The sequence below is a fragment of the Calliphora vicina genome, chromosome 5 (genome assembly GCF_958450345.1).
Source record: "Calliphora vicina chromosome 5, idCalVici1.1, whole genome shotgun sequence".
NCBI lineage: Eukaryota > Metazoa > Arthropoda > Insecta > Diptera > Calliphoridae > Calliphora > Calliphora vicina.
This window is the reverse complement of record NC_088784.1, coordinates 30,615,691-30,759,869: the sequence shown is the minus strand read 5'-3', so window position 1 is coordinate 30,759,869 and position 144,179 is coordinate 30,615,691. Positions and strand designations below refer to the sequence as shown.

Here is a 144,179-nt window from a genome sequence, read left to right as displayed (position 1 = left end):
CACTTACACATAAACACATATGTATGCATATTTAGAAATGCATACACAGTTATACAATCATATGGATGTATATCTATGGCTATATGTTAAAAGAGATTAACTGGAAAAGAAAAAAGAAGTTGAAACTGTTATTCCTCATGATCATGACAGTTAAAACAATTTGTTTTTATTTTTAATCAGTTTGTCTAGTTATTTGGGAAGCAAAACATTCGCTGAAAAATTTTAAAAGACTTTTAGGCGCTTTAATGTTTGAGTTATGTAAATATAAATTTGTTTTACTTTTGATTCACTAATTCATTTTCGTATCATTTAATAGATTACACCGTACTACAAAAAAAGAAAAAAATCGTTAGACACGAACGATGATATACGTATGAAACTTAAAATGAGAACAACTGCGTTTTCAGTTTTTCATTTCGTGATCCTGTTTCCTTTTTAAAGGACTTCAAAGTTTCAAAGAAGTCAATTTTTCAAAAAATATTTAAAAATACTCCTGCTGAACCAACGATGACATATTTTATGTCAAAAGAACAAGAAGAGTTGTAAAATATTTCGTATTATCTTTATTTTATACTGTAAGGATCAAAAGATGGCAAAAATGTCATTTAAATTGTTTATCCTTTAATATCCTCTAAGATTGCCAATAAAATCCTTTTAAAAAAATATATATTCTATACTCAAAATTTCATCCTTTATATATATTGTTACGAAATTGTACTTGAATTCAAATATAACGATTTTAAGGGCTGATTTAAAAGTAGCATAATGCTTTCAAATAACAGTGCTGTAATAGCAAACTGTAACATATCTGAGGGCATTATTAAATAAAAGCTTTCAGTTGACCATTGATCGTAAGTTGGCAACGCTGTTTGCTGGGACCGTATATTCGAATTCGAATAGTCAGTTAAAGAACATTGTAGAAATAGAGCTTTCTAGATGGTAATGCAGTGTTATAAATAGTTGCAGAGGTTGCAGTCGTTAGTGAGTTTATCAGAGACGCTTTTCGAATAAACATCAACTGAGTGCCTTAAAGTGTGTTGTGTTTTTCAAGTAAATTCGTGTACATTATAAATTGTGTCTGTATTTCTGCGAATTTACAAACGTGTATAAAAAAACATTGAGTGACTATTTAATTCTGTTGTTGTTGTACATTTGAATAAATAAAGAGTTGTTACCATTTTCAAACTACTAAACGGCTTTTATTTGCAATCAAAAGTATCCGGTTTATTTAAAGGAAATAAACCAAACGCTTTGAAAAGGTTAAAACGTAACAATATAAAGGTCAAATTAAAATATAAAAAAACAAGTAAAAAAGTATGGTCGGTCAAGCCCGACCAAGTAAATAACTAAAAATATTTTTCTTTTAAAATATCAATAATTTATATTCGTGAGTGATTTTCGGAAGTAGGCCTTATATGGGAGCTATGACCAATTATGGACCGATCATCATGAAATTTGGTCATGTGATTTATGTCTATATGAAAGTTATTTATGTTGAATTTTGTGTATATACCAACATTTTTAAGTGATTTAAGCACGTTAAAGTGATTTTCGGAAGCGGGTCTTTATGGCAGCTATGACTAATTAAGGACCGATCGTAACGAAATTTGGTGACATGAATTTTGTATATATAAAACTTATTTGGAGCGAAATTTGTGTAGATACATATATAAATTAAACATTAACAAGTAAGGAAGTATGGTCGGTCAAGCCCGACCATATAAAACCCTACACTAAGTAAAAGAGCAAAAACATTTTGCTCTTTTACTTAGTACTGTACTCTGCGCACAAGGTTTACATGGACAGCCAGCCAACCGACCAGACGGACGGACGGACATCGTTTAATAGACTCAGAAAGTGATTCTAAGTCGATCGGTATACTTTAAGGTGGGTGTTAGACTAATATTTTTGGGCGTTACAAACATCTACACAAACGCATTATACCCTCCCCACTATGGTGGTGTAGGGTATAAAAATCAAATAATGCAAACTTAAAATATTATTTAACACTTAAGTAGTGAAGATAGAATGATACAATTTTGGCATGAGGTATTCAATATTTTTTATCATTAACTCACTATTTTTTGGAAAAAAAATTATGAGAAATATAAAAAGATATTCAAGAATAAAAATTTTAACGGACAGTTTTTGACATCTTTTGACCCTGACAGAATAAAGTAAGAATAATACGAAATATTTTACAACTCTTCTTGAACATTTGACATCAAATTTGGCATTGTAGGATGATCAGAAGTATTTGAAAGCATTTTTTTAAAAATGTACTCCTCTGAAAATTTTAAGTCCTTTTAAAAAGAAACAGGATCTCGAAATGAAAAACTGAAAACGCAGTTTTTCTCCATTTAATTTATAGTTTCAGACGTATATCATCCGATTTGTGTCTAATATTGAGCGTAGGACCTTTTTCTTACCACCTTAGCGCCATTGTATCCCATTTTCATCGCAAGTAATGATTCGGTGTAAAAATTATTTTCTTTTATATCATCATTTCGGACATGCAAAATAGTATTTCAAGGTGTCTCGGCTTCAATTCGTATGGTTCCCAATTTTACTACTTTTTGATGAATTTGGATGAATGCTTGAATCACAGCCAATTACAACAATCTTTGTCATCCGTATCAAAATCACCACTTCTGAACTGAACAAACCACGTTTAAAATGATGCAACACATTCACCATAAACTTTGGTGAGCAATCGTTGTTGTCTACACTATAATGTTCAATAACTAAGTGAGAATAAATGACAGATATGTATGTATCCTTCAAAATGATATATAAGATATTAAAAACAAAAACCGCGATCAAAAGATAAGCCATCTATGTTATGTTAACTTAAATAAAGTACCAAAACTATTTTTAATTAGGGATTTTTTTCAATATTGGTACTGTTCTAAACTTTATCCGATTCTGATCAAACTTTCAGCATTTGGGATTTACAATTTACATCCCTCTGAGTAATTTTTTTATGAATTTTATTTCTTATTCAATAAAACTGTTTATGTTTTGAAAATAAAAATTTTATAAAATCCAAAAGTACGTATAGTCGACTTAAGTTATTTTTCGATATTTCCTCAGTTATTGCCTCCATATTGTTGCCAGTTAAACACATGTCAATGTTAAGACAAAACGTGAAAAATCCAAAAACAAAAACGACAAAGGATATATACATACAAATATTTTTAACCTTTAAATTATATCACGTAGTCTTGAAATATGAAATTAAAACTGTGGGGTGCTTGATAATTTTTTGAAATTTGAATATTTTATGTTTAAGATACTAAAATTTATTTGAATACAGCATAGGACCTGATAAAGAAAATCACATTTTTGAAGGTTTTCATATTGCTTTACAGTATTTAATTTAAAATTGATTTACAGTCGTGTTCCTGAATCAGACTCTTATCTCACCTCAATGAGGTTTAAACGCATGGACCTGCGATAGGAATTTTTGAAAAGTTGAAGCACTACATTTTAGTTGTTGTTTTTTTGTTTACAGATTTGTGTTTCAATTTATTTGCAAAGTTTTATGACACGTTTGTGGCTGCAGGCATAAAGTAAAGAACATTTGCTGCTCTATATTGTTGCCAGTTAAACTGTAAATGAAAAGCTGGAAAATACTATTGAACAACAAAAGCAAAAGCAACAACAAAAATTGTTAAGATCATGATATATGGTTTAGTTAGGCTTTATGTATGCGCTGTAACAAAATTATTTATGTTATAAAATTTAATGTTTATTAGATTAGTTTTACTTCTTGTTATACCACATCACGTTATAAATATATTTGGAAGAAACCAACAAAGTGCTAAAATTCAGCTGGGGCTGAATTGTATAACACAACCTCTCTATTTACAATACGCAACCTTTTAAGTTCGTAAAACATTTGCTATTTATTTGGCAATATCCATAAAATTCATTCAATTTAATATTACTAGAACTGGTTTAGCTTTTAACAGTTTATGGTTAAAATCTATTTTATTAAAAACAAACAATAAAATGTTGTAAAAAAAAATAAAATGCAACTTTTTTCAATCTGTTTTTATTTGAGGTGGTCAATAATTTAGTCTGTATCAAGTTTTATCAAATCGCATTACAAAATTTACATCATCGATTATCGCAATATTTGCTTGGTTTTATATTTTTTATTACTAGAAAATATCAGTGGTAAATTTCACATTGTAAGCTTCATGAATTTAAATGCTATTAGGATCTAAATATGTGTAGTGTTCCAAACAAAGTATTTCATATATTTTGATCCAAAAAGTATCTATTAGCAAAATTATTACATATTTGAAACATCAGATGGAATTCTGAAATTTTTTTGTTTGAACCGACTTTGACCTTTTTCAACACCAAACATTTCTGATCAACACATAATTTATTCGGAAAAATTGCATCCTTCTCGGAAGTGGATCTTATGTGGTAGATATGGCCAATAATGTACTGATCAGTGATGCCGCTAGTTACACTTGTTAAATTTTTCGTACCAATTTTTAGTACTTTAAATGGACATCATGCCACGGATGTTTCTATTAAACAATTGTGGGCCTTAGTGTAATTTATTACCAAAGAGAAAGACTCTGGAAATGCGAAAAATCTAAGTAATGTGCTCTTGATCTGTATACCATAACATTGTGTGCATTTATTGGATCACATAACTCTGCGTTTAATCACTTAAACAAGTTTGTTAAAAGTATTGGGCAAATAGCAGGATAAATTTTACAAGCAAAAAGCTCCTTATTTTACAATTTTTTAGAACAAAAACGTCGACTATAATTTCTTTAAAGAAAATATTGCTTTTGAGTTTTTTACCCACATCGAAACATTGGTTAACTATCAAACGAACTGTCATACTGCGCTCACTTTTTGACATTTACGATCGGTATACTCTGGCAAATCATCATGAAGGCTACCAAATTATCCAAATTTACTTTGAAAATCACTCATCGATTAGCGCAACTCGCTAAATACATCGAGGTGGCATAATCGGAAATAATTTCTTTAAAAATGAGCTCGTGCTACGGTCAATGGAGATCGTTGTAAATAAAGCCCTTTACGCTTTATTAGCAAAATTACATGCCATCTTGGGGCTCACATTTTTTAAAAATATCTACAAAAATCTCCTTAAGGAGATCTACAAAAAACATGCATACATATTAGGGTATTCATTGGAGTAATGATCATTCGATTAATCGAATAATTATTCGAACAATTTAAAAATTACCATTTTCAAATAACGAATAATTCGATTAATTTTGTATAGAATAATCGAATAAAACGAATAAATGTACATATAAATTCCAAATTTTACTGAATGAATATTACTGGATGAATTTTTAACACCGCGATCTTTGATAATTTTTACATTTAAATATATACTTGACCTTTAACCTTTTGGAAGTAAACAATTTTATTCACAGCATTTTAAGGACAATAAATTTGTCTTTAAAATGGAATCAAAAAATATGTTGGACTTTGAGTTGTTTCAATGTTATGGTCAATTCTGTGTATATAATTTTAGACAATTTTAAAACATTTTTCAATATTCAAATCGCGATATTTTTATATGAGTTTCCATTGAAAAAGTCACTGATATGAGAAACATATTGGATATATTATGTATGTGGTAAATTTCATTAAAATCGGAGATGGTAAATTTGCAAATAAATTAGAACAGGCAGGTGTATGTGGGTTTGAGAAACTTGAAGACCTAAAATTAGTGAATAGCTACCGGGCGAAGACTGGGCGGTCAACTAGTAAATATATAAATATTACTGCATGAAGTTACAATTATAAAAACAAGTCTTTCAAAATGTTTAATTTAGGACTTTAATTTAGGATTTGTTATTTAGTAAAAAGAGGCTAAATAATTTTAGAATTGATTTCGAAACAAATATTTTTTAAAAGTATAGCTCCAAAACGGAAACTAAAGAGTTTACTAGTCAATTGTTTTGTAGATTGTTCGGAAGGAAATCTGATCAGAATATTTCTGATGAAAATTTAATGATAGACTTAGTTTTCGAATGTTTTTTAATATTATCAATCCTTGAAATGTTAACTTTAACGTTATTTTTTGTTTTTCTTTAACAATAAAATATTAAAAAACTTACTTCAAAACTTCATTCTTTACTTTTTAAAAAAAAAATCTAAATTATTCGAATAATTCGATAAATTTTAAACGTGTGATCGAATTATTCGAATAAGTTAAAATCTCTTATTCGAATTATTTGTTTTATTCGAACAAGAGAAAAATCGAATAATTAGAATACCCTAATATATACATATGTAATTTTTCTCTTTTTGTTCAAGAGATATTTAGGTTTATTTATTTATTTTTTTTTTAACTGCTCGATCTTTTTTGGTTTTTTAGATATGGCGGGTTTTTTAGATTTGCGATGAAATTTTGAATACAATAAACTCAACTTGCTAACAGTTATCTCCTTCCTTATTAACTCTTTGCGGTTTGGTGGTTAGTTTACTAACCACATTTTCTATAGTCTTTAAAACATAGTTTATTGGCATCTATTGCCATTTTGCTAAAAAACTATATTTTCTGAAGTCATTGTTTATGATTTTTTGCAAAACTTTACCGCCGGTGCTGCGGTTAGATAAATATATTAATTTTAAAATATTGTAAAAATCAGTTTTTTAAGAGACTTTCAAGCATTCAATAAAAAAAAGCACAGAGTGTTTATTGTTCATCAAATTCAGTGTCACTTTGCTATTTCGCTGTTTGGTCAGAAAATTTTTTCAAAAATATTCGATTTCAATAAAATTTATACGAAACAAAAATGTTTCTCATAATTATTTTTAATGCCAACTGCCACGGTGATTAGTAAACTAACCACTTCACTCAAAAAAAAACCTTTTCTTACTTTTTATAATAAACTAACCTTGATTAAAGTAAAATGCAATTGTTTTGATTTTAAACTTATACACAAAAAAGCGTGGCTGAAAGAGTAAAAGTTACGCGCATCCAAGGTTGGAACATGTAAAATTGGTGGTATTTTTTACATTTTTTCCAAAACACATGTATAAAAGAATCATAAAATTTGTCAAAAGGGAGCAAGGTTTGTGGAGCTCCTGATGAATAAATATAAGTTTTATGTACAAGTAGTTGATATTGGTGAAAACCTTAGGAATTGAGGATTAATGGTTTAGTGAAATAAAATAATTGTATGAATTTTTCGGACGTCATTTACCTTAGAAACTATTATAATATATGGATTGTCCATGATAAAAAATATAAAATTTGAATTAATGTAAAATTTTAACAGTTAAGTTGTTATAAGAAAATTTTAAAATAATGTAGATTTGAATGTTCTTAAATCAACCCTCCATAGGCTCCCTATATCTAAACAACCAAAAAAGATCGAGCAGAATTAAAAAAAAGACAAATAAATAAACCTAATTTACCTCTTGAACTAAAAGAGATAACTTAAAATGTATAAGTATTTTTGTAGATCTTCTTAAGGGCTATTTATATTTTAAATCATAAATACATTTTTTGCGATTTTTTTTTTTAAATGTGAGACACGAGTGGCGTATAATATTACTATTTAATCGTAATGAGCTTTATTTACAACATTGCACAGTGGATCCGCCCATAGGCCAAAAATAAATAAAACGATGACAAAATATTTAGACAAAATGCATAAAAATTGTCTCTTAGATATCCAATCTTTTAAATGGCAAACCGGTTTTTGCTGAAAATCTAACGGGACTTTTTAAAAATAAAATTAAAAGCATGAGCAAATATTCATTTGCAAAGCGCAGCTAAACGCTGGATTTGCAAACGTGCACTTCAAAACGGTCTTGCAATTGCTGTAGTCTACAAAATTAAATTATTTTCAATGAATTTTGAAGTTAAAGGTATTTATTTTATCTTTAGAAAATAATAAAACTAACTTGTGTTGTAATTCTTGTGAAATTAATGTTTTAGTTAACCTATATATTTGTTACTTTTTTGTATAACTTCATTATGTTTACTTAAAGTTTTAGATGTGTTCCCCCAATATTCCCCCGTAGGGTTTTTTTTCATTGTATTTATCAGATTCTTAAGATAATAAAAGTGCTGAAGTTATTTGCGGAAATTTGCGGATGGGCGTGTAATCTTTAATATACTAACTCGCCCCACAGAGGGATGGCTTCATACATTTTTTTGCAAAAATTATAAGCTGTGGTCGTAGAGCGCTGAAATTTGGCACAGAGAATTATATGGACTAAGTTAAGAAAAAAATTAAATTTTATCAAAATCGTCCACGCCCACTGCCCATACAATCCTAATTGATTTTTTCGCATAAAATTGTTTATATTCAAGCAAAAGTCTAGAAATTTGGTACATACATTTATTGATACCAAAAAGGAACTCATGCTGACTTTCAATAAAATCGGTAACGCCGATGGATATTTCGTTTATTATTCGACAAAAAATTTTTAGTTTTCATCCTGTCCCGAAAACTTCAGAAAACAATTATTTTTTTTAATCGAAACAAGACACTCCCACCTTTCATTTTATTAAAATAAGAGCTTGGGGGAAAGTGGGGCTACATTTTTTTCTCCATGGAAAATCAAAAATACAATAATTATTAGAGACTTATAGATTTGGGCATATCTTCTTAACTGTTATGGTATCCCCATAATTTTTTTTTTTATTGATGTGGAAATGTTATATTTTTCAAATATGTTAAAGGTAAATGGTATATAAACCACTGAATTGCGTGAAAATATAAGTAAATTTATGCTTAACACCCTTGCAAGGACTTTACTACCATGGAATTTTTTAAAAATAAAATAAATTTTTTCTTAAAACTATAAGTGTACATTTCATCTTTAAACATTTCTCTACAAAAATGCATCATTTGATTGTTGAAATTAAGTGTTTGAAAAATTGACTTTTTGACACCAAAATCCCTCTGTGTCTTATTTTTGCATCGGTACATAAAAATCTGATCCATGGAGCTGAGGTAAGCAAGCATGTAGTAGTGTCAATAGGTGAATTATCGGAGGAAGATGCTGAAGCGAAAAATAAGCATATAAAACAGTTTAGATTGCAACATACCCGAAAAATATCGAGCATATAAGTTTGTATAACTTTTTAATTTAGTTTTTTTTTCAGTGTATAATTCAAATGAATTAAAATGGAATAAAAATTAACTAAAATTGTTTAAAACAAATTTTCCGGCAAATAGAATATTTTGAACCTAAAATGTCCTTTTTTATTTTCTCGAAAAAAGGGTAAAATTAAACCCTAAAGAGAGGAGCTAGAGGGTTAAGATATTCCATAAACATAATCCACATAAAATTCCACAATATAACCCTGGCAATCTATCCCTTCTCCTTCTTCCTTCTATCAAAAAATTAAAACTTTGACCCACTGCAGAAAAAATTCAGACCATCTGGATTATAAGTTTATTCTACAAAAATTATCTACTCAACATGCCCTTTCAGAATTATAGGGTATTCAGTATTTGGATCTTTAACTCACTATTTTTTTGAAAAAAGACATTTTTGACATCTTTTGATCCTGACAGGATAAAATAAAAATAATACGAAATATTTTATAACTCTTTTTGATTATTTCACACCAAATTTGGCATAGTAGAATGATCAGAAGTATTTTAAAACATTTTTTTAAAAATGTACTTCTCTGAAAATTGGAAGTCCTTTTAAAAGGAAACAGGATCACGAAATGAAAATCTTTTCTCCATTTAACTTATTGTTTCAGACGTATATCATCCGGTTCGTGTCTAATATTGAGTGTCGTACGGTGGAATTAGGAATGTTCAAGTAATTTTCTGAGGGGGACCTGGTATGGGGAATATGGGCAAATGTTTCCCGATTTTCGTCATGCTATACAGTATTAAGAACTAATTTGTGCAAGATTTTAGCAGGATTGCGGCATAATCAACATTTTAATGGCTTCCGGGGGACATATGTGTGGAGGCCAAGTGAAATCATGGACCGATATTGCCGATATTTTCAATACCAAATAAACCTTATCAACAGAGAGAGAGAGGGCATAGTTAAATCTGCTTAGAATATTATAAGGACCCAGAGTATGTAGACTTTTTGGTTTTACGACACATATTTCCATATATCACAAACGAAATGACATACTTAAATTTTGGTGGTGGGTATAAAAACATTTTTTTTAAAGGATTTTTTCAACATTTAATTTTTTCAAACAAAATGTTTATCACCTAAACGTTATTCGATTTGGCTTAAATGTTCAGCATTGTGTTTTTAGATGTTTAGATACTAGGAAGTATCGAAAATCAGTCAAGTACAAAATATGGGCACGTTTTCAAGTTTATGACAGCTAATCAACTAAAACATTCTTACGTATTTAAAATGTAATTTCCATAAATCTATCCATTATATAATTTATAAAGAAAACAACTTTCTCCAACACACCCAAGCATTTATTTCAAAAATTCTCCCCATTAAATGATGCATAACTTTCACTGTTTAAGGCAAAACTCAATCGATAAATATTTCATTGAAAATAATTACGAGTTACATTAAATTATTGATGAGAACAAGTGTAAAGCACAAGTTTAATTACTTTATGTTGCCATTAAATAAAAATATTTTAGTGTTCAACATGTCAAAAGGTAAATTTAACATTTTGTTGCAACTATTATAATGGCATATGCTACTGACTCTACTGCTTCTAGCTACATTACAGCACACTATTGTTTTACACTTAATATCTTGGCAAATTTTTACAGTTTTTTATTTTCTTTTGCTGCTTGTTTCTACTAAAACTTATTTTTTATAGAAATCGACTAAACTAAAGTTTTTTATAGACCAAAATAAAAAAAAACAAACATTTTGCAGAATTTAAAAAAAAAGAAAATAGAAATGAGCACTCAGTATGAAAGTTATCAAAACGATAGCCAGGTTTGAGCAGAGTGTATAACAGTATTTAAAAAGTATGTTGGAGCTTAAAAAAAATGGAAAGAATAAAGTCCACCAACTGATTGCAATTGTAATGCTGCATGCCATGATGCCACATCCACTTATCTCAAGAAATTCTACTCTTCATCTTTTACGAAACGATAAACTTTATGCAAAATGCATTAAAACAGAAAAAAACTAAGAAACTTTTTATACATATTTAAATGTCCTTCTATTTCAACTTGAATTTTTTTTGTTGTTGTTCTACCTTCTTTAGGGATATTTTTTTGATGTCTTTGTCTTAAATGTTTGCCTCCATATTTTCTACTACAATATTCCTTAATATTTTCAGTTTGCTTCCCATGTAAAAATAGCTGAGATCAGTGTAAGTTGGCTTAAGTAGAGAGTATGTTAAGTTTAAGGAATAAATGTAAAACTAAGCCTCAATGTACACAAAGTAGTCATAATTTCATTCGATCACAATATGATTACTTTGGATCATATCATGATTGCTTTGGTTAATATTATAATCAACGTTCCTTTATATTCCGACCACTAAACTAAACCATTGTGAGCGTAAGTAGATGTGAGAGCAAAAGTATGGTTTGACTATCATTTATTACGGATCTACAAAAACACTCATTCTTAATTAAGATCCTTGAAAAGAATTAATATAATCTTTTGATCCTTTCTAATCAGTAATAGTAATAGTGTTTAAATATAGCATACCTCCATTTCGTCTTTAACTTTAACCAATATTTTTTTATTAGTTTCCATTGTCCTTTTTTTCCTTAAACAATTTTTTTTTTCATTTATTTTCTTACCTATAAAACTTTTTACCCAAGTTAAGCGAACAACAAAAAAATGTTTGAATAAATATAGAAAAATGACAGTGGTGGAGGATGAAACGAAGACGAACAATGAAAGCAATCCACTGCCGGCAAAACTTTTTGAAAACTAAAATTAAGACGAATCAAAGAACATTGTAAGTAACGTTTAAATAAATTTACATACTCCTACATATTTTTTGGACAGCGTTTTTTTATCGTCTATTTTCTGTTCTTCTTTTGGCTAAATTTTCTAAAGTAAAATTTATAAAATTGTCTATGTAAATTTGTGTGACGTTATTATTTTTAGTCAGTAAATGTTTTTTTAGAAAATATTTCATTTTATTTTTATTGAAAGTGTTTAAATTTATGTTATGAAAATTTAATTTATGTGAAAATAATATTGAATTAGTTAGGCTGGAAACAAAGGTGAAATTGGAAAATTGTTGGGCTTTGAATACAATAGAAAACAAGTAAAAAAAGTATGGTCGGTCAAGCCCGACCATATAACACCCTACACTAAGTAAATGAGTAAAAATATTTTTCTTTTAAAATATCAATAATTTATATTTTTGAGTGATTTTCGGAAGTGGGCCTTATATGGGAGCTATGACCAATTATGGACCGATCACCATGAAATTAGGTCGTGTGATTTATGTCTATATTAAAGTTAACTATGTTGAATTTTGTGTGTATACCAACATTTTTAAGCGATTTATGCACGTTAAAGTGATTTTCGGAAGCGGGTCTATATGGGAGCTATGACTAATTATGGACCAATCGTAACAACATTAGGAGACATGAATTTTGTATATATAGAACTTATTTGGAGCGCAATTTCTGGAGATACATCTATAAATTAAACATTTATGACCGATAAAGTCCAATTTCGGAAGGACATTTGTATGGGGGCTAGGTGAAATAATGGACCGATTTCAGCCAGTTGCAATAGGCTTGGTCCTTGGGCCAAACATATAATATGTACCAAATTTTATCGAAATATCTTCAAAATTGCGACCTGTACTCTGGTGGGCAGCCGGACGGACGTACATCGCACAGTGGTATGAGAAAATAAAAAGATGGAAATAAATCTGTAACTTTTAAACCCTTAGTCCGATTTTAATGAAATTTCACATGCGCAAAGGGGAAGTGTTGTTGAGCAAATTATCTGCGAGTAGTTAAGTTTTCCCTAATTAATTTGCCACGTAAAAAACATAAGGTAGACATGTTATATATCAATGGATAGAGGATTTTGTCTACTTTTTAATAATGAATATAGCTTTTGACAATTAAAAAAATCATGGAATACTTTTTTGAAAAATATGACAAAAAATGCTTTTTATTGAGTTATTGCATACATACAAATTTTTTAAATTGAAATAAAATTGTTATTTATGACTAGTTTTTAATGATATAAAAACTAATTTTGAAATTTGTAATCAGGAATCCCGCAATTCCCAAAAAAAAGTATTGAAAAATTCCAAAAATGGGGTATTTTCGTTTTTTGGCTATAATATCCATACCAGGGGCGGGGTTATCGGAATCCTTTACAAAATAATTAAGAACATATTGAGCCATCTAAAATAGGTTACTATATTTTGATATCCACTATGCGATTTGAGAATTTTTGCCCTAAAGTTAAATTCTACATAAAAAAATAGGCGTTTTTTGAATGGACCTGGTCCCCTCGGTATCAAAAATTATAACTTTTTTTTTCATTTCAAATATTTGACGTAAAGTTAGCTTTTCATAAAGTACAAATGCATTATACATCCTTTTAGAATTTTTTTAGAAAACTTAAAAAGAATAGCGAAAAATCGGCTTATTTAATTATTTTAAATTCAAATGCATGTAACATTGGACTTAGTCATGATTTTTAAACAATTCTTCCTTTATTTGATATATACATCTGTTGCTAATCCTATAAAAAAAATGCAGAAAATCGGGACATATTTGGAACCGCGGTCATCAAAAAACTGGAGTAGGGTGGGTAAAAATGTTGAAAATTTAATTTTAAAATGCGAATATCTCCTAAGCTATAAGAGATGATTGATAGCTACCACGAGAAGATTCTATATATGTAATTTTGAAATCGAAACACAAATGAAGAAATAGGATCATTTTTAAAATTGACCATACCCGAGGTGTCTTACTTTGGGGACCCCTGGCTTAGCTCCTGGTAGGCTCATGATCCAAAACTTAAACTCAGCAACACTTCCCCTTTGCGCTTGTGAAATTTCATTAAAATCGGGATTTGAAGGGTTTTGAAGTTACAGATTTATTTCCCTCTTTTTTTTCTCATACCACTGTGCATCGTTTAATCGACTCAGAATGTGATTCTAATATTTTTGGACGTTACAAACATCTGCACAAACGCATTATACACTCTCCACTATGGTGGTGTAGGGTATAAAAATGTCACACTGTTATCTGCAACTATATAGTTCATTATGTCCCCTTGATTATTTTTAAAAACAACCATGTACGAGTTACGATCCAGGCTTATATATGTATCCGCTGGCTTACATCGTTGGTATATATATCCGATATACTGATGAGATCATTGTTTCATCCACAACTATCCAGAATAACTGACAAGAGATTATAGTGTTGAACAGTCCTGAAGTTAGTACCTAGTAGGGTATTCGATTTTTCTCTTGTACGAATAAAACGAATAATTCGAATAAGAGATTTTAACTTGTTCGAATAATTCGATCACACGTTTAAAATTAATCGAATTATTCGAATAATTTAAATTTTTTTAAAACAAGTAAAGAATGAAGTTTTAATGTCGGTTTTTTAATATTTTATTGTTAAAGAAAAACAAATAATAACGTTAAAGTTAACAATTCAAGTATTGATAATGTTAAAAAACATTCGAAAACAAAGTCCATTATTAAATTTTCAACAAAAATATTCTGATCAGATTAACTCCCGAACAATCTACAAAACAATTAACTAGCAAACCCTTTAGTTTCCGTTTTGGAGCTATGCTTTAAAAAATTTGAGCTAGTTGGACATGATCCTGAACTCAAATCTATATATTGTATGAATGTATATTTATTGGTTTGAAGTCTATAGACGTCTAAACAGCTAACCAGATTTGCTTAAAATTTTGACTGTATGTTTCTCTATATCTGTAAGGAACAATAGGATACTTTTTGTTTTGAATTTTCAAGTGGGCGTGGTACCTCCCATACAAAGTTAACTTTAAATATCATATATTTTGGAAGCAATAAAAGCTATAGTCCTCAAATTTTGCATGAGCAATACTACCGTTTGTATAAATATTTGAGGCCAAAATGGGAATAGAAGCCACAGAGGGCGTGGCACCTCCCATATGATGATAATTAAAAAATCAATTATATGGGATACAATAAGAGATAGAGTCCATACATTTTGCACGGTTATTCTATCATCAATATTAATAGCTAGGACAAGAATGGGCGGAATAAATACTAAAAATCATATCTATGTGTATAATTTTGATATGTAAAGCAATGAAACTTTGTATGAATTACATATTTAGGCCAAAAATAGGCAAACTAGCAAAAGTGGGCGTGCACCTTCCATAGATATAATGACAAATTATATATAGGGCTATAGCAGCTATCAATATTAATTTTTAGTACAGAAGTGCGCGGACTACCAACAATATTAAGTAAATGTTAAAATTTGTATACATTTGAAACCCTTATATATATATATACTTACAAACAAACACACATTGACTTTTATATATATATATAAAAGTCAATGTGTGTTTGTTTGTAAGTATGATTGTATGCGTATTTGTAGTGGCACTCGACTTACAGTAAGGCAATTAATGAACAATTTAATCGGAGCATCCGAATTATAACTTCGGAAATCAGTTTCCTATTTGCAATGACAATTGATAAAGGTCAAGGTCAGTCTTTGCAAATTTGCGGACTAAATCTAGAAAATCCATGTTTTTCACATGAACAGAAACTAATTTCTGTTCAATATAAACGTATTAAGAACTTTTTTATGTCGTTCATTAATTCGGTTTTTAAATTGAGTAACTAATTCTTTAGTAAATTAATTATTCCCTATTTCTAAATTATTTATAACAAATTGTATTATACATCAAGCTCTATCAACGTTGAATCTTTGCTTAATAAAGTGGTCTTGGGGAATTACACAATAAAGGGAATCTTTCCAAAGTTTGATATCATTGTCAGTGAACGTGGCTAATTTGAAGTCAGGCAGTGCATGATTGACGAATTTACAAATACGCAAAAAGTTTATTACCATGTTAGAGAAAGATGTTCAACGATGTTCAAAATCATGAATAAGACGAACTCCATGCTTCTCTTGCAACAAAACGTTAGGTTGCAATATTTGTGTTTATCATTCGATTTATTAAATATTTTGCAACACTTACGTACGCGGTTAATAACATCACTTATATACATATATTTTAAGATCATGGCCTTCATCTATTTCAATATAATCCTTATAAATGTCATCCTCAATATCACTTTCGACGACCGTTTCAATATTACATTCTCCATCACATTCAACTCCACTTTAATCTTAGTTAAAATTTTGATTATTAATTGCGATTCTTCTAATATTTCGCCAGTTAAATAACAAATATTTTATTCTGTACCTTTTCAAGTCCTAAGTTAAAAATTTTGAAAGATTTTTTTTTAGAATTGTAACTTCTTGCAGTAATATTTATATATTTATAGAAGTAGCTATCGGAACACTCATATACAGTGATCAAAAGTCCCTTTGTCTTTAGTTATTTGTCGAATTTCAGAAACAATACAATTTTTGTGAGTCATTATTACTTATTTAAATTTGAAATTATGAAAAATTTTAAGCAATTTAATAAATTTAAATATATATGAACATTTATTCGTTTTATTCGATTATCTATATATATAAAAGAGTAACGTTACTGACTTACTGAATGACTGACTGATTCATCATCACACAGCCCAAACGACTGAAGCTAGAATCATGAAATTTTAACTGTGGGTTCCTCCAAAACGATCCACTAAGAAGGGATTTTTGGAGATTTTGGAGAAAAAATAAGCTGACAGGTGTTTCGTACTTTTTTGAAATTCGAACCTTTTAGGGGAGAAAACTAGTAAAAACTGTATTTTGGTACTTTTTTGGCACCCTATGTATCTTTTAAACCAATAAACATAGAAACAAAATTTAAATCGTATTCTTTACTTATCAAAAAATAAAAATATAAGTTTGGTACTTTTTGGAAATTCAAACCTTAAGGGATAAAAATTTTGTTTATTTTTGGTACTTTTTCATAAAATATGTTTTTGTATAATTTGACATAGACATTCGAATATTTTACTATGAGCTCCCACCACGAGACAGAAAATTATTTTAGTAATATTTTACCACCGCAATGGGGATAAAAAAGGTACCAAAAAGGGAATAAAATCGGGAAAATACATTTTATTGCAAATTATTTAGCCGATTTTGATAATTTTTTTAACATTGCTTCCTGGATTCATACAAAAATTAATTAACAGGTTGTTATTTGGAACTCGAGTACCATGGTGTATTTTAGGCCAAATCCGGGTAAACAGTTTGGTACTTTTTTTAAAACATATTTATTATTGGGCACATTAACACAGATTTTAATCGATTGAGACATGTCTGTAGCATAAACAACTTTTGCAAAATGGAATATTTTTAAATTTCAAACTGTGCTTTTTCACTCTTCTAATGGTAATTTTTGAATTTTCTATTACAATGGACTTAGAAACATGAAATTAAGCATATATGGTACTAAGTGAATGAGAATTCTAAGGGGAGACTTTTTGGTACTTTTTCTTTATTCGAATGGTAGTTTTTGTAATTTCTTCACCAATGAACCTAGAAACATAAAATAAAGCTTACATGGGCCCGAGTGGGTGGGAATCCACAAGTGGCTGCTTTTTGGTACTTTTTATATATTCTAATGATACTTTTTGAATTTTCTATAATAATGGATATGAAATTAAGCGTATATGGTCCTAAGTGAGTGAAAATTCAAACGGATACTTCATGGTACTTTTTTTATTATAACGGTACTTTTTTTAATTTTCTATAATAATGGACTTAGAAACATGAAATTAAGCATACATGGTCCCAAGTGAGTGAGAATTCTAGGGGTAGACTTTTTCGTACTATTTCTTTATTCGAATGGTGTTCGAATAATTATTCGTAAGAAATTATTCGATTAATCGAACGACCATTAGTCGAATGAATATCCTAGTACTTAGCCAACATCAAACATTTCTCCACAGGGTATTGTCTTATTTTTATATACTCCACCACCACAAATGTTGAATGAGGGCAGGCACGGATCCAGTTCAATCATTTGGGGGAGGGAAATAAAGTCAAATTTATTTTACATTATTCCTTTTTTTATTGAAGTTTACGGTTTTGAGGGGGGAGGAAATTCCTTTATTCACACCCTGAATTAATCGATCTCTGCAATCTATTGTGATTGTAGACATTATTATGATTCCTAGAAAACTATTATCAGAAAGAGGTGTTGACCGAAGTGATATTTTTTTTTATATAAAAATTTTTATTTTCACTTATTTAATTTTTGCCATTTTCTTCTTTATATTTTTATTATATATGTAGCTTTTTTAATGTTTTATGTATGTTTATTATTTAAAAAATCAACAAACTATTTAAATGAATATTTAAACAGAGAATATTTTTTTTTATTTGGGGTATTCACACGGTCTCCTATTAGTCATATTCTCATAATGTCCTAATATATTATAATAATTGTTGTTGTGTTTTAAACAAAAAAAAGTATTATTTAATGACAAAACAATAAACATAGTTAAAATAGTCTAATTAGTTTAGAACTTTTTTGTTTAAAACACAACAAAAATTTGATAAAACTATAATAATACATTAGGACATTATGACAATACGACCAAATAGTAGACCGTGTGAATACCGCAATTATTTATGATTTTTTTTATTATATATGTATGTATATTCGTGTTTATGATTACATCTACATACATACGTATGTCGCTATATTAGGGGTCCTTATTTCCTAGACTTTTATCACTAAGGGGTATTACATCTAACTTAATTATTTCTTTAATAACACTAGTTTACAAGGTATTTTTTATGATGTGAATCATACATATATAAATTTGTTATTTTGGGACATCTAACTAGGAGATAAAAATTCAGGACGTCAAACTTTAGAGATATTTATTGGATGTATGACTTAAAAATAAGGAATTTTTTTTAGATTTTATTTTGAAACTTTTGAACAACATACATTTATTAAAAGTATTGATCATTGTTAGACCAAAAACGAATCAAGCCAATATCCGATACTCTGTTCCAAAGTGAAGCGTATCCCAGAAATAGTGTTCTGCATCGATGGAAACAAATTGTAGTCGGACGGGACAAGGTCTGGACTATAAGGGTGAGCTAAATTATCCTAACCACTTCATTCGAAATAGTTTTTAACAGGTATCACATAATGTGGCTGAGTGTTGTCATGATGAAATATTACGGTTTCAATCTTCGCTTCAAACGAATCAGTTGCATTCGGTACTGGTTGCCTGTGCTGGTCTGGCCAGATTTCAGCAGCTCATATTAGATGGGACCCTTTTGCTCCCATCAAATACAGAGCACTAATTTGTGGAAAATTTTTATCAAAATTGCCGCATAATCAACACATGATATTTGTAGAGGCGCTAGGTGAAATCATGAACCGATATTGCCCATTTTTAATACCAAACAAACCTTATCAACAGAGAGTATTTGTGGACAACGGAAGGACATAGTTAGATCTTCTTAGAATCATATGAGGACATAGAATATACATATATACAAATGCATTTCTGATTAATATTATTTGTTTCTGAATCATTTTCTCATCTATGAACAAAAAACAATGGCCCATAATCATAGTCAAGCACTAAACCGTCAAACATTGAACCGACTTTAACTGGGTGTCACCTCAAATGTAAAAAATGTTTTCATACAATATACAAAAAAATATAGACAAGTGGCACCGCTGAACAGCTGACTTAAAACAAAAAAAAAGTAACCGGGATAACTAAAGAAAAAAATCTGTTTGTGGTGGAGAAATGGAAAAGGAAAGATTAATATCATATATATGCTATTTCGGCACTAATTTTATTGATAACTGTTTTGCAAAATGTCTGCCAATATCTTGTAACTTAAACATTTTCTACTTTTTGTCAAACAGCTGATGCTGTTGTTAAATGAGTTAAAAACAGTTAGATTTATATTTATAGTCGACTTTAACGTCAAAAATATACTTTAACTTATCTAAAGACGACTTTATTTCTCTTAAAATATATTTTATTTTTGACTATGATTATGGGCCAATATTGTTACGAAATTACATTATCAATTTAAATTTAACTGCTGCTTGCAACATTCATCATGTTTATAAACATTTCCATTAGGTAGAATCTTTTATTTTATCATTGTTTTTTAGTATGACAACATTAACTGTAAAGCAGCTTTAAAAGCTCTAGATGATCGTTGCGGAAATAGAACATGAGAATTATGTAATTATGAATATGCAATATATCGTAGGCCCTCAACTGTATTACCAGTGTCTTATAAATTATAAAGTGTGTATATTAAATGAGAGTGACTATTTAAATTTTTGTGTAAATAAAGAGTTGTTACAATTTTACTAGTGATCGCTTTTATTTGCAATTAATAGAATAAGCTTTATTTAAAAGGTAATAACATAACAATATTTTCTTGTAAACTTGTGTAATTTAAAATGTTAATTTGTACTAAGCTGAGTCAAAATTAAAGTTAAAGCTATAAAGCTATTTGAATTAAATCTTTCCCTATTATTATGTGATATAGAACTGTAATCTTAACAAGAAAGAGTGTTATATTCGATTATATAATAGGGATAAGGATTGTTGTGCATTTTGTATACAAACATTTATCTGGTTAGTTTTATATTTTCTAATACTAGAAGATATCAGTGGTAAATTTCACCTTGCTAAGTACATTCATGCATCGGTATCAAAATATGTGTAGTGGTAAGTCCGAACAAAGTCATTCATATATTTTGATACAAAATTTTTATAAGGACCCAGAATTTATACAATTTTGTGGATCTATAACCAATAATTCGAAGGATTACAATAGGCATGACAAAATCAATGTAAGCCTTATATTTAATCGTCTCAATAACGATATTTACAAGAGTTTTATGGTTGTTATAGTCATGGCCAATTATGGACTTATCGTCACAAAATCTAGTAATATGATTTTTGCATACATACTATTCATATCTGTGTAAAATGTTGGTTCGATATCGATATTTATGTGGATTTGGTTTGGAAGTGGTCCTTGTATGGGAGCTATGACCAATTATGGCCCGGTCTTCACAAAATTAGGTACGGCGTTTTTGAGGTACGATGTACAACAGGAATATTGATATTTAATTTAAAACCGATTACGATGTTTATAAGATATTTATGCGTATTTTAGTGATTTTGGGAACTGGACCTAATCGCTATGATTAAATATGGATATCCAAATCAAAATCCAGTAATTACCTGTGTAAAATTTCGATATTTACAAGATATTTATGTAGATTAATGAGTTTTTCGAAAGTGGTCCCATATGAGCACCACTAAAACCCATATTATGTTATGAGACGATCTTCATACAATTTTGTACAATTTATATGTTTATTTCGGAAGTGGTCATTATATGGGAGCCTTGGTCAATTATATGTCTATTATATGTGTCCGCGACAAATATGTTGATGTCTTTTTCCCGAAACGTATTTCCGGCAATTTCCGTTAACCCTACTTTATATATTAGTATTCATATGTAGATGTATTTTTTAGTGTGTTTGTATATGAGATTATAAACAATCGTTGATAATTGTTTTGTATAGAAGTATATATTATGTAGTATATTCATAAATTTGTATGTAGTATGTATGCCTTTATTCATAAATATTTATGTATGTATGCATTTATTAATGCATTTAACTACAATAGACCGGCTTGCAAAAAAAAAATACTCCGGTCACCGACTGAAAATAATGTTTGCTCCAATACCATATGATAAACTTTATTGATAAATTTACCGGTATCAAGCCTTGAAAAGAAATAAAGTTTACAACCATATCAAACAAAATTGTTTGTTGAAATAACCTCATAAACATATTTAGTCAATTCACAAGGTCTCCTATCATCCTATCATATGATCATAATGTCCTAATATTTCACAATAGTTTAAAAATGTTATTATTGTATTTCCAGCTAAAAATGTCCTAAAATAATACTACTTCAAAAAAGTGTCATATGCGTTAAGTTTTGCTTTACATCTTTAAGACAAAGATCGCACGGAAGACAAAGATCGTCCAGGCCAGCCCAAAAACGACCACAAGGGTTATATAAGCTGCTGAAATCTGGCATTGGTCGAAAAACTCCCAGAATATTCGGTCAGGCATATATTTCATAATATTCCATCTTTACAACGCTCGACCATATGTTTCAATACCTGTTAAAAACTATTTAAAGCAAAGTGGTAGGGAAGTTTTAACTCACCCGCCTTATAGACCAGACCTTGAGATACAGTTCACTTCAGAACAGAGTATAAGAAATTGACTTGATTCGTTCTTTGCCTCAATCAGCCGTTATTTTGGCACGGAATCCATATATTGCCAGAATGATGGGAGAAGGTCATAGCTACAATTTTAGATTTTTTAAATTGAAATTATATTTTTATTTACGAATAGTTGTTAATGAAATTTTACAGTTACACTATTTTAAATTTTTACAGGATAGACAAAAAACATAATAAAATTTAAAGTGTTGTGGTTACAAATATGATTTTCATTCTTCAATTAGGTCGATACTTTTAAAAATAGAAAGCTATACATTTATGAAGATGTGTGCCTTGATGCCCTGTACCAATATCCATGTTTTGAAAAATTCCAAAAATGGGATTTTTTAGTTTTTTGGATATAATATGCACACAAGGGATAATTAAGAACAAAATAATTAAGAACAAATTGGACCGTATAAAGTGGGTAAGTAACAAGGAAAATAATACTCTAGGGATCAAAATTAGAAACTTTGCTAAAATGAATTCTAATGTTCCTTATTTTGACCCAAAGGTCAAATTTTGAAAAATCCTACTTTGACCCATTTAAAGAGTCTAAATGTATGACCGACTCCCACTAACATTTGGGGGCGACACACCCATGCTAGTGGTATCACCATCTTTGGCACTCTACATTATGTATGTATTGTGTATAAATTTGGTTTATAAAGCGTATGATAAATATAAATGTGATGTAGGTAATAAATAATATTAATCATACGTCTAAGGGAATCAGCATAGCGAAATGATTAACACGAATAGTTTTAGCATGCTTAAGTAGCGGAGTATTCAACAAGCACAAAATGGCGTTCGTGTCATAATAAAAAAATTTGGAAAAATATCCTAAGTCAAATTCTCCAAATTTTTTGAAATTTGACCTTTGGGTCAAAATAATGAACATCAAAATTCATTTTAGAGGTATGGTTCCTCGGGCAAAGTTTCTTATTTTGATCCCTAGAATACGATTTTCCTTGCTACTTGGGCGATCTTTTTGTGTCCCTACAAATCGACCCGCTCCACAGAGGGATTTTGGTGTCTAAAACCCTATTTTTCGACCACTCAATTTCAAAAATCAAATGATGCAGTTTTGTAGACTAGGAAGAGAGTATGGTTGGTCAAGCCTGACCATATAATACCCTGCACTGAGTAAATGAGCAAAAATATTTTTCTTTTAAAATTTCAATAAATTATTTTCGCAAATCGGCCTTACAGCAATTTTGGACTGATCGCCATGATATTTGGCCGTGTGATTTATGTCTATATGAAACTTGTTTATGTTCAATTTTTAAGATATTTATTTTCTCTAAAGCAGGGAAAGGCAAAACATGGGCGCCGCGTTTTTCATTTACTCTTCTCTTACGTACGTGTGCACACGCATTGTAGAGAAATAAACAACTTTTAATCAGTCTAGCTTGAGAACTCAAACAAGCAGGTTGTGTATCGTTTTTTATCGCACAATTTAAGAATCAGCGTTGCCAGTGAAAAAAAATATGTCCCAACATTTAAAGATGTATGAGACACTAAGACTCACCTCTCTATTCTAAACAAGGTACAAAGATTAGCATGTCTTGCAATTACTGGCTCTATGAATTCCACACCTCAGGCCAGTCTAGAGACGATGCTAAATATAACTCCCCTTGATATATATATCAAATGCATTTCTGCTAAGTCTGCTCTACGACTCAAACAGTCGAGCGGACTGAAGCACGATCGTATTGGTCATGGCACCATCCTACAAAAGATAGGCAGGCCAATCATAGGGAGGGAAACGGATTATATAATACCCACACCGAATTTTGATAGAACATTTAGGATCAGAATACCGACAAGGGATGATTGGGCCGCGAACTCTGTCCTAAGAGATGACGTGATCTCAATCTATACTGATGGTTCAAAGACAGAAAGAGGCACGGGCTCGGGAATCTTCTCAGATGAGCTGGACCTTTTGATGTCTCTTCGATTACCCGATACCTGCACGGTTTTCCAGGCAGAGATTTATGCTATTGATACAGCCGCGAGAAGAATCCGGGAACTGAATCTCGAAAATTCGACCATACATATCTACTTGGACAGCCTGGCATCAATCAAGGCTCTTAACTCCAACGTGATTAGGTCGAAATGTCTTCTCAATTGTATCAAATCACTGGCACAACTGACACAACATCACGTGGAGTTGATATGGGTTCCAGGACATGCGGGCATCCGGGGAAATGAAGTATCTGATGAGTGCGCAACCAACGGGTCGTCCCTGGACGTATCTCTTGCGCAAAGGGATATTCACACTCCCTTGGTGACAGTATCAAAATTGATAGATGAATGGGCTTTGAGCGAGACGGAACTCAGGTGGTCAAATATCATCACTTGTAGAATATCCAGAATGCTCTGGCCCAATCTGACAGAGGATAGAACTAAGACTCTTTTGTCTCTTAGTAGGAATTCGATTAGACTTCTCACGGGTATAATTACTGGGCACTGCATGATTGGACATATGTCGGAACGTATGGGTTACCCACGTTATGGCTATTGTAGAAGTTGTTTAGATGAAGAGGAGGAGGAATCGGTACAGCACCTTCTATGTGAATGCCCAGCCTTACAAGAGCATAGACTACTACATCTTGGTAGAGCTCTTTTCCATGATCTGGACTGTCTCAGGGATGTGTCACTAGTGAATATGATTGGGTTTATTAGAAGTACCGGCTGGTTCCCATAGGGACCACAGAAATCACATAATAGACGAAACTAGGGAGGGAAACTATTCTCACTTTATGTGTGACATTTTCAGCATAAGGGAATAGTACTTCTAAGGGTACCACAATGGGCCGCAAGGCCTCCGAGTGAACTCGCTAACTTGCGAGCAACCCACGTAACCTAACCTAACCTAAAGATGTATGATGAACAATATGAGATTTTACATTTTTAATTGGGGAAAAGCGACGAAAGTTTACTGGCAACACCGATTCGTGGTGAGAGCGGAGAGAGTGTATAACTAATACAATCGTAAAATGCAATAGTATAGGTTGTCTTTCCCTGCTCTAAAGTGATTATCGTAAGTGAGCCTAATGGGAGCTCACTTACGATAATCACTTTAGAGAAAATAAATATCTCAAAAATTGAACATAAACAAGTTTCATATAGACATAAATCACATGGCCAAATCTCATGGCGATCAGTCCAAAATTGCTGTAAGGCCGATTAGCGAAAATAATTTATTGAAATTTTAAAAGAAAAATATTTTTGCTCATTTACTCAGTGCAGGGTATTATATGGTCAGGCTTGACCAACCATACTCTCTTCCTAGTTTAAATTGATAAAGATGTATTTTAAATTTAGTTTGTATATATATAAGTTTAGAAGATATATGGTTACCAAACTTCCTACGACTTCCAAATTATAAAAATTCCTTCTTAGTGGACCTGTATAGAGAGAGGTGAACGTGTAGTCCAAATTTCATGTGTATACCTTTTGGTGTATGCTGAATCAGTCTGTCACTCAGTAACGTTACTCTTTTATATATCTATAAGATACCAAGATGGATTGAATGAACCAAAGTTCGTTACTAGACAAAAAAAAGTGAAAATTTCTTTCAACCTTTGATATCTTAATATTTTTTACAAAAAACAACTAACATAATTATCATTGTTATTTAAAAAAATAAAATACCAAAACTATTTTTAATTGGCATTTTTTTCAATCTTAATTTGTTTGGAAAATATTGCTATTTTGACCAGCATTTTGGTTATTAAATGATAAGGACTTCCTTAATGTTTCAATTGGTATATAAGTAATTTTGTTTTACATTTCTCTTGACAATAAACACCAAATAAATTTTTTATGATATTTTGTAAGTGTAATAAAAAATTCTAACACAAAAACATCATTTAAATATTAAATAACTAAAAAATTTTAAGTAATAAAGTACAAAAAATATAATAATAAACAATTTCCAAGTCTCTATTTAATAACATGTAAGTTTTATTTTATTTATTTATAAATATTTTAGTTTAAAAGTATAATTTTCATATTATTTTTATAAACAAATCATTTATTTAGCAATACCTTAGAGCTAACGAAATGCATAAATATATAATTTAAAAGTTTTTCTAATTGTGCAGAGTAAATGCAATTATATTCAGTTCATATTTGAAACTTTTTTTATAAATTAAAAAAATATGGAAGTAAATTAATATACATACATTCTAATAGTTAGAAAGTAATTAATTCAAACAGATTTCCTTATACCTTTTGGAATATCAAGAATATAAATATCTTTCATTCCGCAGTTTACTAATATTTTCTGAATTTCAGAAATATCTAATATTTCAGAGTTTTCTAATTGTATTTTAGAAGTTTTCATTTCTATTACAGAAATTTCAAATTACGTTTCTGAAATACAATTGGAAATAGTGTAGTTTTGAAGCAAAGTGTCAAACGACCCAAGCAATATAATTGTTCTTTGTCAACTAAAAACCAAATCAAAAATCTGACAAAATCGAATAACGTTTTTTAATAACTTACTTTAACTTATTTATTCCGACTTAGTTATTGAACATTAAAGTGTAAACACAAAGGTTTTTTTTCGTTATATGCGGGAAGTTTTGTTTTACTTCATTAATTTAAAAAAAGTGCGGCTGAACTACACCGATTGCTCACCAAAGCTTATGGTGAATGTGTTCCATCGTTTTCAACGTGTGAGAGATGGTTTGTGCGACTCAAAAATGCTGATTTTGACACGGAAGACAAAGGTTAGCCAACAAAAAATTGAAGGCCAAGAATTGGAGGCCTCACTACATGAAGATTGTTGTCAAACTCAACTAAAGCTTGCAAAATCATTGGAAGCTACTCAATCAGCAATTTCAAAATATTTGAAAGAAGCAGGATTCATCCAAAAGCAGGGAAATTGAAAGACCTAATTATTACTTGCGATGAAAAATGGATCCATTACAATAACCCGTAGCGTAAATGATCATATGTGAAAAGCCAAATATCCATGTCGCTAAGGTAATTCTCTGCATTTGGTGGGAGCAAAAGGGTCCTATCTATCATGAGCTACTGAAGTCTGACCATACCGGTGCCGTTAAATAAGGCCATAGGTAATAAGGCCATATGGCCTTATTGCACATTGCGTTGAGAAATAAGACCATATGGCTTTATTACCACCGAGATAGTGAAATAAAGCCATTATGGCATTATTGCATCTTAGAAAATTTTTTGTTTGCTTAAATGATTTATTTAATTTGACAAAAAAAAAAAGTTCAATCAAAAATTAAGGAACATCCACTCCAAAAAAAAAGTATTTTTTAATAATTTATTTACAAGAAAGGCTTTATTTAGCGAAGCCGCCTGCCGCGTTCCATGGAGGAGAAAGTCCCTAAGAGCGGCCGCAGGCCGCCATGCAGGAGAACTTTATTTGCGAAGACAAGTGTTTTTGCACTCAGTAGTATGGCTTGCAACTATTCGGTTTCGCAGGAAAAGGTTTTTTTTATTGGCGGCCTGCGGCCGCTCTTAGGGGCTTTCTCCTACATGGAACGCGGCAGGCGGCTTCGCTAAATGAAGCCTTTCCTGCAAATGATTATAAAATATTTTTTTTGTCGCCTGTCACGAGAAAATAACTATACATATGTTTGTAATTATAACAAACTATTTTACACTGATATGGCTTTATTTCCACTTTGACCATTAATTCAATATGACTTTATTTCACTCCCTCGGTGGTAATAAAGCCATATGGTCTTATTTCTCAACGCAATGTGCAATAAGGCCATATGGCCTTATTACCTATGGCCTTATTTCACTGCACCGACCATACCAACACAGGGAACATGTACCGAACGCAGGGAACATGTACGATCATGACAACGTTTGGACAGTATTCTGCAATACCTGTTAATCTGTATTTAGAAATAAGTGGAAGTTTTGCCTCATCCGCCTTACTATTTATTTCGATCGAGCTGGGATACGCTTCAATTTGGAACATTGTATCTGATATTGGCTTGATGAGAATTCAATTTTCGACATTTTTACACACCCTACACCAGTGTTTTGATAACATCGGGTCCAAATATTTCTCAATTTTTTCCAACAATAAATGTATACCATATGTCAAATACAGTTATGTATATACTAGGGTGATCGAATCTTCGACATTTTTTAGAAACCGGTTTTCGGTTTCTTCGAAAAATTGCAATTTAATATAAACCGTTTTCGGTTTCGGTTTTTTTATAATAACCGGTTAACCGGTTTTTTGGAAAAATATTAAAACGCCTAGATATAAGAAGAAAAAAAAAGTTGTATTTATTAAAATAATTTTGATTAATTCTTTTATCCTTCACAAGGTCTTCGGTTCAAATTTTACCCATTTTGAAGTTAATATTTAATTTTTTCTAAAAGTGAGTGGTTGATATTTATGAATTTTATTTCATTTCAAATGTCAACAACTATTTTAGGTTGCAGGTGGCTCCAGCAAAGATGTAGCGTACCGAATCGCACGAGCCAACCAAGCATTCCGTACCCTTCGGTCAGTATGGAAATCTTCTACCATATCCAAGAACACCAAGATCGTTATATTATACTACTCTTGTGTCAAGTCTGTGCTCCTCTATGCATGCGAAACGTGGAATACGACAGAAAACGACGTAAACTCCCTACAAGTGTTTGTTAATAGATGTCTCCGAAGAATATTAAAAGTTTTCTGGCCTAACACCATATGTAACACGGAATTCTGGAGACAAACACATCAGCGGCCAGTCGATATTGATATCTTGAACCGCAAATGGCGCTGGATTGGTCACACGCTGCGCAGGCCTTCAGATGACAAAGCTAAAATTGCCATTGACGGGAACCCACAGGGTAGGTCACGAAGAGTAGGCAGACCGTTACACACATGGTGTCGGTAACTGAACATCGAAGTCAGCCGTAGTGATCTAAGCTGGAGAGAAGTAAAACAACTATCATCGAACCGAATCGAATCGAATGGAATAGATTCGTTGTGGCCCTTTGTTCCCAATAGGAACCACAGGACATTATATATATGTTAGGTTTTTAGAAAAACAAATTGGAAAAAAATATCTATAAATTTGTTTGGACTTAAGGTTTTGTTACGTACAATTAATTTACATTTTTTCAGAGTTTTTTTAAAAAATTATTTTTTTTTAAATGAGTGGTTGAAATTTTTGATATTTTAGACTTTAATTTAATTTCAATTGTCAACAACTACTTTAGGTTTTTTTTAAAAAATCTATTATCTATTTGGGTCAAATTTGACACGAAGATCGTTAACGTCAGAAAATTTGAAGACCTTATGAAGGTAAAATAATCTCTTATAAATAAGTAAAATACAGTCTAAATGCTTTAGAGTATGTCGATTTTTTTTTGTTTTTATAAAACTAGACATTGAAAATTATCTTTTACTTGTAGGACATACAGAAAACCATAGAGAAAATATACATAGAGCGGAAACTAGAAAAAAACTCAAACAAAAAAATTACTCAAAAAAGTTACATATACGAGTGTTGTTTTTATTTTTTTACTAATACATTCTCACCACTTAGGTTTTTGACAACTGAGTTAGGTCTTTGACAGCAGAGTTTCCGCTCTATGTTTTCTCTATGCAGAAAACAAAGCATTGAGTAAGTTTTCAGGCTTTCCAGATAACTTGTGACACATGTGGCTATTCGAGGAGAAAAACCCGGTTTCTTCAATATTCGAAATGTGAGCTTTTCAAAAAAACCGAAACCGACCTTCGCAAAAAAACCGGTTATAACCGGTTATTAAAAACCGTGCCGATCACCCTAGTATATACGTTTGAATTTGAAAAATTTGAAAAGACGATTTTTCGCTAGTTTTTTGGGGGAAAAAATAAGTAGATATGTTATATATCAAGTTATACAGGATTTTGTCCATAGACAACAACTAGATAGGTAACTGAGAGCCAAAAACCTTAGTCTGTTGTCAAAAACCTAATGTATTTTGTTTTTGTATCACCCGTATGTGTGAAAAGAGAGTAATTGTTTACTCTCTCCTTCCGTTCCAAGCGATTATTCTATGATTTTGTCTATTTTTCAAAAATATTTATAACATTTGATAATTAAAAAATTCATAGAATACTTTTTTTAAAATATGAGTTTTTGTGAAGATAAAAATAAATCAAATTGAAATTAAATTTTTATTTTTTAATGAAATTCTATACTTATATATGTATATAGATTTTTCCGTTAAAAATGCAAAAATAGAAATAGTTTTTGAAATTTGTTATCAGGAATCCCGCAATTCCCAAAAATGTTTTAAAAATTCCCAAAAAATAGGATTTTTAGTTTTCTGGGTATACTATCATACCAGGGGCGGAGTTATCGGAACCCTTTTCAAAATAATTAAGAACATATTTGGCCATCTAAAATGGGTTACTATATTTTGATATCGACTATGAGATTTGAGAGTTTTTGCCCTATAATTGAATTTTACATACAAAATAGGAGTTTTTTGGATAGACCTGGTCCCCTCGGTATCAAAAATTTTCAAAAAGTATAAATTCCTAATACATCTTCTTAGAATTATTTTAGATAATATAAAAAGAAAAAATACGTTTTTTCGCAAAAACTACCCAAAAATCCCCAATTTTTTAATCTAAAATCACGATTTCTAAACAATTCCTTTTTTGTTTGACATAAACATTTGTTGTTAGTCCAAAAAAATGGGGAAATCAGGAAATATTTGGACTCGCCTGTGACCTGTGTAATTGCTATTTACAATGAAGTTTTTTGTAGTGCTCGACGAGATATGTATGTAATTTTCTTGAAATGGGAACACAAACGAAGAAATAGGATCATTTTAAAAATTGAACATACCTGAGATGTCCTACTTCGGGGACCCCTGGTGAGCCCATGCCGTTTTCTATACATGCTAAACATGCTTGCGTGTGCTATTTATCTCTTATACTTTTCGAGGACCAGCCGTTTAGAAATACCAGATTTATTTCCAAAAAATTTCGATTCTGCCCCACTGTGCCCTGGAGCATTTGTAGGGCCCATATTGGTAACTTAAACTAAGAAAAGCCAGATTTATTTCCAAACAATTTTGACTGTGCCCACTGTGCGTGGGAAGGCACGAAATCAGCAGAAGCAAACCGAATAAGATGGAGATGCTTTTTGGAAGCCATATGCTCCCAAGAGGGATAATGGAGAAAAAAAGTATAGCAGATGTGTGGTATCAGCAGGATTATGCTACATGTCACACAGCGCGCTATACTTTCAATTTATTGAGAGAAACATTTGGCGAACTGGCCACCTCGTTCATGAGATTTTACGCTTTCGATAATTTTCTTTGGGGATATGTAAAGTCTATGCAGATAAACCGGAAACGATTGATCACTTGGAAGCGATTATTGCCTTAATATAGCCTGATTTACTGCGAAAAAGTGGACTTAGCACAATAAACAAACGCTATGCTCTTAAAATTGTTTATTATTATTTCCCCTGTGTTGTCATTAACTTTATACACTGCAATTCAATTCCGTTTGTGTTGGCAAACAATTTTACGAAAGTTACAAAGTCCCTGGCCTGCAGCAGTTGTGTAAAAATGTTAAAAATTAATATTCAGATTTTTTCAGCCTTGAGCTTAACAAAAAAACAAAACAGAAAATTCAAAATATTTTTGGTTTATTAATTTTTTAGTTTGTTTGCAGTATTTTTGTTTATTTTTTTTTTTTTTTGTTTTCAACATAATCGTCATTGTAGTGGTTGGCTTATGTTTTACTAAAGTTGTTAGTATTTTTCCTGCCACACACAAACTATATAATAAAAATAAAAAATAATTAAACAAAAAATCTCTATGTATATATAAAATTTTGTCTAGTTATTGTTTTTATTTTTGCCATCATGTTGATTTTAACATGATTTTTCTCTAGTTTTACATTTAGTTGCTGTTTTAAATTTTTGTTGGCTGTTTGTTGTATTTTAGTTGTCCAGTGGCTTGATTATTAGCTTAACTAAAAACAATAGTTTTGTTTTTGTAATAAAAACATGTAAAACTTTTACTAATTAGAATTTTTCAAATAAAATGGTTTGCATTTTGTTGTTTTTCCACAGGGGACGTAACAAAAAAGTTTCCCTTTTTATAAAATTGTCATTTTCTAATGGCAATGATTTTGTTGGTTTAATAAATGTTTATTTTTTTCAACTAACTACAAAAAAAAAATACTGAATCGCTTTAAATTGTTATTTTTTAATTAAATTTTAGTTATATTTTAATATATGGTAACACGGTGCAATGTAAGGTTTATTTAATTTAATAAATTACTCATGTTTGTAGCCTCTTGTTGGGAATTAGATAATGTTTACAAAATGCCAAAATTAAAAATAAATAAAAAATTTAATCACTTAAAGGAAATTTTTTCACAGATTATGGCCATGCGCTTTGCAATTTAACAATGCTTATAGTTTTGGATATATGTATGAGGAACTGTAGCACCTCCCGAATTGCTTGCAGATGTGAATATTTCCTATCTATTCTCAATAGGTAGGAAGCAGGATAAAGACCAAAGGATCAAAAGATTATTCCGTTATGAACTGATCTTTGTTGCTTATGCCCATATGATAGCCTATTGAGAACGGTACGCCTGACATTATTAAACATCATATAAATCCTAAATTCGCTCAACGCACTAACTTCTCCAATTAGGCACGGTGTAAATTTCCTGAAAGATATTATCCAGCTTTATAAAAGTTTGATATGATACGCGATCAAACTCCTTGGAAATATATAGGCCATTGGAAATAAATAGACAATTCCCCTCAACTTACTAATTAACAACTAGATATAATAAAAATCTCCGCCTGTATTATAGTTGGACTAGCTTAACCCGTTGTGCTTCGCTACCCATATCGTAGTAAAATAATACAAGTAAGAATATAATTATGGATCAATCGCTATAAAATTAGTTGACATGACTTCTGTATATGGGGCATTTCCTGTCAAGTGAACCAACTTTTGAAATCGATGTCTTCCGATCGGGATGAAATTTGCACCAAGGTTAGTTCTATAGATTTTGCAAAAAAAGTCAAAAATTGCATGTTTTGAGTTACAAAATATTTATTTTGTTAGATATTCCACTCGCATCCCACTAAGCGACCAAATAGGTTTTCAAGGAAAATATCTAAGCTTTATTTTAAGAAAAAAAGGGCTCATTTAAAAAAAAAAAAATCAAAAAAGTTTTTGATTTCGGAAAAAAAATATTAAAAATTTTTTATTTGTTTTAAAATATTTTTTTTTCGAAAGATTGAAGAAAGAGCTATCTAAACTATTTGGGACACATTTTGCTAAGAACAATAGGTAATAAGTTACATGGATAAGAAAAAACACCTGTTTGACCAGAATGTCAAAATTTGACCCCCTATAACTCAGAGAGTTCTCGACCGATCTTGTTGAAAAATTGTGTCTGAGTTACTATTCAATAGAACTAACCTTGGTGCAAATTTCATCCCGAGGGGAAAACATCGATTTCAAAAGTTGGTTCACTTGACATTAAATGCCCCATATATAAAACCTATTTGTGTTGAATTTTATTTGAATTCCAACTTTTTTAAGAAATCTATACTCATTAAAATAATTTTCGGAAGTGGGTATTATATGGGAGCTATGACTATTATGGACCGTTGGTTATAAAATTTGGTGATAGGAAGTGGGCCTATATGACAGCTATGACTAATTGTAGACCGATCATCACAATTTGGTGCTGCGAGTTCGGCTTATATAAAACTTATTTCTGCTGAATTTGGTTTGGATATCTATATAACTAAGAGATTTATGAGAGCTTAACTATATTCAGATAGGGCAGGAGAAATAATGAACCGATTCTAACCAAATTCAATAGGCTTCGTCCTTAACTTTCACGATTTAAGGTTTAACGTTTTTCAACTTTCAGAGTAAGGAGGTATTGACATATTTTTTCATATTTTTATTCCCTATTATATTCTCATTAAATTCCTATGTGAACAATAAATTTAGGAAAACAATTAACATATTTTGAGAAATGTTAAAATAAAAGCTAATTTTTACTTAAAATATATCCGTATTTACTTGTTTATGACTTTTTGTCTTCGTAGGATACCGCTAACCTATTCGCTTGTATGACCAACAAAATTTTATTTTTTTAACGGCAGTTTCAAAACTAAAATTTCAAATTTTTAATTTTTAATTTCAGAATTTTTTGATCATCACATTGGGATTTATTGAGAACATAATAGGGAATAAAAATATGAAAAAAGTATGATAAAACCTCATATAATTTTTCTGTATCAGCGATTTAAATTTTGCAATTTTCGAGAAAAAATACTTTTTTGGCCATATTTTGGCGAATGAGCCGAACTTTCTTAAGGTATTTATAGACAGTAATACTGAGTAATAACACTTTTCAAATTTAAAATATTATTGAAATCATTCGGTATTTCAAGAAATCTTTTCGAAAAAACATTAATTGTTTACACGATAGTATTACAAATATTTTATTTCTTTGTTGATTGATATTTTTCTGCAAACTTTATTATTATTTTATATTTTGTTGACATTTTTGTTTGCTTTATTTGTATTTATAAATAAGAAGAAAAGAATCATTCGTATTTTTTAAAATCGAATACATATTTTGTTAAGACGACGTATTATGATACTTGAGTTTTTGACAAATAATGATACACAGTATTGTCGTCTATAAATACCTTTACTGTTATAAATTTTAAGTAAAATCTATTAAGAATATTATAGCCCAGGTAATTATAAATATAGTCTGAAAGTTTTACTAAAATCGGAAAACGTTAACCCTTAAATCGTGAAGGTCAAAGGTAAATTTTTTCAATATTTGGAATTTTTCATGGAAAGATAGTGAAATGTTATATATTGTTGGACCGATTTTGATGAAACTTAAGAAAAATATAACACAAAGTCTAGTATTTATAATAACAGCACAAAAGTTAATATTAACCCTTAATAGCACTTGGGGTCCAAACGACCCTGAACTTTTAAATCACGAAAAACACAGTAATTTTGACCCCAAGTGCTCTTAAGGGTTAATTTCCATTTTGGTACTGTTATTGTAAATACTAGACTTCATTTTATATTTTTATTAAGTTTTATCAAAATCGGCCCAAAAATATATAACATTTCGCTATCTTTCCATTAGAAATTCCAAATATTGAAAAATTTGACCTTTGACCTTCTCGATATTAGGGTTAACGTTTTCCGATTTTAGGAAAACTTTCAGACTATATTTAAAATTACCTGGGCTATAATATTCTTAATAGATTTTACTTAAAATTTATAACAGTAAAGGTATTTATAGACGGCAATACTGAGTATCATTATTTGTCAAAAACTCATAATATTCTGAACTATAATATTCTGAACAGATTTTACTTAAAATTCATACCAGTATATTCGCCAAAATATGGCCAAAAAATTAGTTTTTCTCGAAAATCGCAAAATTTATATCCCAGGTACGGAAAAACTATAAGTAGTTTTGACATACTTTGTTTACATTTTTATTCCCTATTATGTTGTCAATAAATCCCCATGTGATGATCAAAAAAATTCTAAAATTTGTTTAACAAAATTGGTAAAAATTTTAAAATGGAATTTTGAAACTGCCGTTAAAAAAATTAATTTTTTTGGTCATACCTGCGAATAGGTTAGCAGTATCCTACGAAGACAACAACTCATACACAAATAAATACGAAGATATTTGAAGTAAAAATTTTATTTTAATATTTCTCAAAATATGTTAATTTTTTTCCAAAATTTCTTGTTCTAGTGGCCTGAGACACCTTAATGGTCTGTCATTTATATCTCATTACAACGAAAATTACGCACACATTTCGATTATTTTTCATTCAATTGCAAAAGTAATTATTTAGTAGCAAACATTTTTAGCGATAATAGAGTTTTTGGGTAATTTTGACCCAAAGGATATATAGGGTTAATCTCTAAAAGATTTTTTTACTGTAATTTTCAGAAACAAAAATAAATCCACTTATTTCTGTAAAATAATGCGGAATATTATGAAGTGTCACAAATTTATTTCATATAAATAGTAAAATTTTGCATTTATCTGACCTTTGACCTGGTTGCGCGTCCCTATTAAACTCGCATTATTTTTTGATCTAATTTAGAGATTTTAGAATATTATAAATTTCATTTCATTTGAGAAAGGTAAATTGAATTTTGTTGGTTAGATTAAATACGGGTCAATCTATATATATAAAGTCAAAAATTGTAAGTCTTGAGTTAAAAAATATTTATTTTGATAGATATCCCACTCGCATCCCACTAAGCGACCAAAAGGGTCTTCAAGGATAATATCTAAGCTTTTGTTTGACCTAAAAAAAAAGATTAAAAAAGGGTCCATTTTGAAAAAAAAAAGTCAACAAAGTTTTTGATTTTGCAAAAAAAGTCAAAAATTTTATGTTTTGAGTTACAAAATATTTTTTTTGATAGATATCCCACTCGCATCCCACTAAGCGACCAAGTAGGTGTTCAAGGAAAATATCTAAACTTTATTTTAAGAAAAAAAAAAGGACCCATTTTAAAAAAAAGTCAAAAAAGTTTTTGATTTCGGAAAAAAAATATTAAAAATTTTTTATTTTTTTTTTAAATATTTTTTTTCGAAAGATCGAAGAAATAGCTATCTATACTATTTGGGACACATTTTGCTAAGAACAATAGGTAATAAGTTACATGGATAAGAAAAAACCCCTGTTTGACCAAATTGTCAAAATTTTACCCCCTATAACTCAGAGAGTTCTCGACCGATGTTGTTGAAAAATTGTGTCTGAGTTACTATCCAATAGAGCTAACCTTGGTGCAAATTTCATCCCGATCGGAAGACATCGATTTCAAAAGTTGGTTCACTTGACATGAAATGCCCCATATATATAATATCTTAGAATGTCCGGACATTTATATGTATGTCCGATTCTCTTTCCGCAACTTTCTAAAGCCATTTCATAAAATTGGCATACTTAAAGCCAGATTTTTGATTTCCGTCCTGTAAGCGGAGCGGTGCGGCTCTTTCCATTTTTAATATAACTCACTATTTTTTGTAAGAAGCTATCTGATGGCATACTTAGGGCCTCATTTCATAAAACGAAACGACAAACGTTAAAAAAAATTTCGTAAGGAAAAAATTCAAGTTCAAAACCTTTTTCCCAGTATTCTTCATACAAATTGCTTACGTTTCTGAACGCTTCGTTTTACAATATGAGACCCTTAAAGTTCTTTTTCTGCGGAAGCCAGATTTTTTATTTTCCTATTTATTTGCCTATGGGCGGCACGCGGGTCAATTGATTTTGGCCATATACCTCTTTATAGAATTATTTATTTTTTGTAGGGAATTTTTATATTTATATTGGTGTTTGGAGAAGATATTATTGAAATTCCAAATAAAATGATGGCTGAAGACTCAATTGTAAAGAGCATTTTTGGTGAAAAATGTAATTCTTCTACAGTAGAAAATTATTCAAAATCTTCCATTCTTTGCCCTAGAAATAATGACGTTTGTCAAATCAACGAAGAGGTGTTAAACATTTTAGAGGGCGAGCGTTCCACATACTTGAGTATTGACACAGTAGAATGTGATAGCATAGCCAAAAGATAAAACTATCCGGTCGAGTTTTTAAACCTCAAGGTCGGTGCTATTGTAATGCTTCTGCGGAATTTAAATACGAGGAAAGGACTCTGTAATGGCACAAGATTGGAAGGTGACCAAACTTTCGAAAAACCTCATATTTGCAAATATCCTGACAGGCACTGCCGAAGGAAGTCCCGCATTTATCACGAGTATTGACCTGGCTCCTATTAAACCAGACCAGATTCGTTTTGCGCAGAACACAGTTCCCCATAAGGCTGTTATTTTTCATAACAATAAATAAAGCAAAGGTGGAGATCTATCTGCCTAAATCAGTTTTTAGCCATGGCCAAATGTATGTTGCATTTTCTAGAGCACGATCCCTACATGATGTTAGTGTGAAAGTGATTCATGAAGATGAGAAGCAGGGCAGTTCCACAGTATTCTCAAAGAATATTGTATATTAAGAAAATGTTTGATTATTTTTTGGTTTAAATCGAAGTAACTAAAGGAAATTTAAGTCAATTTTAGTTATTGCTTTGTGTTATGTATGTTTCTGCCAATTAGGCTTATTTGTTTGTAAATTAAATTGTGTATTTCATTCTATAAAGAAATGAATTAATTAAAGAAATAAAATTGTTCTTCCTTAAAAACCATTAATAAATTCTTTACAGTTTTTTTATTTATTAAAACCTGTTTGGATTTTTCGACTTTGATGCTTTGCCTGATGATGGACAGGCTTTTCAACCAGTGTATTTATAATGTTACAATATTTGTCTAATTCGTTACTAATCCAAGGGTTTGAAAATAATTTTATTACGAAACGAAATGCAGTTAGTTTTGTAATATATTAAAGTTATTAAAATGTTCCGCTTAACAAATTGTTCATATTTCCACTTTTATATTCGAGTACATGGTATCGTATACTTAACATTTTACAATAATCATAATAATCATACGCCCTAAAATCACAGATATGAAAAACTATAAAAATAAGACGTTTTTAGTTACAAATTCTTAACAATATTTTTTTGCCATTTTCCACACAATAAATACAAATTGGAAAAAAAAAGTTGTTTGTTAACTAAGTAAGTACCTACTTGTACTTTAAAAATACTGGCATTATTTTTGATTAATTAAATCGAAATTTATACAAAATCAAGTACAACATTTTGTCAGCCTAAAGTCTGCAACTAAGGTGAAACTTTGTTTAAAATTTCTTTAATTTAAAATGTATTAAAAATGTGTACCTACAAACATATGTATTGGTAAATGTCTATATATTTTTATAAGCGTATTCAATGGCACACCATTTCTCAGTTCACTGCACTTCTTTCAGTACTTCTGCCTTAAGATGATTTTTTTATTTGACAAAAACTTTTGATATTTGTTTTTAGACTTTTTTTTTGGAAGTCACTTTTATTTTATGCCAAAAAAAAATATTTAACTTTAACAATTGATTTACATACAACAAAGTTTAGGTGATTTTTTTAATATTTCTTCTACTCTCCTCTATTCAGCTTTGACTTGTGTTTCCAATAAAAACATCAAAACTTTTATATTTGAAATGAACAAAACTAAGATGATGGAGAGGGCGAAAATAAAAAGAACAAAGAACGACAACAACAATAACAACAAAAGAACGTCATACCAACAACAAAATGTAAGAAAAGAAAACAGATATATAAAAAACATAAGAGGCGGTCATAAAACAAAAAAACCAGCTTGAGTAGGAGTCAAAAATACAAAAACAATGATAAGAACTGCCAGAAAATCCAGGGAGGGGAAATTTAATATTGATTTTGTCAAACCGTTTGTAACATATATCGAAATATAGGTCGTAGAACCATTGAAAGTATATATTATTATATATTATGTTAAAAATTGTGGTTTATTTCCTTTAAATAAAAAGGATACTTTTGATTGCAATTTGTTTAAAATTGTAAGAACTCTTTATTTATTCGAATGTATACAACAACAGTTTAACTCTTTCAGTCACGCTTTTTTGTGTACAAGTTTAAAATCAAAACAATTGCATTTTTACTTTAATCAAGGTTAGTTTATTATAAAAAGTAAGAAAAAATTAAAAAACATCCCCATTCCAATATTTTTTGTGGAGTGAAGTGGTTAGTTTACTAACCACCGTGGCTGTTGGCATTAAAAATAACTATTTTTGACTAAATTATCTGACCAAACAATCGAAATATCAAAGTAACACTGAATTCGATGAACAATAAACACTCTGTGCTCTGTGAATGCGTGAAAGTCTCTTAAAAAAACAGATTTTTACAATATTTGCAAGTTAATATATTTATCTAACCAGAGTACCCGACGGCAAGGTTTTGCAAAAAATCATAACGATGACTTAAAAAAATATAATTGTTTAGCAAAATGGCAATAGATAACAATAAACTATGTTTTAAAGACTATAGAAAATGTGGTTAGTAAACTGACCACCCAACAGCAAAGAGTTAAATAGACACACGTTTACAATTCAAAATAATACACACACTTAAATTACACTTTATAATCTACTAGTTGAAAAGCCTGTCCATGCCAGGCAAATCATCAAAGTCGAAAAATCCGAAAAGGTTTTAATAAATAAAATACTGTAAAGAATTTTTTAATGGTTTTTAAGGAAGAACAATTTTATTTTTTTAATTCATTTATTTATGGAACGAAATACACAATTTAATTTACAAACAAATAAGCCTAACCCCCTGTAACACGATGCCTGGTTATGTTTTAACTAATAGTTATACTGACAGTTTTCATACAAAAATAATTTTAACCGACAGTATAACTATTAGTTAAGACATAACCAGGCTTCGTGTAAATGGGGGTAATTGGCATAAATTTCCTTTTGTTAAGTACTTCGATTTATTATGATTATTTACAAAAATTAATCAAAAACATTTTTTATAGACAATATTCTTTGAGAATACTGTGGAAATGCATTTACGAAGCATACCCTGCTTCCTATCTTCATGAATCACTTTCACACTAACATCATGTAGGGATCTTGCTCTAGAAAATGCAACATACATTTGCCCATAGCTAAAAACTGATTTAGGCAGATACATCCTCACATTTTCCAACATCTGACCTTTTGCTTCATTTATTGTTATGGAAAATAACAGCCTTATGGGGAATTGTGGTCTGCGCAAAACGAATGGGAGGTCTGGATTAATAGGAGCCAGATCAATCCTCGGGATAAATGTGGGACTTCCTTCGGCAGTGCCTATCTGGATTTCGAAAGTTTGGTCACCTGCAATCTTGTGCCACTACAGAGTAGCATTACCATAGCACCAACCTTGAGGTTTAATTTATTAGGCTGCATACCAGATGGTGAAAGGCTGTTCAAAAACTCGACCGTATAGTTTTCTCTTTCGGCTATGCTATCGCATTCTGCTGTGTCAATACTCAAGTACGTGGAACGCTCGCCCTTTAAAAGGTTTAACATCTCCTCGTTGATTTGACAAACGTCATCATTTCTAAGGAAAAGAATGGCAGATTTTGAATACTTTTCTACTGTAGAAGAATTAAATTTTTCACCAAAAATCCTCTTTACAATTGAGTCTTGAACCATCATTTTATTTGGAATTTCAGTAATATCTTCTCCATACTCCGATTCCCTTCATCCGTCTTCATAAAAATCTAGAAAATATAAAAATTCCATGGGTCATATTTACACCCATCAGTTCAAAATTATGTAATAAATTCGCAACAATATCTTTGTAATTTTGACTTTTCTTATTCCCCAAAAATTCTTCAACAACAAGTTTAAAAGAATTCCATGCTGCTTTTTCAACATCGGTTAATAGACACTCACTCAAATTTGGTATCACCCAAAATTTTTCTTATTTGAGGACCCACAAATATCCCTTCTTTTAATTTAGCTTCAGAAAGACTCGGGAACACGCTGCATAAATATTGAAATGCTGGTTTTGTCTTATCTAAAGCTTTTACGAAATTTTTCATTAAACCTAATTTAATTTGGAGTGGTGGCAAAACTATTTTTTGTGGGTCAACCAAACTGACATTTTTAATGTTCATTTTACCTGGAATATATTCACTACAAATTGTGCAAATCGAATGAGGGACCAACTTTTTATTCTGATTTGACACGGGGAATCCAAAATAATGTAAATAAGCATTTTGCAGTGTTTGTGTTATAGGAAAACCTCGATTTAACTGAATAATTTTTCCGCAAATAAAACAGAAATGGTCTGGGTATATTTTACACTTTCTAGAAGACATTTTAAAATTATTTTTACTTTAGAGTTTTTTATTTGATAGAAAAAGATGTACTTTTAAACAGTATTTTTTTCCGTAGTACTCAGGGCAGGTGAAAAATAAAAACCCATATATGTCAAAATTTTGACGGGAAACAAAAAATGGTCAATTAGCTAGCGTCCCTAGCTCTTCTCAAAAATATAAGTTTCATTCCATGAGCAAACAAAAATTTTTGATTTGTAAACTAGTGTAATAGGTTGCTGTCAACATTGTTGATAAGTAGAAGCTTCTACTTATAGACATGTTTGACATGATGAATGTTGCAAGCAGCCGTTACGACCGTTAAATTCAAATTACTAATACAAATTCGTAACAATATTCTAAGACGATTTAGCTATGTCCATCTGCCTTTTTTTTAATCGGCCTATGAGAAGTACTTAGTGAGATGAAATTTTCCTCAAATATTGGTTGTTGAACCAAAATGTGGGACAACCTCCAAAAAAGTAGCTATTTTTTTCAAAAATGCTTGGCTATTTTTTTTTTTAAATTTATAGCAAGTAATATTCGGCACAGCCGAATAGAAAAATTTGTTGTTCAGTTTTAAATAGTTATTTAGTTTTCTACTATAATTCTTTAAACAAATTTGTGATCTCTTAAGCTCAAAACTGCTTCTTTTTGTTCGAAATTCCAGCCCTGACAAAATCCCCAATCTAGTATTAAAAAAATATTACAAAGTCATTGTAGTTTTTGTTGTCCTTCTATACACAAGTTGTTTCAAAACTGATTCGCGATTGGAATGAGTTGCAGGAGATGAGCACAACAAAAAGTAAAACGAAGAGAAGAATCATTTCAACATTTAAGAATTAAATATATTATTTTTATTTCTTTCCTTTTTTTTTGTCTGTTAAAACAGCTGAAAAAATAACCGTTGATGAAAGAAACTATAAAACTAATTTGAATAGAGTTTTATGCAAGTTTTCATTTAGATAATATGTACCAGGGAATACAAAAGCACAAAATCAAAGAGAGTTGGAGAAAAAGTAAAAGTTTTAATATCAAATTTAATATAATTAAATTTTATTAAAGGTAAACGAAAACTATTATTAGTTTTCGTATATAAGCATTTAAATTTGCACTTAAATAAATATGTGGAATGTGAAATGGAAATTTCTTTAAAATAATTTACACACATCTATAATAAAATATCTCTAGCATGAAGTTTTGAAAGGGGAAAAATTTACCTCCAGTTTTTTTAAATCGAAAGAAACATTAATATTTGTATGTAAATTATTCGAAAATATTGATTTTTAAAACTGTGTGGTTTTTATACAAATTAGTTTGATTATTTTTTCTTTCTACATAGAGGAATAAGAGTGTTATGGACTGTTTTTATACCCTTAACCAAGAGCGGCAAGGGTATATGTATATAAGTTTGTCATTTCGTTTGTAATTTCTACTTTTTTCATTGCGACCCCACAAAGTATATATATTCTGGATGGTTATAGATAGCGGAGTCGATATAGTCATGTCCATCTGTCCAGGAATTCTTCCGGCTCGGTTGCTATTTAGAATCGCGATAATCGAGATATAATAAAAAACAGGAGAACCTCTATATCTATCATTAATATAGACAATATGGCTTTCGAATAATAGATACATCAAATTGAATGAACCTTTTATTATCTATTATGATGACTATAACTCAATAAATTTGCTAATAACTTGGCCAATAATCGTTTAATCAAGAAAAGGAGCTCGATCTGTGATCACTCATATTTCAGACCGAAATTCGATTTTTTTTATATAAAAACTCAAAATATATAAAATCGTTAATGTTAATAACTTGAATAATAAGCGTTTAATCAAGAAAAGGAGCTCGATCTGTGATCACTCATATTTCAGACCAAAAATGAATTTTTTATTAAAAAACTCATAATATCTAAAATCGTTAATAACTTGGCAAATAAGCGTTTAATCAAGAAAAGGAGCTCGATCTGTGATCACTCATATTTCAGACCAAAAATTAATTTTTTATTAAAAAACTCATAATATCTAAAGTCGTTAATAACTTGGCCAATATTATTTCAGACCAAAAAATAATTTTTTTATATAAATACTCAAGATATCTAAATTCGCTTATAACTTGGCCAATAAGCGTTTAATCAAGAAAAGGAGCTCGATCTGTGATCACTCATATTTCAGACCAAAATTCGATTTTTTATTAAAAAACTCAAAATTTCTAAATTCGTTAATAACTTGGCCAATATGCGTTTGGAGCTCGATCTGTGATCACTCATATTTCTGACAAAAAATCGATTTTTTATATAAAAACTCACAATATCTGGCCAATATGCATTTAATCAAGAAAAGGAGCTCGATCTGTAATCATTATTAGCGTTACAATGCACTGTGGGCAAATTCAGCATTTTTGTTTTTAACAATTACGACTAGTCAGTTATTTTTAAGTTTTGCCATACTAAATTTAATTTTAAATAAATGTAGTGGTTTGTGTATTTGCTAAGTATGGAGAATATTTGTGGTAGGTTTTTGTTACAATGGCAATTGGTGTGGCAATATTAAATTCAGCATTATTCAGCTGTGGTGAAGTGGAACAGCTGTTTTATCAAATTGATGTCAACTTGGGCTGCCAGATAATTATGATAAAAGATTTGCAAATTTTTTGAAAAATACCGGCATATATTAAAATAATAAAATCGAAAGAATACATACATTATTTTATATTAAAACTGGCTGACCCGCAAATTAGTTCTGTCATACAAATTATTTCTAGTGAATATTTTGGTTCTAGCGGTATGAAATATACTATACTAACCAAATATATGTAAATAAAAACTTGCATACAAATCGGTATAGCCGTTTCGTTCTGTTTGAAATTCAAACGGTGATTGAAAAAAAAATGGTTCCATAAATGGGTCGGTGAGAGTAGGAGGGTACAAATTTGGGGTTATGAGTATTTTTTGATGCCAAATAAAAAAAGCGACAAAAACGTTTTTGGCAGACCTAGCGGCATGAAATATACTTTACGCATACCTACCAAATATACATAAAACATTTCATTTGGTCCATAATTGGTCATGGAGCCATTCGTATTTGGTTGTAGTAACATGTTTTGGGGACTCAAAAACGTTAACTGGGAATGAGGACTGAAAAAATAGTGGCATCACTCTCGCTTTCAACTCTCTGTTTGTTATTGTTTTTATAATTTTGCAAAACTAAAAAACAATTTCACAATTTATTTTTGTTTACCAAACAATTGAATATATTTTAATATTTTGGCAACTGCGCAATACAAAAGTCAAACAAAACAGAGAGTTTTTGGTAAAACATACAAAAAAAAATCAAAAGAAACGTCAAAAACTACCCTCTTGGAACAAGTTAGTTGGTGCAATGGAAAAAATACCCCACTACTAAGGTAGAGATTTTTTGGCAATTGGAGAGCACAAATATAAAACATTTAACAAAGAAAAGTTGTTGAAAGCAGACGGTTTTTATTAGAGTAATAGAAATAAATAATTTGAAGATAATTTGTATTGTTTAGCTAATAAATATAAAAGTTTTTTTAAAGCTAAAAAAATAAATAAAGAAAATTGCAATAATGTGGTGACCTTATTTGATAAATAACGAGACAACACAACTCCTAACGTACCCACTCAAGTCTCTAACTTTTTATAAGCTTTTACTTTCTCAACAACCACACTAAACCTCAAGCTTTGGAGCAATTTTTAAGTCCCTTAAACGGGTGAAACCACAGCTAAAGCATGTCCTTGGCTAGCGCTGCAGGAGTTTTATTAAAGCCTCAAACGCCTTTACAGCAATTGTTGGAAGACATTAATTTTCAACGCAACAAAGAAATGAGACAACTGCTCAAGGATGGTAAGTTATGAAATTTTATTAAATTTTCCTTAAAGATTTTTAAAATTGTTTCATTTTCGTTGAAAAAAACTAGACAGTTTTCTGTGAAAAGTTGTCTACATTTGCACATTATCGATTATTCCAGTCAGTTATATATTGCTCAACCACCCACTTGAAAATGCACAACATTCCTTATCCATTATGCCTATTTCATAGTTTTGTTATGGTTGCCTTTTTTTGTTATCTTTATCTTCGTTTGTTTATATCTTGGGAGTTGTTAAGGGTTGCTCTTTGCAAATTTAATCGCATTTTGTTTTGATTATTTCATTTGAGGGTAATTAGTATGTTTCTTTGTTTTCATTGTGTTATTCGTAAATATACAATAAGAAAGAGAGTGAAAGTGCACTAATTATGTGTAAAATACCTATAAAAAGAAATATATGGTTAGAGAGATTATACAGCTGATGAAAGGGGTGTTTCGAAAGCCATATGTATATAACATCTGTTTGTAGTTATCATAGCTTATGAACATATATGTAGCTACACTTAGGGCATTATTCAGAAACAATTTTTGTATACAATACACTCAAAAATTATCTGCAAACTAAAAAAATTTCATACCAAACATTTTAAAATTGTTTTCCGGCCGTGTTTCTGAATTATGCCCTTCTAAAAACCAATCCCATATCATTTAGTTTGAGGATCTTTTTCCCCTGCAGTTTCCTTGTGCGAAGAGAATCTTTTGCAACTAATATAATGTCTATTTTATAAAATTAATCCCCTTATCTAGTAAAACACTTCACCACACTTTGAAAATATTTCCATGCAATTTTTTTTTTAAATAAAAGCTAATTATTCGAAAAATTTCTCAACGCAATATGAAGTGATTTACAAAATATCCTTCTTAGAATGCAATGGTCGGAAAAATAGAGTCAAAATATCTTTAATGACAATTTGAGGATTGAGAGTGGGAATATTTTGATCCTTAGTTGTGAAAGTTTGAATTAAACGGCCCACACACAGACCTCATGCTCATCGTGAATTGATAACGAAAAAGCTCTTTAGTAGAAAATGTGTCAAATCTTCTCTATTTACCAATAAATACTTTTTTAAAACTTGTACCTTTGATGTCTAATAAATTTATTATCAATATGTTAAGTCACAGATTTTTTTGTAAGAAACAATAACAATTATATAATACAGTGCACTCGCGATAATATGAACTAATTAAAACCAGGTCAGTTCACTTTTGCAAGATTGTTAATATTTGCGAATGGCATATAATTCCCATCAACAGCTATGGAAGTCCAAAAATTATTAAACAGTTGAATTAGAATTTAGCCACTACCCTGTTAATTTAGATTTCAACTCTGTGTAGATAGATAACATACGTTAAAAAACAAAAATAAGCTGTTCATATTTTAAAAAACATTAAAATATGAACAGCTTAGTTCAATAAGTTCAAATTTTAGAGTACCCTATGGAAATAAAGTGTTCATATTTTGGGGTATTCATATTATCGCGAGTGCACTGTATTGGGAATATTTCAAAACTTCTTCTACTTAAGCTATTTTCCATAGGGACACAGATATGTCCTGATAATTTCTTTTTGAATATATTCAGATACAATTTTTTTTTCTAAAATGTTATAAAATCAGCTTTTTGGTATTAAACCTATTACATACCACCTTTGTGTACTGAAACTAATTGAAGTAAATACTCCATAATTCGTTTTTATTAAATTTTCATTTAATTATCTTTTTCCAGACAGTGGATTTGTTGTTCTACAAGGCACCACATATTGGACAGATTTATTTGTACGACACTTTCTATTTCAATCGGAGCCGGTCCATAGTATTGATTCGGATGATTTATTATTTTTTGTACGTAAGAAACATGTTAAAAGTTCTTCCCGACATATGCCAAAATATGAGGTAAGTAAAATTTTATCAATAAATTAAATATATACAGTTGCGAAATTACTTGTAATTATTATTGAAATGGTGTACAACACATAGATAAATAAAAATAGATCGGAAACTTTCCTGTCAAAGACTTAACTCAGTTGTCAAAACAAAAACAACACTCGTTGGTATTTTCGGTCTATGTGCATTAGTAAAAAAAAACTATGTGAAAACAAAAACAACACTCGTAGGTGTTTCGCAACCGATTTAGATCTTTGGCAGGAGAGTTGCCGATCTATGTGTATTTATCTCTGTTCTCAATTTCATTTGGAAACATGAAATGAAAATGTACTGTTTGTGCGTGTAAAGAAAATAAAACAAGTAGAAGTTTTTGTCTTTTATATTTCAAATAAATTTAATTTATTTATATTACCTTGTGTAGAGTTTACAAAATTTTAGTGTGTCACACTGAAAGGGCAATCAATATACCCTTCACCAAATTATACTTCAAAATTTTAAATATTTTTAGGTAAACAAAATTTAACTTTATTTCCAGTTGTTGAATTTTTTGGAAAAAAAAATTTTTCGATTGTTATTTTAAATTTTTTTTTTTTTAAATTTTTTTAAATTTAAAATTTTTTTTTTTAAATTTAAAAAATTTTTTTTTTTAAATTTTAAAAATTTTTTTTTTTTTAAATTTTAAAAAATTTTTTTTTGTTTTTTAAATTTTTTTAAAAAAAAAAAAAAATTCGGGTTCAAAATTTTTTTTCCCGATTTTGACCCATTGTAGGTCCAACTTACTATGGTCTTATATACGTCGTTGCAAATGTCTTTGAAATATCTATCATTAGATATCCATATTGTCTATATTAATGTCTTAGTAATCCAGATATAGGTAAAAAAATAGGTCAAAAATCGAGGTTGTCTTGGTTTTTTCCTCATATCTCAGCCATTTGTGGACCGATTTTGCTGATTTTAAATAGCAAAATTCTCGAAAGCATGTCTGACAGAATTATTGAAGATTTGGATCCCGAAGATATCTGGGGTCTTCAGAAAACTGATTTCAACAGACAGACAGACAGACAGACGGACAGACAGACAGACAGACAGACGGACATGGCTTAATCGACTCCGCTATCTATAAGGATCCAGAATATATATACTTTATAGGGTCGGAAATGAAAAATGTAGAAATTACAAACGGAATGACAAACTTATATATACCCTTCTCACGAAGCTGAAGGGTATAAAAAAATCTAAATTAAACATTGCCGGCCACCTTGCAACAACAAAGTATGTTGCAACAGTTATATTAAACTTAAAGGTAATACTAATAAAATAAATTATAAATTAAATTAATATATGTATATAGTTTTTTATTTATTCAATTTTATTTTATTTTTTCAAAATACAAATTGGTCATAAGACCAGGCCAGACCAGCTGGTAAAAAGTTCCCATAGAGCAAGATCTATGGGATGTAGTTTTACGCAGACTACATACTGCACCCAAAGTGGATATGGTTTTGATCAGACCATGAACTGGTCCCCTTAAAGAGGAGATTGGCCAGAAATGACCCAACCAAAAATGGTATATTGTGCCATTGGAAGTCCCGGGTTCGAATATATCCTGCCTTTCATAATTTGAGGAGCTACTTCGGGTCCTATTACAAGGGCGACCTTTCCAGAAACGTTAAAACTAGGATCTGCCAATTGCAAACCCTCAAAATGCATCTTCACCGTATCCGAAACCGATTCTACTGGCGTATTTATGCCGTTCATTTGTCGTACCTTTGCGGTCAAATCTATCGTTTGCGACGAATCGTGAATAGAACTAATCCGAATACGACACATTCCGTCTTTGTCGACTGTAGAAACGGGCAGCTTTAGATTTGCAACTAAACTGGAGCAAATGTAGCTCATGTTACAGCACAAATCCAAAGCTGCCCGTACAGGAATATTCCTGTTGAACAATTGCAAAATAACCTTTGCGGTTGGTGAAAAAGACACAATGTGCCGTATTGACAACGATGTAGATGTAGTGCTAGGGACGGAGGGAAGACGATTTTCCGTTCTAGTAACGTTTTTGTTGGCATTATTTGACGCATGAAGCATCGAATGGTGTTTGCCCTTGCACTTTTTGCATCGACCCGAGCTCTTGCAATCACGTGAAATATGTTGCGCCGAAAGGCACCGCGAACAATAATGGTGAAGAAGAACCATTCTTATTCTTTTCTCAAATGTCATGTGTTTAAAAGCGCGACACGATGACAATTGATGTTTACGATTACAAATTTTGCAATTCGCGGCTACCCGTTGGGTATTGCTAGTCGACGTATTCGAACCCGAGGCTTCAACGACACCTGACATTTCATCAGGATTTGACGGTGTTTGGACTTCAGGAGCCGTTACCACTGTAGAAACAGAGGTATTAAATATCGTAGTATTTTCAGGAGCCGATCCTCCAACAGGCGTTGAGGTATTTATATCCGTAGATATAGGGGCTACAGGAGCCGGTACCACAACGGAAGTTGGGGTCTTTTCCATGTCGTCAGCAGTAGAGACGTCAGCCGTGGTTGTAGTTTTTGGGACCTCATTAATAACTTCGGCATTAAGCTCAGCTTTAACGGCTGCATCTACCTCCATTGCTTCCTCATAATCTTCAAGTAAAGCGTCCTCAAAGAAATTGTTTAAAGAGACCATGATTCTAGGAAACAATGAAAGTTAAATTTCTAATTCAAATGTTTAACTGGCCAGAACGACCAGCTTAGTAATTGGTCGCTTTACCACACCATTTTCAGTACGTATGTCCGCGACGCGTACGTGACTATCACTTCCCGGATAAGTTTTAACGAATCGTCCTAATTTCCAAGAAGTCGGTGACAATTGTTCGTTTCTAATGACTACTAAATCACCTATAGCGATCTCTCGTTCCGGCCATTTCCATTTATATCTTTTATGTAAGTTCGTTAAATATTCTTCCTTCCATCGTCGACAGAAGTGATGGGTTAGCGCTTTTACTTTTCGATATCGATTTACCAAACTTAGAGGGGATTCGTATATAGAAGGTTCCGGGGGAGCTAAGATGGGCGAGCCAATCAAAAAATGGCCCGGAGTAAGAGCTACTGGCTCATTAGGATTGTCGCTCATGGGGCAAAGCGGCCTCGAATTAAGACAAGCTTCAATTCTCGCGAGGACCGTCGATAATTCCTCAAATGTGTATTTTACAGACTGGGCTTCTTTTCGAAAATGAAGTTTAAAACTTCGAACTCCAGCTTCCCATAAGCCTCCCATGTGAGGAGCGCCGGCTGGAATAAATCGCCATGACAGTCCATTAATACCAAAAGTGGAACACATCCGAGCGCGACTTTCTAATAAAAATGTTTTAAAATCCCTTTCTATCTCACGAGAGGCTCCAACAAAGTTTGTACCGTTATCGGAAAACATGGTAGTTGGACAACCTCGCCTCGATATAAATCGATTAAAAGCGGCTAAGAATTTATCCGTTGATAAATCTGAACTTACTTCCAAATGAATGGCTTTTGTTGAAAAACAAACAAAAATACAGACGTAGGCTTTCAAAATTTGACCTGACCTACCACTTAAATTTTTCATGTCAAAGGGCCCTGCGAAGTCAACTCCAGTTGTCGTAAATGGTCGGCTTATCTGAGTTCGTTCAGGAGGTAACGCAGCCATTATTTGCGTACATGTACGTTTACGATCGAGGATACAACGTTTGCAGCGGTTAACAACCGCTCGAACAAGTGTTCTCAAACGAGGTACCCAATACTCGATCCTCAATATCCTGAGCATTAATTGATTTCCACCATGGATAGAAATCATGTGTACAAATTCAGTCAAAAGAAGTGTAAAGCGACAAGAATATGGCAACAATATGGGATGCCGTTCGGTGTAAACTAATGAAGGTGATTTAGCCAAGCGACCGTTGAGTCTCATGACACCTTCATTATCCAGAAATGGATTCCAAAAGACATTTGTACTCTTCGGCGAAATTGACTTTTTGGGCAAGAATGGCCAATCGTAATTTCAATTGTTTCACTTCAATATTCGTAACCGTGGTAGATTCATAAGAGTTTCTATTTCTATGAGCAGAATGGGTTTTATAGAAAAATCTAAAAACATATGCTAACACTCTAATTGCTCTATCAAGTGAAGAAAATCTCTCTAAAATATCTTCATAATTGTTAAAAAATGAAGCATGCGATTTTACTGCACGAGCTTCCAAATCCGTATCCAATAAAGACAAATAACCAAAATTCCAGGTAGTGCTTTTCTCCCGAAGCCAATATGGGCCATGCCACCAAAGCTCGCAATGTGACAAATCAGAGGGCGAGATGCCTCGACTTCCCAAGTCTGCTGGGTTCTCTTCTGATTTGACATGGTGCCAATTATGTCTTCCGACAATTTCCTGTATTTTACATACTCGGTTGGCGACAAAGGTTGCCCATGAGCAAGGGTCTTTTTTCAACCAAGCTAGGACGATTGTAGAATCGGTCCAACAATAAATTTGGCATAACGGGATATCAATTTCATATAATAATGATTTCAAAAGATCCACCGCAAGAACTGCACCACAAAGTTCAAGACGTGGTAGTGAAATCGACTTTATGGGAGCAACTTTTGTTTTACTTGTCAGCAAATGAGTAAAAATTTCGCCATCAGGTGTTTCAATTCGCGCGTAAATTACCGCTGCATATGCCTTTTCCGATGCGTCAGAAAAGACGTGAAGCTCTATTTTAGAATTAGGTACATAATGAACCCATCTAGGAATTTGAATTTGGTTCACTTCATGATATGAAGAAGCAAATTTTTGCCATTCGGCTTCTGTAGCAGGTTTGAGAGATTCGTCCCACTCTACTTGATCTTGCCAAACCCTCTGCATTACCATCTTAGCGACAATAATGACTGGTCCTAACCAACCAACAGGGTCAAATAACCTCGCAATAATAGACAACACTTCCCTCTTCGTGTGACTTGATCGCATCGAAATACGGTCCACATTGAAATAGAAGGAGTCCAAGTGTGCATTCCACTGTAAGCCAAGAGTTTTAGAGCTACTTGACTCTACAAATTTTAAAAGTTTGGCATCTACTAAATGTTCCACAGGAAACCCGGCTAAGATAGCCTTCTCATTGGAAGTCCATTTCCTGAGTTCAAAACCAGCTGAAGACAAAGCCGCTATAAGTTGATCGCGAGCGATCAAAGCGGTTGGGATATCATGAGTTCCATTTAGTACGTCGTCGACATACATACATTTCCTTAGAATTTCCGCCGCTAATGGGTGTTTACATTCTACATCATCAGCCAATTGTAACAAAGTACGAATGGCAAGATATGGTGCGCAATTGACACCGAAAGTTACAGTCTGTAACTCATACTCTTTTATTTCCTCCGTCGGAGTATCACGAAACAAAATTCGCTGAAATGGAGTATGAGACCTATCAAGTCTTATCTGCCTATACATCTGTGTTATATCACAATTAAACACAAACCTAAAGAAACGCCAACGTAAAATCAGGAGAACTAGATCTGCCTGCAATGTGGGTCCCACAAACAAACAATCATTTATACTGTGGCCATTAGACGTTTTATTGGACGCATTAAAAACTACTCGCAATTTAGTTGTTTTTCTATCTAATTTTATCACTGGGTGATGAGGTAGATAGCAAGAAGAAATCGATTCTTCTCTAACCGGTCGCATATGGTCTAGAGTCAAATATTCCCTAACAACGTCATCATACATATTCTTGATAAGAGGGTTCCGCAAGAGCGAAGATTCAGTCCTTAAAAACTGAGCCCTAACATTCTGTTTAGAATGGCCTAGAAAAAGCGTGTCAGGAAATTCCGGTTTAAAAGGTAATTTTACCACATATCGACCATCAGAATCTCGACGAGTAGTTTTCCTATAATTTTCCTCACACATAAGATCATGTGCGGACATAATTTTTCGTTTTGGCGGTTCCTCTAATTCCCAAAACCTAAGTAAAATACGGTTTAAGTTATCCTCTTCAGAAAAGTCAACTCTAGTGTTGTATACCTGAACCGAAGACTGTGGAACCGGACCGGTGATAATCCAGCCGAAAATCGTTTCCTGAGCCAATAATGTCCCTAAAACGTTTCTAACTGAACCCATTATAATTTGCGGAAATAGATCCGCTCCTAAAAGTAGATCAACTGGTCTGCAATCGAAGAATTGAGAATCTGCCAAACGTATATTAGGCAAATCTTTGCGAAGATCATTTGATATAATGAAAGATGGTAAATTACCAGATATGGTTGGTAGAACAAGGGCTATGGTACTCAAAATAATTGAAGAATCCAAGGGCGTGCCAATATAAATGGAACACGATTTCCTTGCTGTTACAGAAATCGCTTGGTTGATACCAGAAATTTTGGCATTCGTCGAATGCGCAGAAATTTTCAAACGATTCTGTACCCGTTCGGAGATAAACGAAGTTTCCGAAGCAGGGTCAATAAGAGCACGAGCTGGGTATGTCATACCCTGATGATGAATATTCACCATCGCAGTTCCTAACAATACTGTCTGGTTTCGTGAGATGTGAAACGCCTGTCGATTAAGAGGTGCAGAAGAGCTAAAACCGCTAGTACTAGCTGTTTGGGAAGATTCTATAGGTCTAGAGTGAGTAGGTTGTGATATAGCACTAGTACCTACGCTCGAAGAAGAAGGTCTAGAACTTCCACTTGAATCTTCTGAAGGCTCATTTCTATGTAATAAAGTGTGGTGCCTCTTCTTGCAAATAGAACAACTATGAATACTTTTACACTCTTTCACTTGATGTGTTCGTGATAAACAATTAATACACCAATTATTTTTCCTTACTGTCGAAAATCTGTCCATTACCGAAAGCTTTTTAAATCTTTTACAATCACGCAGAAAATGGCTTTGATTCTTGCAAAGACTACAAGAATGCGAAGAAGATGAAGTAGCATGATGCGTATTCACCTTTTGAACAACTGATTTTTTCGTTTGTGGTACTTCCCTAATGTCGCGTAGACACTCTAAAGTCTGAATTCTTTCCGTCAGAAATGCATCCAGATCTTTCCAAACAGACAATACGAATTTGTCTTTTATGCTCTGTTCCCATAAGGTAACAGTGCAATCGGGAAGTCGTTGAATACACATGAAAACGATCATCGGATCCCAATTTTCCGTTGACACTTTATAAATCGATAATGCCGAAAGACAACTGTTTATACCCCTTTGTATCGTCTTGAGACCTACAGAAGTTTCCTTATCTAAAATAGGGAGATTGAAAAGTATCTTTAGTTGGTTGTTAACCAACATACGAGGATTTTCATAAGCAGCCCTAAGGTTGCTCCATGCCATATCAAAGCCTAGATTAGAGAGCGGATATTTAGAAACTATGTCCTTTGCATCGCCACTAGTCTTTCGTATAAGATGGCACATCCGTTCAATGTTGCTAAGACGTGAATTATTTACATATAAAGCGGTAAACAAATCCCTAAACGAGGGCCAAGACAGGTATTCACCATCAAAGGTCTCAACATCACAGGGCGGTACTACCAAATTGTGATGTGATTCAGAATTAGAATTCACTACCGGTGAGTCACTAGTCTTTTGAGTCTCTTCATAGTTATGTAAACGTTCCCTAATTTTCGATAAACACTTCACAAACGCAGTGTAAGTCGACTGGTACTTGGCTGAAGTAACGTCAATATCATCGGGCTCTGCTGTGTCCGAAGTAGACAAAAAGTCTAAACATTTTTGATAAGTCAACTTAACTGTGTCCATTAAAGTTTTTAATTCATCACTATGAAGCTCCAATGTGAAAACCGTATGAACGTCTTCTTTTATGTCATTGAAATAAGCCTGAAAGCTTATAAGAGCATCAGAAGCTCTAATAAATCTGTCAAGTTCTGATACGGACATTATATTTTATTTAAAGTGGTTAAATGAAACAAATTTAATAAAACGATTGATTAACAAGTTTTTAACTTTTTTTTTTTTTTTTAAATTGATGCGATTTAATAGCACAAGAATTTTCCAAATGTACAAAAAAATTAATTTTATTTATTTAAAGTTAAATTTGTTACGAATTTTATAAAAAATGCAGCGAAAAAAGTTTAAATAGTGTAAACAAACAAAGTATTAGGCAAACTGACCGACCGTAGGGTGACAATTTGCAAACGAAGAAGAAGCGGATAATAAATATGTATAAAGTATATATATAAAAAGTACAACAAACACAATATTATATTTCTTCTTTATAATTGTTTACACTATTTTGCACTAAATTTGTAAATTAAATTACACAACAAATTTTAATTATTATTTTCACTGCTCGATTTATTTATTAAATTTATTTTTTATCACTTTAACAAATTTTTATTTTATTTTTATTCTGTCCGTCTGCGTAAACAAAAAGAACAGTCGATAAATTTCGCACTAAAGAAAAAGGGCACAAAACAAGTGTCAAAATTGTACTGTATAATAAACTGGTGTTGGTAATGCGATCAATCAAAGTAACACAAAGTAATAACAATATGTAATGTATTTATTTATTTGTATGTGTGTATATTAAACACAATTGATACAAAAACAAGTAAGAGTGCTATATTCGGCTGTGCCGAATCTTATATACCCTTCACCAAATTATACTTCAAAATTTTAAATATTTTTAGGTAAACAAAATTTAATTTTTTTTCCAATTGTTTTTTGAATTTTTTGGAAAAAAAATTTTTCGATTGTTATTTTAATTTTTTTTTTTTTAAATTTAATAATTTTTTTTTCAAATTTTAAAAATTTTTTTTTTTAAATTTTAAATAAAAATTTTTGTTTTTTCAATTTTTTTTTTTTAAAAAAAAAATTCGGGTTCAAAATTTTTTTCCCGATTTTGACCCATTGTAGGTCCAACTTACTATGGTCTTATATACGTCGTTGCAAATGTCTTTGAAATATCTATCATTAGATATCCATATTGTCTATATTAATGTCTTAGTAATCCAGATATAGGTAAAAAATAGGTCAAAAATCGAGGTTGTCTTGGTTTTTTCCTCATATCTCAGCCATTTGTGGACCGATTTTGCTGATTTTAAATAGCAAAATTCTCGAAAGCATATCTGACAGAATTATTGAAGATTTGGATCCCGAAGATATCTGGGGTCTTCAGAAAACTGATTTCAACAGACAGACAGACAGACAGACGGACAGACAGACAGACAGACAGACAGACAGACAGACAGACAGACAGACAGACAGACAGACAGACAGACAGACGGACATGGCTTAATCGACTCCGCTATCTATAAGGATCCAGAATATATATACTTTATAGGGTCGGAAATGAAAAATGTAGAAATTACAAACGGAATGACAAACTTATATATACCCTTCTCACGAAGGTGAAGGGTATAATAAATTAACTTCACTTTATTTTTCTTCACACTTTTGGCACTTCTTTTTTAAAAAAATGTATTTATTTACGCACCTTTTATTTATTTTTTCAAAAATTAAAAAATTGAAGAAGACGATTGTTGGTGGTGTCCAAAAAAATGGCGATCCTTTTAAGTAAAAGAAACAAATACAATTATTCCAAGTGCTCACAATGTTTTGCCAAGAAATCCGGTTCGAAGGACCAAATGTTTGTGCGTGTAAAGAAAATAAAACAAGTAGAAGTTTTTGTCTTTTATATTTCAAATAAATTTAATTTATTTATATTACCTTGTGTAGAGTTTACAAAATTTTAGTGTGTCACACTGAAAGGGCAATCAACGATTAGATTTTAAAAAACTTAACATAAAAAGTGGCGAACAATGTTGCAAAAAGATACCGTTAACGGTTTTACTCGTTAGAATCTATAGAAATATCCCCACCCAAGGGTGTAAAATAGGGAGTATAATAGATCCTAACAAGTAATATGAATTCAAGTAAAATACACGTATAAAAAAAATCTAAATTAAACATGTACTTTAAAAAGTTGTATGAAAATAACTCAGCATAGAATAAACTCAGTTTCAAATAATTTCGGAGTGTTTTCCGCACATACGAGTGTTGTTTTTGTTTTCACATGTTTTTTTTACTAATACATTCTCACCACTTAGGTTTTTGACAACTGCGTTAGGTCTTTGACAGAAGAGTTTCCGCTCTATGTCTATTCTCTATGGTTTTCCGTGCGTGTAATTATACCCTTCAGCTTCGTGAGAAGGGTATATATAAGTTTGTCATTCCGTTTGTAATTTCTACATTTTTCATTTCCGACCCTATAAAGTATATATATTCTGGATCCTTATAGATAGCGGAGTCGATTAAGCCATGTCCGTCTGTCTGTCTGTCTGTCTGTCTGTCTGTCTGTCTGTCTGTCTGTCTGTCTGTCTGTCTGTCTGTCTGTCTGTCTGTCTGTCTGTCTGTCTGTCTGTCTGTCTGTCTGTCTGTCTGTCTGTCTGTCTGTCTGTCTGTCTGTCTGTCTGTCTGTCCGTCTGTCTGTCTGTCTGTCTGTCTGTCTGTCTGTCTGTCTGTCTGTTGAAATCAGTTTTCTGAAGACCCCAGATATCTTCGGGATCCAAATCTTCAATAATTCTGTCAGACATGCTTTCGAGAATTTTGCTATTTAAAATCAGCAAAATCGGTCCACAAATGGCTGAGATATGAGGAAAAAACCAAGACAACCTCGATTTTTGACCTATTTTTTTACCTATATCTGGATTACTAAGACATTATATAGACAATATGGATATCTAATGATAGATATTTCAAAGACATTTGAAACGACGTATATAAGACCATAGTAAGTTGGACCTACAATGGGTCAAAATCGGGAAAACAAATTTTGAACCCGAATTTTTTTTTTTTTTAAAAAATTGAAAAAACAAAAAAAAATTTTTTAAAATTTTAAAATTTGAAAAAAAAAATTTTTTTAAATTTTAAAATTTGAAAAAAAAAAATTTTTAAAATTTAAAAAAAAAAAATTTTAAATAACAATCGAAAAATTTTTTTTTCCAAAAAATTCAAAAAACAACTGGAAAAAAAATTAAATTTTGTTTACCTAAAAATATTTAAAATTTTGAAGTATAATTTGGTGAAGGGTATATAAGATTCGGCACAGCCGAATATAGCACTCTTACTTGTTTTATTTAAAATTTTCTCAATTTCAATTTTAATAAAAAAAAATTATTTAGAATTTTCTCAATTTTAATAAAAAATGGTGTAATGAATAATGCAAATTTACGAATTCGGAAATTATTAAGTATGACTTAAAAATACGGGATTTACAATATTAGGCGTATCTTTTGAAAGCCAAACAAGCCGAGACACCTTGAAAAAGGATTTTGCATGTCCGAAGTGATGCTGCTGATGATCATTGACAGATCGCAAGTAATGATTCTATTACGATATCCATTACGATAACCTGAAGTCAACCAGACAAATCGACGCCAAAGATCATTCCCATGACAGCCGGTTCTACGCACCGGAATGACCCGAGTTCACTCGTCCAAGGGCTGTCAACTCAGCAATCACTTCTGCTACAACAACAACGCCAAAGACAAATATCCATGGCGCTAAGGTATTCTCTGTATTTGGTGAAAGCAAATGAGCTGCTGAAATCTAAAGAGACCATCATAGGAAACCTGTACCGAACACAACTGATTCGTTTGTAGCGAGCATTGGCCGGAAAACCTACTAAATATGCGGCCAGACATGAAACTAAATATATTCCATCATGACAACGCTCGGCCACATGTTGCAATACCTGTTAAAAACTATTTAGAATGAAGTGGTTGGGAAGTTTAGCCTCACCCGCTTTATAGCCCAGACCGTGGCCCGTCCGACTACTATTTGTTTCGAGCCATGCAGAACGCTCTCTCTGGGATACGCTTCACTATGGAACAGAGTATCCGATATTGGCTTGATTCATTCTTGGGAAGATGGGAAAAGGTCATAACTAACCTTGCTTATAGCTAAAAATTTTAAAAAATTCCGCATTAACCCAATAATTCTTAATTTATTCTAGAATTTTATCCATTTCAAATTGAAATTCTCAATTTCATTTGGAATTGTCTCAGTTTAACACAACCGAAAAACAATTTTAAAATTTTTGTTTGAAAAACCATAGATACAAATAAATCAGCAGCAATCTAAAGTTTTTTTATTTTCTTTTCAGACTGAGGTCGATGTTTTTCGCAAGGATTCTCGTAAACTACCCATTGGTGATCCCGATGTTGATTGGGAAGAAACAGTATATCTCAATATGATCATACATCAATTTGACTACACACTCACTTTGGCGATTTGTACAAGAACTTCGCCAAAAGAGTTGCAGGTTTTGAGACGTCATTCACAACGTGTTTATGCCAGTCCGAGTAGAAGAAAAATGGACACCAAAGGCGAGGGTGAGGAAATAACATATCCTCACATCTGTTTTATGGTGGATAATTTCGATGAGGTAAGAGCTAACTGCATTTATTTACAAACTAAATTATATTTACTTTATTTTTGCTTTAAAGGTTTTTAGCGATATTTTAGTGCGAGATGGTGAAATGGTGTGTGTGGAACTGGTGGCCAATGATAAAGATGGTGCTGTGCAAGGTGTTATATTTTTAGGTTCGATTCGTTATGATGCTTTAAAAAAGGTGTATGACGCCAGGGTAGGATTTTAGACAAAAACATTTTTACAAATCAGTTTATAAAATATTTTTTTTCATAAATTGTTTAGCAATCTAGCTTAAGCTCAAAAGTAGCACAACGCATGTCTTTCGGCTTGTTTAGTAGCGGAGCGGGTGTGCAAACACGCTGTGAATTTGTTAGAATGAAAGGTCCTCAGGGCAAAGGTCATGCGGAAATGGCGGTAACCAAACCTAAAGGTTCGGGCGTAGAAACACCCACCAGTGAACCAGGGTATTTAAACAACTCTAAAATATATTTAATTATCTCTACTTACATCAATCATTTAAAATGTTTCTAGTTTTTGTGCCACCGACATGTGGGACGACTGGGAGGAGGAGAACGATGATTATTGCACGTATCGCCACCAACGTCGTCTTAGTGATCCTAGTGCTAATCTTAATAATTTCTCACGTTATGCTTGGCGCACAAAAAACTCTTCCGATGCAGCTTCTGGCTCAGCTGGTTCTAAGGCTCGTTCCGAAAATGAGGGCTTGGACTCTTTAGCCAATGAAGTGTCCGAAATAGAAGCTGGAGATTTAAGAGATGGTAAATATTTGTCATTTATCTATATTTTCAATATGCTTTTTGTATTTAATTTAATTCTTTTTTTTAGTAATTTTATAATACAAAATATTTTGCATTTATTACGTTTTAATTATTCTTTAATAGAAGATTATTCTAACTTCTTCTATCTTTGAAATTTTATTAATATGTACATTCAATTTTTTTACACTATCTTCATTCATCACTTGCATTAATATAGGAATACATTTAATTGAAAAATACTCGTACACACACATTCACACTTTACCATAAATATTTTTCTCTATTTCTAATTCAAATATTTAAAAAGCATGCATTTTTTTCACATAATTTTTGAAATAACTTTTTTGATTTGTTATTGAATTATTTTGAATAGTTTTTTTTTTAAAAAAAAGAAGTAGAAGTATGAATGTTTTATTGGTTATGTGTCTTTTTTATCCAGTTAGTTTATGTATATGAGAATTTTGCTCTTCTAAATATGTTATCCCAAACAAAATAACTTTTCTATTCTTTAATATTCAAATTTTAAATTAAAAAGTAGAACAAATTTTATTAAAACTCAATACCAATAGTGTAAGCGTCAATTTCTGTGTTGGTTGCCTTTGCATCCAGTTTTGTCCAAAAGGCTTTGGACACTTGACAATTCGTCCTACAATTCCAGTATTGGATGGTGGAGTCACGGAATCATTCAAAGATTAGCCTGTAGTAGTGACAAATAGGAGGTCTTACTCCCCGGTTCGTAATACTATGGTTAAGATCTGATCCATTTCTGGCCACTTCATCTGCTACCTCATTTCTCTGGTACCCAACACAATCTGGGGGGTTACTCTCTATTGCAATGCGAAAGAAAAATGGTACAATTGGTACCCTTTATTGCGATTTCGCATCGCACAAAAAATGATTTTAAAATGTTTTTATTTACAAGTTTTGACATTTTATTTTGTCATTCTTCGCTATTGATTATTTTGTAGTGCCAGTGTTGTTTCTTTTTGCGAAAACGATACAGAATACCAAATTGTATTCTTATCGCATTTAACTTTCGCATCGAACTTCCTTTCGCATCGCAATAGAGAGTTACCCCCCTGATTGTGTAATGTACTAATAACTCTTCAAGAGCTCTTCTTCAGTCTGTCACTATGCTAGAATGTATTATATGACATTTCAGAGCCTTAAGTGTCGTCTGACTGTCTACATAAATTGTCACCACAGACTCCTCTGTTACGTATGCTTTCATCAACTCCGTGACTTTCCAGATCGCGAAGATCTCTGCCTGGAGGACGCCTTATTTGTCATATAGTCCGTTTAAATCTGTTGTAGACTATATAAACCCCGTCCCTGTACCACAGTACATTTTGGATGTTAAGTCATACATCGAACCTTTCAGTTTACAGCTTCGTGTATTTTACTATGTATTACCAACATCCTTCAAGTCTTTTGGGTTTCGGACAAATATCGAGTCAGAATTAATCCTCATCATATATATATTCAACCGATTGAATAATTTTTATTTAAATAACTAGTTGACCGCCCGGTAGAATTTACTAATGTTAGTTCTTCAAGTTTCTCCAACCCACATACACCTGCCAGTTCTTATTTATTTGAAAATAAAATATCTAAATTTGTACTGCATTCTTCAGGGAGCTGTTTTATTACAGTTGAAGGGACTCAAAAATAAAAATTTCCGAGTTTTATTTCGAATAGAATAAAAAAAAATCAGCCAAATCGCTCCAGCTGTTCTCATTTTCGTAGAATATTTTAATCCTTAAAAGTCTTTTTTAAAGAATTTTTTTGGTGTTCTCGAAAAAATTGTCAAATTGACCCCTAAAGAGTGGAGATAGAGGGTTAAGATCTTCCACAAAACTGATCCCCAGAAATTCCACAATAAACTCTGACAATTTTTTCAGTTAGTATTTAAATTTAACCCACTGTTAAAAAAAATTTCATATCAGCTGGACTATAAGTTTATTCTACAAAAATTATCTACTCAACATGCCCTTTCAGAATTATAGGGTCGCTATTCTGTTCCAATAAAAAAATCTGAATTTGATGGACAGTGAAATTTCATAAACGTGTATTTTGAAATCTCTCAGCGGGAGCTAGGTTTTGATTTTAGACTCATACTCATAGAATTTTGTGTAGATACGGATTTTGCTATACTCCTGTCACGTTTTTCACCCCCGAACAAATTGATCCACCTTCTATGTGAAACATTATAGTGTAAACAGTTTTTTTTGCTTTCAAAATGTCGAATATTGTACCAACGTATCGGCATATGCGGGAAGTTTTGCTTTACTTCTTTAATTTAAAAAAAAGGGCCACTGAAGCACACTCACCAAAGCTTATGGTGAATGTGTTAAGAATTGGTGATTTTGAAACGAAAGACAAAGATCAGGAATATAGGTTTTTTTAAATTTTTTGTTAGCCAAAAAAGTTTGAAGACCAAGAATTGGAGGCATTACTCCATTAATATTACAAAATCATTGGTAGCTACTTAAGCATCAATTTCAAAATGTTTGCGAGCAGCAGGGTCCAAAAGCAGAGAAATTGGTTACCATACGAATTGAATCAAGAGACAGTGAAAGACGATTTTGAATGTCCAAAATTATGCTTCAACGCTATAAAATAAAATCATTTTTGCACCGAATCATTACTTGCGATGAAAAATGGATCCACTACGATAAACCGAAGCTTAAGAGAACGTATATAAAGCCCAGCTAACTAGCCAAGTCGATACCAAAGACAAATATCCCGCAATTTTTAAGTCATACACCCAATAAAATTCGAACTAGATTGAATTTCGAAAAACGGAAAAACTTGTTTCTCACTTTCTTACTTGTTTAATTAAGAATAGAATGATACCCTACACTGAGTATATGGGAGCTATGACTATTTATGGACCGATCATCATAAAATTAGCTGACTTCCGTATATATAAAATTTATTTGGAACTTGTGTAGATTCCTATAAAAATTTATGACTGATAAAGTCCTATTTCTGGAGGACATTTGTATGGGGGTTAGGCGAAATAATACACCAATTTCAGCCAGTTTCTATAGGCTTCTCCCTGTGCCGAAAATAATGTATGTACCAATTTGATTGAACTATCTTCAAAATTACGACCTGTACTTTGTGCACAAAGTTTAAATGAACATACATACGGACGGACGAACGGTCATCGTTTAATCGACCCTACATCACAATGGTGGTGTATGGTATAAATATTTTATAGGTTTCCTTTGCCATAAATATGATAAAAATCATAAAACCCTCAAAATAGGACCTTTTCATCCTTTGATACAACTCATCAAATTCAATTGAATTATTATTTTATTTAGGAACATCCACACATTTATGTTTGGGGCCACCCTAATATACATATCCATTTATGTTCATATGCAGTGACCCTTCACTTTAAGCCAACAACTATGGAAAATGTAATAGTTTTTCCAAGTGTATAGGAACTTCTATTTTAGTCATTATCTTATATTATTATTATAATTTATTTATTTTTGTCTGCAGTTTAATTTTACTTCTTATATTAATTAATCCTTATTGATTTATGACTATTAAATAGCTTTTTAACTTACATTTGCTATATATTTAAAATTATTTTGTTATTAACTTTGCTGCTGCTTTTGTAAATTTATTTAAACAAATTCTTAATGTTCTCCTCTATTCTTTAATACCAAAAAAAAATAAAAAAAAACCAAACAAAAAAAGCAAATTTTATTAAACACAATACAATTTATTATAAACCTTTCAACACTTATTTATACATATTTTCTTAATGTAAATAAAGAAAATATATTTTGAAAAGAAAACCAAAAAAATAAAACTCTATATAGATTTGCCGAGAAAGCAGGACTCATCTAAAACTCAGTCTCTAATAAAAAACAATGTAGAGATTTTGAATGCATCAAAACATTATACCTCCAATCCCTTACAATATTCGTTTTTCATTTAACAATTTTATGTTCAATTTGTTTTTTCTTCTTTTGTCCGAAAGTAAAATTACATACATAAATATATTGTATATTTTTTGATTAGCTGAAATGCATTTTTCCTTTTCAATTTTATTTCAAACTTACATATTTATTTTGTATACTTTTGTAGAAAGATTTTTTTCTTTTAATTTTATTTTTCTTGTATAATTAACAATATAAATAAAATAATTATTATTAGTTTAATAATGAAACTAAAAGCTAAATATTTATAAAATTAAGCTTGTTTGCTGCGCCTTTCAAGAATTTGCCAATTAAAAATATTCCTTGAATATCTCCTCTAGTAGGTGAACATTTTGTTTGTACTTTATTTGAAATCTTAAGTAATGTTTTCATATTCCAATTTCTTTTAAAACTAAAGCAAGATGATTGATAAGTAATAAGTGTGAAAAAATAGAATTTGAGTACTATTTCTTTATGTCTATAAGTCTTAATTTATTATTACATCTGTGAATACAGAATAATGCATTAAAGAACTATAGGAATATTCAGCTGTTTAAAAAATCTAAAATTTGTGAATGCTCATTAAAGCAAACAAATCTCGAGACAAAAATGTTTAAAAATATAGCAAATAATACACAAAAATTTATAAAATTAAACCATTTGATTATCGATAACAAAATGATACAAAAGTTAACGAAGAAATATGCAGGGCTCGCATATAGAAGTTCATTTTGTTCTGAAATTTTTTGGTTGGACCGAACACCAAACATTTCTGATCAATAAAGAATATTCGGGAAATGTTTACCCCCTAACCCCCATTAACACAAAGCCTGGTTAGTTGTTAACTAATAGTTATACTGTCGGTTAAAATGATTTTTGTATGAAAACTGTCAGTATAACTATTAGTTAAAACATAACCAGGCTTCGTGTTACTGGGGGTAAGTCACCCTTCTAGACCCTAAAGTTTTTCTTGCAAGTGGAGGGATAAGTCCACGACCTTTTTAATTTCCCGGCTCTTAACTGTAAGGGCAACACTGCTCCTGTCAATAGCTGTCAGTTTACTCGGGTCAAAATTTCAAAAAGCTGCGTCATTTAGTTTGTGTTTGACATCCATTGATAGCAGAATACCTCGTGACTTGAGGACAAATTGAAAAAAGTAAATTTCTTCTACACATTAAGCATTATTTTTTGCGGAAGGTAATTTTCGGAAGTAGACTCTATATATGGGCTATGGTAAAATATGGACCGATCCAAACAAAACATCGTGATTTCTTTTACATGGAACTTATTTTTACTGAATTTAGTATGGATTCAGATGTTCTATAGGCATTTATGTAGCATAGAGCCATATTCCGGGGAAAAAAATTAATGCCTTTTATCATAGAAACAACATCTACAAAATGTTATGGTATTATCTGCAAAATATTTAAAGAAAATATCAAAATATTTTTGTAAAATATCAAAAATGTTGTCTCTTATTTTGCTCCATAACTCTAGATCTACCTTAACGATTTTGCCCAAACCAAACATTTCTGATCAACAAAGAATACAACAGACTGACGGACAGTTAGAGTCTTTGAATTTTATAAGGACTAATAATATACTTATTGGTTCTACTACCAATGTTTCGATATGTTACAAACGGAATGACAAAATTAATATACCCTCAATTGTTTTTGGTGCTGTTATAAAAACTATAATAAATAAAACCAATTTGAGAACCCATGCATATTTTTGGTGTAGCATAGTGTAATTATGAATAGTTGGATATCATGGGCCTATGGGAGCTCAAACCCCCTTGCTGGGTTAAAGAGGCATGCATTAAGCCTGTGTTTGTCATTGACAGTGAGCGGCTACCAAATACGTCATTAATATCGTACTGTGTCCTCGGAATTCATTAGGTCTTTATGAAAATAAAAAAGAAACCACTTTTTATTTGATTGAAATTATTATTACAACTTACAAAAAATATTTTTATAGTTCTATGGGTCGATTATGGATGGCAACCGAACTTCAGTTGCGTTGTCAGTTGCCTAAATGGTATTACAGATGGCAACTGGCAGCATCATTTTCTGTTGACAAATGGCGTTGCCCTTTGGCAACGCAACTGAAGTTCGGTTTCCATCCATAATCGACACACTAATCTATAGTGATGAATTTATGAACATTTTCCGGAAACAATTCCATTAAGTTTTAAATAGTGCTTTCTGTCACTTTGTTCGAATAGATAGTCCATCTCCATTTAAAATCTACCACACTTTAGGACACCTTTTTATGCTCTACAATTTAACAAGAGCCCAATATCTCTCCACTAGCCTTAGCACCAGGCATTTTGGAGGTTTTGGTACAACATTATTGTTTTTTGTGGTACCGTGAAATAGCTCCCAAATGAAATAACTCCCAATGAAATAACTCCCTATGAAATAATTCCCATCAAAAATTAAATAATTCCCAAACTTGAAAAATGAAATAACTACCAAAGGGTAAAATGAAATTACTCCCAATAATCGGCGGTTTCATAATTTTAAAAATATTACTCCCAAAAAAGCGAAATAACTCCCAATGAAATAAATCCCAATAGAAATGAAATAATTCCCAATCCGAAGCAATTTATTTATGTAATCTAAAAAAAAGGAAAATTTTACTCCTCTGGTGTGTATCAAAAACTGGCCGGTTTTTGATACACCCCAGAGGAGAAAACCTTAGCGCCCGCCCAAAGGCCGGCAATGCAAAAAACTTTTCTGAGCGAAGCCAGTTTTTGATACACCCCAGAGGAGTAAAACTTTCCTTTTTTTAGATTACATAAATAAATAGCTTCGGCCTTCGGCAATGCAAAAAACTTTTCTGAGTGAAGCCAGTTTTTGATATTTATGGGTTCTGCTTTTGCAAAGTAGAATCCAACAAAATGAAACAACTCCCAATACAGTGAAATAACTCCTAATTACCAAAATAAAATGAAATAAAACCCAACAAAAATTTCATTGGGAGTTGTTTCATTGGGAGTTATTGCATTATGAAAGAACTCCCAACAAAAAATTATGAAATAACTCCCTATGCGTTAGGAGTTGTTTCATAATGAAATAAGTCCTAAGTTGTATGAAAAATTTGTTGGGTGTTATTTCATCTTTTCGTGGGGAGTTATTTCATTTGGGAGCTATTTCACGGTACCGTTTTTTGTACCACTCAAGACCTTGCTTACCATAGTGACAAAAATAAGTGGATATATTAAGAAGTCTTATTTTCATATTACTTGCCATACCAAGATTTTTTTGCGAAAATGTTCTGCTTTTGGGTCCTAAAATTTTCTACAACATTCCCTCGAACATCGGCAACATAATAATATTTACCCGGAAGCTGCGAAAAATTTGGGGCTATACATAGGATTGTTGATTACTGCATACCGTGACCTTTCTTTGATATGCAATTACACACTTTTATCCGGAATAGGGATATGTGGCTTAACCCTACAGGTGGCACGTAGGATGAATAGGATGAATTCTTCATAGGAGAATAAGGAAAAAAATCCACTTTCAGGCTAACTGACTTTTGTACTGCTCTTCAATCGTAAAAGTTTGCTATCAAAAGGATACCTACAGGCTTTGGCATTTGTGAGAGAGATAAGGATATAAACCCTTTTCATAGCATTCCTTTTGCAAACTGTAAATCATTAGTCCAATAGAAACTATTTGGTCTTGCTCAGATTAGGTGTTCCAATGAAACCACTTGTGTTATTACGAGTTCGACTTGGACCGTATATGCTGGTGGCAGAATGAATCTACTTATTGGAATCCGTCACTAACAGATACTGTTACAGGTATAAATTATTACAGACCACTGTATCATAGCATGCTACAGTTCAAGGACTACTGCAAAAATGTTCATAATGAGGAGAAGGCGTCACTCTGGCGAATATTTGGTACCTCCTATCTCTTACAATTGGAAGAGCTGTCGGTGATTTATCTCAGAGACATTTATTCATTCATCAGAGAATTCTTCAGGTTTTATATGGCAGCATCACATGTTGATTGAGGGATCTGCAGTATGTTCCTTGGATATCACAATGGAATGTGTTCTGGATGGGCCTAAGTGAGCGGCTTTAAGAATGGCTATTCAAGAAAGTGGAACGTAGCCTAAATTTAAAGAGAGATGCTCGGAGACCCCTTATTAGATACATCCAATCTGTAGATTGGATTCAAAACTATTCAACAAACATGCACTCGCACTCCCTTTGAAAGTAAATAATCATAGATTAGGTTATAAGGACGACAGGATTCCTATGCTTTAATAATCATCTTTCCATGGGTTATATAGCTGGGATTTCACAAAAAGAATGATATGTGTATTATTTCCAATTATTCCTAATGTTACCATATGAATACCAAAAGTATTATGGAATATACTAGGATGCCTTCTATCAACTTACAATAAGTTTCTTATCATGCATCCCTTGAATCCCTGCCTAAACTACTTCTTTGTCATGTAATTTTTTGCTGGTTTCTATATTGTATGTGAGAAACTTTTCATTTGAAATATTTATAAACCTCTTGGACTAGTACCATAGATTATTACAGATATGCAACCAATGATTGTTGACTTATCAAACAAGTATGGTTATTTTGACGTTCTGCAACAAGTTTTAAATGGTTGTGATAGGCAGAGTACACAGAGGTGTCAATTTTGAAGTTTCATGGAATGAGAAAGAAATACCTAATTTAGTGTGTTATAAAGTTAATCGCTATATTTTACATGCAGCAAACATATAAACAAAAGGAAGTTCTGAGAAAGAAAAAGTGCAAGAGATTGTGGAAGCCATAGGCATATAACATGGCTCAGTGGTTTCAATTTTGAATGATGACCTGGGTATGAGAAAGTTTTTCGTAAGATGGGTGGCGTGTTTGCTCACAATAAACCACAAACGCAAACGTGTAGCAAATTCGCAGGAGTGTTTGGCGTTATTCAACCGCAATACTTATGCTTTCTTAACCGTGTACGAATCGTGGATACACGTGGGTTTATCGGGGTGAATCGGCGCCATAGAAGGCCAGTCAATAAAGTCATGGCGATAGTTTTTTAGGATGCATCCGGTATACATTGACTAAACAATCATTTGCGAATTATTGGGTCGATTTAATGAGGATTTAAAAACAACCGCATTTGTCCAAGATAAAAGTTCTTTTTCACCAGGACAATACAAGGGTGCACACATGTGCAGTTTCCATGGAAAAATCCATGGAAATCCTCATCCGCCCTATTCTCCGCTTCGGAATAGCTCGGAACTGAAACTGAAAAAATTCAATGGTGAAATCAAATCACAAACAAATGCCCATGTTCTGAAAATCACGCGATTTGGTATTGGTTTCAGTATACACTAGTGGTTTGAAAACGCCAAATTTTTAGCTATTTCGTTTGTCAGAACACCTGTTTGGCGTTTTCAAATCAAAAACGAAAATTTTAAGCGATATGCGCTTTTCAGTACCTATTTTGATGACCTCGACAATTTTTATTTTTTGGATGGTATAAAAAAATGGAGAAACGTTGGACAAATATATTTACTTTTCAGAACTATTCAATAATCTCATGGATTTGCAATTTTGACATAAATTCGATTTAGTACTTAGGAAATAGCGTCACATAACCTTTCTAGAAACATATTTGGATACAAATCTTCTCCTGGAATTATTTTTCTTATTTCAATTTTTAGAATTTTCTAAATAATAATCTAAAACATTTTTTGTTAGTAGTTTGTAAGCCATATTTGATCCAAAGGGTCAAACATTAGGATAAATTTGATCTAATATTGAAATAGCTCTCACAAACTTGCTTTAAAAATTCCCTAACAATTTGTTAAATTTTGTCTGCTTGCTCTATACAAACTGTTTTGAAACAACATAATTACACAACATTTTTCCACTAAACTGCTTTTCTCGATAAACACCAATTCAAAATCACAAACTCTCTCTCAAGTTCATAAACTCATTCATCTTACACTACAAGTTAATTAAATGTTTTTTTTTTTTCTTTAAATATAATTTTCATTAATTTAAGTTTGCATATTTTATAATTTCTTTTAAATTATTTTTAATTTATGCTGCTAAATTTTTGTGTTTCTTATGCTAAGTTTTAAAATTAGAAGTGACAGAAACTAAACTGCAAACAAATGATCTATATTTATTTGTAGATCTGCGTCCTGCTTTCTCGGCTTCCGAGGCAAAAATTCATACAAATCCCAACTGTGAAGAGCTTAAAACCTTATTAGACAAACAAGACACAACAACCACAACTGCTATAACAAAAACAGCAACACTTGATCAAAAACCAGATCAAGAAAAATCACCAACTAAAGAAACCTCCGCTCTGCTTGAACCAGAGAGTGGTGTACAAGATGGCATTGAAGCCACTAATGAAGCCGTCATTGTTACATCTCCCTCATCAGTAAATGGCAAGACTACAGGGTGTGGTGGTAACTGCTTTAAGACTGGCAAGAAATGTAAAAAACGTTGGATTACCACAAATTCCGATAAGAATACACCGCAAATGTCGGAAATATATTGTCCTACATGCGATGATTTTGCCAATGAAACACCGGCTTGTTTGAATAAAATGCCCGATAAGAAATCTAAATTAAAGCCAAAAACCATACTCAGTGTTGAAAGTGAGTTGGTGGTAACAAAGAGGGGTAGTTTGAAATTTACAGACAAAAAACCAAATACCACTATTGGCCGTAGTTCGTCTTTAACGACAGCAGATCGTAGATTGAAGAAACCGGAAATTATATTGAATAGAAAGGATAAAACTAAAGCCAAAGAAAAGGAAGACAAAACAAAAGAGCCAAACAAAGAGGGCAAAGACAAAATTAAAGAGAGAACAGCCAAGACAAGTCTCTTAGCCAAAGTATCTCCCAAAAAGTTGAGGGCCCAAAGAGCTCTCAGTAATAACAGCACTACAGAGAAAAATAAAACAGCTCTTAAGAATAAAAAAGAAAATATCAATAATAATCCTGAAACAAAAACAATTAAGCCGACCAAAAAACTAGAAGAAACTAGAAAAGAGCCAACTGATTCTTGCCAAGAATACGAAATAGCTGACGATGCTATTTCCTTAAATGGGGGTGGTGATATAACACAGGTTTCCGAAAGCGTAGCTAAAATGGTAATTCTAACCGAAACTGACTCTATGATCACTGTTAGAGGCAAAGAAGAATTGCCGGTTGTAGAACAAACCCCCAACACTGCACAATCCTCGCCAATACCTCTGTCACCCTCCTCCAACTCCAATTCGAATGAGAGTGAAGCCAAGCCACAAACTACAATGTATCAATTTGAAAAATGTGTTCGTGTACCTGTAACCGCAGACAGCCATCCATTGCAACCAATAAATACTGACTCAGAAACTGAAACTGAAACCTGTAAAAATGATAATAATTCCTCATTACATTCCCTACACTTGAATCCTGGCCAAACCACCACTGACGAACTAAGATCATCGCCTCACTGCAGGCCAGCCTCCTTAAATGATTGTAATGGTAATTGTAATAATTCTGCCTCGTGTAGCACTTCACCCATGTCTCCGCCATCGGCGGAAGCTGAAGATTTGCAACAATCTGCCAATTTTGCTGCAACATTGCCACGTACTAAACGTACGGCTGCTATACAAGCATTTTATAATCGTGCAATTAATTTAGTACCCAAAAGACGTACACCAGATGGCACGACCATCTACTATTGGTGCGATTTGCCCAAAAAATCAATAAAAGGTGATGTTTTTTAAGGTTATGTTTGTAAAAGGGATTTATACATTTATAAAAACTGTTTTATAGTTTATTTCGAAATGTTATTGTATTTCTTTGATGTTAATACATCATGTTGTTCTTGTTTTTATTTTTAGAACTTGATGATGGTGCTTATAATCCATTGTGGGCTAGTCGCGGTTTTGCGCAGTCATTTCATTTTTGGAAAGAGAATCGCCGTCAACAGTCGACTCCATTGAATGCATTCCTTACATATGTTACACTGCCTTGGTGGAGTATAGCTAAAGGTATGTACATTGTTACGCCCAAACCTTAATGTATATCAACCGCCTCAGAATCGCCTTCTGAAATTTAACAATGTCCTTCTGGTTGTATCTTTGCCCTTGTGTTCAAATTACATGTTTATTCACTCTTGTCCTCATACAAATGTCCACCTGAAATAGGACTGTATAATGTATAACTAATGTCATATAACTGGTTAGTTGAAAACCCTATAGAAGCTTTTTACAATCACAACAGCGTTCCACAGAACTAGTTCCAGTAGTAATTGCGACTTGTTCCATGGCTGTCATTAAAGAATCTGACGAATTACGATCTTTCTAGAACTATTATTTAAGAACAAGTTCTGAAAATTTTCCTTTTCCCATTTTTAACGTTGAATTTGAATAGGAAAAATGAGAAAAGGGAAAAAAACTCCAGCGGATTTTTTATTCATGATTGGGCTGTATAAAAAATTTTTAAGTTCTGAAAATAGAAAACAAACTAAAAAGTATTCATTATTATGGTATTGACAAAACAATGGAAACTTAGGTCTAATTTTAATAAACAAATTTCCAAAACACTCGCAAAAAAAATTATTGAAATTTTAAAAGAAAAATGGATGATCAAACCATTTTTCTTTTAAAATTCCTACACTATTTGTAGGGTATTAAAGAAGTGGCCACTTAAAATCGGTACGCACTTCAGTAATCATAACAACGCCCCTGTTATCAAAATGGAATACAATGAATTGCAAGTCATTGTGTTTAGTTTTAAAAATTGTAGACAGAATGGAAAAAGAAGCTAGAGATAAAATTGTGCACAAATATCTAGAAAATCCGACTTTGTCCGGTTAAAATATACCCAAAATCTAATTTTCGGCAGATATCAGGTCAAAAATTTTACGTCTCGGCAGCTCGAGGTTGTTTGGCCTTTAAATATGAATACGTAAAATTGAACAAAAATATTAATTTCGCAAGCAATCCGCAGTTGCGGTTTGAAGAGACAAGCTTTTCAGAAATGTTTAACAAATTACATCAGAATTATATAAAAAGAGAGTTTGAAAAAGCGCTTGCTGTCATTTATAAGACATCACACATCTGATACAAAGTTTTAGCCAAGTTGACAAGTTGTCATTATTCAAATACAACTATGAAGTGGAATAATATTGATGTTAGATCAAAATACATCAATTAAACAAATTGCCCAAACCTTCTTCCAATCGAGATATATTGGGAAATTGATAAACGTAAATTGTAAATTGCAGGTACAGTAAATAACCAGATTTTGATGAGAACAAAGTGGAATAAATATGCAGGAATAACGGTAAAAGTGAGAGAAAAGTTGTGCAGCTATTAATAGGAGGCATAAAAAGAAAATCCAGAAAATTTATTCGAAATAAAGATACATAAACCTACAGTTATATATTTTTTTAAAGCTTAATAAATTACCTTTAACATACGTTGTGTCATTTAAAAGTTATGCTCGCTTTAATCCGTACCGATTTTAAGTGGCCACTTTTTTATATGGTCGAACTTGATAGACTATACTTCCTTATTAATTTATTCCTTTTATTCCTGATTCACATTGAATTGTAACCAATCCGTGTGTTTGAGGGCATCATTGTTCCATACATTTCTCTTGGCAACTGTATCAAACTGGAACTTGAACATATTAAAAGATGTGCTGCCATCAAAACTCGGAGGCTTTATTATACTAGATGCTTCTGGAATAATTCGCACCGGTCAATCTTGGCATTGAATATTATCTACCTTTATTTCTAGACAATGTAGTTTTCTATCGACACCATTGGCTATTTCATTCTCTAAATCGGACAACTTTATCAACGACTTTGGCTTGTATTTCTATGCCATTCTCTAGGTCGGATTGCTTTTTGTCAAAGTTACTGACTTGCGTTTCAAGATTATCAAGCCTGCTGTTTATAACTTCTGAAATTTCCTGACGTTTCTCGTTTGTGGTTTTCGATATTTCTTGAAATTCTTCCTTGACTTCTTTAACTTTGGCAAGAAGTTTCTCGTTGTTGGCACTAGAAGTTTCTTGAACTTCAGCTAACAGCTTGTCGTTGTCTGTTCTAGAAGTTTCTTAAAAATTCTCGCTGGTTTTTTTTGAATTTTATTTCCATAATAGCCGCAAACATCGTGCTTAAATCAATGCTGATTGTTGTTTGATCGGTACAGACCTCCATTTCTTCTTTATACTCTTGCAATTCTGCTTTATTACTGCTGACGGCAACTCCAGCTATTGTTACGATTTTACCTTTTAAAAACGTTGGTTTATTTCCTTTAAATAATCCGTATTCTTTTGATTGCAAATAAAAGCAGTTTAGTAGATCAAAAATTTTAACAACTTTTTATTTATTCAAATTTACACATTTTAAATACATAGTCACTTTATTTAAATACACGCACTTTATAATCAGGCCAATTATGAAAAAAATTACCCGGTAGTTTTTTTCCTTTTCTTTTTTTTTAACATAGAATTTGAATAGGAAAAATGAGAAAAGGGAAAAAACTTCCGGGGAATTTTTTCTCATAATTGAGCTGAATGTACTTTCTATACCTATTATACACAGTGCCATCATCTAGAAGTTCCATGAATTATCTGACGGACAAAACCATAATCTTCTATTTCTAGAGCTTTCAGCTGTCTTAATGTTAGCAGCTTTAACAGTTAATGTTGGCAACGCTGTGCTACCAAGTATCCACTTGTGACAATGTATACAAAAGCTGGTGGATGTGGAAACCGTGTTAAAACCGTTAAATTCATATTGATAGTCCAATTTCGTAACAATATTATTTTTGTTTTAGTCTACTTTCTTGTAGAAGTTAAAAAGTTTCCATTGTTTTGGCAATGCTATAAAGTGTAACATATAAATTAGTATAAAAACATATTTTGTGCGTGGAGATTATACAAAATAATTGAATTAAAATGTAATTATGCAAACAGATAGACAGTTTTGCATTCAGAAATATAATTTTTTTAAGATAGAGGAATTAAAAAAATGTCAATAAAATTATTTTTTTCTTTGAAATGTATAACACACTGATTATTTTGTCACGAAAAACTAATTTTAATGCAAATCTTAGATAGAGATTGAATAAGTCCCTCGATATTTGAAAAAATCACAATTTAAACCAAAAATGTATTGCAGCTTTTATTCAATAAAATAACCATTTTTATAATTAAAATATTATTTTTCTTTGCAGATTTATTGGATCACCGTGAAACACCCATATTAACATTTTAGTATTAAATTAAAATTGTTTTGTTTATTTTTTAATCTAATTACTTTATGAGCATTTCTGACAATTGAAAAATGTTCATAAAGTAATTGAGATTCGTGCGATTTTGCATTCCTTATTATGGTAAATGTTATGAATGTTTGCGAATCGTAATTATTCTGTGTTTCGATTTTTAATTGAATTTTAAAAAGAAAACAATGTGGCATTTTAAAATTTAACACAAATTAATAATTTAAGTTAATGAAGTCACAAAGTATACTATAAATATAAGCAAGGCAAAATCATGTCAGTCGGCAGATACAATTTGCAAATTATATAAATCAAAAGATCCTTTTTTTTATCATACATTTGCCAAAATTATATAAGTCATATTTGTATTTGTTACGAAACACAGAATACAATGGAATTGTTTAAGACTTTATATCGAATTCTTTAAAACTATAGAACAAAATTAAGGGATTATTATTTAATTATTTTAAAATAATAGTTTATGCAGAGTTTCAGAGTAACTTATTATTATAAACAGGGCAAGTTGCACAAACCAATTAAAAATAAGCAAGCAAAAAAGCTCAAAAAAATAAAAATATGCTGAAAAAAGCATGGATATGCATAGGAAATTAAAGTTTAAATTAATTTGATTGTAATAAAAAATATGGTTACAAATTACAATCAAGTATTTTTTTCAATTTTTAAAATGAAATTCACCCCTATCGGCAATAACATGTGAAATTTTGTACCCATGAAATATTCATTTCCCTCGAAGGGAAAATTGCTATCGGGAATATCATGATGAACTTTACATTCACAATAGTTGATTTTGTTCGTAACAGCTGTTTATTGTTTACAAAATTCCATCTAAAAATTTCACAACAAGGGAAATTTTTTCACGTGAACAAAGTTGATGAACGAAAAAAGGAAAAGGGAAAATATTTCATGTGAAATGTTGATTCGCGATAGGGGTGATTATCTGCATTTGTTATATAAACAGGCAAAATAACAATCAACCCTATCTGCAATAACATGTGAAATTTTGATCCCATGAAATATCCATTTCCCTCGAAGGGAAAATTGCAATCGTGATATTTCCATTCACAATAGTTAATTTTGTTCGTAACAGCTGCTTATTGTTTGCAAAATTTTAATTTCAAATTTGATAAACGTGAAATGGGAAAAGGGAATATATTTCATGTGAAATATTCACCCCTATCGGCAATAACATGTGAAATTTTGTTTTCATGAAATATCAATTTCCCATAAACTTTCCATTCACAATAGTTGATTTTTTTCGTAACAGCAGCTTATTGTTTACAAAATTCCATCTAAACATTTCACAACAAGGGGAATTTATTGACGTGAACAAAGTTGATGAACGAGAAATGGGAAAAGGGAACATATTTCATGTGAAATTCAATATTTTATGAAGAAAAAATGTCACAAAAAATATGTATGTTTTCATCAGACAGACAAACTGGCGGATAGAGCTAGAACGTCTTTAAATTACATAAGGAATAAAATTACATTCCAAGCGAAAAGCTTGAAAAACTTGCCTTGATTATAAAACATCATTTATTTTTTGAGGATAATTAGCAGATTGGAAGTTTATATTCAGTCCAATCTATTTTTAAATGATATTTATTTGTATCTCTGAGACTCTAAAACATTTTAAAATTTTCTCTTTTTATTTTTGTTTATGTTTATCCCATGTTTCGTAAATCGAAAAGGAGTTTAAAAGAATTAGAAGGATTAGTTTTTTGCTACAAATTTATTCTATAACTAGAGTAAAGGAAACTGATAAAGAACTAGTTGTGGCCTAAGAGAGAGTAAATTGAATTAATTTATACACTCTTTGATCTACATTTTCTGTCAAAATGTTAGGATGCATCAGTTGTTTGTAACTCCATAGAGAAGTGCACATAGAGCGGAAACTAGAAAAAAAATCACACATACGAGTGTTGGTTTTTGTTTTCACATAGTTTTTTTACTAACACATTTTACCACTTACGTTTTGGATAACTGAGTTAGGTTTTTGGCAGCAGAGTTTCCGATCTATGTGTATTTATGTGTATATGAAAATAATTTAGTTTTCAATAAATTACACTATGCAACAAATGAAGACTTTTGGAAAAACACAAGATCATGACAGTATAGGTTCGACTCTACTACCAAAGGGTAGTAAAACCCTATACTCAGTTTATCCATTTTGGTGACCGATTTTTTTTTATGGCCCCCCAAAGTTTCTGAAAATCAGTTGGGCCTCTAAAAAAGGTGTCATCAGTTTTTGGTTAACAGCTAATTCAGACTTCGTGATACGGCTTAACTTTATATGGCAATAATATAAGTGAGATCCCGTAAAATAAATTTTGTTATAATTTTTTTCCAAAAAAATGGCTTTTTCGTGCACTTTTGTTGAAAAAATATAGGAAGAAATTTTTTTTTTTTACTTTTTTTAGAATAACTTCCGGGGTCTCCTAATTTTTCACTAACAATATTTAGCAAAGTTGTAGCTACGGTAAAGTTGAACAACTCTTGAGAACATATCAATCCATTCTGAACGTGTCTAGTCACTCTAAATAGCTCTCAAAAACCATTTTGTAGCTTAAAAATTTTAGTTTTTTACTATTTTTTGACTATAAAACAGAAATTTTTTGTTAAAAATGTATGTTCGAGTGTATACTTGTGCTGGAATAACGAAGAATGGGCAAATCATTATCGGTATGATCCGGGCGCATCACTTTATCCAATCTTGATCACGCAAGACCGGCTTGATGCAAGATATGAAAAAACATCAAAATTTTTGAAACTGGGCAAGGTTTGTGGAGCTTCTGAAGAGTAAATATAAGCTTTTTATATAAGTTTTTGATATCGATGGAAACCTTATGACTTGAAGATTGACATTTTAGTGAAACCTAAAATTTTGTTTCAAAATTGGCCATGTTTGGATAGGGCTGGGGGGTACAATGTCCGCTTAAGTTAGTCAAATTTTACTTTATACGTCTTTGCATTAAGTTATCTTTCCAGGTCATAAAAAAATGTGTATAGTCCCGAAGAAAATTAGTTTTTTATAAAAGAGAAAATATGGCGACTTTTTTGGGAAAAAACTTAAAAAACACACGCATACAAAATTGAAATATATAAAAATATGCTTCATGTTTGTATGCGTGTAACTTTTTATAGGGACGAAATAATTGTTATCAGGATTGTTATATACGTCATATATAGAAAACTAATTTCGACCTTTCGTAGTGCCATCATATATAAAATACAAAAAAAGATCGAGCAAAATTTAAAAAAAAATTAAACCCAAATATCTCTTGAACTAAAAGAGATACCTACAGTTAAAATCATATTTTTGTAGACCTTCTCAAGGACTATCTACATTTTAAATTTCAGCTCACTCGGATCATAAATGGCTTTTTGGCGATTTTTTTTTAAATGTGTGACATTGAGGGTCCACTCACTGATCCCCATTCCGAACACCTCAGCCGAGTAAATAATACAGCACAACATAGAAGTGTGGACTTGATCATACTATTTTAACAAAAAATCTTTGTTTTAGCGTCAAAAAATAGTAAAAACGAAAATTGTTAAGGTACAAAGTGATCTTTATGTGCTATTTAGAGTGACTAGACACGTTCAGAATGGATTGATATGTTCTCAAGAGTTGTTCAACTTTACCGTAGCTACAACTTTGCTAAATATTGTTAGTGAAAAATTAGGAGACCCCGGAAGTTATTCTAAAAAAAGTAAAAAAAAAAAATTTCTTCCTATATTTTTTCAACAAAAGTGCACGAAAAAGCCATTTTTTTGGAAAAAAATTATAACGGGATCTCACTTATATTATTGCCATATAAAGTTAAGCCGTATCACGAAGTCTGAATTAGCTGTTAACCAAAAACTGATGACACCTTTTTTAGAGGCCCAACTGATTTTCAGAAACTTTGGGGGCCCATAAAAAAAAATCGGTCACCAAAATGGACAAACTGAGTACAGGGTTTTACTACCCTTTGGTAGTAGAGTCGAACCTATATAGTCATGATCGTGTGTTTTTTTCACTGTTGCACTGTGTTATCAGTGTTTTTCATACAAAAATTATTTTCAGGCCGGTTTTCTGAATCTGTCTCTCAATTATACATCTAGCTATAGTCTATGCTAATTACTATCATTCCAAACTACTCCTTCTCAATTCATTTTCACTCATTTTCGTTTTACGTTTCAAAAGGGTATTGTGATTTTATTTTTTTATACAGTGATAATTTCTTATATTTAATTTATAATTATTAATTTATTTTATGTACTTAATTGGCTTAAACGATTTTAAAAAAAATTAAATTTACATTTATTTCCATAAAATTGTTATTACTATGATTCCTAAATTTATCTTACAAATTATATTTATATTAAGCATATAATATCATCATACATATTTACATATAAATAAAAATTATATTGAAAATGCGTTAATTTTACCAACAATAGAATTTGAGTATTGAAATAGTGTTGAGATCAATGTTATGAATGTTCGTTTGCTTAAAAAGTTTGGAAATTTTGTTTTTAATCCAAGTAGGGAATTTAGGAATTATACATAGAGACGAGGCACTCCGTTTTGTCAAACAAAAATTACACAAATCATATATCTGAACAACAAAATACATTGACTAACTTGTATATTGTTGTTCCGAGAGTTAGGTTTTTGACAATTACGTCTTATAGGGCATAGAAGTTAAAAATAATATTAATGGCTTGATAATGAAAATTTAGTAATAATCGGACATTCTCATTGGACTTTTTAAAAAAGCTATTGGGAGTATGACTTAAAAATGCGAGATTTTTTAAAATGTTTAGCTTTTTTTTTGAAACACTTGTTCAATATAAATTTATTCAAAGTATTGGCCATTATTAGCTATGACTTTTTCCCATATTTCTGGCAATATATGAATTCCGAGCCAAAAGAACTGCTCATCTTTTGTGGTCAAAAACGAATCAAGCCAATATCGGATACTCTGTTCCAAAGTGAAGCGTATCCCAGAGAGAGCGTTCTGCATCGATCGAAACAAATAGTAGTCGGACGGGGCATGGTCTGGACTATAATGCGGGTGAAGCAAAACTTCCCAACCACTTCATTCTAAATACTTTTTAGCTGGTATTGCAACATCTGGCCGAACATTGTCATTATGGAATATTACGGCTTCATGACTGGCTTCAAAGGAATCAGTTGAGTTCGGAACAGGTTGCCTGTGATGGTCTGGTCCGATTTCAGCAGCTCATAATAAATAGGACCCTTTTTCTCCCTCCAAATACAGAGCATTACCTTAGCGCCATGGATATTTGGCTTTGGAGTCGATTCGGCTGGTTGACCGGGCTTCACATACGATCAGCAGCTCATAATAAATAGGACCCTTTTTCTCCCTCCAAATACAGAGCATTACCTTAGCGCCATGGATATTTGGCTTTGGAGTCGATTCGGCTGGTTGACCGGGCTTCACATACGATCGTAACGGATTCATTTTTCTTCGCAAATAATGTTTGGATGCAAAAATGATTTTCTTTTATAGCGTTCAAGCTTCATTTCGGACATGCAAAATCGTCTTTCAAGGTCACTCGGCTTCAATTCGTATGGTAACCAATTTCCCTGCTTTTGGATGAATCCTGCTGCTAGAGTAGCTGCCAATGATTTATCAAGTTCTTGTTGAATTTTACAACAATCTTCAAGGAGTAATGCTTCCAATTCTTGGTTTTCAAACTTTTTTGTTTGACATGGACGATCTTTGTCTTTCGTGTCAAAATCACCACTTCTGAGCCTCACTAAACATCTCTTGCACATTGAAACGGAAGAAGTAAAGTAAAACTTCCCGCATATGACGATTCGTTGGTACAAATTTCAACATTTTCGTAGCAAGAAAATGTTACGACAGATATGTACCCTTTAAAATTACATATAAGTTATTGAAAACCAACTAAGAATGCTAAGAATTCCTTCACTTCGTCAAGTGGTAGTGATGTGAACTGGCCTCCGAGATCGTGTGATTTGAGCCCATTAGACTTTCTCTTGTTAGGTTTTCTATGCGAATAAGCCACAAATCACAGGGGCCCTAAGAGTCAACATAACCCATGCTGTCGGTCAAATTCAGCTTGATTTATGCGTCAGTCATGGAAAATTGAATGCCTTTCACACACACTTTGCTTAATGAAAGACCCTTTTAATTTTGTTTAAAAAAGAATCAATTAATTTTGATGTAATTCTCTTGCCATAAATTTAACATCCAAAATAGAACAAGCTTTTTTCACTAACAACCTGATTGGAAAGTGTCAGTGCGGTTTTAGACCTGGTAAGTCCACCATAGACCGGATATTCACAAAGAAAAACACCAAGAAATACCAAAGAAAAACAAACCGACACCCACCATCTATTTGTCGACACTAAATCTGCGTTCGATAGCAATGATCATCTGGCTTTGCACAATGAGTTGCGATGCCTTATCGTGTGACTTCTTCAATTTGCTAATGGAGAAGATCATGCAAGAAACTAAAGTTAAAACCAACGATATTATTTATAACAAAAGTATCATGCAGCTTGCATATGCTGACGACATAATTTTTCGTCACACACGAGCAGCGTATCGAACTTCTGAACCCGCACAAATAATCTCTCGCATGTAGAAACCGATGGAACACATTCACCATAAGCTTCGGTGTGCTTCAGCGGCACTTTTTTATACCCTTCGACCTTATAAAGTATATATATATTCTGGATCCTTATAGATAGCGGAGTCGAGAGATTAAGCCATATCCGTCGTCTGTCTGTCCGTCTGTTGAAATCAATTTTCCGAAGCCCCCAAAAAACTTACATACACGATTCATACATCAATATCTTCGGAATTATTCCGGCTCGGAATAATACATCAAAATCAGGACAACCTCGATTTTTTACCTATTTTTGACCTATATCTGGATTACTAAGTCATTAATAGACAATATGGGTATCTAATGATAGATATTTCAAAGACCTTTGCAACGACTATAGTAAATTGGACCCACAATGGGTCAAAATCGGAAAAAAATATTTTTTAACCCGTATTTTTTTTCACCAAATGTTTTTTTTTCGCTAAATAATAAAAAAATGAAAAAACAAGAAAAACAATTCGAAAAATTTTGTTTCCAAAAAATTAAAAAACAACTTTAGAAAAAAAAAATAAATTTTGTTTACCCAAAAATATTTAAAATTTTTATTTTGAAGTATAATTGGGTGAAGGATATATAAGATTCGGCACAGCCGAATATAGCTCTCTTACTTGTTTAAAATTAAAAAAAGTAAAGCAAAACTTACAGCATATGATGATTCGTTAGCACAAAATTTGAATAAATGACTGAATGTACCCTTCAAAATGACATATAAGTTATTGAAAACAACAACAGCTTTCAAAAGATACGCCATCTATTGTAAATCCCGCTTTTTTAAGTCATACACCCAATATTATTAATCATTCATTGACAATTTCGGCAACAGAACAAAGCTGTTTTAGTTTATGTAATACATTAAGTCAGCCACTACTTTCCGGCTTACTTGGACTTATCATACTCTGGTATCTTTTTGAAACATGAGAAGAAATATCAACATGTTCGTGCACGTTCTAATGTCAAATCAATCTTAATCCAGATTAAATATCAAACGATGTACAGATGTACAGTTGACCCATTTTATCTTAGCGCAGGCATAAATCCCTAAGCATTTCATTCCGAGGAGATCCATTTTCAATCACAGATCATTTGCCGAAGAACAATAAATAAATATAGGGTATAGGTGTGAAAGTATATTAGAAACACATCTCAAAATAGACGCTTCTAGCTAATTGCCTTTCAACAAGGTCAGCCAGCATCAGAGCCTCTGATGGCGTGATGAATCCGCTGGATTGTTTCAGCGATCACATTGTATGAGAATTTAACAAGTCCCGTCCACCAGACTAGCGCTGCCTAGATGGGCTTAATAACCATGTTTTTAAAAGCCTTCATTTTTGCAAACGAAATTCACAACATGTTAGAATGTTTACAGTGTAAATCATAAAAAGTTTTGTTAAATTGATTAAAAAAAAATCATGTAATATTGAACATTTAAATGAATTGTTTACTTGCTATTTTTTTACTATTTTTTGCTATTACTAAAAACTTTTAAATCAAAAAAAATAAAAAATAAAGCTGAATACAAGAAAATAGTTGAAATAGCAACAAAACGAATAGTCGTAAAAAACCAAAACCTATATATATTTTTTAGTTAATAAGAAAACAAGAAAAGACACACAAATTTATTAAAAATAAATTATATACAAAACTACATAAATGAAAATTAAAAAAATATGTGTTTTATTAAAAAAAAAAGATTTTCAATTTCCTTTATTATTTTTTTTGTTATTTACTAACCCAAATGCATAGTTGTGAATTGGAATACATCATCTGTATATAAAATTTTTTTAAATCTTTTTTTAAATACTATTTTTTTGTTTGTTTATCAGTACAGTTCTTTGTTTTAATTGACCTTTAAGGTTATAAAATAATAATAAAAAAAAGAATAATAAAAATCGAAGGCAAATTGAAATTGTGTTTTTTTTTGTATGTTCGTTTTTATTATTTATTCAATTCAATTACTTTTAAAACAACAAAGTAATTGAAAATGTGATACAAACAATTATAGCGTCTATGGAGAAAACTAGTTCAATATGTATGAAAGACAGTTAGTTTATTTCTTTAATCTTTAAACTAGTTAAAAAAAGTTTAAACATGGAAATGTTTAAAAATTTATATAATTTATATTAAAAAATTAGTTTTTTATTTATAATTGAATTGTTTTTAATCAAATTCCTTATCGTCAATATGAAACAAATGGATTCTCTCACAAAATTTAAAATATTTAATATATTTTCAACATGCTGAGAATTATCTGTTTTAGCATTATTGCTCAAAGTTTCAGAGACGTAACATTAAGATGATCCGTAATAACTTTGTGTTATTTCTTTACTTTATATGGCTACTAAAATCTAGTCACTTTGAGTCTGAAAAAAATAGAACGCCAGCTATTTCTGTCTTCTGAATGCTGGCGCCAATTTTAAACCCCCAAGTGTTTCCGATCTTGTTGCACCTGGTCATTCCAACGGAGATTGCGCCCTTCTCTGCATGGGTTCTTCTTTGTATGCCTTAAGAAAACACTTCCAATAATGACTCGTCTGATATTTTCATTGTCCATGTTTCAGCACCATAGAGTAGGATGGGTAAGATTTGTACAGTGTGATCTTCGTCGAGAGAGGGCTTTACTTCTAAATTGCCTACTAAGCCCACAATTAACATCTATTGGCAAGTTATTCTCCGTATAATTTCTAGGCTGATTTCGTTGTTAGAATCTAAATAAATGAAGTCTTTAACAACCTCAAAGTTGTAGTCTCCGAAAGTTTTACGCAGTTCGATACGCTGCGACGTTTTAGTACTCGAAATGCTTTTCAAGTTCCAAAAAGACTGCTTACTGCTCGTATGTGACGAACAATGATGTCGTCAGCATATGCAAGCTGCATGATACTTTTGTTGTAAATAATATCGTTGGTTTTAACTTTAGTTTCTTGCAAGATCTTCTCCATTAGCAAATTGAAGAAGTCACACGATAAGGCATCGCAACTCATTGTTTTAAAGGGGTCGTTCATTCGATATTTTTCAGCGTCATTGTGCAAAGCCAGATGATCATTGCTAGAATTCCAAGCTCAGCCATGGCGATATAAATCGGGCTATCGAACGCAGATTTAGTGTCGACAAATAGATGGTGGCTGTCGGTTTGTTTTTCTTTGGTCTTTCTTGGTGTTTTTCTTTGTGAATATCTGGTCTATGGTGGACTTACCCCACTGACACTTTCCTATCAGGTTGTTAGTGAAAAAAGCTTGTTCTATTTTGGATGTTATAATGATGGCAACAGAATTACATCAAAATTGATTGATATTTTTTTAAACAAAATTAAAAGGGTCTTTCATTAAGCAAAGTGTGTGTGAAAGGCATTCAATTTTCCATGACTTTGAAGCATAAATCAAGCTGAATTTGACCGACAGCATGGGTTATGTTGACTCTTAGGGCCCCTGAGATTTGTGGCATATTCGCATAGAAAACATAACAAGAAAAAGTCTAATGGCCTCAAATCACACGATCTCGGAGGCCAGTTCACATCACTTCCACATGAGAAGACCATAATTTCAAATCGCTCATCATTCTCAAAGAAATATGGCGGCGTGACAGCCCAAAAACCCACACTAAACAGTAACTTTTACGGAATGTATTGAACGCTCTTGGATGTGTTCTCCGTGAAGGAATTCTTAGCATTCTTAGTTGGTTTTCAATAACTTATATGTAATTTTAAAGGGTACGTAACATTTTCTTGCTACGAAAATGTTGAAATTTGTACCAACGAATCGTCTTCCGTTTCAACGTGCAAGAGAAATTAGTGCCGTTCAGAAGTGGTGATTTCGACACGGAAGACAAAGATCGGCCATCCAAAAATGTTTGAATACCAAGAGTTGTAGGCATTATTCCATGAATATTGTTGTAAAACTCAACAAGAGCTTACAAAATCATTGGGAGATACTCAAGCAGCAATTTCAAAACATTTGCGAGTAGCAGGATTCATCCAAATGCAGGAAATTGGATAACATACGAATTGAAGCCGAGAAACCTTGATGGCAGATTTTTCATGTCCGAAATGATGCTTGAACGCTATGAAAGAAAACTATTTTTGCACGACTCATTACTTGTAATGCAAAACTGGATCCATTACGATAACCCGAAGCGTAAGAGATCTTATTTGAAGCCCGGCCAAACAGCCGAATCGACACCAAAGCCAAATATCCATGGCGATAAGATTATTTTCTGTATTTGGTGGGATGAGGAGCTGCTGAAATCTTACCAGGCCATCACAAGGAACCTGTATCGGTAAACGCTCAGAATATACGGCCAGACATAAAACCGTAATATTCCATCACACATATTGCAATACCTGTTAAATAGTACTTCGAATGAAGAGGTTGGGAAGTTTTGCTTCACCCGCTTTATAGTCCAGACCGTGCCCCAGTAGCGATTTTTAAACAATTCTTATAAATATCTCGTATACTATAAGAGATAAGATTCGAGCTACTAAGAATTTTCCAGGCCTTAACTATTTCAGATCATATAAATAGGTATCGTTTTAAATTTAGCATATACCCAATGTGCCGAACTTTGGGGCCTTGTTAGCTCGTCGTCCGACATTCTAAAAGGTCCAAATACAATACTTACATTCGGCTGTACCTCTTCTATAGCCATAGGACATTTTCATTAAAATCGGACTATCCGTTTAGAATTTACAGATTTATTTATTCCCCTACTGCGCAATGGGAAGAAGTTCTAGAGCTACTGCTACTGCTACTTAAAATTAAAATGGTTTGGAATGCAGTTATTTGTTGGTCCTGTTTAAAATTTTTGCAATTCCATTGATATACTATGTACCTATGTTGGTGTAGTATATGTCCACCTTACCCCCACTTGAAATCATTTGCTGCCACGTCAATGCTTATACACATATTTATACTATAGAAACACTGTTTCATCTGAAAAACTGTGTCTTACAAAAAATGTCTTTCAATTTGAAACTGTTCAAATCAGTCTACTCGCATACGTTGTACCATTGACTTGTATCTCGGAATTATTAAATACTCGTACTTTGAAGAGCCAACACTTAAAAGGCTAATGCCTTCAACTAAGTTGTGATTATTCTACACAGTAAACAACACATCATCATCAACCAACCACTATCATTAAAAGTGTGATAATAATACTGATCATATACATACATATGTATATATATTTTCTTTAAGAGCTGATAGTGTAGCGGATCGTCTCGAAACTATCACATCATAAGGCAACCATAGTGCTCGCTCGCTCGTAAACGGTTCTAAAGTGCGTTCGTTGTGTTTTTAATTTATGTGTGTGTTTGTTGGTTTTTTTTTGTAACGATAAATTTATCATTTGAAAACTAAAATACGAAAAATCTAAAGAAAAAGAAAACAAAGAAATATCTTAATTAAAATGCTGGCTAAATGTTTAAAAGTAACATTGATCTGTTTGCTGCTGGCAATTAGCATTGTGAATGCATGCACTCGTGCTCCTACTCATTTGCCACATGGTCGTCGTACACGCGGTGATAATGGATACAAATTAATTGTCGCTGATGGCCCCAATGGTTATGTGCCAGGAAAAGCTTATAATAGTAAGTTGCAAATGACTATATGACTACTACATAAAATGTAAATAAATCATGACGTTTAAGAAGAAAAAATTAAATAATTGCTGCAATTTACTAACTGCAATTTAATTAAAATTATTTTATTCAAAGCTAGATAATATTAAGTTTTTTTTCCAAAAAATTAAAAGAAAAGAATTTTTTTACAAAGAGAGCTGTATATGCTTACTGTTCTGATCCCTCTCATGTTAAGCCAAATTACATACAATAATAAGGAAGTGATTCCTACAAAGTCTAAAGACTTAAGAAATTATAGTTCTTTAGGTATTCGAAAATATTAGTACTTTGTTTGGGCGGTGCCACACCCACTATTACGATCCAGCCCATTTTGAACCAAACTTTGTGCAGTGATATAAAATTTATTCCTACAAATTTTAAAAACTTTAAAAGATATAGTTCTACATAATAGCAAATTTTTTTCCCCAGTTAATCAGAAAGACTTTTTATTGACCTTATGTGTATGCATGTAGTACTATGTATTATCTTTATATATAATGGAAACTTTTCCAAATATTTAATTGATAGACTAAAATCTAAAAAATTCTTAAGAAATTTGTGTTTTTAAGTATTTCATTAATATTTGGGCAAAAACACAATTATTTTCAAACTTTAATAAAAATTTGTCTTTGCACATCAATAGCTTTTTGTATGAAAAAAAATGGTTCTTCAGCTTTGATGAGAGCGCCCAAAATTCGGCTATGCCCACCATCAATATGTGGGCATTTTTCTATTCTAAAAATTGGTAGAAAGATTTAGGTTCATATAAAACTCGCTTATGTCCAATTTCATCATCACGATATTAATAATTATTGTACTAGGGTACTAGAAACAAATGTTGCCAAATTTTCGGTAACTAATTTGTGCAAAATTTTATCAGGATTAATGCATAATCAACATATTTATGACTACTCAAACAGTATTCAGGGGGATATATGTTGTTGTTGTAGCAGCAGTGTTTGCTGAGTTGACAGCCCTTGGCCGAGTGAACTCAGGTCATTCCGGTGCGTAGAACCGGCTGTCGTGGGAAGGGTGATTTTTGTATATATGTATATTGATATTGACCATTTTCAATACCAAACAATCCTTATCAACAGAGATAAAGCTCGTTTCTTTTGCGCCATATTTCAAACAGTTTAAACGTTCGAATGTTTTTTATAATTTTTAAAACTGCTTATTTTATTAATTGAATATTTATCGTTCAACGTTGAACTATCTATCGTTGGCTCGATAGATAGTAGGGATTCAAATTATTCGATTTTTCTCTTGTTCGAATAATTCGATCACACGTTTAAAATTAATCGAATAATTTAAATTTTTTAAACAAGTAAAGAATGAAGTTTTGATGTAGGTTTTTTAATATTTTATTGTTAAAGAAAAACAAAAAATAAAGTTAGTTACCAATTCAAGTAATGATAATGTTAAAAAACATTCGATAACAAAGTCCATCATTAAATTTTCATCAGAAATATTCTGATCAGATTCCTTCCTGAACAATCTATCAAACAATTGACAGCAAACAATTTAGTTTCCGTTTTGGAGCTATGCTTTAAAAAATTTGAGCTAGGTGGACATGATACTGTATTCAAGTACATACAGTATAAACGTATTACGAACTTTATGTCGTTCATTAATTCGAGTTTTAAAATGAGTAACGAATTCTTTAGTAAATTTTTGTGTTTATCGTACGCGGTTAATAACATCTCTTATATATGTTTTAACACAATGGCTGGCATTCATCTATTTCAACGTAATCATTATCAATGTCATCCTCAATATCACTTTCGACGACCATTTCAAAATCACTTTCAACACCACTTTAATCTAAGTTAATATTTTGAGTATTAATTGCGATTCTGCTAATATTTCGCCAACATGTGTTCACACCACAACCGCCCCGTCATTTTTAGACCCTAAAATTTATGTTTCGAAATCAATTCTAAAATTATTCAACCTTTTTTTACTAAATAACAAATATTTTATTCCGTACCCTTTATTTTTATTGGTTCATGTCCTAAATTATACATTTTGAAAGATTTGTTTTTAGAATTGTAACTTCTTGCAGTAATATTTATATATTTATAGAAGCAGCTATCGCACCACTCATCTACAGTAATCGAAAACTTCCTTTGTCTTTAGTTATTTGTCGAATTTCAGAAACAATACAATTTTTGTAAGTCATTGTTACTTATTTAAATTTGTAATTATGAAAAATTTTAAGCAATTTAATAAATTTAAATACATATATACATATATATTCGTTTTACTCGATATTATATTCTTTCTAATATATAAAAATCTCGTGTCACAATGTTAGTGTTTGAACTCCTCCGAAACGGCTTAACTGATTTTTATGAAATTTTGTATATATGTTTGGTAGGTATGAGAATAGGTCGTAAAGTATATTTCATACCGCTAGGTCATTAGGGTGACCCTATCCAGAATTTATTTTTACCATTTTTTGTCCAAAAGCTTTTTTCGCATTTTATTTATTTGGCATTAAAAAATACTTATAACCCCAAATTTTCATCAACCGACCCTCACCCACCCGGTACGAGAATATTATATATCATACCGCTAGGACATTAGAATGTCCCTATCCACCCATTTTTTAAAATATATTTCGCCAAAAAATTTTGTTTTTATTTCTCTTCATTTGGCATCAAAAATACCTATAATGCCAACTTCACTTAGAATACATTCGCTATTTTTTATTTAACAAATATATTCACTAGAAATAATTTGTATTGCAGAACAACGTTTGCCGGATCAGCTAGTACATATATAAAATTGTTAGAATTATTCTTTATTCGAAAATGGTAATTTTTAAATTGTTCGAATAATTATTATAATAATTATTAAAAACTTATTGTTCGACAAAAATTATCAAAAAATATTGAAATAACGGAGAAACTGTTTTGTCAACATAACGCTGTGTTCCATACTGAGAGATCCTTCGTTTCCTCGTATAGATGATGTTCACTCGACGAAGGTGACGGTTTATATGTAGCCAACAAGGTTTCTTTATCCATGCCCCAAGTGCTGTCGGCTAGCGCCTTGTTTCTATTTCGCAATTTCTGCATGAATGCAGTGGCATTGAGAATAATGTTAAGAGACGATTCTACGCACCAGAATGACCCGATATACTCCGTCAATTCCTTTTAAAGTTAGCATCAACTTGAAATAACGTTAAATATTATGCTTTTTACATTTTCTTACCCATTCGTGTTGGTTTAGTCTTCTTTCTTTGTTAAGTTTTCATTGTTTTGCTAATGTTAAGAACCACATTCCATAAATGTATTTTTGTTAGAAAAAAGCAAACATTTACTATATTTAAATACAACATCTAGTAAATTTGAATTTATATTAGAAATATTTGATGAATAAAGGTCATGTTTATAAACATTTTAATTACGGATTATAGTTTTCAAAAAAAGTTTCCATTGTATTGTCAACCACTATATAACTTTTTAACATGAATTTGTTATATCATCACACTAATTTATTTGGCTTATAGATATAGGAATAAATTCCAGAATGTTTCGAAAAATTCTGAGAATAACTACCGATTTTTAATAATATTTTAAATAAATTTTAATAGAATTGCAAATAATACTTGTTGGCAGAAACATTTTTAACATTTTATTCTCAAAATTATTGCGGAAAAATATTGAAAAAAGAAAAAAATATACGTATTGAAAACTTAAAATAAAAAATTATAACTAAATTATATTTCAAGGCTAATAAACAGTTGTAGGAAAAATTGTTTTAAAATTTTCGTTATTAAACAAATTCAGCGTAATACAACAACACACTAATAAAATTATAGTCAATATTTGTATTAAAAACTAATTAATGTAAATGTTTACAACATTAAAACATATATAGACAAATATATAAGTATATTATACACTCTTTGTATAATTTATTAAATGTATGTATGTATAAAATCTATTAAGCTAAATCAGTTCTTAGAGTATGATTCGGTTTTTGGTTTAGTTGGCCTTGGGGTACATTGTTTGGGAATACGTTTCTCATTTGTATTACAAACAGACATATGATTATGTACATCGATGGCTGAGGCAAATACTAGTGCACATTTTACACAATTGTAAATAGTTTTTAAATGTTTCTTACTGTGTTCATACAATAGTTCAGAGGTTGGCAATATCTCCTTACATATCGAACAACTGTGAGCTCGTGTATTTGATAACTCATAAGTCTTTTTTAATGGCTTAAAGTCAGCAGAATTCTTAAAATCACATGAGGATTCATGAGTTCTTAAAGATTTTACAGTTTTAAAACCAATAGAACATTTTTGGCATGTATAGGCATATAAGGCTCCAGTATGAACGATACGATGTGTAAAATATTTATGTTCGGTATTGAAATATTCCTCACAATACTCACAATAATACAAACGTTTAATAGTCTTGGGTATATAGTGAAACATCAGTAAATAGCGATTTGTGGAGTCGGAGATTTTTTGCTTTTCAATAAGTTTACCATTGAAATTATGTGAATACCAGATGTTTATAAGATTTACTAAGCGTTTAAGTTCGATAAGGCTCAAATCCAATTTGAATGATAGATTTAATTCCGTTAAGAGCTGCTTGAAACATATATCCAATTGTTCTTTTGTTGTAGGAGATTCACCATATTTCGTTGACCAAATTTTTTGCCAATATTTATACATATTAGAAAATTTCATAGCTTTTTCATTCATTTCATCACGTTCCTCCAAAGATATAACATCTTCGATTTCAGGTAATTTTATAACTTTTAACTAAAATCAAATTGAAAATTTTTTAATAAATGATATCAGAGTTCAAATACGAGTAAAATATAAACAACTTACACCAAATTTTGCCAATAAATTAATGTCTTTAATATAATCAAAATCTATATTTTTATCCGAGCCATTTAATGTTTTATCCTTATCTGTGGCATTTTCTTTTGCGTCTTTTTCATTATCCTGTTGGGGGTAAAGTGAGATAATTGTAATACATTTAAAAAATTTCAATCTGAATACATACCACTTGTTCTAATAAATCATCTATTAAAGTACTATTACTGGTGCTTTCTTCATCTTTAGGATTTCCTTGAATTTTTTCTTCTTTTGTATTCGATTCTATAGACGTTTCAGCAGGAGAACTATCATCCACTGGCATATCTTCATTAAGGAAACTTTCAACATTTAAACGATTTGCTTTTAAATCGCGCTGAAATTTTAAAGAATTTTTTTAAATATTGAATTTTAACTTGCAATGTAATGTTTCTTTGTTTATTTGTTGTATATTTTATTTATGTCAAAATTTGTAACTCAATTTTGAACCAGTTCTCGTAGCTCGAATATGGGGGAATTTTGCATTCATGATTAGACCTGGTGACGATGCAATATTATGTTCGAAAATTCGAAGTTATGTTCGAAAAATTTTTAAAGATGTTAAAATAATCTCTAGTTTATATATGATGACTATGGAATATTATTATAAAACACGAAATAAAATTTAAAATTCGAACTTGTGTTTGAACATTTTTGAAAGCTGTAAAAATAATCTTAAAATCACGGGGATTCTAAAAAACAATTGTCTTTCATTTCTAAATTCGAATTTAAAAATTTTGAAAAAAAAGTTAAACATTTTCATGAATTTTAAAGTAATTTCAGAATATATGCTTTTAAGATATGTTCGAAAATTCGAATTTAATTTCGAAATATGTATTCAAGGTACTCTTAAAAGAAGAAAATAAATGAATAATACAGCTTTTCAATAATTAATAAAATAAAATAATTTATCGATAACATATTCAGCCCAATTATGAATAAAAAATTCCCCGGGAGTTTTTTCCCATTGAATTTGAAAAGTAAAAATGAGAAAAGGAAGAAAACTCCCGGGGAATTTTTATTCATAATTGGGCTGATTGTCTATAAAAATATTATCGAAAAAATGTCTATAAAAAAAATTTCTATAGAAAATATCGATAACATAAAATTTCTATAGAAAATTTATCGATAACATAAAATTTCTGTAGAAAATGTATCGATAACATAAAATTTCTGTAGAAAATGTATCGATAACATAAAATTTCTATAGAAAATTTATCGATAACATAAAATTTCTATAGAAAATTTATCGATAACATAAAATTTCTATAGAAAATTTATCGATAACATAAAATTTCTATAGAAAATTTATCGATAATATACAATTTCTATAGAAAATTTATCGATAACATAAAATTTCTATAGAAAATTTATCGATAACATAAAATTTCTATAGAAAATTTATCGATAACATAAAATTTCTATAGAAAATTTATCGATAACATAAAATTACTATAGAAAATTTATCGATAACATAAAATTTCTATAGAAAATTTATCGATAACATAAAATTTCTATAGAAAATTTATCGATAACATAAAATTTCTATAGAAAGTGTATCGATAACATAAAATTTCTATAGAAAATGTATCGATAACATAAAATTTCTATAGAAAATTTATCGATAACATAAAATTACTATAGAAAATTTATCGATAACATAAAATTTCTATAGAAAATTTATCGATAACATAAAATTTCTATAGAAAATTTATCGATAACATAAAATTTCTATAGAAAATTTATCGATAACATAAAATTTCTATAGAAAGTGTATCGATAACATAAAATTTCTATAGAAAATGTATCGATAACATAAAATTTCTGTAGAAAATTTATCGATAACATAAAATTTCTGTAGAAAATTTTTCGATAACATAAAATTTCTGTAGAAAATGTATCGATAACATAAAATTTCTATAGAAAATTTAACGATAACATAAAATTTCTATAGAAAATTTATCGAAAAAATAAAAATGTCTATAGAAAATTTATCGAAAAAATAAAAATTTCTATAGAAAATTTATCGAAAAAATAAAAATTTCTATAGAAAATTTATCGAAAAAATAAAAATTTCTATAGAAGATTTAAAATGTCTATAAAAATCATATCGATAACATAAAATTTCTATTGAAAATTTAACGATAACATAAAATTTCTATAGAAATTTTATCGATAACATAAAATTTCTATAGAAAATTTTACGATAACTAAAGATTTATGTAGAAATTTTAACGATAGCATAAAATTTGTATAGAAAAATTATCGATAACATAAAATTTTAGTCATAGCTTAAAATATGTCTATAACTTAACTAACATTTCCATAAAAAGTTATGGATAACTTGATTTTTTTAAAAAAAATTATTGATAACTTAAAATTTCAGATCTGATATTTTACCTGTAAAAAGTCCACAACACTTTCCGAAAGATCCAATTGTGTTGCTTCCAATTCCGATGTTTTTTCTACAGCCTGAATTGGCTTCTTCGCCGGTGCTCTATACTGACGCTTGTTCTGTTTATCTTCATTTAGCAACGGTGAGGTAGCAGGTCTTTTCAATGATTTCTTAATTAACTTTTCATCGTCATTTATCGACGATTCATTCTTAGAACTCTGTAATGTGACTTTGGCTTGCTTCTGATCATCAGCCAAATTTTTGGGTGAAACAGAATTTGACTTTGGTCTAGCAGCAGTGTTTTCAAAAGGTTTTTTAAACATATTAAATGGATTTATTAAAGGTGTCAATGATTCCTTCTGAAGATTAGGTAGTATTTGTACATTTTCTATAAGAACTTTGCGTTTTTTCTGCTGTGTAATGAGAGGAGATTTCATACGTTTCACTTTAGTCACACATTCGCCACCTTCTATTGATTTAAATATCTGTTTTTTGATGTGACGCATACGTTGTAATACTTCTTTTTTGCGGGCCGAACGATTGACAGTATAACTTTTGTAATCTAAATTACTATGTCGGGGAGTTTTGTTGCCTGACGACTGATTATTTGGTTGGATTTTCTCTGGTACAATATCTATAGAGGCTTTACGTTGCCGGAGTTTTGAGTTTGCTTCTGTCTTTAGTTTGTTTATAGTTTCACATTGTGGTTGTATGAGAGTGGTTTGAATTTCAATAGGACATTTACTTTGAGGCTCTTCCTGTTGAATTGATTCCAAGCTGGATTCTGAAAAATTTTGTTGACAATAAGTAGGTTTTACTGGAGTTTCTATAATTTCAGATTTATTGTCCTCCTGGGGAGTGCACTGTTGGGATATTTTTGTTAAGCTTATACCACTGGGTAATTTAAACTGTTTCATTATTTGTTCTGTGTTGTTTGCGATAGAGGATGGTGCTGATTCTAAAGATTTTTGTTCTTGTTTTGTTAATTTGTGTGTAGCTTTATCTGGGGTAAATCTTTGCAATTTTATGGCCACATTTCTTAGCCTTTGCGGTGTTGTTAGAGGAGTTCTAGCTTGATTATAATTTGAGCCATTTGAATTTTGTGTAGTTATTTGTTTGGGAGATGTGGTTGGATTTGCTTTTAGTTTATCATTTGATCTAGTGGCGCCTTTTAAGGGGCTTTTGCTTTTGGGCTCTTTGTAAATTGGTGACTTATTTTCTGGTGTTTTGGGGGTTTTATTATTTTGAGGAGATTTATTAAGTTTTTCTTGTGTTTTAGGAGATTGTTTTATGACTTCTGTTCTTGTCAATTTAGGAGTTCTCTGAAGCGGTGCTGGTGGTGTCTGTTGGGTATTTAATTTCTCCAATTTCTCTTGGGTTTTGGGACTTTGTTTTACTTTTTTTTCTTGCGGAGTTTTGTCACCTCTTTTGGGAGTTACATTACTTTTTGCTGTCTCTTGTTTTTCTTGTGTTTTTGGACTTTGTTTCAAAAATATTTGCTCCCTTTTTAAAGGAGTTTTATCTCCTCTATCCGTGTTTATAAAATTTGTAGCAGGTGTTAATTTTTCTTTTTTTATATTTCGTATATTTAAGTCAGGCGTATTATTTTCCTGATTTTCTTTATTGGGGGTTTTCCTTTGCCTTGAGTTGTTTATTATTTTTCCATTAATATTTTCAATGGTTGCAGTTTTGGCTGGACTTTGTAATAAATAATTCACGGATATTTGCTGTTGTTGCAAAAATATCTCATGGTTTCCTTTAAGAGGTATAAGCGATTCTTTTATTGTGTTGGCTGCCTTAAATGTGTTGTTTTCTTTTAATGTTAAAAGTTTGGGAGAATTTAATACATTTTTGATGTTTGTTCCAGATAGTTTAGTTTTGGCTTTTAAGTTTGTTTTTTGGTATTTTGATTTTATATTATTTTTGGCAGAAATTAAAGATTTTCTTTGTTTATTAGAACTCTTTATTTTATTCTCTTTCAATTCTTTAATTGCATTTACAGTCTGCTTTTCTTGTTGTATTGTTAACTGTTGTTCACTTTCCTTCTCCATTAATTCTTTACTTAGCAAATTTAATATATCTTGATTTAATTGTTCTTCATTTTCCTCTTCTGGCGGTATATTTATATTAAACAAATCAAAATCTTCTTCTCCTAAAGCATCAGCTAAAGCTTTTGTTAGGTCTTCATTTAGCTCGGAATTGTTTATAGTATTTGAGCTACTATCTTCCAAAGATTCTGTATTAACATTGTCGAACATTTCAGCTCCATTTAAGCATTTTTCGGGATCAGCTAAAGCTGTTGTTAGGTCTTCATTTAGCTCGGAATTGTTTAAAGTATTTGAGCTACTATCTTCTAAAGATTCTGTATTAACCGTAACGTCAATTTGACCTCCATTTAAAGATTCTTCTAAATTCTTTAATTGCTCTTCAAAACTGGTAAGAATTGCTTCATTGCTATTTTCTTTATTTTCAAATTTATCACCAGAACCTTGTCTGATATTTTTGCCTCTATTAGCATGTTGTTTTGTATTGCTTACCTCTTCTTGCTGTGTACATTCATTCAAAGAATCTTCCAAGTATTTTAATTTTGAAGCGAAATCATTATTTTGTTTATGAATCTTTTTAGGAACTTTGCTTGATTTAGAATTTTTAGTTTCAATATTAAAATCGCTAGAAATATCAACATCTAAATCAAGCTCCATTTGTTTTAAACGTTTCTCAAAATTATTTAATATATTGGATTCAGCTTCTTCTTTAAGTTTTTGCGTAAAATGTTTGGCTTTAGATAAATTTTCTTTAATATTTGTATTGATTTTAGAGGATTTAATTTTTTGATTACCGTTTAATTTGCAATTTTTTATAATTTTTTTCTCAACTTTCAAATTCACTTGTTCTTGATTAGTTTTCTGCGAAGTTAAATTACTTTCTAAATTTTCCAATAAACTATCCACATCATCCAAGTCCTCTAAACCTTGCAATAGATTTTTTATACCATTACACGGAGAAGTTTCAAAACTATCTGCTGTGGTATCCAGTTTGTTATCTATACATGTACTATTGGTTGGCATTTCCGTCATGGTAACATCAGCATCAAACTCTGTACTTAAATCTATGAGATGTTTTGTAGAATTTGCAATGTCAGTATCAGTACAATCAATTCTTTTCAAAATGCTTTCATTAGTATCACTATCTTCCCATTCATTTTGTATTTCTCTCAATAACGTGTTATTTAGATCATTATCGTCTTCAGATTTCTTTTCCTTCTCCTCTTCAGAACATCCGGTATTATTTGGACTGTCCATCAGATTAAAAGATACATCACAATCTTCTAAAGCCCTCAATATGGACATATTAGCCAAGCCCAGATCATCTTCATCTCTAGTGTCATCCTTACTTTTATTTACCACTTCATTCTCTTGTAGTTCTTTCCCAGGTGCTACACCTTGTTTCAACCATTTCATATCTACTGCGCTCAACCATTTGGTGTCTTCTCCAGTCATATTAGATTCATCACTTTCAGTATCTGGTGCACATGACGCCGTTGTTTGATTCATTAGTTCTTCAACCGCATATACCTCCACCTCTTTGGCCTGTTTAACAAATTCCAATTCATCATTATGTTGCAGCTGCAAGTGCCGCATAAAAGCCTGCAATTGTGTAAATGTCTGCTGGCAAAAATTACAGGCCATGGCAAATTTGTTTCTTTTGGCGGCCACCATAATTTCTCCACATTTTTGGAATTCAGCAATATCAATATTCTTTGAAACGCGCATTTTTAAATTTATTAATTATTTTAATATGGCACAATTTTAACAAATAAATAGATTTCAGGTAAATTTTATGTTGTGGAATTTTTTTCTTTACCCAAAAATTAAGCGCGTCTTCTTGTGTTTATTGTTGTTTTTGTACTTCCTTTAAATATAAATTCACCACTAAATCAATGGTGTGTTCAATGAATAGTGCTGCCAATTTTATGTTATTGCAGACAATGGACAGATGTTTTTTGTGGTGTACACAAAATAGTAGTTGGCAAAGCGGGTTAAAATAATAATTGTATTTAATCCAAAGTAAATTAATAAAGTAGACTCAGTAGAACAGCTGACTATTTTTTTTACTTTGGTCTAATCTGTCAATTCACTTGTGGTTGTTGTGGCGAAAAATACAACAAGCCCAAAAGCAAAAACAACAACAGGCAACTTTGACAGCTCAGACCTTAAACCAAAAACAAAATTGCTTGTGGTTTTTGTAAATGTTGTATTTGTTGTAGTACTGTCGCTACTTTATTAATTTACTTTGATTTAATCAAAATAAAGAATATCTATTAACAGGAAAAACGGAAAATAAAAAAAATAGAATAGATTTTCTGAATGACTTTTAAATATCTATTGCTTCTTTTTATAAATTATATAATAATGAATTCATGAAAAGATACACAATGATTATTTTTAAAAAAATAAAGTTCTTCCTTACTATTCTTCAACTGTCAATTTAGAATAAAAAAAAATTTCACCTAGTCCCCATACAAATGTTCCCCCGGAATACTGTTCGAACAATCATAAATGTGTTGATCATGCGGCAATTCTGATAAAAATTTTCACATATTTATTTTAATAAATAAATAATAAAATAAATAAATAAAAATATAAAGTCTCCACAGAAAATGACTATACATAATAATTGTCTTATAATAATTAATATCGTGATTAAATTGAGCATAAACAATTATTATATGAACTTTAATCTTTATAATTAATTTTATGAGGATCGGTCCATAATTGACCCTACGCCCCATACAACCCCTATATCAGAAAAATATTTTATTGTCACATATTGACATTCGGCACCGCCGAATATAACACTCTTGCCTAATTTTATAATGCAACTAGCTGACCCGACAGACGTTGCCCTGTCCAAGTTAAAAAGAGTTTTTATATACATAAATAATTGAATTTTGGAAAATGAGTGATCACAGAACGAGCTCTTTTTCTTGATTAAGCGCGCTTATTGCCAAGTTATTAGCGAATTTAGATATTTTGAGTTTTTATATAAAAAATCGATTTTTGTTCAGAAATATGAGTGATCACAGATCGAGCTCCTTTTCTTGATTAAACACTTATTGGCCAAGTTATTAGCGAATTTAGATATTTAGAGTTTTTATATAAATAAATCGATTTTTGTTCAGAAATATGAGTGATCACTGATCGAGAAGCTCCTGCGATTTTATATATATCGAAAAAAATTGGCGTGGTCAATTTTGCTTTCAGTAAAAACTTAAATTGGATTACTATGAACATTTAAAAAATTAGGCGTAAAAGTGGACGTGGTCAATTTTTCATTCTGTGAAAACCTAACTTGGACTATGAGCAACATTTTTTCAAAAAAATGTGTCTCAATCGGTCCGGCCGTTCTCTACTGATGCAATTACCATCGAACGACATTTGATTTTTATTTATATAGAAATATATGTATGTAAATCCTTGAAGCTTCTTCTATAAGTTGAGGAAATATATATGTATGTTTAATATACTTTCCATAAATTTATGTTTAAAACATTCAATAAAACATCACTTATCTTTTTACAGTTCTCCTACTTGGCTCCCGTACACATTCCAAAGTTCAACACTTTACTCACTTTACCATCACTGCTGAAGCCCATATAGGTGGCAGACGCCCCATACCGGCAAATCCTAAACGTGTTGGACGCTTCCAATTATTCAGCGACTCTCTTACCAAATTCAGTGATCGTTGTGTTAATACCGTGGCTGAGGCTGATGATTTGCCCAAAACTGAAATTCAAGTAATGTGGGTGGCACCAGAAGCTGGTTCTGGTTGTGTTTCTCTATCGGCTATGGTCTACGAAGGACCACGTTCATGGTTCTCAGATGATGGTCAATTGACGCAAGTGATATGCGAAAAGAAACCCGATTCAACCACTGTTCATAAGGAGTGTTGTGCTTGCGATGAAGCCAAATATAGTGTAGGTTTAAAATTTTAAATTTCATTGTTATATTAATTAAGGTATTTTTCTTCTAATTTCCAATTAGTTTGTTTTCGAGGGTATTTGGTCGAATGAAACTCATCCCAAAGATTTTCCCTTCACCGTTTGGCTAACACACTTTTCCGATATTGTGGGTGCCTCTCATGAATCCAATTTCTCGTTCTGGGGTGAGAATCATATAGCTACTGATGGTTTTAAGCTGTTGGCTGAATTCGGTTCACCTAGTGGCTTAGAGACAGAACTTAGAGCTAAAGGTCCCAAATTGCGCACCCTAATTAAGGCTGCTGGTCTTTGGTATCCCAATGTTAATTCCAATGCTTCTTCAACATTCCGTGTGGATCGTAAACATCACAAGGTTTCATTGGTGTCTATGTTTGGTCCTTCACCCGATTGGGTAGTGGGTATAAACGGTGAAGACTTGTGTACGGCCGATTGTTCTTGGAAAGAGTCCATGGACTTTGATTTGTATCCTTGGGATGCTGGCACTGATAGCGGCATCACCTATATGTCTCCGAATTTGGAAACTCAACCCAGAGAACGTATGTACCGCATTACTAATATGTATCCTGAGGATCCTCGTTCTCCATTTTACAATCCTCAATCGCGGGAGATGACTCCTTTGGCTAAGTTGTATATCAGAAGGGAAAAGATTATTTCAAGAAATTGTGATGATGACTTCTTGCAAGCTTTACAAGTGGAAGTCTCAGATAATAGTGAAAATCAAGATACCAGAAGTAAGTGTTAGTCACATTCTCAAAATAAATTTTGTTTAATATTTTATCTCTTTTCAAGTGGAATGTCGTGTTACTGACTATAGTGATTGGGCACCTTGTTCGGTTACTTGCGGCAAGGGTATACGCATGCGTTCCCGTCAATATTTGAGTCCCGAGAAGGCTGACAAGGCAAAATGCTCTAGACAATTGGTGTCAAAGGAAATGTGTGTTGCTGATATACCAGAATGTGGGTAAGTATTCCCTATAAGAAAAGAGATTTTTACGAAACATCCACTAACAATAAAACAAATTTGTTTTATGTAGAACACAACAAGATGATGATGACGAGGGTGAAAATTTAGCTAAATCAATCTCGTTAGTCAATGAAAATGGTGATGGAGCTGGCGTTTGCCAGACCACAGCCTGGAGTCCTTGGTCTGACTGTTCAGCTACCTGTGGTATCGGCATTACAATGCGTACTCGTACTTTCTTAAACCATGCGGGTCGTAAACGTTGTCCCCATGTTTCGGTGGTCGAAAAACAAAAATGCATGAAACCCGAGTGTACATTTGAACAAATTGAATTGCCTGATCCCATGTGTCCCACCACTCAGTGGAGTGATTGGAGTCCTTGTACGGCAACTTGCGGCAAGGGTGTAACTATCCGCAGACGTATTTTGTTGTTGGAAGATGATTCGGTCAAGGAAAATTGCACCAAACGTATGGAATTAGATCAACAAAAGGAGTGTACCGTGGCTCAAGATTGTACCATCACTTACGATATGGCTAAAGGTAAATTATTTAATAGGTTGTGGGAAATAAAGTCTTTCTAATTTCTTATATTAATAGAAATTTGCGTGGAACGTTTCGATACCGGTCCCTGCCGTGGCAATTACATGCGCTATGCCTACAACAAGGATAATGGTCGCTGTGAAACCTTTACTTACGGCGGCTGTCGTGGTAATCGTAATAATTTCCTTACCGAAAACGATTGCATGAACAGTTGCAGCATTTTGTCTAACACCAATGGTTCACCACAAGTTACCACTTCTCGTCCAAGCACCACTTTATCGCTAGCAGCAGCTCATCGTGCAAAAACTGATCAAGAGGATGGTATTCCGGAAGCTTGTGTTATGACTGAATGGTCTAATTGGTCTGAATGTAGTGTACGTTGCGGTCTGGGCTATTCAGAACGTTATCGTTATGTTATAAGTGAACCTAAGAACGGTGGTCAGCCTTGTCCTAAACGTACTGTTAAGAGACGTCGTTGCACCATGACCGATTGCTAAAGGACATTTAAGCAACAACTTAATAATTGTAAAATTCATAATTTTAACAAATGTTTATTTGTAGATTCAATTTAATAAAGAATTAGATTTCCTTTAGATTAGATTGGCATTTGTTTTTTTATTTAAATTATTTATTTACAAAAGCATTTGTTTAAGTCAACCAAATATATTATCATAAATTCTATGCCAAAATCCATTCTTTTTAAACATCAGCTCCATTTTTGAGTCATCCATACACAGTTTATAAACTTTCAAAACTGTGGGATCTAAAGGTCCCCAATCTGGTGTGGGTTTAAATGAATTCACAAAACGTTCCCACAAAGTATTGCCTGGACGTTTGTGCACAGCATATATAGCCCAGAATAACAGTTGGCCAATGCCAAAAGCGGATAGACACCAGCCAAAAACTGTAAATAAAAATGTTTTTAAAATTATTTCTATAAAGTTATTAGGTTTTATAACTTACTATATACACCATCTTGATAAGTGTAGCCATTGTATTGTAGTGGTTCATATTCCACTAAAGTGTAAATTAAAATGGCAGCCATAAATGCCGGCGTTATAATACCCCAACACAAACGGTAATAGATTGAGGTTTTGATGCCCAACATAAAGTGTATGTCTTTGCATAATTGTTTAACACCTGGAAAATTTTTAAATATAATTTAAATTGGTTGCAGTCAAAATTTAAAAGTGAGATTTTCGAATTGAGTTTTTGAAAAAGATGAGATTTTCCAGTTCAATTTCAGAACTAAAAAAAAAAATATGAAACAGAGCGGAAACTAGAAAAAAACTCAAAAATATTAATCAAAATAATCACACATACAAGTGTTGTTTTTGTTGTCACATAGTTTTTTCTATATTCTCACCACTTAGGTTTCTGACAACTGAGTTAGGTCATTGACAACAGAGTTTCCGCTCTATGTCTATTCTCTATGATGTGCTGAATCTTATATACCCTTCACCAGATTATACTTCAAAATACAAATTTTAAATATTTTTAGGTAAACAAAATTTTTTTTCCAAAGTCGTTTTTTTAATTTTTTGGAAAAAATTTTTTTTAATTCTTATTTTAAATTTAAAAAAAAAATGGTTTTTTAATTTTTTTTTGGTGAAAAAAAATTCGACTTAAAAAATATTTTTTCCGATTTTGATCCATTGTAGGTCCAACTTACTATGGTTTTATATACGTCGTTGCAAGGGTCTTTGAAATATCTATCATTAGATATCCATATTGTCTATATTAATGACTTAGTAATCCAGATATATGTAGTTCAAAAATCGAGGTTGTCCTGGTTTTTTCCTCATAGCCATTTGTGGACCGATTTTGCTGATTTTAAGTAAGAAACTTCTCGAAAGCATATCTGACAGAATTATTGAAGATTTGGATCCCGAAGATATCTGGGGTCTTCAGAAAATTGATTTCAACAGACAGACGGACATGGCTAAATCGACTCCGCTATCTATAAGGATCCAGAATATATATACTTTATATGGTCGGAAAATTATATTGTCGAGATTACAAACGGAATGACAAACTTATATATACAATTCTCACGAAGGTGAAGGGTATAATGATACCGCAAAGAGGACGGATAATATTAATGATAAAGTGACACTTAGGGTACTGCTACACGTTCAATATATATTGTGATATTTGGATCGCGATCCACTGTAATGGATCACGCAAAATTGGGTTATTCTTCGATTTGGATCGCGATCCATCACTACTGCATGCTACACGTTCAATAATTATCGCGATACGGGATCGCGGTCAATATATATTGAACGTGCAGCAGTGCCCTTAAAATAAACCCTATTTCTGATGTAACGTGGTGAAACATTGCTACACAGAGAAAACAGATTCGTGATAGCAACCGAATTTGTTGCCAATCGAATGATTCGGTTGCACACATAGAATTTTTCGGTTCTATTAACAGAAAGTCAGTTGACAAAGAAGAATTTCGGTTAAAGCAACCGAAGTTTTGTTACCCCTTTTAAAATATTGTAGCCACAACTGTAAAATTCGGTCACTAAGGTAGAATCATTCGATTGGCTACAAATTCGGTTGCTATCACGAATATGTTTTCTCTGTGTAATATCAATATTTGACTTAATACGGGCACAATTAAAAAGTGGCTTACTGAATTTCGTTGTGGCCGTACAAGCACGGAATAAGTAGAGGTCTACACTCGAAACAATTGAACAATTTACGATATCATGTTGGCCAATAGGATATTGTGGAAGTCATAGGCATCTCATATGGCTCGTTGGTTTCAATGAGCACTTGGGCCTGTAAAAGTTTTCCGAAAAATGGCTTCCGCGTTTGCTCAAAATCTGGTGCACACATGTGCAGTTTCCATGGCATGAATTAGACTACGAATGGCTCCCTCTTCCGCCATATGGATTTAGTCCCGAGTGAATATTCTTTGTTTCCAAACCTGAAACAAATTGCTCGGCGGAAAGAGATTTGAATTCAACGATGAAATCATATCACAAAAAATAACTAGTTGGACAAATCTTATTTTTTGGAAGGGATAAACAAAATTGGAGAAATGTTGGACAAAGTGTATAGAGCTCAAGGAGACTATGTTGAAAAATAAAATGTTTTTTTATCCAAAAACTTGTGTTTCATTCAAAAAGACACAGACGTATTCACAAATAATATTTGAATAAGACAGATTTGTTTTAGTTCTCTATTTTATACCTGTAAAAAATTACGAAACCATATTATTATTTACCATATATCCAACCCACAGCAATTAATTCAAAAATGGCCAACACAAGAGCCACAAATGAGGCGCCATAAAAGTCCAACAGATTCAAGATATACTGACCACCCGGCGTAATGTACAATAGACCCAAACAGTAGAAAGTCACTGCTATACACACAACTATAATCCATTGTTTGATGTGGGTAAAACGATCTTTAATGACGGTCATAACACAGGAAGCCATGCCCACATTACTGCCAATGCCCAGTACAAATAACATTAAAAAGAATAATACTGAAAATATCTATTAAATTGTAATTATTATTAAGAGAATTTTATATGTAAAACGAATTTAAATTACCTGTGGCACAACCTTAAATTTAGCTATAGCATCAGGATAGGATATAAACGCTAAACCTGGACCACCCTTGACCACACTTCTAATGTCGGTGGTATTGGATTCGTAAGCCAAATTTCCTAGTATACCAAAGATAATAATGCCCGATAATAAAGATGTAAATGTGTCCAAGGTAGTGATAATGTTGCAGTCTCTGAAATTGTAATATTGTTTAAAATAAAATTTTTGTTTTAAAATAGAAATAAATAAAGACAGAATAGTTAAAGATATACATATATGTATATACACATCTGCTCAAAATAATAGATACACCTAATTGGAAAAAATTTAAATGGCGGTAACATTGAAAATTTCCTCGCAAGCGTTAAGAATACATCATATTATTAAAATTTCTATCTGGCAATGTCATGTCAGTCTAAAATCTGGCAACTATTTGCTTTCATGTTGATTTTTAAAAACGAATTTATTTGAATTACAAAAAATTATTTGCTCATAAAAATAGATACACATCAGTAATTTGTAATTTGTTTATATACAATTTTTTTTTGTGCAATTTTTTGTTCCTATTTACGTGAAACAGTAAGTATAATTTAAATTTTAGCAACAATTTTATAAAAAATAGGACTCTTTTGAAGAAAATGGGATGAAATCATCATTGTACCGAAGATGAGAAAAAAATTGTTCAAACGATGAGAAATCAAGGAAAATCATTACGGGAAATAGCAAAGAGCATAGGAAGATCTTTACATTTTGTCCAAAATGCTTTATCTAAAAAACAAAAAAGAGAAACTCGCGGTAGACCAAAGAAAACCAGTCCAGAAACAGATAGGCGGATCGTCCTTATGGTTAAAAAAGACCCTTTCATATCATCGAAAGCTATTTCTGCGGAGCTATGTAACGAAATCAGTCCACAAACAGTTCGTCGTCGTCTTTTACAAGCTAAATTGCCGGGAAGAATTGCCAGAAAAGTGCCACTAATGCGCCAAAAAAATATCAAGACAAGATTAGAATTTGCTAAAGAGCACTTACAATGGTCCGGGTGTGAAGGCGAAAAAAAATGGAGAAATATTTTATGGAGCGAAGAAAAAAAAATAAATTTGTTTGGAAACGACTGCCAAAGAAATGTACGCCGACCAAAAGGAAAAGAATTCCACGTTAAATTTACAAAAAAGACGGTAAAACATGGCGGGGGAAACATAATGGTTTGGGGTTGCTTTTCATGGAATGGTGTTGGTCCGATATTCCGAATAGAAGATACCATGAATGCTAGTGGGTATAGAGACATATTGGAAAACGTAATGCTTCCATATGCATCGGAAAATATGCCATTAATATGGACATTCCAGCAGGACAACGACCCAAAACATAGTTCAAGATTAGTTAAAAACTGGTTCTTGGAGAATAACGTACCTGTTTTAAGCTGGCCCAGCCAATCCCCTGATTTAAACCCAATAGAAAACTTGTGGAGTGAATTAAAGATAAGGCTTTCGAAGGAATTTTTCAAAAATAAAGACGATTTATGGGAGAAAACGCAAAAAATATGGTACGAGATTCCATTGGAGAAGTGTCAGAACTTGATATCCTGTATGCCCAGAAGAGTGGAGAAAGTTTTACAAAACAAAGGTGGATATACTGGATACTAGCTTTACTTTAATAATAAACTAATTTTTTTAAGATAAAATTTATTAGCTTTTGTTTAATAAGAATTTTTAAAAATGTATCTATCACCAAATTTTTCGAAATTTAAGAAATTTAATTTACTTTATAATATTTATTATTAATTATGAAATATTTTGTTTTTGTTTTTTACTCTCCTTTTAACTATAAATAAAAATCGACTGAATTTTTTTTTATAATTTTACAATATACCATTATTTTTTTTCGTTTTTAAAAAATAAATTTTGGTGTATCTATTATTTTGAGCAGATGTGTATATTGAACCCATGTTCAAAAACGATTATTACAGTTATCAAAGGTTTACAATCGGAATTTCATATAGAAAAAATGCTTAATAAACCATTATTATACCCATCGCCTTCCTGAGAAGGGTATATATAAGTTTGTCATTCCGTTTGTAATTTCCACAATATAATTTTCCGACCCTATAAAGCCATGGTAGGCGTTCATATTGTTCAGGTTACGATGATTTTCGTCAAACAACCCGAATGTGAACAAAAGAGCGTAATAGGGCGTAAAAATACACACAATTCATTCAGTTTCTTGATGTTGTTGTGGATATTTTATTTTTTACCCAAAAGAGCACACAAATTAAATGCCTCTTTTTGCCTACCAATGCTATAAAGTATATATCGCACACCCAGTTCAAAAGTGATACAACTCAAAATCAATTTGTCGGGTTATATAAACCCGAATTTTACGCTTAAACTATGTACAATACCCTTGTTTATCTATACAAAAGATATCAGTGTATTCTGTTGTTGTTAACTGTGGCTAAAAAAAGCACAAATGTCTTTCATTATGTTTCAATTGGTATATATTTATTTTCGATTTCTGAAAAATTAAAATTTTGAGTTGTGTAACTTTTGAACTGGGTGTGCGATATATTCTGGATCTTTATAGATAGCGGAGTCGATTAAGCCATGTCCGTCTGTCTGTTGAAATCAATTTTCTGAAGACCTCAGATATATTCGGGATGTATAGTGGTTGACAAAACAATGGAAACTTTTCCAAATATTTCATTAGTGGCCTAAAATCTGAAATAATTTTTTAAAAAATTTTAACATTTTTGTAATATTTTATTTGTATACTTTTATTAACTTATTAATTTAACAAATATTTTAAAATTAATTAAATTCTAAAAATGAGAAAACAAAATTAAAATGGAATGGAAACTTAGGTATTATTTTAACAAATATGGTCTAAACTTAGCAATAACTCAATATTTTGTTGGGTATCCCATATTTTTTATAACTGCTACACATCGACGATGCATTGAACCAATTAAAGAGTCAATGGTCTCCTTTGAAATATTTTGCCATTCCCTTATAACCGCCTCCGATAAATCTTCCTTCCTGGTGTAATTTTGGGTCCTTATTTTACGATCTACAATTTCTATGGGATTGAGATCTGGCGATTGGGCAGGCCACTTCAAAACACGTACCTCGTTGGATTGTAACCACTCGGTTACAACCCTAGAGGTGTGTTTCGGGTCGTTGTCGTGTTGGAATCTCCAAACTAGGGTCATATATTCCTCAGCGTATGGATACATAACATCGTTTAATATGGTTCTATATCCTATACCTGTCATGGTATCTTTTATAATATGAATTGGGCCCAGGGCCCATACCTTGCCCTGAAAAACATCCCCATACCATAATATTGCCACCGCCAAACATTACAGTCTTATTTGTGTACTTTGGATCTAATCTTTTTCCCTTTAGTCGTCTTACAAATGTTCTCCCATCACTGCCTCTTAAATTGTATTTGGATTCGTCGGAAAAGAGGACAGTATTCCATTTCTGTATCGACCAGTTTAAATGATTCCTGGCAAATTGTAGACGAGCAGAACGGTTCTTTTTAGAAATGAGTGGTTTTTTCACAGGACGATAGCAACCAAGACCATCCTCATTTGCCCTGCGACTAACTGTTCGGGTACTTATTTCTCATTTTAGGCTATTAACAACCTCTCGAGGAGTTATTTTTGGGAATTTCTTGAACTCTCCCGCTATTAAATTATCTTGCCTAGGAGTAGTCTTACGTGGTCTTCCACCTAAATGTTGTTACAGAACCGGCCTCACGAAATTTCTTTATAATTTTTGAAAGAAGTTTTACACTTCTTCTTGCTGAAGTTTAAAAGTTTCCATTGTTTTGCCAGTAGCGAAATAGTGAATATTTTAGTGAATAATTTCTATTTTAAAAAAATATTTTAAATTTTGGGCTACTTATGGAATATTTGGAAAAGTTTCCATTGTTTTGTCAATGATTGTAAATCTTCAATAATTCTGTCAGACATGCTTTCAAGAAGTTTCCTATATGAAATCAGCAAAATCGGTCCACAAATGGCTGAGATATGAGGAAAAATCCAGGACAACCTCGATTTTTTTTACCTATTTTTGACCTATATCTGGATTACTAAGTCATTAATATAGACAATATGGATATCTAATGATAGATATTTCAAAGACCTTTGCAAGTTGGACCTACAATGGGTCAAAATCGGAAAAAATATTTGTTAACTCGAATTTTTTTTTTTCACCAAAAAAAATTTAAAAAAAAAAAAAAAAAAATTTTTTAAAATTTAAAAAAAAAAATTTTAAATTTTAAAAAATTTAAAATATATAATTCGAATTTTTTTTTCCAAAAATTAAAAAAAACTGGAAAAAAATTAATTTAGTTTATCTAAAAATATTTAAAATTTGTATTTTGAAGTATAATTTGGTGAAGGGTATATAAGATTCGGCACAACTCTCTTACTTGTTAATTTTAAAAATCGATTTGGAATATGGGGGTATGTATTATGATAGACTATTTGAAAATTAGTAATTCAAAACTATATAAAAAGATTCTTCCGACACCTTTAATTTATTTACATGTATATTACACCAAACTTTATGCTAAATATGTGAAATTAGTCATATATCAGAAATTTATGGACCAATTGTTGATAAGAAAGTTTTACTTTAATCTCAAAATTATACTAAACTAATCTAAATTGTTATATTTACCTTTTAATGTTATGACCAAAACGATTATATGAAGCATACATGACAATATTGCCAAAACAAATGGCTAATGAAAAGAACACTTGGGTGACAGCTGCATACCAGACCTATCAAAATAACAAGAAACAGTTAAATGCAAAACATATTAAAACTTATTTAAAATTACCTTAGGGTCCAGTAATTTATCCCATTGAGGCTTTAGGAAATACAAAACACCATCAAAAGCTCCCGGCAAAGTTAAGGAACGCACCAGTAAAATTAACATAATACAATAGGGAAAAATGGCCAGGAAATAAGAAGCTTTGCCAGAACTTTTAACACCCTTAATCACAATTAAGGCTATTATTAACCAGGAAATAGCTAAAGTTATGGCCAAAGACCAACTGGGATAGCCGATGCCATCGTCAATGGTATCCTTTTCACGTAAAATTATATTGCTAGAAAATAAATCATTAGAAATAGATTTCTTGAAAATAAAAATAAAATAACACTTACATAAAATAAAATTCCGCTGAGGTAGTTTTAACATCTGTCCCCGCTAATTGCATAAAATCATCAGCCTTTGATTTTGAGTCTATACACGTATCGCCCCATTCTTCACGACAAAAACTCCAGGGTAATGTGGGATAGAAAGAATCCACAAAATAACGCAATGTTAAAGCCATTAAGGTGGCATAATAGGTAGTTACCACACCCGTAGCCAACACCTGACCATAACCCACTCCTATGTAGTATTAAACAATATTTAGTATATGTTTAACATAAGATTTACGTTTATGTTACCTCTCATTATCGGTGCAAAATCATAGACTTTCACACTGCCCCTGCTGGAAAATTGTCCCAATAACATTTCCATATAATACACTGGTTTGCCCACTAAAAATAATACTATTATGTATGGTATCACAAATGCACCGCCTCCATTATCCAAGGCGGTAAAAGGAAAACGCCACACATTGCCCAGACCCACCGATAGCGCTATGCAGGACATTAAGAACTCAATTTCATTACCCCAATTTTCACGTTGTGGCTTGGCTTCATTGGGATTTTCTGGGTCTTCATTATGAACGGGATATTTCTGAAAGTTATTTAGAATAAAGGTTTACATTTAACATATTTCAATTAAAATTTACTTTTTGCACTATTCATCGTATTCTTCAGGAGATATAAAAAAAAACATAAGCAGCCATATCCACCCTGAATTTAACATACAGTGTGATGAAGATATCAATAATTGTATCAGAGACTTCAAGTCTCTAATCTTTTCGGCCTTTGATCACTCTAAGTACCAAATTCCTCCTAAAGCTATAATGTATATTTCTAATACAGAAATTGATATACTCCTCCTTGAAAAGAAGACATGTAGAAGAGCTCTTCATTCGGAAAAGGATCGCAGAAATCTAAACTAAATTGAAGGCAGCCAACAACATTAAGCCACCGGTAGAGGATTAAAGTCCGAATAGAAAATCTGGTGGTACCTGGGCACGTAGTGCTAAGGATAAGGCTATAGTTTTCGCTTAACATTTAAGTAATTTGAGAAAATAATCCAAGGAAAAATTTTAACATTCTTAAATAGACAAAACATTATCCCAGTGTTTTACCTATCGGATCGCTTGTTTAGGATAAAGTGCGGCGATTATTCGACAAGAGAATATGCGATGAATGAGGGTGTACCTCAGGAAAGTGTTCTAGGACCAACCCTGTAGCTATTACACACCTCTTATTTGGCCCAGTCCGAAAAATTAACCATTTCCACCATGGCAGGTTTTAATTCACAGTGGTGTACTCTGAAGCGAATGATTTGGTGTAAGCGAAGAAAGAAATACATTCCAACACAATTTTGTTTACTCTTGCATAATTGCAGTGCATCTTCATCGAGTGCTGCAGAGATGAATGCAGAGCATATCAAAAGACTAGAATCCAATCGCTCCCTAATGGCTCGATCAAAAGAAAGAATCGAATTAAAGTTGTCGGCGTTTTATTACAATAAGTATGACATTACTTACATTGCAGCGTTTGATGTTCCCTAAGGAATCCCCGGGAATGTGGTGTTCAAACGGTAAAGTTATTCTGCCACCAGTTATTGAGCCGCCTGAGCTGCTTCTAAGTTACATTTCCGGCGCCAATCCTATTTCCAATCACTTCCTTCAAAATATCCAAAAGTGCAATTCATGCTTTCAAATGACGTCGGCTTCATGCCCACCTTTAAAATTCAAGGCCAAATGTACCACAGAATTAGATCATTGCTCCCACTTCCCAATGATGATGCGAAGTTTCATCAAATTTATTTCACTGGAAATGAAGCTACAGAAACCGAACGCTATCAACGAACATGCGTGTGCATTTGCTGCAATACCCTTTTGCTGAAACATTCTCAAAACAATTGTTGGACATCGGAAATGGAAAAATTCCAATTGTTCCCGCCACAAATGAGATTTCATCCCCGAACATACGCCAAATGCAAATGAATATTCAAGCCGATGTCGACAAGGTATTCCCAAGTCTTACAACCAACTACAAAAATTCGGATTGGCTATGGGAACGTGCAATTTTGGCACCAACAAATTATGATATTAACAAGCCAAATGAGCAAATGCAATTGAAACTGCCTGGCGAAACAATAAAATACAAATCGATTGACACAGTAATGAACGAAGAACAAGCCATCAATTATCCTACTGAATTTTTGAATTCATTGGAACCAGCCGGACTGCAACCACATGTATTAACATTGAAGGTTAGATCACCGACCTTGTCCAACACTGTATATTAAAATGTTTTCTGAAGGCCAGCAACGCGGACCGGGTTCAGCTAGTTTAAGAATACAAGCAAGGCGAATTTATACAAGGTGGAGTCAGTCAATCAGCTGATTACTCTTTTTTCGCTTGTTTGGTTCTAACACCTGTCACAGCTTGTTTTTATACTTCAATATCTACATATTCTAAGCTAATTAACAAAATATTTATATTTTGCATAAATAAGTAAAGCCCTCACTATTCAATTATCTACACTATATTTAGTTTTAATAAATATTTGTTTAATTTTTAATTTCTGTTTTTTGACATTTGTTAAGACCATTTGTTGTTTTTGTAGAACTACCACCACCTTGTATAAATTCGCCTTGAATAGAAGTAAATGAAATCAAAAGTAAGCACATACAGTTTTCACTTAGGAGAGGAAGTTGTTCATCAGTGACACTAAACAGCGCACAGTGGGGTAGAATCAAAATTAGTTTGGAAATTAATCTGGCATTACTAAACGGCTGGCCCGATCGGGATAAAATTTGACGTGGGCGTAACCAAGGAGTATTCGAGTTTAAGTTATGAAAATGGGCCCAACAAATTATCCAGAGGCGGCGCTATTTTGGCTCAATGTGTAACTTCAACATGTAAAATGCAATTGTTTTGTTTCCCATCCGATTTCTAAGATTTTTATATTTTTGGAAAGCGCTATGCTAGGTTTTGAAAAAACACCCGTTTATAAATGACAGATTTATTTACAACAAATTTTGATTCTGCCCCACTGTGCAGAAGCGTAACTTCTAGACGCTTAGTTCAATTTCAATGTAATTTGACATGCGCAGAGAGGAAGTGTTGTCGAGTTTAAGTATTTAGTTTGGATCTCATGGGCCCACGAGATGCGCGGCCAGTGGTCCCCAAAGTAGGACACCTCGGGTATGTTACATTTTTAAAACGATCCTATTTCTTTGTTTGGGTTCCGATTCCAAAAAATTACACATAAAGAATCTCGAGCAATATAAAAAACTTTATGCTCAATGCCTGCAACGCATGGAATTTTAGGTCCTATGGACATGCTTGCATAATAGGAAACTTACAAAATCTTCCTGATCTTATTGATTACTGTACCCCCAAACCCTTCTTCCTGAGGAATTTCGGTTTCTCAATCCCATCCAGTATGGAGCTTGTTGATGGTCTCCCTGTTGATGAAATGAGGCTATCGATCTATACGGATGGGTCAAAAAAAGGGGATAGAGTGGGCGGGGGCATATACATTCCTGAATTCGGAATAAGAATATCCTTTAGGCTCCCAAATGGATGCAGCATCCTTCAGGCTGAAATATCGGCCATTAGAAGAGCGGCAAACTGGCTCAGATATTACAGTGTATCTGGTAGAGATATCCGTATATATACTGACAGTAAATCCGCAATTAAATCCCTGGTAAGTGTTTATACAACATCGAATATGGTCCAGGAATGCCGGACATCCTTAAATGAGATGGCGAGACATTCGACAGTTGTACTCACATGGGTACGTGGACACAGGGACAATGAGGGCAATTGTATTGCCGATTACTTGGCGGGAAGAGGAGCCTTGATGTCAGACGACGAAACCTGCAAGGAATTGATACAAGACGCGTATTACGAACTTGCCCAAGCAAGGTGGGGTAATGAACCCACTTGTACCACTACGAGGATGATATGGCCTGCGTTGGACTGTAAACGCACGTCGTATCTACTTCGATTACGAATACGTCTGAGCAACTTGGTGGCGATGATCACCGGTCACTGCACTTTCGGGACTCTTGCCGCAAGACTTGGGTTACCTCATCATGACTTCTGTAGAATTTGTCAGAACGAGGAAGAGGAAGAAACCATCGTACACTTCTTTTGTAACTGCCCGGCACTGGGTGATCTACGTGCTAGGCTCTTAGGTGAGAGATTCGTCAGTACCCTTTCCGGGTTATCTGTAAAGGAACTAAGGTGTATAGACGCCTTTATCAGGGAAAGCGGATGGTTGATAAGACCGGTCACGCAAACTTTACCTCCTAGGGACCCAGCAACCATCCCATGATGGTCTGCGTTTTTCGAATTCTTTGAATTCTTAACTCCTCTCCTCCTCCTCTTTTTCATTACACTCTACTCTTATTATTTTCCTTTTTCTTCCGTTCTGTTTCTATTCTCCTTTCAGGTATCACAAAGGCAACGTTTATTGGACCCAAGTGTGCTGAACAAACAAAAGGTTTTGGACGGCTGCCTGAATACCATACCATATAAAAAACTTGTCGTAGCTATCAATTATCTGTCATTTTAAAATTAAATTTTCAACATTTTTACCCACCCTACTCCAGTTTTTTGATAATAGCGGGTCCAAATGTTTCCCGATTTTCTCCATTTTTATTTTATTGGACTCACAACAATTTTATATGTTAAATAGAAAAGGAATTGTTTAAAAATCATACCTCTATACATATTTGACTAACGTCTAGCAAGGTAAAATTTGCCACTGTTATTTTCTATCAATAGCAATATACAAAATCGATTGAACCAGATAAATGTTTGTATACATAATGCACAAAAATCGGTATCCGTGTTTTGTGGGTATGTAAAATTCGGCACAACCGAATATAAAACGCTTTTATTTCTAAATATTCTGTTAGTTTAAACGATTAATATTAATAAATAATTATAACTTACATTTCCATTTAGATCAGTACCATTTCTCTCCAACGTTTCTATTGTTGTAATATTCATACTCCTCACCGACTCTCTCTTCGACGACGTCCCCGTCGAACCACCACTGTCATCATCAGCTCTACGATATTCTCCAGGTATGGAAGCGTTCGAGGCATATCTGGAGTGCACATATGCTGGATTGACAAAAGCACCTTCATAATCAACAGTTGTTGTTGCCATATTTGATCAAATCATGAACACAAACAGCATCCAACAATCAAACACACGATCAGTCAAAAACAAAATAATGTTAAGGACTGAGGTATTTAAACTTTTTTACTATGTTCCAAAAGTAGTAAAATATTTGTCAAGGACAATAACATGATCTGTAAGTGGAAAAAAAAACAAACGAACGAAAATGAAAACATTATTAAAACTGCATAAATAAATGTTGAGTAATAAATGACAGTAATTTGTTGTATGAATTAAAACAAAATAAAAAACGTTTGTGATTTAAGTCAGAATGTTTAATGTAATCATAGTAGTAGAAGTAGAATTGGCAATAACCTTGCACCACAAGTGCAATGGACTGTGCCCATAATTTACACTTAAACAAAACTGACTGAAATTTAAAATAAAATTGTTGTATGAAATGGTTTTCAAATTATGAATTATGCAGCTGCATAATAATTATAAGTTTACAATGTAAGTATGTATGAATATGATGTGAGCATGCCACCGAATATCTTTAGTTTTATACCCTACATGGCTCATTAACTTTTATAAGTCGTAGAAATAATAGTCGACATGATTTGTTATACCCTTTAATGCAAATGTTGAAGATATATAAGTTTGTTATTGCCTTTGTAACAAATAAAAGTACTCAATTGCAATTTCATAAATAATTACTAGGGGCGGATTTATATGCAAATATATGTTTTTTCTCGAAAGTCCCTATACAACCTCCCAATACACATTTTTCTGTAAAATGATATCGATTTGTTAAGATATATTTTAGCATATTGTTACGTTTTAACCTTTTCAAAACGTTTGTTTATTTCCTTTAAATAAACCGGATACTTTTGATTGCAAATAAAAGCCGTTTAGTAGTTTGAAAATTGTAACAACTCTTTATTTATTTAAAATGTACAACAACAGAATTCGCAGAAATACAGACACACTTTATAATGTACACGAATTCACTTGAAAAACACAGCACTCAGTTGATGTTTATTCGAAAAGCGTCTCTGATAAACTAACTCACGACTGCAACCTCTGCCACTATTTATAACACTGCCATCTGCACTCTAGATTGCTCTTTAACTGTCTAGAGCTTTCTAATACATACGCCATCTGTGGTGTACTTTCTACAATGTTCGTCCCGAATAGGCATAGATTCACTTCTCCCATAGGCAGCTAGTCGTTTCAGATGTTCAACTTTAATTCCCGATATCGATCTTCCACATTTCCGTATTCTATAAACCATGTCGTCCAATTTCTTAACTACCCTATGTGGTCCTTTGCAGTGATTCGTTAATTTGGATGACAAACCCTTATTACGTTGTGAGCTATATCTGGTTTTCATTTGGTCATTTGTCATTTTAATTCGTCTCCGAACGAGTTCATGCATTTCTTTTTCTGCTGAAGCACCTTCATCCATCTTGGAACCCGGCCTGATGATATTTTCTCTGCGGGACAGACCAAGCACTCCAACATGAACCATTCCGTCGTTGCACTATTCAACGAGGGCCTCCATTGTTACATGGCCACTTTTCACATCTGATTGTTCCAACACCAACAAACCATTGTCTATACAATCCTCCACTTCCTCACGGGCCCATACCAAATCCTCTGACTGCGGTGGCAACCTTTTGTGGTCACCAAAAACTAACTTTCTTACTTGAGACTAGCTCTCATATCCGACATCAAGGGGTATTTTAACATTTCGCCAATTCATGACGTTTTGTCCCATATTCAAAGTAATGCTGTGACTAATCATGAAGTCTGCACCAATGATTACTTCGTCCACAATATCGGCAACAACAAAGACATGATTTACGCTAATACCACCAATAGTTCTTCGTCAGGTCATTCAAGAAGAAGTCTACCAGGATTACTAAACTCTGGTGAGCCAATGCTATGCAGTCATCATGACAACTCATGCAGAAGAAATAATATGGGAGATTCAATCTCCGTAACCAATGCGATCACTGCCACCGTATTTGTAGTAGACCACGCAACACCAGTTTATCGGCCAGTCTCTCTAGACTGAGCCTCCTCTTTTGGCCAATGAATCCTCAATACAGTTTCCAGGGACACTTTGGTAATTCATTATCCAGAAAAGTTCAACCGCATTACGTCTCCCCATCTCGTTCAGAGATGGGTAATAATATTGGATGTGCAGACATAGTTAGATGGATAGGAATTTTCATGATCCATCTTCCAATCAAGAGAACCATAATCATATACTCTGTCCTGTCAGATACTTTGTTCTATGGGATAAGATTAGTTCAATGTAGTTTATACGGAGGAGTAGAAATATAGAGATGTTGTATTTCCTTCAGAAAAGTACAAAATCAGTTTTTGCGGGGTTTACACTGTGACCACCTTTATTTCGGCTATGATTAGTGTGTTCAGAGTGACGAGTTCATTATTTTTTGTGTCCAGATATTTTACAGACATTGTCACTGAGATATTATCCAGATACTAAACAATCTTAGAAGCCATAGTAACGGTGATAAAATCACCTTATTCCACAGTTTGTCACTTTAGTTATGTTATCTGCTGCCTGATCCCTGCGGATCAGAAGTCTATTTATAAAGGTAATATTGAACTGAAATGAAGTCCCTTTAGAGGCGACCTGAAGCTGGGGAAATATTATTAAAGGAAATCCACAAAATATGTATTCCTCGTGATCGAGAGCTTTAACATCAATCACCCTCTCCCGAGAATAAAGCTTCGTATTAGATTTATTTGCACCCTCAGAGTTGAAGATCACATTGTACCTTGTCCATCAAATTTTCTCTTGCCTTATTATAATTTTATGTAATCTTTATATTTATCAGTGGGGGATTTAAAAAAATAAGTGGAAATAAATCTGTAACTTCTAAACGAATAGACTAGCGGAAAAGAAAAGATATACAAATTATATATCAACGTGTAGGAAATTATGTCCTATTTTCAAAAATGTACAAAATTTTTAAGAATTAAAAAAATTATAAAAGACTTTTTTCAAAAATATGGGAATAAAAAATTATAGTTGATTTTTTTGGAAAATTTTAATTTTTCAAATGCAATAAAAGTTTTGTTTTGATCCAAATCCCACATTTACCAAAAATTTTCCAAAAATCCCAAAATTGGGATTTTTTAGATTTTTTGATATATTGAAGGCACCAAGTTCGGAAGGCTCTGGACCTCGCAATAATACGAATTTTGATATTATTGTGCTTTTATAATATTTCCCGAAATGTTGTCTTTCAGAAAAATATAAATACACTATTTATCTTTTTCTTATTTTCTATATAGTTTAAAATTAATGTAAGTACTTTTTTCTAAAAAATGGCGAGAAGACTTTTTTATTTTTTTTTAAGTTTGAATGCACATAATTTTGACACAGTAGAGTTTTTTAAACAATTCTTACTATTATTAATTCAAAAAATTATATTTCAAGAAAATCGGGATAGAATTGGACCCGTTACTAGCAAAAACCCAGACCAAGGTGGGTAAATAAAATAAAATTGTACTTTTCAAATGCGAATAACTCGTAAACTATAAGAGATAATATATGGCTAAAGCAATGTTTTTTGTAGATCTCGTCTAGTAAATATATGTATGAACATTTTTCAAATCGGATTGCAAAAAAAAATTTGGCATCATTTTTAATTTTTGATATACCCGAGGTACCCCACTTAGGGGCATTGTGGCTCGGCTCCCCTTGGTGTTATACGCCCAAATTCAAAACTTTAACTTATCAAGACCTCCTCTATAGACATTTTATTAAAATCGGGCTATTCGTTTAGAAGTTACAGATTTATTTCAACTTTTTTATCAGATTCCCAACTGTGCGGCCTCCAACATGTTGCTATCTTTAGAAAAGTACGATTTGTCAAACTTTTCAAAGTTCCCCAGAGATTTTGAAATTTTTTGCGTCATATATGACTGTAGCGTACCCTAAATTCCATTCCAACCTTTGTTGCAATTCATCAACTTTTTGCCCACTCAATTTTGTTACAAAAGCAATAAACTTTGCACGGTTTAAGCATGTGAGCATAAATGTGCAGCTCATTATTGTCTATTCAAATATTTTTTTGTTTTTATTTTCGTTTATTTCAGATTTTTGATGTATTTTCCGCTTAAATCCGGTTATATTTTTGTGGAATAGTTTTTTCTTTTTTTGCTGCAAATTCATGCAACAGCAAAATATGTATTGAGGAGGCATCAATTGGTTGCATTTATTCACACATTGCACAAACAATGCACTTCACTTTCGTTCGTTTCTCCTCGTTTGGTGGGTGTTTGTTTTTTTGGAGTGTATTGCTGCTGCTGCTGGTACTGGGTTCACATACCAGCTCAGTGATGCAGCACAAATAGATATTGACACAATGACTTCGTAATATACTAAACTTTAAAGTTACTTCATAATCTACGAAAACAATAACAACAGCAATATAAAACAATAAAAAAGTAGAAGAAGAAAAAACATGTTAAGTAAACAATTGCAAAATGTTTTGTTTTTGGTGTTTGGCCTTTGCAAATAACAACAATAGCAAACAGTAGATGATGGTGCATGCGGCAAAAACATACGAGGGTAACGCCAAAAGTTGTTAGTCTAGATTGACTTCCATATTTTATGAGATGGTTTCCATATTTTCTCCTCAGAAATAGTGCTTTAGCTATCTTCCACACTTAATGGGCGTGGTACGAACGAAGTCCCCAAACAGAAACTGAATTAAAGTCCCAAAATTGTATATAAAGAAAGATTTAGGGACTTAAGTCATAATGAAATAACTTCTCAATTTCTAAAAGTGAGGTAAATCCCCAAATTTGTTTGTGATTTTCCAGCCTTCGTCCGTGCTTAAAGGTTTTTTGATCTCGGATGTAACAAAAATCGGCTAAGCTCAGTCAAATTTGGTTACATTTCCGGCATTTGGCCATGTGCACAGGTTTTCTCCTCTGAGAGAGTAGTAGAGATTTTTTGCATTGTCGGGCGAAAATGTTTTCTAAAGTATTTCAAAACATATCTTCAGTTAAAAAAGTCAGTCATTCATAATGAATTAAGTCTTCAATTTAGGGGGTCTGTCTAATTTATTATTGGTTTAGCGACTTAGTTTCTAAACAATCTTCCGTAAAGTAAATCATTCATTCATAATGAATTAAGTCCTCGCTCAAATTCATTTCCGTTTTGAAACCTGGATAATATGAAGTCGAGAAGATGAAAACAATTGACTCATCTGACCAAATCCGAGTTATTAATTAAGCCTGTCGTATGAAGATATCCAATCTTCAGACTTCCATATTCGACAGATACGTCAGGAAATAGAAAATAAAATTGTTCGTAGGTAAACCTACGTTTCATCTCCTTTATCATGACAATTCTAGCAGAAGTTATTCAACAAATCGACTAGACAGCGACCGCAAGAATCAGTCTATGTATAATCAAAGATGTGTCGTGGCAGAGAAGGTATGTCTCCTCCTCTCCTTCATTATGTCAACTCCTGCAGAAGTCATATGGAAAATTCAATCACCTAGCGTGCATACCGAACAGCCTCTGATCATTGACACTACATACAGTGTATGTCCAACTATACTCTCCGTATATTCGGTAAAACCTCAGTAAGTTCATAGATGTGATTTCAGCCTTTATAAATACAAATTAAACAAGAATTTTAAAATTTTCTAAAAGCTTTAGAAAAAGATCCAGCTCACTATCATGTCGATGCCGAACCAACCCGACGTACCAATAAACGAATCCTCTTTCCTAACACCCACTCTCAATAGATCCGCTAGGCCATGCATAAAGGACTTCCCATTGTCGTAGTCCCCGAGAGAGCAGAGCAAAAACAGAGGAAATGTTCGATGATGGTCGTAAGCGGGCCATGTATCCCTCGATATCATTTGAAAGAGTTGGGACTGACTGGGAAATGGTTTATAACGGTACGTCCGATTATTTCATATTAGGGTATCGTTTTGTCGCCAGCTCTGGGACAAAAGGCATATTTGGGAATGCTACAAAAACAAAAGAAAATTTGCTCAATATATGTTATCAGATCTCTTCGCATTACATCATCAGATATGCAGATACATATATTTCTGAATTTTGAAGGGAAGGTTGTAGCGATGAATTCGTTGTTATACTTAGAAACGCAGTGAAAATCCATTGCTGCCCTCTTTTGCGATGCACAAGCATCTCTATATGGGGCACATGCCGCCCGGAATACTTTACGAAATTGTATTTCTGATTCTAAAATGATAAATTATTGTGAAGAGACTCACACCGCAAAAACGTTTTTAAATTATTCAGCTGTATTACGAAAATCAGCATATGGTTTACATCATCGACTTTCATAGCCCACTATACCCAACGCGATTAAATAGACTACATCCAGTCTTCGTCGATAAGTCAGCTATGATTCAAACAAATATTACTTGCGTAATTCGAGAGATACTGGTAGAAATGATGGAAAGACCGATAGAAAATTGGACCTTCCCAATAGTCGCGGGCAATATTTCAATCCCATTATCCTTAACATATAAATGAATGTCAGAGATTGCTCATTCGGGTCATAATAAAGACTCTGACAATCAATTATATATTAAGTGCTTTCTTTAATGTTATATAGCTATAAATGAATCACCCTATATATCAAAAGACTGTTGTATAATAGCAGTGTTTTTAATGAAGAGATTCTGACAATTGATGAAGTGCGAGATGTTGAGTATAAGGATAAGGGAATGTAAGGTCGGATCACCAGATTTAGAATGTGTGATTTCTGACTTTTATATCCTTTTATAAATATAATTCTGTGTTGAATTGTGAATAGTTGGGTGAATATTTTAATAACTCGTAAATTTTCCAACAGATTTTTGACGTGTATATATCATTTTAAAAAGATAATTCTGTATTGTTTAATACTAAATGCAAAAATTAGTATAGAATATTTTTTTTTTTGGCAAAAAATTTAAAATATCTAAATATTCAGCGTTGTCGTTTGTTGACACCAATCCGCCAACATTTTAAAAAAGTACAAATAATTTGTTTAAAGACAGTAAACATAATCATCATAGCCACCATAAGGAAAAATTTTAAAAAAGTTTTCAAAACCTTTTCCAACACATTCAAATAATTAAAAATAAGTATTTTTTAATAAATGAAATAGTAAAACAAAAAGCTTATTACAAAATTCAAAATAAGAGTCGACTTTATGGGTATAAAATCGACTTTTCGGCTTTTGTGGTTAGGCTGAATGATTTCTGTGCTGCAGAGGAGAGAAGATTTTTTATGAAACTTTCCGGCATTTGCTAGAAGCGAATAATCTTCATTGAATCGGCTGTGTTCGATGAACTATTCGACCAATTTGACATTGAATTAAATCCTTTTATTAGTTTTATAACGAACTAAGTTTCGTTCTACGGTTATACTCATGTCTGAGCAGTGTTCGATGTTATCACAATGGACCAAGAGACCTAAATGTGTTTGAATTGATTTTAAGAACCAATTGTTACTAGGGTTCTATAATCGACTATTTCCTGACAAAAGTCGAAATCGACTTTTTGGTCGGAAAAAAGTCGAACAATCGATTATGTTATCTCAAAAGTCGAATAGTCTAAAATAAACTACCAAAAGTCGAAAGTTCGAAAAGTCGACTTTTTAAAAAACGGAAAAAGTCGAAAGGTCGACTTTTTTAAAAAAAACGGAAAAAGTCGAAAAGTCGACTTTTTGTTTCAGCTATAGAACCCTAATTGTTACCTTTGCTACATACATATTTTCAATGAGGACTGATAGATTTGAAGCCTAATTATTTATAATTATTATTTTTTAATTAGGGGCTTTGATGATTTCAAAAATTTCAATGCAACCTACTGAGTACATTTTTCATTGATATTTTTTCAAACATTTTACGCAAACCACAAATATTTATGGTTAATTTTTTTCATTATAATATTTCGTGTGAATCTTGGTGTTTAATTAGATGGATCTTTATTGTTATTACTTCATTGCAACAATAATCATATAAAAGTATTAACATGTATGAATAAGACTTGGTGCCATTTAGTATTTTGTCAACAGTTCTTAAGAATTCTAATTAACAAATTAATTACTCTTTTACTTGCACTTCAAATTGTAGACTTTTAGATGTTTAAAAATAATATAATTTATGAATTTGTTGACTTGTTCTATATGTAGGCAAATAGTAAATATTTTTTAAAAGAGTTTATTGACAACATTTTTACTTTATCTACAAACAAGTAAATGAAATTGTGACTGATAAAACTTCTATACTCAGGAAGGTATGTACTATGAATGTATCTCTACATTTGTATGTAAATAAACAATAACATCTAAACAAAATTAAGATAGTTTTTTCAAAATGTACATATACATTCCTATATTGCAGTTACAGATGTGACCAAAAATATTGGTAATTATTGTGCGGTTAAAATGATTTGAGTGATTCCACAATATAAAATCACCATAAAAGAGATTGTTAGTTATTTTATAATTATATTTATAATAACTTTGTTCATGTATATACGTTGTGAGAAATTTCCTAATTCTCTTTATTACTAATTTCTGGAAATTTATTTCTTAAGGTAGGGTCACACATGACAAATATTTGACGAAAAAGACTTAACCACTAAATAAAATACATTTGAATTCTTTTATTTATTTGAAAAACTTATTTTACTTAGGATGATTGAAAACAAAAAATTTAGTTTTATTTTATTTGATGCTGTTTGATCTTACGAAACACTTGTAAGAGTAAACAAGTCAAACAAATTTGTGCTAAAAAAAGTGGTTACGCTTTTCTGAGCAAATATTTGCCATGTGTGACTCTACCTTTAGTATTTCCTTTTTAATCTTTATCAAATTGTATGAGCTCAACTGTAAATAAATTGTATTACATCTATATTAAATAGTTACATTATAAATTTTATTGTTTAATAATATGTTTATAACCACCACCAAATAGATGGGGGTATATTGGGTTTGTCATTCAGTTTGTAAAATATCGAAATATTATTCGTTGAACCAAAAAGTATATATAATCTATGTCTGTCTGTTGAAGACACGATAGGGTCTCGACGAAGCACCTAGGAGGATAAAATGTTTCCTAAATATTCTTTGTCGATCAGAAATGTTTGGTATTGAAAATGGGCAAAATCGGTCCAGTAGAACCAGAGTTATGGACCAAAATAGGGTACAACTTCCAAAATAGTTGATATTTTTTAGAAAATGTTTTGATTTTGCAAAAATCATATTATATATTGATAGATATCCCACTAAGCGACCAAAAACCTCTTAACTCATTCAGTCACCCTTTTTTGCGTATAAGTTTAAAATGAAACAATTGCATTTTTACTTTAGTCAAGGTTAGTTTATTATAAAAAGTAAGAAAAAATTAATCAAAACAAAAAAAAACCACCCCATTCCAAAGTTTTGCAAAAGATCATAAACGATGACTTCAAAAAATAGAATTGTTTAGCAAAATGGCAATATATGCCAATAAACTATGTTTTAAAGGCTATAGAAAATGTGGTTAGTAAACTAACCACCAAAACGCAAAGAGTTAAAGGAATGGACCTAAGCTATCTTTTGAGAAAAAAACAAATTAAACAAGTAAGAGAGCTATATTCGGCTGTGCCGATTCTTATATACCAAATTATACTTCAAAATAAAAATGTTAAATATTTTTAAGTAAACAATTTTTTTTTCCAAAGTTGCTTTTTCATTTTTTGTAAAAATTTTTTTTTAATTTATTAAATTTAAATTTTTTTTTTGTTTTTTAAATTTTTTTTTAATATTTACCGAAAAAAATTTTGGTGGAAATTAAAAGTTCGGGTTAAAAAATACATTAATTTTTTGTAAAATTTTTTTTTTAATTTTTTAAATTTAAATTTTTTTTTAATATTTAGCGAAAAAAATTTTGGTGGAAATTAAAAATTTGGGTTAAAATCTTCTTTCAGTTTTTGTAAATTTTTTTTTTTAATTCTTTAAATTTAATTTTTTTTTGTTTTTTAAATTTTTTTTAATATTTAGCGAAAAAAATGTTGGTGGAAATTAAAAATTCGGGTTAAAAAATAGTTTTTCTGATTTTGATCCATTGTAGGTCCAACTTACTATGGTCTTATATACGTCATTGAAATATCTATCATTAGATATCCATATTGTCTATATTAATGACTTAGTAATCCAGATATAGGTCAAAAATCGAGGTTGTCCTGGTTTTTTCCTTATATCCCTTTGTGGACCGATTTTCTCGATTTTAAATAGCAACCGAGCCGGAAGAATTCCAGAGATATTGATGTATGAATCGTGTATGTAAGTTATTTGGGGGCTTCGGAAAGTTGATTTCAACAGAAAGACAGACGGACGGACAGACAGACGGACATGGCTTAATCTACTTCGCTATCGATAAGGATCCAGAATATATATACTTTATAGGGTCGGAAATTAAAAATGCAGAAATTACAAACGGAATGACAAACTTATATATACCCTTATCACGAAGGTGAAGGGTATAAAAAGGGGTCCATTTTGAAAAAAATAGATTTTGCAAAAAAAAGTCAAAAATTTGATATCTTGAGTTACAAAATATTTATTTTGATAGGTATCCCACTCGCATCCCACTAAGCGATCAAAAAGGTCTTCAAGGAAAATATCTATGCTTTCTTTTGAGCAAAAAAATAAAAAAGGCCCATTTTAAAAAAAAATGTCCAAAAATGTTTGATTTCGGAAAAAAAAATATTAAAAATTTTTTTTTCGAAAGATTGAAGAAATAACTATCATAAATATTTGGGTCACATTTTGCTAAGAACAATATGTAATAAGTTACATGGATAAGAAAAAACAACTGCTTGGCCAAAATGTAAAATTTTGACCCCCTCTAACTCAGAGAGTTCTCGATCTTGTTGAAAAATTGTGTCTGAATTACTATCCAATCTTAGTTCTATATTCTATACCCCTTTCACACTAGGCAATTTAGTTGCGCAAGTCTCTTGCCCAACAACAAAACAGCACGTAAAAACACAAGAGACTTGCACAACTAAATTGCCTAGTGTGAAAGGCTTCTAACCTTGATCCCGATCGGAAAACATCGATTTCAAAAGTTGGTTCACTTGACATGAAATCCCCCAAGTATGAATGGGGATCACGGAACTGTAAAAATTTTCCTAAATATGCGTGAAGTAAAAAACGGTGTGAAAATCTGAAATAATAGCGGTATTCACTGTTAAGTGCGAATGGTCTAGCATCATTGCAAATGCAAAATTTTACCGTAATCCAATAAAAAAATACACACAAAAACATTTACAATTTTGCATTTGCAATGATGCAATACCATTCGCACTTAATACTGAACTCCGCTACTGTATAAATTGAATGATATACTACATTCACATGTAGTATATCATATAGTCGACCTTCTACTACTATAAACCTTTTTTATTTTTTAAAAACTTAATATTGTTTAGAATGAAGTTTTAAAATAATTTTTCTATAAATGATTAACAACAAATGAAATATTATTTAAAACAATTTAATGCAATAAATACATATTTTAAAGTATGCGTATTAATAAAAATATATTTTAAATTATTAAACGTACCTGCAGAAAATATTTAATTAAAATTCAAAAAATTCCACAAAACAATTGTCACACTTATAATTGTTTCAGTTTTTTATTGTGTTCTATAATAATAAATGTGTAATACAATCCACAATTACACTACAATTAAACTGTTTGTATTATTTTTCTTAATATTTTGATATATTTTTTAAAATTTTTTTTTTATACTTTTTGTGTTTATAATAAAACACTTGTTCTGATTTGGCGGTCTTTTACGTTGAACGTATTATTTTGATTTTAAAACTAGTTTGAAATTTATTTTTGTTTTTATTATTTGAAAACGTCTTAACTGTTTAACGTTAACTTTTAAACTGATCGTAGTATGAATAAATTTCAATGATGTGACCTAAACAACAACATTTGTTGTTGATTTTGTTACTTTGAAAATAATAATATTAAATAAAGTTAAGGTAATTTAACAGTGAGTATTTATTTAGGTACAAATACTCATTTTGTTATTGTAGTAGATAATCAAGTGTTGCCAGAGAATTTGTTGGGAAAATCTAAATTAGTATTTTGATCTTAAAATTTTTCAAATCAAATATTGTTACTAATTGAAATACACATTTGTATACCCTTCAGCAAAATCGAACCTTAATTAGCTGAGATATAAGCAAAAAAAAATAAAATTAAATTATTTCCAAGCTTGCATTACTAATTGCTTTTCTATTTAATTTATTTTAGAATTTTTTCATTCAAAACATACGACTCATAGATATATTAAATACTTGCACGTACCTTTTTCATTTCAAGCGGTAAAATTTTTAATTTTATTAAAAAAAAATTATTTCATGATTTCTAGAATTTTAAATTGAATTTTGGTCCATACAAAATGTACTGATGTTGTATGTGTTTAACAATTTTTTAGCCGCGAAATTATTGTTGAAAATCGTGTCCGTTCTCTTGCGATAAATATTGATTATTTGGTTGAAATTCAACTATTTATTTATTGGGTGTATGACTTAAAAATGCAGGATTTACAATAGATGGCGTATCTTTTTATTTTTAATAACTTATGTGTCATTTTGAAGGGTACATTACATATCTGTCATTAATTTATACTTAGTTATCGTATACACAAATCCAATCATCTGGCTACACATTGTGTAGATATTTGTTGATAAAGTTAGTTGCTCTTTTGAGATTTAAGCAAATATTTCATTTATTTAGTGGGAATCTTTTATAATGTCTACGGTTTGTATCAATCATAAAAGTGTTGTGTGTATACTAGTTTTATAAATGTTATAAATTGTTATATTACTAGCGAAGGCAAGGTGATTAAAGTGCATTGCCCATATATATTGTAGACTAATTATAAGATATAAATATGTATGTTAATTTTAATTTGTCATTTGCTTTGCAACAAGTTAGATTTTTGATATATTTTGGGTAGAAATATAGTCTAGAGAAAAGGAAATTCGTCACGTGTGTTGCTGCTGGCTGATAGGGATCTGTTCTGGTTCTAATATATTATTGGGGACCTGTCACTTAAACATGCCATTATTATTTGATGGGTTCAGTTGGTATTATTTTGAAACTTTTATTTATTTGACAGGTCTTAATATGAATGAAGTTATTCAGTGTTGATTATTGTAAAAAAAAACATTGAAAATAAAAATATAAACTCTTTGATACATTGTCTATTTTTTAATACATTTAAATCAGTTATAGGGTATGTCTTAAGCAAAGTTATTAAAACCGATACCGATTAAATTCCGTTTAAAATTGAGGCCGAATTACCCATACGATATCGAGTAAAATTTATTGTAATTTGAGATTATGTTATTCGATATCGAGCAAGAAATTTAGTACATTTTATCATAATTTCTGATATTCAAATACCGTTTCCCATAATACCGGTATCAATTGCAGATCAATACCGTTGTCATACCGACATTATCATTAAATTTTGCAAAATGGTTAAAATTACATACATAATTACATAATTTGATGTTCAATAGTACCTTGATACACCCGAGACACATTTGATGCTCTCAAAATATCGTCAGTATTTTACATATTATTATTAACAATGTTTATTTAATTTTGTATATTTAAATATTTAAATTTAATGTTCTAAAATTCCAAGTAATTATTCTCTAGATGCATATTTGGGAATTCCCAAATATGAATCTAGGGAACAAGTGATAATAGAATTATCTTGAAAATTTCCTTGGTTTTTGTTAAAGATGCTTTCATTTTTACCTCGATTGGCATTATATAAAAACAATATGTTCTAATTTAAATATTTTTAATTATGCAATTACTTTTGTGTTCTTAATCTTTAAAACGGCATTATTGCCTATTTCTATACCCTACAGCACCATAGTGGGGAGGGCTCCCATATGAACACCATTCTCTAAAATTTCATTAATCTGCATAAATTTATGAAATATGTTTGAATCCAAATTCAACAAAAATTTATTTTATATAACAAATTTTGTGACAATCGGTCCATCATAGCTCCCATATATTGAAAATGACTGAAATCGGTCCATTATTTTACCTAGCACCCATGCAAATGTTCTCCAGAAATTATACTTTATTGGTCGTAAATCACTTTAACGAACAAGACGTCAGACAACTAAATGGAGAAAAACTACATTCTCTATCCAACATCAAGGCCGTAAATGGAAGATGAACAACAACAGATGAACAGCTTCTGAGGTGGAAATAGTTCTTTGAATCTCCAGCATCGACATACATACAACAATCCTGCACAGGAAGAATCATTGTTAAGACGAAACCCATGCAGAGTTATAACAAAATCAGTACCAACAGAGGCGGAGGCCAGAAACGCATTTGCAAAGTTGAAGAACAATAAAGCGTTAGGCTTGGACAATCTTCCATCAGAACTATTCAAATACACCCCAGACATGGTTCACTACATATTGCTTTTAATATATGAAGCATGGAATACGGACAACATTCCACAGTCTTGGAAAGAGGGTGTCATTGTTACCATCCTAAAGATAGGCGATCTTAGTGAATGCAAAAATTGGCAGGATATAATACTCCTAAACTCTATCCAGAAAATAACGTTGTTGAAGCTTGTCTACATAAGGAACAAACTGGATTTAGACGCAACTGATCATTTATAGACCACATCAACTCTTTGAGAGTAATCGAGAAACAGCCAATTCAATGGAATTCACCACTGTATATAATTTTTGTTGATTTTGAGCGTACATACGACGCAATTAACAGGAAGCTATCTGGAAATGTCTTCGTAAATGCGTCGTGCTGTACTGCGACGCTAAATGTATAGCCCGTTTCGAGGGTGTGGATAGTGATAGTTTCTATATTAACTGTGGAGTAAGACAAGGTTGTGTACTATCGCCAATACTATTTTTAATAATGGAATCTCAATCAACGTCTACATGACCTTGACTATGCTGACGACCTGTGTTTAATGTTGCTTACATTAGTTGGCATCTAGGATAATATGAACAAATTATATGAAAATCGTCTCAAAGTTGGGTTAAGGATCGATCAACTTACATAAGACAAAATGTATGCGAATTTCGACCAACAACAACACTTCAGTAACTGTTAATGTTGATACCATTGAGAATGTTACTGAGTTCAGTTATCTAGGTACATAGGTGTTAAAAGCATAATCAATAAGGGTCGCCATACATACGCAAAAACATATCTTATATATATTTTCCATTTGTAGTAGAACCCCATTTCAAATTTTAAAATCAATTGTTATATTACTAGAGAGCCCGAACATGGGACGTTGTATATATGTATTTAAAATTACACAGTGCATGAAATTGGCACTTTTTTGTCAAGAGGGGCACCCAGAGGCTTAAACTAATTCGGGTACGCTGAATTCAGTGGTGGCAACCGTTTTTTTAGGTTAGCTCATATTTTCGAGATATACCGTTTCGAAAATGGAGAAGGTTGCATAACAAAAGCTACTTTTTCGCATCTTATCAAAAATTGGTTTGGTATTTTTATAATATTAGTTGAAATCTTCTAGAAACAATCAAGTCAGCAAAATTTTTTTAATTTTTTTGTTAAGTAAATGGGTTCTAAATAAATTTGTGCTTAACAAAACGTACAACACTGGTATAAAACGAAAAAAAAAATATTTAATTTCAATGTGTAATTCGTTTATATATTAGATCATGATTAAAAACATTAATTTAAAATATTATCGTTAAAAAAACGCATAAAAAACATACTTTTTAATTTTGTTTTTAACAAAACGTACTTTTTTTTCTTTATTTTTTAACAAAGGTTCTTTTTGCGATATTAAAACGGTTTTATATCAAACATTCTTAACATTTAATGTGGTGACTTATGGCAGTTAGATGTATCCATTGATAAGTAAGAAACTTGTTACCATTTTCAGGTTCATGCAGTTTTTTAAGGGGGTCAAATAAATAAAACTCAATTTCCCAAAAATTTTAAATGTGCGAAAAAGTACCTTTTTTTCTGCGGCTCCTCATATATTCACGTAACTCAAAAACGGTTTAGTTTATTGAACAAACTAAAAAAACCGAAATTCCGCAATAAAATTACCTTTAATATAATAAAGAAATATAATTTTGTTTTGGCTGCATTTTCCAATTTTTTATGCCGTTTTAAAAAACAAAAAAATATAAATTTTCCAAAAAAAATTCATATTTCTAAAACAACTGCTCAGATTAAAAAAAAGTTTTAGGCTTTCTTAAAAGTAATTCGTAAACCGTTACCGAAATAACATCATATGCTGTTATCCCCAAAATACCCCAAATTAATAATTTTTTTCGTTTTCGAATTTTTAACCATATTAAAAAATGTTGGTATATTTTGGATACTGCTGCCTGTTATATATCGTTCCCGGAATTAATCAAATTAGCATTACCGTGACCTTTTAACCATTTCGAATTGGTAGCCAACCTTGATTATTTCATTTAGAATATGCTAAACTTTTATTTCAGTTGACAACGACAACATATTTCTGAAACATTCTACTGCACAGTACTATGCTGTTTAAATATTTAATCAGCTTATGATTTTGTTTTTCTGTCAATTGCATTTAAATGTTTTGAACGCATCACAAGACCGAAGATTACCAGGACAGTTCCAAAGATTAAGAATGACCATACTCAATTGTATTTATTTTCATAATCGTTGCGTCTGAAAATGATTTTATCACAATGACTGATAAGAATGAACAGGTCATAAAATGTTTGCATTTTTTTGTGTTTATAATTGTTTTTTCTAAATTCAAAAAGAAAAATATTATTTTAATAACCTCAATTAGAATATGGGGCATTTCATGTCAAGTGAACCAACTTTTGAAATCGATGTCTTCCGATGGGGATGAAATTTGCACCAAGGTTAGCTCTATTGGATAGTAACTCAGACACAATTTTTCAACAACATCGGTCGAGAACTCTCTGAGTTATAGGGGGTAAAATTTTGACAATTTGGTCAAACAGGGGTTTTTTCTTATCCATGTAACTTATTACCTATTGTTCTTAGCAAAATGTGTCCCAAATAGTATAGATAGCTATTTCTTCGATCTTTCGAAAAAAAATATTTAAAAAAAAAAATAAAAAATTTTTAATATTTTTTTTCCGAAATCAAAAACTTTTTTGACTTTTTTTTAAAATGCGTCCTTTTTTTTTTTTTTTTTTTTTCTTAAAATAAAGTTTAGATATTTTCCTTGAACACCTACTTGGTCGCTTAGTGGGATGCGAGTGGGATATCTATCAAAATAAATATTTTGTAACTCAAAACATAAAATTTTTGACTTTTTTTGCAAAATCAAAAACTTTGTTGACTTTTTTTTTTCAAAATGGACCCTTTTTTAATCTTTTTTTTTAGGTCAAACAAAAGCTTAGATATTATCCTTGAAGACCCTTTTGGTCGCTTAGTGGGATGCGAGTGGGATATCTATCAAAATAAATATTTTTTAACTCAAGACTTACAATTTTTGACTTTTTTTTTTGCAAATACGATTTTTTTTCCAAATGGGCCCTTTTTTTAAAATTTTTTTTGTAGTCAAAAGAAAGCTTAGGTCCATTCCTTTAAGATATTTTTAGTCCCTTAGTGGGATGCGAGTGGGATATCTATCAAAATAAATATTTTTTAACTCAAGACTTACAATTTTTGACTTTTTTTTTGCAAAATCAAAATTTTTTTCCAATATGGGCCCTTTTTTAATTTTTTTTTTTGCTCAAAAGAAAGCCTAGGTCCATTCCTTTAAGATATTTTTAGTCCCTTAGTGGGATGCGAGTGGGATATCTATCAAAATAAATATTTTGTAACAATTTTTTAATTTTTTTTTGCAAAATCGAAATTTTTTTCCAATATGGGACTTTTTTTAAAAAATTTTTTTTTGCTCAAAAGAAAGCTTAGATCTTTTCCTTTAAGACCTATTTTGTCACTTAGGAAGATGTGAGTAGGATATCTATTAAAATAAAAATGTTGTAACTCAAGACATTCAATTATTGACTTTTTTTTTGCAAATTCGAATTTTTTTTCAAAATGGGCCCTTTTTTAAAAATTTTTTTTTAGTCAAAAGAAAGCTTAGGTCCATTCCTTTAAGATATTTTAGGTCCCTTAGTGGGATACGAGTGGGATATCTATCAAAATAAATATTTTGTAACTCAAGATATACAATTTTTGATTTTTTGGCAAAATCAAAAACTTTTTTGACTTTTTTTTAAAATGGGCCCTTTTTGTAATTTTTTTTTTTTGCTATAAAGAAAGCTTAGGCCTATTCCTTTAAGATGGTTTTGATCGCTTAGTGGGATGCGAGTGGGATATATATCAAAATAAATGTTTTGTAACTCAAGACATACAATTTTTGTGTTAAAACATTTATTTTGATAGATATCCCACTCGCATCCCACTAAGGGACTAAAAATATCTTAAAGGAATGGACCTAGGCTTTCTTTTGAGCAAAAAAAAAAATTAAAAAAGGGCCCATATTGGAAAAAAATTTTGATTTTGCAAAAAAAAAGTCAAAAATTGTAAGTCTTGAGTTAAAAAATATTTATTTTGATAGATATCCCACTCGCATCCCACTAAGGGACTAAAAATATCTTAAAGGAATGGACCTAAGCTTTCTTTTAACTACAAAAAAAATTTTAAAAAAAGGGCCCATTTGGAAAAAAAATCGTATTTGCAAAAAAAAAAGTCAAAAATTGTAAGTCTTGAGTTAAAAAATATTTATTTTGATAGATATCCCACTCGCATCCCACTAAGCGACCAAAAGGGTCTTCAAGGATAATATCTAAGCTTTTGTTTGACCTAAAAAAAAAGATTAAAAAAGGGTCCATTTTGAAAAAAAAAAGTCAACAAAGTTTTTGATTTTGCAAAAAAAGTCAAAAATTTTATGTTTTGAGTTACAAAATATTTATTTTGATAGATATCCCACTCGCATCCCACTAAGCGACCAAGTAGGTGTTCAAGGAAAATATCTAAACTTTATTTTAAGAAAAAAAAAAAAAAAAAAAGGACGCATTTTAAAAAAAAGTCAAAAAAGTTTTTGATTTCGGAAAAAAAATATTAAAAATTTTTTATTTTTTTTTTTAAATATTTTTTTTCGAAAGATCGAAGAAATAGCTATCTATACTATTTGGGACACATTTTGCTAAGAACAATAGGTAATAAGTTACATGGATAAGAAAAAACCCCTGTTTGACCAAATTGTCAAAATTTTACCCCCTATAACTCAGAGAGTTCTCGACCGATGTTGTTGAAAAATTGTGTCTGAGTTACTATCCAATAGAGCTAACCTTGGTGCAAATTTCATCCCGATCGGAAGACATCGATTTCAAAAGTTGGTTCACTTGACATGAAATGCCCCATATATTTAAAATGTAGTAACATTTAATTAAAGCATGTTGTTTCTATGTAACATTGAATTATTACATTAAGATCAGTGAGGATCATTGTAGTTGCAATTTAGAAAGGGAAATTAATAGATGTTAGTTAAATATTTCTTAAGATGAGTTGCATTTTTTAGCACATTTTTTTAGCACTTGGATAATTATTGACGCGCCGTGAAGTACCTCGGAAGGAAAGAAATATGATCGTTTATTAAAAGTAAAGTAAAATTGGTATTAACAGTTTTTCTCCTAACATTCTTCATTAATGTTTCGAGTATATGTCAACTAGTCATAACCTTGACAGGCCTAAAAGATGTCATTAAATAAGGGTTATTGAAAAAAAATTCTTAAACGTTCTCAGTTGTACTTCAAATGTGGAGTTGACGAGTTTACCTTAGTCATCTGATAAACCTAAATAATAACAAGTAAGAGCTACATTCGACTGTGCCGAATCTTATATACCCTTCACCAAATTATACTTCAAAATGCTAATTTTAAATATTTTTAGGTAAACAAAATTTATTTTTTTTCCAAAGTTGTTCTGTTCATTTTCTTAAAATTTTTTTTTCGAAATGTTATTTTAAATTATTTTTTTTTTTATTTAAAATTTTTTTTTGTTTGTTTTTTAAATTTTTTTTTATGAAAAAAAATTTGTAGGTAAAACTTACTATGGTCTTATATACGTCGTTGCAAATGTCTTTGAAATATCTATCATTAGATATCCATATTGTCTATATTAATGACTTAGTAATCCAGATATAGGTCAAAATCGAGGTTGTCCTGGTTTTTTCCTCAGCCATTTGTGGGCCGATTTTGCTGATTTTAAATAGGAAACTTCTCGAAAGCATGTCTGACAGAATTATTGAAGATTTGGATCCCGAAGATATCTGGGGTCTTCAGAAAATTGATCTATAAGGATCCAGAATATATATATTTCATAGGGTCGGAAAATTATATTGTGGAAATTACAAACGGAATGACAAACTTATATATATACCCATCTCACAAAGGTGAAGTGTATAATAAAATAAAAATTCAGAATTTTGTTAATAAATTAACAAAAGTCTTTAATACTTAAAATTTATAATTGAAAATTTGATGAAACAATTGTTTATAAATACTCTGTTTTTATAATCGTCTAACAACAATTGATTATCAGCTCAATTAAACACCACTAACTATTGTACAATAATTATAATTGAATATGTTTGTCTATTTGGTTGATAAGAAATTTGTCCAAGTCATCCGTAATTAGTTTGTCTTGAAAATTTTGTAAATAAATATAGTTTTTATTATTAAGCAGAGGTGTTGCTGGTGTACCAATTTAGATTTATAATGGTTGTCGCTATAAACCCACATATTTTTTGTAATCAAAAATTATTTTTCTTATAAACAAATAGGCGTACTGAAATTTTAATTGCTAGAATTATTATTATTGTGTCTTTACGGCGGAAATATTTTTACCATCAATTTAGGTTTTATGAAATGTTGAGATTGAAAATGTTTTTGAACGTCTGCGATAAGTGTTTCTTCAAATGATACTATAATAAAACATAGTAGTATAATTTTATGAATGAATGTCAAGACCATATTTTGGAACTCAGTTATAATGTAAACAAATCTATCACACCTAGAGTGGCTGTTTAGTTTCGAAGATAATGCGAAATATCTACGAGGTATGCTGAAATTGCGATAATATTTTATGACATAAACGTGACCACTAAATCTATATTCTGGTGGTAAATTAAGGCATTTGATATTGATCGAAATTTCCTTTTTATGTTATTAATCTACAGTCTTTAATATTTATTTTTAGAATACCATTAGCCAGACATTTGGTGTATGATTTATTTTGATAAAAATATTAATAATATTTTAAAATCATAAAACAATGAGTTGTTCTGTCATAAAGAGTTCAAATTTCTTATCGAATTATTGTACTACTGGGAATTACGTACTTCGCAGTTGGTTTCAATAACACAGTTATACAAAATTGAACCATGAAAATATGCAGGGGTTCTCATGTGGCAATTCTGTATTGTTGGAATCCATAAAATACAGAAATAATTTTAGTCTTTTTGATCACTTCGTTTAGTACTTTTATTTATTAGCAACTTCAAAATTACATGCTCTGTTGAAAATATTAAGAATCGCTCCTTGTTCGCCATACGGTACATTAATGCCTATAGGATATCGGTTTAGCAAAATTATGTTCCATGTAAAAAAAAAACACACAAAACGATATTTTGTTTTCATCGGTTCATCATATAAAGTCCACTTCCGAAAATTACATAAATACGCATAAATCTTTTAAATATTGTTATTAGGTTGAAATTCGACATAAATAATCCATACCGAATTTTATGTAAATCTCTTATAAGTATGGTATTACCTAATTTTATTAAGATTGGCCGATAATTGGCCATAGCTCCCATAAAAGGACCACCTTCTTTGTTGATATGTTTAGTGTTGAAAATGGGAAAATCGGTGTAAACAAATTTTAGAACAAAATGTCCTTCCGATACTTAAACACAATTAGCTATTGCTAATAGCTAACTTTTGGATCATAAATAATATATGAAAAACTTTGTTCGGACCAATGTACATATGTTTTTACACAAAATACATAGCAATCGGTTCACATATTATATTGACGGTGGGTATATAAGATTCGGCACAGCCGTATATTACTTGTTATACCCTTCACCTTCGTGAGAAGGGTATATATAAGTTTGTCATTCCATTTGTAATTTCTACATTCATACAGATTCACCACGAACTCATAAGATTTTTCTACAACTTGACCAACAAATTTTTTTTTAAATAAACATATTTTCTCACATTTATATCATTATATTTTTATTATTATAAAATATTCGGACCAAATTTCGTATTTTTAGTTCCATTAGTTTCGGTCATATCATGTTATTAACAGCGGATGTTCGCTCAGGTGGGTCAACGTATTTCCACATATCTTTGTCCATATATGTTTTACCGATTTTTCCAAACATTTTTCAGAAACTAGAAACATTAATAATAAATTTCATACCCTTAGAGGTCCTTTTATTTTGGCTCTATCGCACTTAAAATTCAGTTGATGAAAAAAATTCAAGTATTTGTCTTAAATTGGTGGCCACCACTGTATATTCTGGATCCTTATAGATAGCGGAGTCGATTAAGCCATGTCCGTCTGTCCGTCTGTCTGTCTGTTGAAATCAATTTTCTGAAGACCCCTGATATCTTCGGGATCCAAATCTTCAATAATTCTGTCAGACATGCTTCCGAAAAGTTTGCTATTTAAAATCAGCAAAATCGGTCCACAAATGGCTGAGATATGAGGAAAAAACCAGGACAACCTCGATTTTTTACCTATTTTTGACCTATATCTGGATTACTAAGTCATTAATATAGACAATATGGATATCTAATGATAGATATTTCAAAGACCTTTGCAACGACGTATATAAGACCATAGTAAGTTGGACCTATAATGGGTCAAAATCGGAAAAAATATTTTTTAACCCGAATTTTTTTTTTCAACAAAAAAATTTTTTTTTAAAATTTAAAAAAAAAAAATTTGAAATTTGAAAATTTAAAAAAAACAATTTGAAAAAAAAATTTTTTTTCCAAAAAACTGAAAAAAATATTGTTCACTTAAAAATATTTAAATTTTTTATTTTGAAGTATAATTTGGTGAAGGGTACTTGTTTATTTATTGCATTGTTTTCAAACAGTTAAATTTTCTAAGAATTTATAATAAAAACTATTGAGTATGAGTATAATTTCGTTGTAATTGATAACCATTAGTGGATGATAACGTTTATTAAGTTTATTTTAGAGATTTCTGAAATTGAAAATTTCTAAATACAATTGGAAATAGTGTTGTACACTCCTGATCCATAGAAATAGTATATAAAACAATTAGTATGGTCATAAGTAACTAATCTAGATATAGACCAATAGTTTGTGTACGCACAAAATATTTTGAAAATAAATTTGCAATTTCCAACTGGTTGATCCGATTAACATGAAATTTCACATATGTGTATCAGAGGAATAAATTCGAGCTTTAGTTTTTACGACGGACCTCACAGGCCCCTCAGGAGGCTTGTACTTCAAAAAAGCTACATTTCGGCTAGTCCTATGGAGGCTAGGTAAATATTCGATTAGCGATTTTAATATAGCGGTGTGTAACGACTGTTTGCAACATTCATCATGTTTATAAACATTTCCATCAGTAGAAGCTTTTACTTATCAACAATGTTGATAGCACGCAGTTATTAGCATTGTTTGTAAGTATGGCAACACTAAATGTTTAAGCTGCTAACATAAATATTGAAGCTGCTAATTGTCCGATTATCCATGAAGCTACTAATAGGAAGATGGATGGCACTGTGTATAAATAATGGCAGCGGTTGCAGTCAGTTTAGTTTATAATAGGCGCTGTTAGAGTTAGCATCAACTATATTACCAGTGTATTCTTAAATATTATAAAGTGTGTGTATTAAGGGAGTAACTATTTAAATTGTTGTGTAAATTTAAATAAATAAAGCGTTGTTATTAGCAATTAAAATAATTAATGTGCGAGTACTTTGAGTGGAAATTTAACATGTGTTTGGTTATTGTAACAAAAACATGTAAAACGTCCACTCAAAGCACTTGTTCGCTATAGAAAAAAGCACATAAGTTTTATACCTTTCACCTTGGTGAGAAGGGTATATATAAGTTTGTCATTCAGTTTGTAATTCCCACAATATAATTTTCCGACCCTATAAAGTATATATATTCCGGATCCTTACAGATAGCGGAGTCGATTAAGCCATGTCCGTCTGTCTGTTGAAATCAATTTTCTGAAGACCCCAGATATCTTCGGGATCCAAATCTTCAATAATACTGTCAGACATCCTTTCGAGAAGTTTTCTATTTAAAATCAGCAAAATCGGTCCACAAATGGCTGATATGAGGAAAAAACCAGGACAACCTCTATTTTTGACCTATATCTGGATTACTAAGTCATTAATATAAGTAGACAATATGGATATCTATATATATAAAAATGAAATGGCATCGCGTGGGAATGGCTGGAGCGATTTGGCTGATTTTTTTTTATTTGATTTGAAATTTTCAGGAGATGGTTTGTAAAGAAAAAATTAAAAAATTAAGGCTAAAACCAGCTTTTTTGTGTCCAGTCAACTGTGATAGAAAAGCCCCCTAAAGTATGCAGTACAAATTTAGATATTTTATTTGCAAACAAATAAGAACAGGCAGGTGTATGTGGGTTAGAGAAACTTTAAGAACTAACATTATTAAATAGCTACCGGGCGAAGCCGGGGCGGTCAACTAGTGATACATATTTCAAAGTCCTTTGCAACGACGCGTCAAATTTATGGATTCAAAATCAACAACAAACAGAAAATTATAAAAAAATTATAATTGCACTACCTTGCCGACTGCTGCATAACCAAATACCGGTGAACACTACAAGATGAAGCTAATTACTGTGAGTTATCTATTTTGAAGCCATTAATGAGACAAGCGGAAAAGAAAAGATATACATATTATATATCAGCGTGTAGGAAATTATGTCCTCTTTTCAAAAATGTACAAAAATTTTAAGAATTAAAAAATTATTGAAGACTTTTTTCAAAAATATGCGAATAAAAAATTATAGCTGATTTTTTTGGAAAATTTAAAATTTTAAAATGCAATAAAAGTTTTGTTTATGAATCGTTTTTAATGAAATTTTACACTTATATAGAAACGTTCGATGCAAATCCAAACAATTCCCAAAAAACTTTCCAAAAATCCCAAAATTGGGATTTTTTGATTTTTGGATCTATTGAAGGTACTAAGTTCGGGGCTATGAAATCCCTTTGCATGATATTGAAGAACAGATTGGGACATACAAAACTGGTCTTAATTTTTTGAAAGCAGCTATGCGATTTTAGAATATGTTGTCTAAAGTTGAAATTTACATAAAAAATAGGTCTACGCAATAATACGAATTTTGATATTATTTTGCTTTTATAATATTTCCCGAAATGTTATCTTTCAGAAAAATATAAACACATTATTTATTTTTTTCTCATTTTATGTATAATTTAAAATTAATGTAGGTACTTTTTTCGAAAAAAAATGGCTAAAAAACGACTTTTTTATTTTTTTTAAGTTTGAATGCACATAACTTTTGACTCAGTAGATATTTTTTAACAATTCTTTCTTAAGATTATTAATAAATTTGTTGTTAATTCAAAAAAAGATACTTCAAGAAAATCGAGAAAGAATTGGATCCGTTATTAGCAAAATGGCAGACCAAGGTAGGCAAAAAAAATAAAATTTTACTTTTCAAATGCGAATAACTCGTAAACTATAAGAGATAATATATGGCTAAAGCAATGTTTTTTGTAGATCTCGTCTAGTACATTCCATATATATAAAAATCTATCAAATCGGATCGCAAACAAAAATTTGGCATCATTTTTAATTTTTGATATACCCGAGGTGCCCCACTTTGGGGCATTGTGGCTCGGCCCCCCTTGGTTGTTTAAGCCCAAATTCAAAACTTAAACTTATCGACACCTCCTCTATAGCCATAAAATCGGGCTATTCGTTTAGAAGTTACAGATTTATTTCCACTTTTTTTTCAGATCCCCCACTGTGCGACGCACAGTGGCGCCATTTGATTTTTTTCGTTGCAAAAATCATAACTTTTAAACCAAATGAGATAATCAAAAAATTTAAAGGGCATATGATAATTGATCAGCCTATGAAATGAGTGTTTGAAAATGGTTCTACGCCTTTCAGGTGCCTACTTATGGGTTAGCAAAGTGGAAAAAACAATTTTATGGGAAGTAAAATAAAATATTTTTTAAAATTTTGTATGTTTCTTTTTAAGGGTTTTTATGATTTAAAATTATTCCAGAAAAGATTAAAAAATAAATCTTTAATATGTCATTTTTGAAACCATGTCTTTTTTCAAAATTTTACCTCGCAAAAAATGGGGCAAGAACAGGCAGCTGGAAATTTTTGCATTAGGTAAAGGAATAATCAAAGAACTTATTTTGAAAATATGGCAAATATAGAAATTGATAGTTTTTTTTATTTTCCATCAAAGTTTAGAAATATTGAAAAAATGTATAGTTGGTAAATATCGTTTGGAACCATGTCTTTTTTGACAATTTTACCTCTAGCAAAAAATGGGGCAAGGACGGGCAGCTGGGAATTTTTGCATTAATCAAAGAACTTATTTTGAAAATATGGCAAATATAGAAATTGTTAGTTTTTTTTTATTTTCCTTAAAAGTTGAGAAATATTGAAAAAATGGATAGTTGG

The 144,179-nt window shown here is 31.5% G+C and overlaps 4 protein-coding genes across 5 annotated transcripts; 2 read left to right on the top strand and 2 right to left on the bottom strand.

The window, feature by feature from the left end:
• The first annotated feature begins 45,587 nt into the window (after positions 1 to 45,587).
• Positions 45,588 to 80,936, top strand: LOC135960584 (uncharacterized protein KIAA0930 homolog). 2 transcript variants are annotated; one of them, XM_065511901.1, is made up of 9 exons: positions 45,588 to 46,125; positions 47,872 to 48,038; positions 60,167 to 60,448; positions 60,510 to 60,650; positions 60,719 to 60,900; positions 60,968 to 61,215; positions 71,335 to 72,909; positions 73,041 to 73,190; positions 76,389 to 80,936. In XM_065511901.1, exons 1-9 carry the CDS (start codon positions 46,011 to 46,013, stop codon positions 76,427 to 76,429), a joined length of 2,901 nt encoding a protein of 966 aa, XP_065367973.1. In that variant the 5' UTR covers positions 45,588 to 46,010; the 3' UTR covers positions 76,430 to 80,936. The 2 variants fall into 2 exon arrangements, with proteins under 2 accessions (XP_065367973.1, XP_065367974.1); XM_065511902.1 differs by lacking the exon at positions 71,335 to 72,909.
• Positions 80,937 to 88,120: 7,184 nt separating this feature from the next.
• fat-spondin lies at positions 88,121 to 104,098 on the top strand. Its single transcript, XM_065513222.1, has 6 exons — positions 88,121 to 88,686; positions 101,579 to 101,973; positions 102,041 to 102,728; positions 102,787 to 102,958; positions 103,032 to 103,498; positions 103,556 to 104,098. The coding sequence occupies exons 1-6, from the start codon at positions 88,506 to 88,508 to the stop codon at positions 103,993 to 103,995; spliced, it is 2,343 nt and encodes a 780-aa protein (XP_065369294.1). The 5' UTR covers positions 88,121 to 88,505; the 3' UTR covers positions 103,996 to 104,098.
• On the bottom strand, positions 92,618 to 99,785 carry LOC135959700 (extracellular matrix-binding protein EbhA-like). Its single transcript, XM_065510713.1, has 4 exons — positions 96,002 to 99,785; positions 93,753 to 93,938; positions 93,575 to 93,691; positions 92,618 to 93,502 (listed from the first exon to the last, which is right to left on the bottom strand). The coding sequence occupies exons 1-4, from the start codon at positions 99,767 to 99,769 to the stop codon at positions 92,681 to 92,683; spliced, it is 4,893 nt and encodes a 1,630-aa protein (XP_065366785.1). The 5' UTR covers positions 99,770 to 99,785; the 3' UTR covers positions 92,618 to 92,680.
• Positions 104,099 to 104,104: 6 nt separating the features above from the next.
• Positions 104,105 to 129,150, bottom strand: LOC135961686 (sodium-dependent nutrient amino acid transporter 1-like). The gene is made up of 10 exons (XM_065513223.1): positions 128,989 to 129,150; positions 117,185 to 117,549; positions 112,533 to 112,827; positions 112,245 to 112,473; positions 111,916 to 112,186; positions 111,753 to 111,856; positions 107,071 to 107,260; positions 106,737 to 107,013; positions 104,462 to 104,638; positions 104,105 to 104,402 (listed from the first exon to the last, which is right to left on the bottom strand). The coding sequence occupies exons 2-10, from the start codon at positions 117,401 to 117,403 to the stop codon at positions 104,152 to 104,154; spliced, it is 2,013 nt and encodes a 670-aa protein (XP_065369295.1). The 5' UTR covers positions 117,404 to 117,549; positions 128,989 to 129,150; the 3' UTR covers positions 104,105 to 104,151.
• Positions 129,151 to 144,179: the final 15,029 nt, after the last annotated feature.

What these genes read in the sequence shown, in the direction of transcription:
- LOC135960584 (XM_065511901.1), top strand. Translation starts at nt 46,011, where the DNA reads ATGTCCTTGGCTAGCGCTGCAGGAGTTTTATTAAAGCCTCAAACGCCT. An exon ending in AGCTGGAGATTTAAGAGATG is followed by an intron (nt 61,216 to 71,334) that starts GTAAATATTTGT and finishes ATTTATTTGTAG; the next exon opens with ATCTGCGTCCTGCTTTCTCG. An exon ending in TTGGTGGAGTATAGCTAAAG is followed by an intron (nt 73,191 to 76,388) that starts GTATGTACATTG and finishes TTTTCTTTGCAG; the next exon opens with ATTTATTGGATCACCGTGAA.
- LOC135961686 (XM_065513223.1), bottom strand. Translation starts at nt 117,403, where the DNA reads ATGGCAACAACAACTGTTGATTATGAAGGTGCTTTTGTCAATCCAGCA. An exon ending in TTTTGCACCGATAATGAGAG is followed by an intron (nt 112,474 to 112,532) that starts GTAACATAAACG and finishes AATACTACATAG; the next exon opens with GAGTGGGTTATGGTCAGGTG. An exon ending in ATAAATTACTGGACCCTAAG is followed by an intron (nt 111,857 to 111,915) that starts GTAATTTTAAAT and finishes TTATTTTGATAG; the next exon opens with GTCTGGTATGCAGCTGTCAC.
- LOC135959700 (XM_065510713.1), bottom strand. Translation starts at nt 99,769, where the DNA reads ATGCGCGTTTCAAAGAATATTGATATTGCTGAATTCCAAAAATGTGGA. An exon ending in GTGTTGTGGACTTTTTACAG is followed by an intron (nt 93,939 to 96,001) that starts GTAAAATATCAG and finishes TTAAAATTTCAG; the next exon opens with CGCGATTTAAAAGCAAATCG. An exon ending in ATGATTTATTAGAACAAGTG is followed by an intron (nt 93,692 to 93,752) that starts GTATGTATTCAG and finishes TACCCCCAACAG; the next exon opens with GATAATGAAAAAGACGCAAA.
- fat-spondin (XM_065513222.1), top strand. Translation starts at nt 88,506, where the DNA reads ATGCTGGCTAAATGTTTAAAAGTAACATTGATCTGTTTGCTGCTGGCA. An exon ending in TGAAAATCAAGATACCAGAA is followed by an intron (nt 102,729 to 102,786) that starts GTAAGTGTTAGT and finishes TCTCTTTTCAAG; the next exon opens with TGGAATGTCGTGTTACTGAC. An exon ending in GCTGATATACCAGAATGTGG is followed by an intron (nt 102,959 to 103,031) that starts GTAAGTATTCCC and finishes TGTTTTATGTAG; the next exon opens with AACACAACAAGATGATGATG.